Genomic DNA, 141,424 nt, shown 5'->3' with positions numbered 1-141,424 from the left:
ACTCTGACTGAAGGCGCCTGGGTCAGCGCTCAGTCAGCACCCAGGGGAAAATCCACAGGGCCCCACCACACTGAAGTGTGGAAGTAAATCCAGAACAGCCAGTTCCCCTGGGCATGTCTCTTCTGAGAATGTCACAGCCAAGGCATGACTCAGAAAAGTAAAAGTTCTCCCAGGCCAGCACTGACACTCACCTGTACCACATCCTGTCAGTGAGAGCTGAGCAGTCATACAAGCTGCATTTTACCTCCCACGAGAGCTGTGTGCTGAGTGACATCCTCTGTCTGATATCTCACAAATAATACTGCCAAAGGGGACCTTGGCATGTCAGCCTTCCCCTCTCTGATTCTCAGGTCAAAGGGTGATATCACAATGTGGAAGAAATGGTGAGGAAGAGAGAAGTCCACATGTGCTGGCATGTCAAGGGCAGGAGAGCCACTAATAGCCAGGAGGCCTGTCTGAGGTAACATCCATCCATGCCCATCTACCATCCATAGAGAAGCCTGTTCAAGGTAATGCCTATCCACAGAGAGGCCTGTCCAAGGTAGCACCTGTTCATGGAAAGCCAGTCTGAGGTAATATCCACCCATGGAGAAGCCTGCCTAAGGTAGCGCCATCCACAGAAAGGCCTGTCTGAAGGTAATGCCTGTCCACGGAGAAATCAGGCCATATGGTCATTGTGAGCACAAAGGACTTCCAAAATCCTTCTGGGAAGATTCTTGGTTCTTTCCTATCTTGTGTGTTTCCAATGTTGTTTTGTTTGTGTTGTGAGAGCCGGACGACTGAGCCGTACTTGGAAGGGTGTGCTGGCCCCGCTCTCCTGGGCAGTCTGGGGAGCGTGAGTTGCTGAAAGGAGTCCAAGAGAACCACGGGCTCAGTTCTCTTCTGGCTCTTATTATTGTTTGGCACCAGAGCCTGGGCCTGAAAAGTTCAAAACACATCTCATGTGCACTATGTAATTATCCTATTATACATTATATTTTTTAACCTCCTTGAGGGAAATAGCTCTTCTTGTTTGGTTCCCAGATGGCACAATTCTGAGGCTATTTTTTATATATATTTTATTTAAACACCTTGATTAAATACATGATTGTGTTTGGGTTTCAGTCATGTAAAGAACACCACCCATCACCAGTGCAACATTCCCATCGTCAATATCCCAAATCTCCCTGAGGTTTTGTGTATGTGTGTGAGCATGTTTAGAGTGAATATATGTGAGTGCATATGTGTGTTTGTGTGTCTATACACGTGTGATACTGTACCTATGGGAGCTTACATGTGTGTATCTGTGTGTACATGGAACTACATCTATTTTAGAGCATGTGTATATATTTATTATCTATGTGTGGATATGGATTATGAGTGTTGGGATGTGTATATGTGTATGTTGTGTAACGTTATATGGTATGTGTGTGAAACGCATATGTAGTGTGATGTTGTATTATGACTGTGGGTCTGTGGTTATGTATGTTATGAGTGTTTATATGTGTGAATGTGCCTGCATGGGATTTGTATATCTTTGAGTATATGCCTATTGTGCATACGTAAGTGTATGTGGATTTATATGGGTGTGTGGTTGTATGTATTGTGCATGCTTGAGTCTGTGTATATCAGTATGTGATTATGTGTATTATATATAATGAGTGTATATGTGTGATTGTGTGTATTATACATACATGAGTATATATCTAGGTGTGTGTTTTGTGTGCATGTGTGTATTGTCCATATGCGTGGTCACACGTGCGTGTGCTAACTCCATCTGTGGAGACACGTGACTGCCCAGACAGTTCCCAGATGCTGGTGGCAAAGGGCCAGTCTCGAGCCTCAGTGGCTTCGCTGTCCATGTCTCTCGAATCCACTCCCCCTCTCCCACCGGCCTCTGCAGGGGCCTTGCTGGCCGTGCAGCAACACTGCCACCTAGTGGCACCTCCCTCCACTGTGCAGGCGGGGCCTGAGCTCTGAGGGCTGGTGCTCTTCCTCTTCCTTCAAAGCAGCCCAGGAAGGCTCTCCCATCCTCAGAGCACTCACTCACCCCAATCTCAGAGTCCAGAGTTTCCCTGTGACTGCCATCTCAGATGCTGTGTCAGAATAGAATCTAGAACCTTCTCCAAACACTGGCAGCTTCTCACTCAGAGTACCAAGAAAGAAGCCTGGGTCTTGGCCCAACTTTTCAGATTTCCAGCTTTGAGCAAATACCTTTGAAATCAAGGAAAGAAAAATTACTCTAGAGGCCAGAGCAATAGCACAGAGTGGAGGGCATTTGCCTTGCATGCAGCCAACCCAGGTTCAATCCCTGGCATCCCATATGGTCCTCGAGCCTGCCAGAAGTAATTTCTGAGAGGAGAGCACCCTCAGTAATTTTCCAAGCACCACCAGGTGTGGTCCAAAAACAAAACCGAAACTGATCCTGCTTTAGATATGCATAAAAATGAAGCTAGAACCATAATTCATGTCATTCACAAAAGTAAACTCCAAGGGGACTGAAGACTGGAAGATTCCACCAGAACTCATGAAAGACATTGAAGGAAACATCAGCAGGATCTCTGGGAAAAGTGTCTTCCATGAGGACAAGAACAAAAACAGATGGGGCCACACTGAACAAAAACGTCTGCATCAAGGAAGAAACTCAACGTCTTATAAAGATATTTAAGTGAACAGGAGAAAAATGCTTGTGCATAAGACGTGGGATAAAGGATCCCTATAACTCAATACACAAAACTCAACACTCACAAAACTCAACAATAAAAATTTCACACCTATGGGGCCATAATGATGACACAAACAGTAGGGCATTAGCCTTGCATGTGCTGACCTAGGACAGACTGAGGTTCGATCCCTGGCATCCCATGTGGTCCCCCAAGCCAAGAGCAATTTCTGAGCACCTAGAAAGGAGTAACCCCTGAGAGTCACTGGGTATGGCCCAAAATATCATGCACATGTAAACTAGAAGATACCTTAAAGTGTATAGGTATAGTCACAGATGCTTAAATACATCCTAGGCAGACATGTCTTGCTTTTTTTCAAGTGTCCCATGTTGTTAGTGTTTATATGTAGGGATAGTAGATACAACCTAGTCTGTCAGCACGTAACAAGGGTTTTAAGGAACCAAGCACGTAGCCTGAGTGTCCCCCTCTCTGGTCATGGCCTGTCTCCCCAGGGATCCAAGTTTCACCCCTGTGGTGGTCTGCCCAGTTCCAACTCGGCCAATAGCATTGTTCTCATGACCTCTGAGACCATGTAACCTAAGCCAGTCAAAACTGGAAAGGAAAGGGGTCATACAAGTATTAATTTTCTCTCTGTCTCTCTGTCTCTCTCTGTGTCTCTGTGTCTCTGTCTCTCTGTGTCTCTGTCTCTGTCTCTCTCTGTCTCTCTGTGTCTCTGTCTCTGTCTCTCTGTCTCTGTCTCTCTGTCTCTCTCTCTCTTCCCAAGCACTGCTGTGTGTGGTCCACCCTGCCCACCCTGAAAATCAGTCACGCGAATTTCTTGCTTTCAGGAGGACTGTTTGGAGGCTTCGATCATGAGGCCTGTTTCTGGGTGGGTGTCACCGAGAGGAAAGGCAAAGCAGGGATTTGGTGACTGTGTCACTCCTCTGAGTGTGGGGCCATAGGATTTGCCTCAGGGATGTCTGTATGAGAGGGGCCTTGTCTTCTGAGGAGGCACTGACCCTAAGAGCCCCCCCCCCCAGGTGCTTAGTTGTGTCTCTTGCCTAAAAGGTTAGACTCTTGCTCCTGTGTTTTGGGGGGCAGAGTCTGACTCTGCAGTGCTCAGGGCTTACTTGGCTCTGCACTCATGGGTTACTCCTTAAGTGCTCAGGGGACCACATGGGATGACAAGACAAGAGTTCGTGTATGTGTGTGTGTGTCTCCCTCTCTTTCTCTGTCTCTCTCTGTCTCTCTCTCTCTCTCTCACACACACACACACACACACACACACACATACACACACACACCACCACCACCACACCACAAGTACACACAGATTTTTCCTGAGATAAACAATGTGCGACCACTCCACCCCAGGAATTTGGAGTGGGGAAGATTCCAGTGCAGAGCTGTATTTATTTACTTCCTCCCACAAAGAAGTTTCCAGAAAGAGCAGAGTCAGAAAGGCTCTCAGGGATGGGTTGTGGTAAGGAGGGAAGCTGCCAGCCCAGGGCTACCCCCAAACACCTCGTGCAGACCCTTCCTCACGTTCATTCAAGACCCTGCAGGCGAGTGTGAGTTTGAGGTTTGCTGGCCATTTCCTTGTTGAAAGCAAATTTCAAGAAGGAGGAGGATAAGGAAATACCCCTGCTGGCCTTCAGAGCAGCTCCTGACATGATTAAGTCATTGCATCCTCAGGAAACTAACTGCTTCTGTCAATTCTGACAATGTTGTATCTGGAACCCTAAGAACCAGATCCTCCTACTGATTAGGACAGACTAGACCAATTCTGGGAGGCAACATCTATGAGGAGTTGAATGCGGGGTCACCCCTCCCATTCCTGAAGCTGGCTCAGCACACACCATACTGCAATTGAAAGGTCATTTGAAAATCCATTATAAAGTTTACTACTGGACTGGAGAGAAAACACAGTGGCAGGACATTTGCTTTGCATGCAGCCTATTCAGGACAGATGGTGGTTTAAATCCCACATCCCATATGGTCCCCCATGCCTGCCAGAAGCGATTTCTGAGCACAGAGCCAGGAGAAACCACTGAGCGCCACCGGGTATGACCCAAATACCAAAAAAAAAAAAAAAAACTTTACTACTGATTCTGTCACCATTTTCCCAGATAAGCTAAAATTCTGACCACAATGTCTAATGACTCAGGAGTTATGGAGTCTTGAGAGATCCACCAACTCCATAGCTCCCTGTGGAGAAACCAACACTGATACTGATGGCTGGGACATACTTGACTTACAGATCTCACCCTTCCGCATCCACAAATCATCAGTGATGTCTGGATTCAGGCTCTATGTGAGAACTGAACTCCCAGTCGCACACTCAGAGGACTCCTGGATATCAGACTTGGAGAAGGATGCTGAATCCTGGACCCAAAGCTGACTCTGATAGGAAGTGCTCAAGGGGAAACAGGGCTCAGACAAAACAATTTAAGGAATTTGGTGATATGAGGCATAAAAAAATAAGCAAGACAGAAAACCTTAAATATGATGTCATTCCTTCAAATGTTTACACTTAAGTGGGAACATGGAAATAACCTGAATGCCCATTAATACCATTACTGCCTAAAGTTACAGGAAATTCCCTCAATCAGGCCAATAGATATTCATTCCAACACTAAAATGATAGCAAAGTTACTATACTATTTCCCAATGAATCATTAATATAAGTGAATATATTTCTCGACACCAGGAACACATTTCCCCTCTCCCTGTCCCTTCCTTTCTCATTCCACACATGTGCATGCCTGCATTATAACCACACATAAAAACACATGCATGCATATGATATTACATGCACAAACACACACAAATACACAAATTACATGCCTACAATGTGCCCCCACAAATGCCAAGCACACATATAAACACCATCTGCCTTGCTATTAGAGGTTCTGTCAATCCTTGAAGCTCAGTACCAAGCTGATGAACACACGACTCTATCACATCAGAATCACCTTCCAGAGTGCTATCTGTGAGCATCCTTGAGGGATCCACTGCAGAACCCAGGTGCTCCAGTCAGAGCTCTCCACTCTACAACTGGGGTATAGTCTTCATCTTCTGCCCTAGGCAGCATAATTCCATCTTCCTCCTCCTCCTCTGGCCTGAAACCCCAAAAATCTAGCTCCTTGGACATTTTCTGGTCCCTGATGAAGGTGACAGAGAAATGAAAGTCCTGTACCATCTGTGTATCATTCAACGCAGCAGCACTTAACACACAGGCAAGGCCAGAAGGGCAAAGAGCAGAGAGCAGGACTTGGCGACCACTCTCAGGATAGTGTTTCCTGAAGAGTCAATAATCAGAGCAGAGGCCAGACTGTCCGAGAGCTGCTGGGTAGCAAGATGAGAACAAGAAGATCAAGCAGACAATGCAGGTTTGCTGGGCACAAGCCGCTGTCAACTCTGGCCAATCAGACCTCAGAGCTTTATCACTTCCCAAGATGATGCATGTACAGTGGAGACAGACCCTCTGGGTCAGGCCCTAGTGCTGTGGAAACAGGACTCAGGGGCCTGGGAAGTTGGGTGGGGCAATGTTGACTTCATGGTCCTGAGACTCGGCTGAGTGGATCTGCTTGGGACAGACCAAAGACACTTAATGGCCACAAACCTTGCTCCTGAGGAGACAAGGCACTGTGAGGTGCTGGCAGGGCACAGGAGATCACAAGGGAAGTTCCCATAAATGCAACTAAAGTAGCCAAAACAAAAGCAAGTCAACATTATGAAGATTGAGTCCACAACTCACCAAAATATATTTTAAAATGTCAGGGAATTTTTTGTTTTAAAGATTGGTAGTGCTGGGGCCAGAACAGTGGCACAAGCAGTAGGGTGTCTGTCTTGCACGCACTAACCTAGGACAGACCACAGTTCAATCCCCCGGCATCCTATATGGTTCCCCAAGCCAGGAGCGATTTCTGAGTGCATAGTCAGGAGTAACCCCTGAGCATCACCAGGTATGGCCAAAAAAAAAAAAAATTGGTAGTGCTTCCAAAGACTTGCATGAGAAAGCCGAGACACAAAAGATCAAATATGTGTGTCAAATTTGACTAAAATAATGATGCCAAGAACATTTATTAAAAAACAAATATTGGGGCCGGAGAGATAGCATGGAGGTAAGGCGTTTGCCTTGAATGCAGAAGGACAGCGGTTTGAATCCCGGCATCCCATATGGTTCCCTGAGCCTGCCAGGAGCGATTTCTGAGCATAGAGCCAGGAGTAACCCCTGAGCGCTGCTGGATGTGACCCAAAAAAACAAAAAACTAACATTAAAAAAATAACAAGTATCATCAAGACGTTAATACACAGCATCCACTGGTGAACTTTCCACCTTCTCTCTCACATATTCCATAACACGGCACATTGGAGACCATGATGTGATCGCAGCCAAGTGCCCTGTTGAGGGTAATATTCGATAATATACTTCATCCACCAAAAATGCAGAGATGGATGAGAAGAGCCACTTGCAAGTCTGAAGAGTTCCGAATCCTCTCAGTGCCAGACGAAGTTTGGCCGGGGTTTCCGGGAAGGCAGCACGGTGCTGGGCAATGGGCGCTATTTGCAAATGTGGGGTCCTAAATTGCTGTGAGCCTTTCTCTTCAGACACAAGACCCCAGCTAGTTGGGAGCCAGGAAATAACTGAGCCTTTGTTTGTGGGAGGAAGTGCTAGTTTGCTGTTTTATTTCTAAACTCAGCTTCTCTCCTTTCCGAGGCCTACAATGGATTTAATCTGGTGATGCTTTTTCCTATTTTCCTACGGACAAAATGCTACTAAGACCCTCTCACATGCACCTGCTGCTTTCTGAGAAATGTCATCAGGCCTGATATGTCACAGTTTATCTAATCTAATTTGACCAAATTTTTATGATGAGGAGCTGAAGCAATAATATTTCAGCAGGTAGAACATTTGCCTTGCCTTGTATGTGGACAACCTAGGTTTGATCCCCAGCATCCTATATGGTCCCCTGAGCCCCATTAGGAGCAATGAAAAATAAAAAGGTTTCCTGGATAAAATGTGGGGAAGATAAGAAAAAGAAAATCACCAAAATCTTCCTCTCCAAATTCCTCTGTGAACTTCTTTAATTATAAGGCAAACATGCTGTGAGGGAAATGAGTCCTGTTTTCACTCGATTGAGACCTCAGTCTGGTATCAAAGCTGGACTTCTCCATCCTGAACAGACCCTGGTGATTGAGTAATGATCCAGGAGAATTCCATATGGGTGGAACATCCTTTTTTGTGACCTTCACCTTCAGAACAGGATACTGGGCAAGCAATACATGTTCACGTTCCTATTTAAGTGGTCTGGATCTCAGAAAGAACTTTTTATGCTGTAAGATTCACAGGCCCTGGCAAACATCTGTATTATCCCTCATCAAAAGGGCCTTGAGCTTATGATCTCCAAGGCCAGGGATGATTTTCTAGACTCTGCTCCCGCCTTGCATATATGAATCCCACGGTCGAACAAAGGGAGGCCACCCAGAGCTGAGCTGTCCAAACAGGCAATTCTCCAATAGGCTGAGCCAAGGTGGCCCTCTGGGGGCTGCTGTGTAGACTGGACCACAGCTGTGTGCATGTTGTAGACAGTAACCTGCTCTCAGAGGGCTTGGGGCTCTAAGAAAAATGAGCTCAAAGAGCACTGCTTGGCTAGGATGGCTGGGAAGGGCTGGGCCATCTGCCTGCATAGGGTGGTTCTACTCCAAGCAACGTTTTTTGTTTGTCTTTTGTTTCTAGGCCACACCTGGTGATGCTCAGGGGTTGCTCCTGGCTCTGTGCTCAGAAATCATTCCTGGCAGACTTGGGGGACCTTATGGGATGCCGGAGATCAACCCCAGGTTGGCAGTGTGCAAGGCAAATTCCCTCCCCGCTGTGCTATCACTCAGGCACCCAAGCAACTGTTTTAGAACACAAGCTCATGAGCTTTCTAGCAGGGCTGGAGGATTGTGCCAGCAAACACAGAAAACAAAGCACTGGACAACAGGGCTTTGGGCTGCAGCAGGCCCCCCAGGCACCCACCTCCTACAAAGTGCGAGGACTCCCCTTGCTCCCACTGCATCTGTGTGATCTCCCTTGCTCCTCAGAGGTCATTGCACTGACTCAGGCACAGCTGTGAGGGCTGAACCCACAGCACTTCCATCCCCAAGGAGCCTTGCTGTGTGCTAAGAACAACTATAGCCAGAGATGTGGCTGTAAAAGAGAGAAAATACTCATGTAAATAGAAGCTGGGGATAGTACAGGGGTTGCAATGCTTATCTTGCACCTGGTCAATCCTGGTTCAATCTCCAGCACCACATAGGACCCCCAAGTCCCATCAGGAGAGATCCCAAGCACAGAGCCAGGATTAAACCCTGAGTACAGCCAAGTATGCCCCCCACCAAAAAATAGTAAAATACATGTAACATAGATGTAAAAATACAAAGGAAACAGGGCCAGCATGATAGCACAGCAGGGAGGACATTTGCCTTGTACATGGCCAACCCAGGTTGAATCTCTGGCATCCCATATTGTTCCCTGAGCACTGCCAAGAATAATTCCTGAGTGCAGAGCCAGGAGTAACTCCTGGACACCACTAGGTGTGGCCCAATACAAACCAAAAAATTACAAAAACAGCAAAAAGAGAGACTGTCTCTCTTGGGCCTGATGGTTTCTGCTTGCTCTGCCAGGAACAAAGCAAACACAGGAAGAGATGCAGCAGCTGAAGTGACATTGCCAAGCCAATTCATTCAGGTGACAAGAGAGAGCCCTTTCCTGGTGACCGTGGCCCTGCTAAGGAGTGTGAGAAGAGGATGGGATTTGACCGAGAAACTCTGAGAAAGAGACTGCCCAGAGACAGGAACCATCATGTTCAGTTATATTTGTATATGATATATCTTGATTTTCCTTTTATTATTTACAGCAAATAAAGACCATGTTCTAAAATGTGTAATTCACATGTTTGGGAACAATAATCAGAAAATTCAGTTTCCCTGTTGTAAACTACAGCTGCATATTTTCTTTCTCTGCAAATGTGTATTTTTTTAAATGTTGACCAAAACTGTAAATTAGTTTATACACAGCAGTTTACAACCCATGAGAAATCTAGTGGATATTTCATTCATAGAACTGAAAAAAATTGCTATACCTGGGTTGGTTTTTTTTGGGGGGTGAGGGTATTGAATTTTTGATTTGTTTGTTTTTGGACCACACCTGGCAGAGCTCAGGGGTTGCTCCTGGCTCTTGGATGACTATTTGGGATTGCGGGAATCAAACCCGTGTCCATCCTGGGTTGGCCACATGCAAGGTGAATGCCCTACCACTGTGCTATCATTCTGGCCCAGCTATACCTACTTAAACTTTTTCAAATGGCTCCAAGTTTGAAATTTTTCTGCTCCAACACAGAAAAGAATGCTTTTATATTAATAAGAGTTCACCAAGGAAAATGTAATATTCAAAATGAATGTGCCTTCCTAAATAATAGCAACACTAGAAATGGGTCCCTGAAATGATCATCATTAGAACTGATAGAACGTTACAGAATGATCACTGGCATATGTGGAATTTAGACACACCATGAGTTAGCAACAAAGGGCCAAAGGCAACACCACCCACAGGAGAATTGATTCACAACAACTGAGTTTTTGCAGAGGGGGGAGGTGAAAGGGACAGTTTTGGGGGTCCTTGTGGAGAGGGAGCTGGGTACCCTGAGGATAGGCATTAGTGTTGTGTGCATTGGGAAACATTCATTAACAGTCCTAGATCACAGGACTTCACTTAATCAACAGAAGAACTGATAGAATGTTCATAGATATACCAAATCCTCCTTTATCCTTTGCTGTTTTGCTCTGGTCTGGGCTTTGGCTTTGGGCTGCTTCATAGTTATAAAAGTTCTATTCATTTTTGTGCTTTTCAGATCCACTATGCCTTTACATTGTGATTTTGTTCATTCACATATCCATTTGCTCTGGGCAAACAGGCAGGAAAAGTATTCAAATTGGGGAATCCTGGCACAGACAGTGTGTGGCCAGCGGCAAAACAGAGAAGGGGAGTAGTCAAGGTGTGTGGGGCTACATGCCAACTTTGAACTATTTTCAGATGTGATTGGGTGGGATACAGGGCACAAGCTACTCTAAGGCCTTCACTAGGTCACCTGAGGCCCTTTCCTGCCTTCCTGAGCTTCTTGCATGGCTTAACCTGCACGACCTGAGAGTCACACTCAGGCAGGTTTGCAAACCCTATGGCTGACCCATGCTAAACATGGAGACTGAGAGATGGACAAAGACTGAGGGGCAGAGACTGAGAGATGGGCAGAGACTGAGAGATGGACAGAGACTGAGATACAGAGACTGAAGATAGGCAGATACTGAGAGACATACAGAGAATGAGAGACAGAGGATTGAGAGGTTCTCTTCAGAGTCCAAGGCGTAGTTGAGTCTGGGTGGAGGCAGCACCTCTCTTTAGAGTCCCTGAGCTCAGTCTCCGCTCACATCCCTCCGGCTCCCCAACTCACATCCCTGGAATTCTCAGGCTATTTTTCTCCCCACATGAGTGTGAGTTGGGTTTAGGGCCTCTGAAAATCGCTTCCTTCCAAGCCTGTGATTTGCTTTATTTATAGAGCTGTTCTAGTCACGTTTCTCCTGGGTCCAGCTAGTGCCACACTGGAAAGAGCCCATGTTTCAGTGGCCTGGGCCCCACCAAGCTCAGTTTTGTGCCCTTGAAGAGCTGAAGAGGACCAAGATCTACTCCTGAGAGACTATGTTTAGGCACCAAATTTCAGAAAAGTGCACGTGTTCTCCCTGAAGAACAAATAGCCCTGGTTACACCTGAGTCTTCTCTGCAAGATGGATTTTTTGTTTTTGTTTTTGTTTTATTGCGGGGGGAGGTTTGGGTCACACCCGGCAGTGCTCAGGGGTTACTCCTGGCTCTATGCTCAGAAATTGCCCCCAGCAGGTTCGGGGACCATATGGGATGCCAGGATTCGAACCACCGACCTTCTGATTGCAAGGCAAATGCCTTACCTCCATGCTATCTCTCCGGCCCCATGCAAGATGAATTTGGCTCTCCTCCCCAGTGCCTTCGACCTGCTGCTCTGGGCATGGGCCAGAGTCTCTGATCACTGAGAAATCATCTTCTGCCCTGGGCTAAGCCTGGTAAAGAGAATCTATTGCCCCCAGAATGTCACTTGGTATGGGAAGGTTCAGGCTGAGAGTAAATGGACCATTTTAATTAAAATGACTAGAGATCACAGTGGCATCTCTACCTTTGTCAGGGGATGGAAAAGGCAAGCTAATCTCTCTGATTAAAAATGATATTTCAATACTGAGCTGGTTTTCATCTTTCAACGTGTTCCTTCTGTCTTCCTCTCTCCTGAAGCAAACATTCTGTGGTCGAGATTTCAACCCCCAAATTTCTACCCTTTTATTTGAGAGAAATCCACAGATGTGCCCTCTGCCTGGTGAGTTCTGGCATGACATCTTGAGATGGGGAGACCCGAATATTTTTCCTTCTCAGCCTCTACCTTATTCATCCTTTAATAACTTCAAAATCTTCTGAGAAATTTGGCAGTTGTGGAAATAATCCAACCAAACCTAAAGCATGCTTCAAGCTTTCAGATGCAAGCCTCAGTGATTTGTTCTCCTCTTGAACAATTATTCCTTGTACTGGTCATTACATTCTCCTATACCCATTTCCTCATATTGATTAACAACAGTCAAAATAAAAACTAATGTTGATAAAAATCACCCCAAGATATCAAACAACATAAGTTAACCACTCTGCATGTACTTGACCCTCTACAGTGGTAAATGCCAGTTATATCTGTATAGAACTCAGGGGAACATCCCCAAGATAAAATATATATATATATATATATATATATATATATATATACATATATCAACTAAATTGGCTGGAGACATAGTACAGCAACCAGAGTGCCATGCAGCTGACCCAAGTTCTATCCCCAGTACCCTTTATGGTTTCCTGTACAGAGCCAGGAGAAACCCTTGAATATCACTGGATGTGGCCCAAACCCAAAAACAACAACAACAACTCAACTATAGATACTGTCATTACAAAATACTGATGCAGCAACACATGATACTTCAGCAGCCTTGGAGAAGATGGAAATAACCAGACACGTGGAGTCACTGTGTTTTCCTTGGAAATGGAGGAATCTGTAGAAAGAAGCAGAAGGTCATGGAGGACAAGGCTGACCTAAGCACCCCTTGCCCAGGTAGTACCAGATTCCATTGCTGGGAAACTTTCACTAGAGAAAGGACAGATCCACACTTACACACCTGGAGAGACAGAGTCCTGAGCCTGCTGGTGTCCATGCTGGGGAAGGGCAGGGTCCAGGGTCTCCTCAACAGCAACTCTGAATTGGGTGGTTTGTGGGACAGGGGGACCCTGCCAGGGACTTGGGCAGGAGCTGAGGCAGGTGGCAGCATCCCACAGGTTGCCACTGGCCATTGGCCATAGAACATGGTCCCCGGGGTCAATGATTCTCTCCCCAGACCTGATGCCATGTGTGTACATGTGTATGTATATGTGCATATGTGTATGTATGTGGAACAGACCATCTCTCCCTTTCTGATCTGCATCACTGTTTCATGCATTAAATGAGATGCATGTGTGAGGGCCCAGGTCCTGCACCTGCTCTATTAAGCACAGGTGGAACAGATATTCAGGAGAGTATCATGAGCCTGGGGGCTCTAGTATTCTCAAACAGTATTTGGGAGTATCTCTTTCCCTCACAGGTCCTCTCATGGGTCCTGAGAGTCCCCATGGGGTGGATGTTTGTGGTTCTACAGGGAAGTGAGGGTCGTGCAGAAGAGGCAAGAGCCTGGGATGTGTGCAGCCCACAGCTGGGTCCCTGGTGGACACTGATAACAGTACCGCATGGTGTGATGTCTACACAATGTGCCACTCTGAGTTTAAAAATCCCTCCATGCTAAAATGGTTTATATTGACTTTTGGCAAGTATTCATTGCTGGTGAAAGTCTAGCTAGCCCCAAATCCCAAGTATTGGGGTTTGCAACAACAGAATGTAGAGCCCTCTGGGGCCATATGGAAAGCTGGGATTAAATCTGGGTCAGCTTCAAGGCAAGTGCCCTTCCCCTGTACTATCTCTCCAGCATCCAGGTTGGATTTCTTTATCCTAATTTCAGTTTTCAAGGGCCTAATATTTATAGAGAGTGTGGGATTCATTCACTCATTCATTCATTCTTTCTTGGATCCTTAGCAAGTTGCATCTCCAAAGATGGGAAAGGATATGGTATTGGAAAATTAATACAAAGATGTATTAAGTATGAAAACAAATCAAAAGAAATATAGAGTCAACAGTACCTTGATCATCATGGTGAATTTGGCTTATTCAAAGCAAGGATTCTTAAGATGAAAATATCATAATATGTTTGATTTTCTAAACATCCACAGTATTTAATATCTTTTTTAATTAATTTTTTATTTTTAATTATGAGAACAATGATGCAAAGAGGACAAGGTAAAGTTACAGTGAAAGGACAATCGCCCATAAACAGAGTTCTCAGAGGAAATCCCCCTGCTGACGCCTAAATATTGAACTTACAGTCAAAGAACATTAAGAAAAATAAGGCAGAACCCATGTACAATTACTTTGTCCACAAGTCCCCAGATTGTAGTACATTATAACATTTCTTAGCAGTACACAAAGCAATCTAAAGCCATGAGATTTATGTGACTCCTTAAACATTGAAGGCATAGTATTTTTTTTATTTTCATGCACATGCATATTAGTTTAAGTTAACATCAAAAGTTTAAGAGGTTAGTTTAAGGGTTAGTCAAAAGGGCACAGTAAAAACGGTATTAGAGTGGCAAATATTGTTTGCATAGGCCCACCAAAATATGGGGACATGGAAAGGAAAAGCCTTGTTCTAAATACAAGGAGACCCTACCCCTGAAGTTTCCTGGCATAAGACCAACTCTAGGCTCCAGGCAAACTAGTTTATTCAATCCAAGTCATTGTCTGTAGTGCCAATACAGTTTTATTTTTCACGCAGGCTCTATTGTTGGCATCAGGTTTTTGTATTAAAGATCCTCGAATCTGCACAAGTATTTAATCTCTTACATTTCTATTTTGTTATCAAGCATTCTTTTTTTTATCTCCTGAAGCCTTTACTCACACCACACAGGTATTTTTTATAATATCTTTATTTAAGCACCATGACTACAAATATGTTTGTAGCTTGGTTTCAGTTATAAAACACACAGGTATTTTTTTAATGAATGAAAAATTCCACGATTGGTATGACAGTCCCATCAACAGCACTAGATTATTTCTACAGCTTTGACCTAGACTTCAAAGTCATCTCAGAGGTTCCCTGAAAATTGGATAGTAAAAAGCTGTCTTTGTATTTGGCTAGAAATAGGCAGTCAGTTTGCTTTTTTTTTTTTCCATAACTAACATGTTCTTTTGACAAGGATTCTCATTTCGTTTAGAGAGAGGAGAAATGACTCGCTGGAGTCATGTGAAGTTCTGAGCCTGGGTGACCATGGTGGGGCCTGTCCGTTTGCAGAGTTAGATGATGGCTCATAAAAGACCTCTAAGGTGGATGAGGCCAGCAGGCAGGTGATGAGCCCATGGAATCCGGGCCTGAGAGCATCGCTTTTCTCTATGCTCAGGCAGGGATGTGGTACTCTTCCACCGAGTTCTCTAAACTGCACATTGTGGGGTGGCTGTGGGCATCCAGGCATGCATGCCCCAGTTCTGCCAGGCTCCTGCTGCAGAGCTGCTGGGTGTAGCCAGCCTGCTGCTAGGGTTCGCACATCTGCAGAAATCTCTCTGGCTCCTTGCCGGTAGGCTGGTTATCTGGCCATGGCGGCAGCATCTCCTGCTCTGAGCAGGATGTACTGCAGCCCGACCAGCAGGGCTGTCCCCAAAGGTGTCATGACTTTGACATATTGCCATCAGAATGTGTCACATGAGCCTGAGCTGCTAGCTGCAAAGGCTAGGGCTGAAGCCAGACCCTCCTCCTATGCCAACAACCCTCTCCCGGCCTCGCTTTAGCCTCCATTTCTCCAGAAAAGAAAACCAATTGCTTTGGAAGGAAGCGAGTTATTTTAAGAAAGAAAATAACTTCTTTCTGGCCCAGTCACACTTGGTTTCCTCCTTTTTTCTCAGCGTTTTCAGAACCTTCTAGCAGCCCACATAAATACAAAGAAATCTTTGCTGCCTAGAAGCTTGTGAAGGTTCCTGTAGCTGCTGCCAGGTCCCAAATGATCCTTGGAGAGTGGATTTTAGTGTAATATCCCATATACTTGATTTTTTTTTCTCTTGCAGTGCTCAAAGCTTACTCTGAGTTCCAGTGCCATATCTGCTCTTAACACCTGCCCTGAGTTGCAGTTACTCTGCTAAGCAGCCGCCTGTTCAGGGACATGATGTAAGATTGGATGTCACACACATCAGTGGTCGCTCAGGGTGCCAGGTGAGCAGGCTCAGAGAGGGTTTGCCAGGCACCATGGGGGCCCTCACTCTGACACTCTGGTTTTGCCTTCACATGGCAACACATCTCTCCTGTGCTGCAGAAGCTGCTTTCCAGCCTGCCACGATGTGTCTTCCCAATAAACTCAGATGTGAAAAGATGCCAACAGAGGCTCCCTCTGGCTTTTCCAGGAGGTGCGAGGTTAAGCTGGGCTGGGCAGTTCCTGACACTGCGATTTTGTGGGTACCACTCTGCCTTCTATGCCCTTTTCAGGGGCACTTCTGGGAAGCTAGACCATGAAGTTTGCCCCAGGAAAGTTTCTCTGTGGCCACAGCCAGTGTTGACTCCTTCTCAGCGAGGGAATCTTTAATGAGCTGTTTCTGTGCACAGAAATTGCCCCCCGACAGTATTTTTACCCTTTGTTCAGCTCTGGCTCTGGAGAATGTGAGGGCCTGGCTCTTCAGGGAGAAGCACCCCGGATTCCAGCGGAACCTGGATGCTGCCTACAGCATCTCTGTGCTGTTGTCCTGTCTCCCCCACCACCACCACCAGGTCAAGACCTTCTTTCTGACATTGAGGGGAGGAGGTGGCAAAGGTTTGGAAGCATCTTGGGGTGTCTAGATTTCAGCCCATTGGGAGGTGGAAGAGGAGGATTTGCTCCAACTCTGAGAATGAGAGAGTCACTGCCCTTTGTACTCTGGGATGGCTTTGGGCAACAGCAGATTCCACACCGATGAGCCCATCCTGGGAAAGTCTGGGGTGCTAGGAAGGAGGGAAAGGACCTGAAGCAGTGTTGTATTAAATAATTAACGATGGGGCTGGATGGAGGTGGATGCCATCCCAGGCCACGTGGCTCTGCAACCCCCATCCAGCTGGCGGGTCCCAGGCCCAGGTGAAAGGCGGAATCAAGACTCACTCATAGGCAGGCATCAGGAAGCATCAGCTTTATTCATGCCCTATCCACCACATGTGTGTGGCCTACATCATAACCTTTCAAGCATTCAGCCATTCTTAGCCCTGCATCTTAACTCCTTTCAGCCATCTCCCTTTGGCCTCCATTCTGGTCAAAGACCAAAAGAGGCAGAGACCCAGAAGCCAGAGCGCTCAGCAGGGCAGACCCCTAATCCCCTGGCTCCAGGGTTTATCACCTATCCCAAGACCCCTCCCAGGAATGGGCGGGGTCTTGCAGGTAAGGTCACACCTAATATTCAGTTCCCAAGACCCCTCCCAGAAATGGGCGGGTCTCAGAAAGGTACACCTAAATCCAGGGTGGAGTTACAAAGCAGGAGATGGCCCTGTCCTCTGCCCCAGAGCCCACTGACCCCTCCAGAAATGCTCTGACTTTTTCCCTGCTTCATATCCCCCTATACTTGCCCCAAACGAGTTCCCCAAAGTGAGAACACCAGGAGCTGACACCTTCTATCTCTCTGGTGGGGAGAACTTTATGGCTGGCCAAGAAACTTGCTTCAGCCATGAGTGCCTATGGCTGTCAGCCTGGGAGCCCCAAAAAGCTGGGTACAGGGCCTCGTCCTCTTTGACCCTATGCATTGTTGTAGGAGCTAAGCAGGCGCTGTGCCCCCAGTCAGGCTTTTCTCTGCATCCCAACAGTACCTTGAACTCCACCAGGAGTGAGCTCTAAGCACAAAGTCAAGAGCACAGCCTTGAGCACAGAGCCAGGAGTCAACCCTGAGCATCACCAGGTGTGGCCCCAGAACAAACAAAGGGAGGAAAATGAAAGGAAAAAAGACCCAAACTGAAGTACTGGGGTTTCTTGGAAAAGGCCTAACAAAGCTGTGTTCTGGATGATGTGAGGAGGCGGAAGCCAGAGCAGAGATCGGGAGAGACGGTGGGCTGATCCTCGATTGAACATGAGCTTAATGTGGGCCATCCAAGCCACAGGGGAATCAACTCCAGTTAGGCCATACAGAGAGAAAGTCAGGGTTAATGCACTCACCTTACATGCGGCCATCTGGGTTCCATCCCCAGCTCTGTGGAAGGCCACTGATACTAGGAGAGATCCTGAGCACTACCAAGTCTAGCTCTCCCTCTCTCCACCCAATAAAGAAACTCTCAAGTAGGCCTGGACAATGAATGCCGCCTGCCCTGCCATCTATAAGCAATGAGGCTTCTTGCCACTATTTTAGGGCACAGCAAACTGGCGGAGTGGTCCTGAGCCTTCCCTTTGTGCCCTACAAAAGTCTTGCCCCTGAGCTTAGCTCCACCCCGGAATGGGGGTGTCTCAGCTCCTGGCTTGCAGTGTGTTTGCTGAAGGCTCTACATGGAGGTGAGAGCAGGGCTGTGTCTACCCTCGGAGTCAGCCTCTGCTCTGGCCATGCAGCCTGAGAGCTGGATCCAGGCTCTGTGCCAGGCTCTCCCTCTTGTTCACTCATGTCTCTTACTCTCACTCTCATTTTCTATCTCTCTTCTGTGTCTCATTTTTGCTCCCTTGCTCTCCCTGCCTCTCTCACTCTGTCTCTCTCACTGTCTCTGTCTCACTGTTTCTCTCACAATCTCTGTCTCCGTCTCTCTATCTCTCTGTCTCTCTAAGAGAAAACAAAGAGATGTTCAGCTGTTGCTGGCTTCACTTCTTTGACTTCTTTAGAATTTCCAGGCGCTGCTGAAAGGTTTATCTGACCCTGATGAAGCAGCAGGAATCTGAAATCCAGCCGCTTCTGGTAGCAATTTACAGGTTTTCAGACACCAACCTATGCCAGGCCCCTGCCTCAATGTACTGATGAAAAGGCCAAAACAGCTGATGTCGATAAGTAAACGTCCCCTTCCCATTGCCAGGCTGCCAGCTAACCCTGGCAACCTCACTCAAGGAAGACTCAGAGACGGAGGGAGATGTGAGTATGGTCAGATCCTATCCTGGATCCTTCCAAAATGCCAGGCAAGAGTCAACCCATCTTAGATGCCTGCAGCTTTTGGGATGAGGGCTCCAGGCTTATCCATCGAAAAGGCCAGCAGGTGTCATGAGCCCTCAGTACCCAGCCAGAACACAGTGAGGGCTCGAGACTTTGGAGCTTAGGACTGGAGGAAAGATTCGGTTCGAGGCCACTGAGAGCAGGATGGCTGGCACTTTCTCGGCATTTTTTGCAGCAAAAGGAAATCCAATGATTCCAGGAGGAAATTACTCCAGGCTTCTCCTTTCCGAGGGAAACACAGTTGCTCTCTAAGTCAACTTGACTGAGATCAGATGTGATGGCTCTGCCCATCAGCTGAGTTATTAAATGCCTTGAATAAGCCTTTCCAGAGCAGTGAGTACGATGCTGAGCAGATGCAGAAACCCCATGGGTATTCTCTCTGGAATGAGCAGGAATCATTCATTTGCTTTGGTATCTTGAGACAGTGATGAATAAAAGCTCTTAGACAACCTGGGGAGACGTCTCAGAGGTTATTGAAAACCTTGTCAGGACACGCCCGGCTCCTGGTCTGAGTGTGTGTTCAATAATCTACTGATAAGTCTCATACTTCCAGGACTCAACCCAGAGTCTTTAGCTTCCTCTCCAGCACATCCTGATTAAAACAAATAAATATTGAGGAAAACCTGGTGAACTGGGAAAGTTCATGCTAAACCAAGCTGAGAAGGCCTGGAGATTCTAGCACTGTGATTTGCAGCCCTTGAGGTTAACCAGCTGGAAGGAGCCTGGAGATAGGACAGTGATCAGACACTCATCTCCCCCAGCTCAGGTTCCTGCCACCTCTCAGCCCCAGAGCACACCAGGTACAGCCGTGAGGCCCCAAGCACCTTTAGGGACCCACAGGACCAGTCCACGAGTCCTTGGCCATCATTGGAGAACTTTCATAGGCGGACCCAGAACCCTTACCAGCCACACTGTGTCTTTTCCCAGCTAGCTCCAAGCTCCACCCAGTGCCAGGCTGTGACCAAGACAGATGAAAACGTGGGTCGCCGAGGTCAGCGTGGTCTGGCATCCTCTGCTACCAAGGCTCCCCCCTCAGCCATGGGTCCACAGCCAGTTCTAGTTCTAGTTCTAGTTCTTTGGTTAAAAACTCGGCAGCACCTCCTCCTTGTCCTCACCAGCACCCGAGCCCCAGAGCTGTTCTCAGCCCCAGCCAAAGGATTGAAGGTCTGGACTGGCCAGTAACCACTGAATAGAATGGAAATATTCGCAGCTAGAGAACTTTTCACAAAGAAAGTGCCAGGCAATGAGATCTAGAAATATTTGAGAAGACAAGGAAGACAAAAGTTGCATCTGAGAAAACCCATCAAAGGCCAGTTTATTTCTGAAGGATGGTCCAGCCTTCACTAGAAGCCAGAAACCCAGAAAGTGCTTGGCTGACCCAACTGGATCCAGACACCCCAGATGGCCCCCAGAGCACTTCTAGGAGCAAAGAGCCAGTAGTAAGCCCTGCTGGATCCAAAAACAAACAAAAATTAGGCTAATTAAAATTAAATAAACCTTCCTAAGTTAATGAGGGTCAATTGTATTTTATCCAGTTTGCTTTTAAATCTACTTGACCTGATGTTGTGCTATTTTCTCTTAACATTTTTATCTGCTGTATCAGTACAGAGAATGTGTTTTTATTCCTTATTTGTTTACTTCTGCTTTTGATATAATCTAGCTGTCTAGTTAATCATTTTATTAATATTTCAGAGTCACACTTTATCTTTTTTATTCTTTTTATTGTATCTTGTTTTTAATATCTCACTTATCTTTATTATTTTCTTCCTTCTCACTTATGTAAGTTTATTGTTCTGAGCTTTTTCTAATTTCTAAATTGACCTAGCTAGTTCACTACTCTTCAGATTTCTTCTTTTACAACAAAGTATTTAAGATTGTAAGTTTCTTAGAGATTCTTTTACTCTAAACCAAATTTTTCTCATTTCTATTATGATTTCTTCTTTGACCAATTCATAATAGAAGATACTATTTAATTTCTAATTATAGGAAGCTCATTTTGTTATTTTATTATTTTATTTTCTTATTGAATTTTATAATTATCTTCCAATCACCAAACATGATGCTATACCTTGAATTCTTACTCTGTGGCTCCCAATATACTCAAATTTTAGAAATGATCCATGACTGGGGCCCAAGAGATAGCAAGGAGGTAAGGCATTTGCCTTTCATGCAGAAAGTCATTGGTTCAAATCCCGGCATCCCATAATGTCCCCTGAGCCTGTCAGGAGCGATTTCTGAGCATAGAGCCAGGAGTAACCCCTGAGTGTTGCCGGGTATGACTCAAAAACCAAAAAAAAAAAAGAAAAAGAAAAAAGAAATGATCCATGACTGTTCTTTTTGTTTTGTTTTGTTTTGTTTTGTTTTTGGGTCACATCCAGCAGCTCTCAGGGTTTACTCCTAGCTCTGCGCTCAGAAATCGCTCCTGGCAGGCTCAGTGAACCATATGGGATGCCGAGATTCAAGCCACTGTCCATCCTGGATTGGCTTTGTGCAAGGCAAATGCCCTGCTGCTGTGCTATCTCTCCGCCCCCTTCCCCATGACTGTTTTTTTTTGTTTTGTTTTGTTTTTTTTCAGGCCACACCCATTCGATGCTCAGGGGTTACTCCTGGCTAAGCGCTCAGAAATCGCCCCTGGCTTGGGGGGACCATATGGGACGCCGGGGGATCGAACCGAGGTCCTGATCCTTGGCTAGCGCTTGCAAGGCAGACACCTTACCTCTAGCGCCACCTCGCCGGCCCCCCCCCATGACTGTTTTTAAGGAGAGCATATCCACACTAATTTTAGGGTTTTGTCTTTTATTTATGCCATTAGATTTTGTTAAGTCTTCACTAAATGTATTCCAGGCTTAGCCATGTTAATGAGAGGATTATTAAAATTCCCAAGGTGATAGGTGACCTCACTGTTAAGTGGTGAACACAGGAAATGTTTTTATTTCTATCCACAGTCCTATTCATTTTTGCCTTCTAAACTTAAAACTATATTACCTGGTTCATTTAAGCCTGGAAATAATGTATTTAAGTTGTTCCTTCCCAGTACTGAGACTGTTTAGTGCAAATATCAACAGAGCCAGGCCAGCTCTGATTGCTTTTCCTGCCTGTTAGTGTCACCCTTTTGGTGTATTAATGCATGTGTATATGAATATGTGTGGGTGGGTGTGAATATGTGTTTGAATGCATGTGCAAGTGTGTGTGTGTGTGTGTGTGTGTGTGTGTATGTGTGTAACGTTGGCCTTAGCCTGTTCCTCTCTCCCCAGAGTAACAACCCAACTGTCTGCCCATGGCTCCTCCTCTGTACCCAGAGATTTCCCTGTGAGCCTCTCTCCTTGGCACCTACTGTTTCTGCTGCCACACACAGCTTTGGTTTTGCTGTGTCCCTTTTGCTGGTTCAATCTCTTTTTCAGCCTCTCCACAGGCTTGCTCTCTCAGTGGCTAGCTCTGGAGTGTGCAGCTGAAGTGCTGCAGACTGGACCCTCTTCAGCTGCCCCGAACACTGATGTCTCTACCACTGTGGTCAAAAATGACCCTTGGTCTCATTTCCCTCCCACCTCCTAACCTTTCCCTAGTGACATTTACTCTGTCCTCAGGAATGTCCCCTGAGCCCGTGACAATGTGGAGCGGTGTGTCTGCATTTCTGAAGTCCCTTTGCTCTAAAGTCTCAGTCCTGTCCTGCCCCTTGTTGAAAGTGGAATTTCCAAGTCCCCTGCCATGATCACATTGTTGTCTTGTTCTCCCAGAAGATCTGGTATTGCTTGTCTGGAGATTTGCTCTAATGCTGAGTGTAGGTAGGCATAGTCCATCTGTATGTCTTCCTCATAAATTGAGTTCTTTCCTTTTTTTATTTCTACCTTTCTTCCTTCCTTCCCTTTTTCTTTCCCTTCCTTCCTTCTTTCCTTCTTCCTTCCTTCCTTCCTTTCTTTCTTCCTTCCTTTCTTTCTTTTTTTTTTTAGTTTTTGGGGTCACACCTGGCAGCCCTCAGGGGTTACTCCTGGCTCCATGCTCAGAAATCACTCCTGGCAGACTTGGGGGATCATATGAAATGCCAAGATTCAAACCAATAACCTTCTACATGAAAGGCAAATGCCTTGCCTCCATGCTATCTCTCTGGCCCCTTCCTTTCTTTCTCTTTCTTTCTTTCTTTCTTTCTTTCTTTCTTTCTTTCTTTCTTTCTCTCTCTCTCTTTCTTTCTTTCTTTCTTTCTTTCTTATTTTTCAGTTACTCCTGGCTCTGCACTCAGAAATTACTCCTGGTGGTGCTCATGGAACCATATGGGATACTGGAAATCGAACCTGAGTTGGCCATGTGCAAGGCAGGTGTCCTCCCTGATATCCTAATGCTCCAGTCCCAGATCCTTTATTTTTTACAATAATGCCCTTCTTAATGTCTAGTTGCTGTTTGGCAGTGTTGGTCTGTTATCTGACTTGAGTCTAGTGCCTTTGCTCTCTCTGACCTTCACACACTGACCATCTCTTCATCCCAAACTTGAAACCAGGTATGGTAAAGCTAAGGGAGCATCTACAGACCACCTGAGTTGGGTTTTGCTTTCTCAGTCATACCATGTCATTGGCATTGAGGATGACTTGAGACCTGGCCTGCAATCATGTGGACATTTAGCGTAGGTCCTATCTAAAATAACCTATTTCATGGAGCTAAAATGACAGTGTAGCCAGGAAGGTACTTGTCTTGCACATGGTCAACCCTGGTTCAAAGGACCATGGTACCCCATATGGTCCCCCTAAGCCCCACCAAGAGTGATTCCTGAATTCAGAGCCAGGAGTAACTCCTGAGCATCACCGGTGTGGCCAAAAAAAAATAACATAAAATAAGTCTATTTCAAAGAAAGTGAGGCTACAGGAAATTATGTTTGTGAAGGTCCATGAGGGTCTGAGGGCCCATGGGGGTCTGTGAGGGTCTGAGGGTCTGTGAGGATTTTTGAGGATGGGCATTCAGTGCCTTCTTGTAATGGCTCTCATCCAAGATCTACAATTCCTCACACCTGGGGGATGCAACTTCTCAGTGAACAGGCTCAGTGAATAGGAGTGAGAGTGGGGTCCCATGTACTGAGCACAGGAGTAAGATTGGCGACACCCACCATTTCCATGTGGCCAGACATGAGGATTCCCTTTGCTCAGGAGACACCTTCATTGTGAGTTTGTTCACTTTAGATCCCAGGTGAGCAGATCTGGCCAGTCGATGTATCATGCCTCCTCTGCTGTGTCAAAAATTCTAACACCTTGATCCTTTCCATTAGTTTGGACCTTTCACTCCTCTCGCATTGCAGGGGATCAAACCCAAAACTGGCCCACCCAAGAACAGAATTGACTCATCCCAGAACAATCCCAGAACAGACCTGGTGGCTCAGCCACTGAGCCCACTCTCATCAGACCTTTAAGAAGAAGTAAGTCACCTTGAAAATGACAGAACCGGGGCCGGGCGGTGGCGCTAAAGGTAAGGTGCCTGCCTTGCCTGCGCTAGCCTTGGACGGACCGCAGTTCGATCCCCCAGTGTCCCATATGGTCCCCCAAGCCAGGAGCAACTTCTGAGCGCATAGCCAGGAGTAACCCCTGAGCGTTACTGGGTGTGGCCCAAAAACCAAAAAAAAGAAAATGACAGAACCATTCTTTTTTTCATTTTCCTTTTCCTCTTCCTTTTCCTTTTTCTTCTTTTCTTTTCTTTTCTTTTCTTTTTATTTTTACCATTCAGAGCATGTGGACTGCTATGTACTTTCCTTCCATTTTGTTTGCTTGGGTTTGGTTTCCTCTCCCGTAATCAGTGGTAGGCTTAGTTAGAAAATGAAAACTCATATTTGATTTATCCAGCACAGGAATGAGAAGCCTTGGAAAGTATTAAAAAGCAAATAGGCACACAAGTATCTGCTCTGAGCCGCTGCCGCCCTCTGGTGTTTGCTTGCTAGAATGTCCAGTTTCATTCCAGAAAGATGAATTCTCTACTCCAGTGCTTCTCAATTATTTTCTGTAATGCTTCCCTAGGGAGAAGAAAATATTTTTCGCGCCCCCCGCGCGACTATAAATAGTATCTTTATTTAAAAAAAAACTTTAACCTTAAAAACAAAAAATATAAAATAATTTGAGCTGATTTTTTAATCAGAGGTGATGTCTGGATTAATGGCTACAGTGAGCACGTTTTGCAAATGCATAGCTTTTCGAAGGGAGGTTTGAAGCAGGACACAGCCACTCTCAGCTCCAAGGACATACAGAGACATAAACAGGGGCTTAGCTTGTTATGACAGTGTTTGCCGAGGTCAAATGCACCCCCCTTTAGGGAGCCTCGTGACCCCATTGAGGGGCGCACCCCACTATTTAAGAAGCACGGCTCTACTCCAAAATTTCCAGAACTGTTGTAAAGGCAACAGCTATAGAATCGGAGTGTTTGAAGGGGCTGGTGGGTTTGTGCTGGCCTTCAAGACTACTTCCAGGGGACATGGCCAATACAGTGCTCCCAGGCAGCGATAGCGACGGATACCTGGACCACACCCAGTGCTGCTTCTGGGATCAGGGGCCACACAAGCTTAGGTGTTAGCCTAAAATGGAGCAGCAGTATATATGGGTCCATGGTTGGGTTTGCAGAGAGGAGGCCGTTTGGTTTGGTTTTCAGGTCAAACCCGGCAGTGCTCACTCCTGACTTTGTGCTCAGAGCTCACTTCTGACTGTGCTCATAACTTCTGGCTCTGTGCTCAGGGTTCACTCCTGTCTCTGTGCTCGGTGCTTTGTGCTCAGGGAGCACTCCATACCCTCACACGGATGCCAGCACCTCAAGAAGTTAATCATCTGCTAGGGAACCAATCACTGTTCAGGGGGCATGCATGCAGCATCTCACCTACAGGACCGCGTGCTTCCTAGACCCAACGCTGTGTGTAAAGATCTGTGCAGAGCCAAAAGCATGGCGAGAGGTCGAGTCCTTCCCACATCCCACTGGGTTTATCCCACTCCACCGGGTCCACGTCGCATCCCATGTGCTCCCTGAGCCCACCAGGAGTGATACTAAAGCAGAGGGCCAGGAGGAGGCCCCAAGCAAGTCCCATGTGACCAGAAACCAAAATAAAGAAACAAATGTGTTCTGATTTATTCTTCTTGGTAAAAATTATTACTTATTAGTAAAAATTATTGGTTAGAAAGTCCACCAAAACAAAAAAAATTAGTGAAAATGTCTTTAATAAAGCTGCAGGAATGCTGCTTGGAATGACATGCTCTCCAAAACAAGGCTCAGCTCTTCTTTGCCTTCCAGTGTCCTCACCTGTCCTCCCCAGGTGACACTGCCCACTTCCCAGCTCCTGTCTACTCCACCGGCTCATCTTCCTACTCTGATTCCCCTTTCTCCACCTCAGACTCTCCCTCCTCCCTCTGACTTTTCCTCTAGAAAAGCAGGTTGACTCACCACTTCCCAAAGTTCGACACAAAGAGCCAAAATTTTAAACTGTGAGTGTCAGCGGGCCAAAACAGACAAACACTCACACATATGATTTTAACTATAATATATAAAACACATATTGCATTTTGCCATTTTGAATGAGGGTAAAAATCCTGCAGTGATGGTGAGGGTGTGCTGCATCCTCCACACTCAGAACTAACGGCAAGATGTGACCCAACATGGGACACACAGGTCCCCCACTCGCTGCCCGTGCAGTTGTTTCTAAGGGATGGAAGACAGGACTATGTGCTCGGAGATCTCTCCTCAGAGGTCCCTCCTCAGAAGCAGCAGAACAAAATCCAACTTGGCATAGAGCCACAGTATACAAAATAATGATAAGAGGCAAAGAGCCGCATTCATTTTGGCCAGGAGCCACATGCAGCTTGAGAGCTGCGTGTTCGCCACCCCTGCAAACAGGCCTATGAGAAACAGGGGTCTTTGCCATAAAAGTCCATTTTACAAGGCAAGCCGGCAGCATCCCAGCTCCTAGTGTATCCTTTCCACAGATACCTCCTCTAGACAAGTACCCTCTGGGTGCCAACCTGAGCACTCTGGTCCTCACACTCTGAAGAGGCAAACCGATGACCGAGATGTGCCAGTGGGTCTCCAACAGCCTTCATGAAGAGATATTATGACAATGGAAAAAGTGGATGCATCACTAAAAAAAAAAAGTGAACTGAAAGATTTCCCTGGAGGAAACTGGTTTGTATTGTTTTGTTTAAGAAGCTGATGTTTCTTTTTTAAGGTGTAATTAAATTTACTTTTAATTAATATCTTTATTTAAGCACCATGAATACAAACATGTTTGTAGTTGGGTTTCACTTATAAAAATAAAAAAAGAACACCCCCCTTCACTAGTGCAGAAGCTGATGTTCTTTTTTTTTTTTTTTAAACACCTTGATTACATACATGATTGTGTTTGGGTTTCAGTCATAAAAGGAACACCACCCATCACCAGTGCAACATTCCCATCACCCATGTCCCAAATCTCCCTCCTCCCCACCCGATCCCGGCCTGTACTCTAAACAGGCTCTGCATTTCCCTTATACATTCTCAATATTAGGACAGTTCAAAATGTAGTTATTTCTCTAACTAAACTCATCACTCTTTGTGGTGAGCTTCCTGAGGTGAGCTGGAACTTCCAGCTCTTTTCTCTTTTGTGTCTGAAATTTATTATTGCAAGAATGTCTTTCATTTTTCTTAAAACCCATAGATGAGTGAGACCATTCTGCGTTTTTCTCTCTCTCTCTGACTTATTTCACTCAGCATAATAGATTCTGTGTACATCCATGTATAGGAAAATTTCATGACTTCATCTCTCCTGACAGCTGCATAATATTCCATTGTGTATATGTACCACAGTTTCTTTAGCCATTCGTCTGTTGAAGGGCATCTGGGTTGTTTCCAGAGTCTTGCTATGGTAAATAGTGCTGCAATGAATATAGGTGTAAGGAAGGAATTTTTGTATTGCATTTTTGTGTTCTTAGGGTATATTCCTAGGAGTGGTATAGCTGGATCGTATGGGAGCTCGATTTCCAGTTTTTGGAGGAATCTCCATATTGCTTTCCATAAAGGTTGAACTAGACGGCATTCCCACCAGCAGTGGATAAGGGTTCCTTTCTCTCCACATCCCCGCCAGCACTGTTTGTTCTCATCCTTTGTGATGTGTGCCATTCTCTGTGGTGTGAGGTGGTATCTCATTGTTGTTTTGATTTGCATCTCCCTGATGATTAGTGATGTGGAGCATTTCTTCATGTGTCTTTTGGCCATTTGTATTTCTTCTTTGTCAAAGTGTCTGTTCATTTCTTCTCCCCACTTTTTGATGGGATTAGATGTTTTTTTCTTGTAAATTTCTGTCAGTGCCTTGTATATTTTAGAGATTAGCCCCTTATCTGATGGGTATTGGGTGAATAGTTTCTCCCACTCAGTGGGTGGCTCTTGTATCCTGGGCACTATTTCCTTTGAGGTGCAGAAGCTTCTCAACTTAATATATTCCCATCTGTTAATCTCTGCTTTCACTTGCTTGGAGAGTGCAGTTTCCTCCTTGAAGATGCCTGTAGTCTCAATGTCCTGAAGAGTTTTGCCTATGTGTTGTTCTATATATCTTATGGTTTGGGGTCTGATATCGAGGTCTTTAATCCATTTGGATTTTACCTTCATACATGATGTTAGCTGGGGGTCTAAGTTTAATTTTTTGCAAGTGGCTAGCCAGTTGTGCCAACACCACTTGTTGAAGAGGCTTTCTTTGCTCTATTTAGGATTTCCTGCTCCTTTATCAAAAATTAGGTGATTGTATGTCTGGGGAACATTTTCTGAGTATTCAAGCCTATTCCACTGATCTGAGGGTCTGTCCTTATTCTAATACCATGCTGTTTTGATAACTATTGCTTTGTAGTACAGTTTAAAGTTGGGGAAAGTAATTCCTCCCATATTCTTTTTCCCAATGACTGCTTTAGCTATTCGAGGGTGTTTATTGTTCCAAACAAATTTCAAAAGTGCCTGATCCACTTCTTTGAAAAATGTCATGGGTATCTTTAGAGGGATAGCGTTGAATCTGTATAATGCCTTGGGGAGTATTGCCATTTTGATGATGTTAATCCTGCCAATCCATGAGCAGGGTATGTGTTTCCATTTCCGCGTGTCCTCTCTTATTTCTTGGAGCAGAGTTTTATAGTTTTCTTTGTATAGGTCCTTCACATTTTTAGTCAAGTTGATTCCAAGATATTTGAGTTTGTGTGGCACTATTGTGAATGGGGTTGTTTTCTTAATGTCCATTTCTTCCTTATTACTATTGGTGTATAGAAAGGCCATTGATTTTTGTGTGTTGATTTTGTAGCCTGCCACCTTGCTATATGAGTCTATTGTTTCTAGAAGCTTTTTGGTAGAGTCTTTAGGGTTTTCTAAGTACAGCATCATGTCATCTGCAAACAGTGAGAACTTGACTTCTTCCTTTCCTATCTGGATTCCCTTGATATCTTTTTCTTGCCTAATCGCTATAGCAAGTACTTCCAGTGCTATGTTGAATAGGAGTGGTGAGAGAGGACAGCCTTGTCTTGTGCCAGAATTTAGAGGGAAGGCTTTTTGTTTTTCTCCATTGAGGATAATATTTGCCACTGGCTTGTGGTAGATGGCCTTAACTATATTGAGAAAGGTTCCTTCCATTTCCATCTTGCTGAGAGTTTTGATCAAGAATGAGTGTTGGACCTTATCAAATGCTTTCTCTGCATCTATTGATATGATCATGTAGTTTTTATTTTTCTTTTTGTTGATGTTGTGTATTATGTTGATAGACTTACGGATGTTAAACCATCCTTGCATTCCTGGGATGAAACCTACTTGATCGTAGTGGATGATCTTCTTAACGAGGCATTGAATCCTATTTGCCAGGATTTTGTTGAGGATCTTTGCATCTGCATTCATCAGCGATATTGGTCTGTAATTTTCTTTTTTCGTAGCATCTCTGTCTGGTTTAGGTATCAAGGTGATGTTGGCTTCGTAAAAGCTATTTGGGAGTGTTTTCACTTGTTCAATTTCATGAAAGAGTCTTGCCAGGATTGGTAGTAGTTCCTCTTGGAAAGTTTGATAGAATTCATTAGTGAATCCATCTGGGCCTGGGCTTTTGTTTTTGGGCAGACTTTTGATTACCATTTTTATTTCATCAATGGTGATGGGGGTGTTTAGATATGCTACATCCTCTTCTTTCAACCGTGGAAGATTATAAGAGTCCAAGAATTTATCCATTTCTTCCAGGTTCTCATTTTTAGTGGCATAGAGTTTTTCAAAGTAGTTTCTGATTACCCTTTGAATCTCTGTCATATCAGTAGTGATCTCTCCTTTTTCATTCCTAATATGAGTTATCAAGTTTCTCTCTCTCTCTTTCTTTGTTAGGTTTGCCAGTGGTCTATCAATCTTGTTTATTTTTTCAAAGAACCAACTTCTGCTTTCGTTGATCTTTTGGACTGTTTTTTGGGTTTCCACTTCGTTGATTTCTGCTCTCAGCTTTGTTATTTCCTTCTGTCTTCCTATTTTTGGGTCCTTTTGTTGAGTACTTTCTAGTTCTATTAGCTGTGTCATTAAGCTACTCAGGTAAGCTCCTTCTTCCTTCCTGATGTGTTCTTGCAAAGCTATAAATTTTCCTCTCAGTACTGCTTTTGCTGTGTCCCATAAGTTCTGATAGTTTGTGTCTTTATTGTCATTTGTTTCCAGGAACCTTTTGATTTCCTCCTTGATTTCATCTCAGACCCACTGGTTATTGAGTATGAGGTTGTTTAACTTCCAGGTGTTAAAGTTTTTCTTCTGAGTCCCTTTGAAATTCACAAATAATTTCAGAGCCTTGTGGTCAGCGAAGGTAGTCTGCAAAATTTCTATCCTCTTGATCTTATGGAGGTATGTTTTATGTGCCAGCATGTAGTCTATCCTGGAGAATGTCCCATGTACATTGGAGAAGAATGTGTATCCAGGTTTCTGGGAATGGAGTGTCCTATATATATCCACTAGGCCTCTTTCTTCCATTTCTCTCAGGTCTAGTATATTCTTGTTGGGTTTCAGTCTGGTTGACCTATCCAATGTTGACAAAGCAGTGTTGAGGTCCCCCACAATTATTGTGTTGTTATTGATATTGTTTTTCAGATTTGTCAACAGTTGTTTTAAATATTTTGCTGGCCCCTCATTTGGTGCATATATGTTTAGGAGGGTGATTTCTTCCTGCTCTACATACCCCTTGATTAATATAAAATGTCCATCTTTGTCCCTTACAACCTTCCTGAGTATAAAGTTTGCATTATCTGATATTAGTATGGCCACTCCAGCTTTTTTATGGGTGTTGTTTGCTTGGATAATTTTTCTCCAGCCTTTTATTTTGAGTCTATGTTTGTTCTGACTATTCAGGTACGTTTCTTGTAGGCAGCAGAAGGTTGGATTGAGTTTTTTGATCCATTTAGCCACTCTGTGTCTCTTAACTGGTGCATTTAGTCCATTGACGTTGAGAGAAAGAATTGTCCTGGGATTTAATGCCATCTTTATATCGAAATTTGGTGTGTCTTTTGGTTAGTCTTGTTTTAAATTAGGTCTTTCAGTTTTTCTCTTAAGACTGGTTTTGAGTCTATAAAGTTTCTGAGCTGTTTTTTGTCTGTGAAACCATGTCTTCTTCCATCAAACCGGAAAGTGAGTTTTGCTGGGTACAGTATTCTAGGTGAAGCATTCATTTCATTCAGTCTTGTCACAATATCCCACCACTGCTTTCTGGCATTGAGTGTTTCTGGTGACAGGTCTGCTGTAAATCTCAAGGATGCTTGCTTGAATGTAATTTCCCCTTTTGATCTTGCTGTTTTCAGAATTCTGTCTCTATTTGTGGGATTTGTCATTGTGACTAGGATGTGTCTTGGGGTGGTTTTTCTGGGGTCTCTTTTGGTTGGTACTCTTCGAGCATGTAGGATTGGTTCACATATATTCTTTAGCTCTGGAAGTTTCTCTTTAATGATATTCTTGACCATTGATTCTTCCTGGAAATTTTCTTCCTGGGTCTCTGGGACTCCAATGATTCTTAAGTTGTTTCTGTTGATCTTATCATAGACTTCTATTTTCATCTGTTCCCATTCTTTGACTAATTTTTCCATTGTCTGTTCATTTGCTTTAAGTTTTTTTTTCCAATCTCTCCTGCTGTATGGAATTGTTATGTATCTCATCTTCCACAGCACCAAGTCTATTCTCAGCTTCTGATACCCTGTCCCAGAGCTTATCCATTTTGTCATTCACTTCGCTTACTGATTTATTCAGGCCTGTTAGTTGACATTTATTTCAGTTTGGAGTTTTGTGATTTCTGTCTTCATATTTTCTTGATTATTATTAGTGTTCTGTTCCACTCTATCCATAGTTTTTTTTGAGGTCTTTGAGCATCTTCCATATTGCTACTCTAAAGTCCTTATCTGAGAGGTTGATTAGTTGGTTGGTCATTAACTGGTCATCAGAATTGTCATCTTCATTCTCTATGTCTGATGCTGGCCTGCGTTGTTTCCCCATTGTCACACTTGTATTGTGGGTTTTTCTATGTGTTGTGGTGGTATTCATTGGTTATATGATGCAAGCATCACACTTCTCTGGCTCCACCCTTTCTGGATGGGCCTGCTTGCCTCCAAGGTAGGGGAGTCCTCCGTGGATGAAGCCTCACACAGGATCAAATCTTAGGCCCGAGCACGCAGCAGAGAAGACAGTCTGGAGAGAAGTTCTTGCTTCTGTGATCCAACACAGTTCTTAGTATGTTTTTTTTTTCTTCTTGTGATGGTGTTATTTTTTTTTGAAAGAGCGCACGGCTGCGTAGCGAAGTGGAGCTAAGTGCCTTCTGGAGCCTCTTTTCAGCCCACTCTCAAGAGGTTCACGCAGCAGGATAGTAGAGAGACACACACAGGCAGCACTCACAGTTTTTCACAGTCGGGCCCCACTGGACAGGCGTAGTTTTCACTCGCTTGCTTGGCAGCTTCAGAATGCTGTATTTTTGGGGTCGCTTCCCAAGACTCTGAGGAGAGTTGCTGGGTAGCTTCAGTTTTGGGGGGGTTTGCTTCCCAGGGCTCTGAGGTGAGCTTCCAGAGTTCAGGAAAGACAGAGCAGAGTAGGACAGGGCTCCCTTCAGGTCCTCAGTTTCCTCAGAAGGAGCACAGCCGGGTGGAGACTCTGCAGGTAGAGCAATCAGCACTCTGCCCAGAAACCCCCACATCCAGCCATTTCTTACTCACTCACTGGCTCGCTGGGTAGCTTCCGAATGTAGTTTCTTTGGGGTTCGCTTCCCAGGGCTCTGAGGAGAGCTTCCAGTGTTCAGGAAAGACAGAGAAGAGTAGGACAGGGCTCCCTTCAGGTCCTCAGTTTCCTCAGAAGAAGCACAGCCGGGTAGAGACTCTGCAGGTAGAGCAATCAGCACTCTGCCTGGAAACCCCCACATCCAGCCATTTCTTACTCACTCACTTGCTGGGTAGCTTCAGTTTTTTGGGGGGTTCGCTTCCCAGGGCTCTGAGGTGAGCTTCCAGAGTTCAGGAAAGACAGAGAAGAGTAGCACAGGGCTCCCTTCAGGTCCTCAGTTTCCTCAGAAGCACAGCCGGGTGGAGACTCTGCCGGTAGAGCAATCAGCACTCTGCCTGGAAACCCCCACATGCAGCCATTTCTTACTCACTCACTGGCTCGCTGGGTATCTTCCGAATGTAGTTTTTTTGGGGTTCGCTTCCCAGGGCTCTGAGGAGAGCTTCCAGAGTTCAGGAAAGACAGAGAAGAGTAGGACAGGGCTCCCTTCAGGTCCTCAGTTTCCTCAGAAGAAGCACAGCCGGGTGGAGACTCTGCAGGTAGAGCAATCAGCACTCTGCCTGGAAACCCCCACATGCAGCCATTTCTTACTCACTGGCTCGCTGGCTAGCTTCCGAAAGTAGTTTTTTTGGAGTTCGCTTCCCAGGGCTCTGAGGAGAACTTCCAGAGTTCAGGAAAGACAGAGAAGAGTAGGACAGGGCTCCCTTCAGGTCCTCGGTTTCCTCAGAAGAAGCACAACCAGGTGGAGACTCTGCAGGTAGAGCAATCAGCACTCTGCCTGGAAACCCCCACATCAGAAGCTGATGTTCTAAAGACAAAGACTTCAGTGTTGTGGAGCAAATACAGTACAAGGGCTGTAAGATGCTTCAAAGTGCTTGTAGAACAAAAACCTGGCCCAAGTTCCCCACAGTCCATAGTCCCTCGATCCCTTCCAGCAGCAGTCTCCATCACTAAAAAATAAAAAAGCAAGCAAAAACAAATAAAACTGGGCAGGCAGGGCAAGCAGCGCCATCACTGCAGGGTCTTTAAGAGCAGAAACCAGGGAACAAGCGACACCATAACTGTGCCTCAGCAGCTGCGGAGCAGTATGTATACATAATCTCAATGCCCTACAAACCCTACTGACACTTCAGTCCATACCAGACAGTCTTAGGCAGAAAAGGCCCAATTTTCCCCCTCTCTTTGAAGATATAAAGCCCCAAAACCAAACTAATTAGATTCTAACACCTCTACCACACTTGGGTAAACTTGTGCACCTCGAATAAATAAACACTAAAATAGAGCTACCTCCAACCACCACGTACATAATCAAACAGACCACTTTAAAAAACCCTGAAATTCCAGCACCCAAGCTCACCCTATGCAAAGAAGAATGGGGAAATTTAGGAAGGCACCATTTGGGGATATGAAGAGAAATCCTAATAGATTGCTAAGTCCTTCAAAAAGTACAAATTTTATAAATGAGAACCTAAAATCAGCATTTAATGTCCTAGCAATGGAATTCAAAGAATCACTAACTAGAAAAATTAAGAAATCCATAGACAAACAATTCATCCAACTCAAAGAAATGAGAGAGTCCATGCAAACAAAACTGAGAAAACTAAAAACATGTTAGCAAGTCACAATAGCAGAATTACACACATGAAGAATCACATGGATGAACTCGAGGGCAAAATACAAACCAGCAACAACAAAGAAGTCAACAAAGAAATGAGAGGCAAAACATTGGAAGGGACCAGAGAATAGCTTGGAGGTAAGATGGAGGTATGGCATTTACCTTGCATGCAGAAGGACAGGGGTTCGAATCCCAACATCCCATATGGTCCCCAAGCCTGCCAGGAGTGATCCCTGAGTGCAGGGACAGGAGTAACCCCTGAGTGCTGCCAGTGTAACCCCAAAACCAAAAAAAAAAATGGAAGGAAATGGAAGGTATTTAATGAACAAAGACAAAGAAATAATATACAAATTATAGGGATGCCAGAAGGGGAGGGAAATGGGAAAGGGGAAGAATAAGTAGTAAGGGAAACAATAGCAGAGAATTTTCCTTCCTTCTGGAAAGAGGCACCAGTACAAATCCAAGAGACAAAAAGAGTTCCAAATAAAATAGACCCTAATAGATCAACACCAAGACACATAGTACTCCAAATGGCAAAATTACAGAGAGAGAAATTAACTCTTCAAAGCACAAAGGGAGAAAAATCCCTCAAGTACAAAGCAAGGAACATAAGAATCAAATCAGATCTCCCATTTGAAACAATTCAGGCAAGAAGACAGTGGAATGACATATTTAAACTACTGAATGAAAGAAACTTCCAAATTAGAGTCCACTACCTGGCAAAACTCTCATTTACTTGGGAGGGAGGACTAAAAACATTCTCAGACAAAAAAGAACTTGCAATAGTTGTGCTAACCAAACCAATGCTAAATGATCTCAGAGATACAACCCAAGCAGCCAGTTGTACCAACAACAACCCTACACAATATAACAGCACAACAACCCTCTCTGTCAATAATCTCCCTAAATTTCAGTGGGCTAAACTCCCCCATTAAAAGACACAGAGTAGAGTGTTGAATCAGAAAACAAAAACCAGATATCTGCTGCTTTCAGGAAACACACTTAAAAAGATCAGGATAGGCATGGGCTCAAAATAAAAGAATGGAAGTATTCAAGCCACTGGGGGAAAAAAAAAGGCAGACAGCCATACTTATGTCAGACCAAATTGCATTCAGCCTCAAGAAAGTATTCAGAGACAAAGAAGGTCACTACTTACTGATCAAGGGAAGATAGTCCAAGAAATACTGACTCTGGTCAACATTTATGCACCAAAAATAGAGCCAGCAAAATACATAAGGCATTTGTTTGTAAACCTAGAGAAACACAAGGACAGAAATGTGATAGTGGGCCCAGAGAGATAGCACAGCGGCGTTTGCCTTGCAAGTAGCCAGTCCAGGACCAAAGGTGGTTGGTTCGAATCCCGGTGTCCTATATGGTCCCCCGTGCCTGCCAGGAGCTATTTCTGAGCAGACAGCCAGGAGTACCCTGAGCACCACTGGGTGTGACCCAAAAACCAAGAAAAAAAAAAAGAAATGTGATAGTAGTTGGAGACTTCAACCACTATCACCACTAGACACATCCACTAGGCAGAAAACTAGCAAAGACATTAGAGCCCTAAATGAGAAACTAGAAGAACAAGGACTAATAGACTTGTACTGAGGCCATCTATCTTCAGAAAGCAGAATACACATTCTTCTCAAGTCCACATGAAACTTTCTCTAGAATAGACCATGCCTTAGGATATAAATCTAGCCTGCATAAAGTCACAAATATAATAATTATAACAAGCACCCTATCAGATCACCATGCTACGAAGATTAAGATTGACTTAAAAAAGATCTGGAAAAAATCCAACACCTGGAGATTAAACAACATACTGCTCAATAACAGCTAGATCAAAGAGAAAATCAAAGAAGAAATGAAAAGATTCCTTGAGAAGAATGACAATGAAGAAACAAATTTCCAAAACTATGGAACACAGCAAAAGCAGTAATTAGAGGGAAACTCATAGCAATACAGGCCTATGTCAAGAAAAAGGAAAATGACAGAAATCAACAGCTTAAGGGACACCTAAAGGATTTGAAAAAACAACAGCAAAGAAATCCAAACATACATAGAGGAAAAGAAATAATAAAACCCAGAGCATAAATAAACAACATGGAAACAAAGAAAACAATACCAAAAAAATCAATGAAACCATTCTTTTGGTTTTTCAAAAGAATAAACAAGATAGACAAACCACTGGCAAGACTCACAAAGAAGGACCAGATCATTGGTGCTAGGATTTACTCCTGGATCCCCTTAGGCAGAGTGAGAAGCACAGGCAGGCAAGGGTTCAGTGTTTTGACACAGGAAAGATTTTGAGAGAGGAGAGAGGGAGAGACAGAGACAGAGACAGAGAGACAGAGACAGAGGCAGACAGAGACAGAAGAGACAGAGAGACAGAGAGAGACAGAGAGCTAGAGAGACAGAGATAGACAGAGAGAAGGAAAAACACCCAAATAAATAGAATCACAAATGAAAAGGGAGAAATTATAACAGAACCCCAAGAAATTCAAAACACCATGAGGGCTTATTATGAATAACTGTACTCAATCAAGTTAGAGAACCCAGAAGAAATCAACAAATTTCTGGGAAAATATCATCTCCCAAGTCTTATTAATGAGAAAATAAAAAGCCTAAACAGGCCAATCATAGCTAAAGAAATTGAAATAGTAATTAGGAAACTTCCCAAAAATAAAAGCCAGGATGGTTTTACAGCTGAATTCTATCAAACATTCAGAGAAGAATTACTACCACTCGGGCTCGTCCAAAACATTGAAAAGATAGAAATCCTCCCTAACTCTTTTTATGAGGCTAATATCACACTCATTCCCAAAGCTGGCAAAGATGCCGCCAAGACAGAAAACTACAGACCAATGTCCCTTATGAACATGGATGCAAAAATCCTCAACAAAATCTTAGCAAACTGAATCCAACATTACATCAAAAAGATTATACTACATGACCAAGTGGGTTTCATTCCAGGGATGGTTCAACATACTAAATCTATCAACATCATACACCACATCAACAAAAGGAAGGACAAAGACTACTTGATCATATCAATCAACACAGAAAAGGCATTTGACAAAATCCAACACCCATTCATGATTAAAACACTCAGCAAAATAGGGTTGAAAGGAATCTTCCTTAAGATAGTTACAGCTGGGGCCAGAGAGATAGCATGGAGGTAAGGCATTTGCCTTCCATGCAGGTCAGTGGTTCAAATCCTGGCATACTATATGGTCCCCTGAGCCTGCCAGGAGCAATTTCTGGGCATAGAGCCAGGAGTAACCCCTGAGTGTGTCCAGGTGTAACCCAAAAACCAAAAAAAAAAAAAAGCTAGTTACAGCTATCTATAAAAATCCCACAACTAGCATTATCCTTAATGGTGAAAAACTGAAAAAATTTCCACTAAGGTCAGGTATTAGGCAAGGCTGACCACTGTCTTCACTCTTATTCAACATAGCAATAAGCAACCAGACAAGAGAAGGCATTCAAAGGAATCCAAATGGCAAAGAGGAAGTCAAACTACCTCTATTTGCAGATGAAATTATGATATACATAGAAAATCCTAAAGAGTCCACAGAAAAGATTCCAGAAACAATAAACCAATACAGCAAAGTGGCTGGCTACAAAGTCAATACACAAAAGACAATAGCATTCCTTTATTCAAGTAACAAAGCAGAGGAGAAAGAGATAAAGGAGTCCATCCCATTCAAAATAGTATCTAAAAAATATCAAGTACTTACAACTCAACCTAACTAGAGAAGTAAAAGACCTATACCATGAAAACTTCAAAATGCTTCAGAAAGAAATTGAAGGGGACCTAAAGAATTGGAAGAACATCCCTTGCTCATGAGTAGGAAGAATCAATACCATCAAAATGACCATCTTACCTAAACTACTATATTGATTCAATGCAATCCCTATCCAAATTCAGATATCATTACAACCAATTATAAAGTTTGTGTGGAACCACAAAAGATTAAGATTGGCCAAACCCATATTGAAAAACAAGCAACTTGTTAGCTTCTCTTTACCTAATCTAAAGCTTTACTATAAAGCCATGGTGATCAAGACAGCCTGGCACTGGAACAAAGACAGAATCTCAGACCAATGGATCAGAACAGAACATCCAGTGACATATCCCCAAATATATGGCCAACTAATATTTTATAAAGGATCCAAGAATTTGAGATGGAACAAAGATAGGTCTCTTCAACAAATGGTGTTGGAACAAATGGATAACCCTGTGTAAGAAATTAAAGATTGATTCATATGCCACACCTTACACAAAAATCAACTCAAAATGCATTAAATCAGACCCAAAACTATAAAGTTCATTGAGGAAAAAATAGGCAGAACACTTCAAGACTTATACCTCAAAAAAGTCTTTGATGATAGAAAGCCATTAGCAAGAACTTTAGCATCAAATCTAAATAAATGGGACTACATCGAACTAAAAATTTTCTGTATGGTGAAAGAAACACTGGTTAAAACTAGAAGACAGCTAATGTATGGAGAAAAATATTTGCACTCAACACAACAGATAAAGAGTTGATATCTCCTGTATAGCTTAACGACACAGCTTATAAAATTAGAAAATAAAAAACTTCAATAAGCCTCTTCAATAAGTGGTGTTAGCACAACTGGTTAGCCACTTGTAAAAAAGCAAATTTAGACCTCCAGCTAACACCAGGTACAGAGGTAAAATCCAAATGAAATAAAGACCTAGATATCAGACCTGAAACCATAAACTATATAGAACAACATGTAGGTGAAACGCTCCATGACATTGAAACTAAAGGCATCTATAAGGAGAAAACAGCACTCTCCAAACAAGTGAAAGCAGAAATAAACAGATGGGGCTATATAAGGCTGAGAAGCTTCTGCACCTCAAAGGAAATAGTGCTCAGAATGTAAAAGCCACCCACTGAGTGGGAGAAACTATTCACCCAATACCCATTAGATAAGGGGCTAATATCCAAAATATACAAGGCACTGACAGAACTTTACAAGAAAAAAAAATCATCTAACTTCATCAAAAAATGGGAGAAAAATGAACAGACAGTTTGACAAAAAAGAAATACAAATGGCAAAAAGGCACATGAAAAAAAAATGCTCCATCATTGGGGAGATGCAAATCAAAATAACCCTGAGGTACCATCTCACACCACAGAGATTGGCACACATCACAAAGAATGAGAATGAGTGCTGGCGGGGATGTGGAGAGAAAGGAACTCTTATCCACTGCTGGTGGGAATGCCGTCTAGTCCAACCTTTATGGAAAACAATATGGAAATTTCTCCAAAAGCTGGAAGTTGAGCTCCCATAAGATCCAACTATATCACTCCTAGGGATATACCCTAGGAACACAAAAATACAATACAAAAATCCCTTCCTCACACCTATATTCATTGCAGCATTGTTTACAATAGTCAGACTCTGGAAACAGCCTAGATGCCCCTCAATAGATGAATGGCTAAAGAAACTATGGTACATATATACAAAGGAATATTATGCAGCCATCAGAAGAGATGAAGTCATGAAATTTTCTTATACATGGATGTATATGGAATCTATTATGCTGAGTGAAATAAGTCAAAGGGAGAGAGATAAACACAAAATGGTCTCACCCATCTATGGGTGAAGCCTCATCCCTCCTTTCTCCCTAGGTAACTTGACCTTACCTGCAAGACCCCGCCCATTCCTGGGAGGGGTCTTGAAAAAGGTAGATAAGGCCTTTGACCCAGGGGATTAGGCGCTCTCTGCCTTTTGGTCTTTGGCCAGCATGGAGGTCAAATGAAAGATGGCTGAAAGGAGTTAAGATGCAGGGCAAGCTAAGAATAGCAAATGCTTAAAAGATTATGATATAGGCCACACATGTGGTGGACAGGGAATGAATAAAGCTGATACTTCCTGATGCCTGTTTCTGGATGAGTCTGATTCCGCCGTTCACCTAAATCTGGGACCCACCAGCTGAATGGGGATTGCGGAGCCACGTGGCCTGGGATGGCAGAGAAAGATCCCTCCACCTCCATCCACCTCTATCCAGCACCATCGTTAATTATTTAACACTACATATGGGTTTTGAGAAAAATAAAAGACATTTGTGTAATGATTCTCAGAGCCAAATTGGAGGAGGACTGGTAGGTCCAGCTCACGACATGAAGCTCACCACAGAGAGTGATGGGTGCAGTCACAGAAATAATTACAGAGAACCATCATAACAAAATGTGACTGAATGAGGGAAGTAGAAAGCCTGTCTAGAGCACGGGCCAGTTTGGGGTGGGGAAGAGGGACATTTGGGACATTGGTGATGGGAATGTTACACTGGTGAAGGTTTATTTATATATATAAAATGCTAAACAATAATAAAAAAGGAAAAAAATACATATGCACACCATTATTAATTGTAACATTTAGTACAATAGATAATATGTGAAATCAACCTAGGAGTCCAATGACAGACAATTGGATTATGAAGATGCAGTAGATATAAAAAAAGAGAGAGAGGGAAAGAGTTGATATCTAGGATATACAAAGTGAAAGGTTAGCTCCACAAAACCTATAAAGCTATAGATAAATAGGGAGAAGAAATGAAAAGACACTTTTCAGAAGACAAACAGCTGGTCAATAGATACATGAAAACATGTTCACCATCACTTATCATTAGGGAAATACAAATCAAGACAACAATGAGGTACCACCTTACACCAGTGAGAATGGCACACATCAAAAATAATGGGACCAATCTCTATTGGCAGGGATTCGGTAAGAAAGAAACTCAAAGAAACTCTCATCTACTGCTTGTGAGAATGCTGTCTGGTCCAACCCCTATTGAAGACAGTATGGAGGGTTCTCAGTAAACTCAGAATTGAATTGCCATATGATCCAGCAATCGCACTCCTGGGTATCTATCCCCAAGATGGAAAGACATTCATCCAAAAATATGTATACACACCACTATTTATTGCAGCACTCAGCACAACAGCCAAAATTTGGAATCAATCTAGATGTCCAACAACAGGTGAGTAGATCATGAAGATGTGTACTTATACACAATGGAATACTACATAGCAGTTAGAAACAATACAATCATGCAATTTACAACAATATGGATGAAATTAGAAAGAAACTATGTTAAATGAAGTAAACCAGAAGAAGGAGAATAAATACAGAATTATAGCACTTATTTGAGGTATTTAGACTATATACCATATATACATATAATACTCCATGAAAAAACACAACAGTCTAAAAAAAATGGTAGAAGCTCCGAACACCATATGTACTAGAATATAGCAAGGAGGAGCGATCAAATCCAGTGGAAGAGGAGAAACACAAAGGCTCTACTATCTTATAAACCATAAAGAAATCAGCAACAATGGAAACAGCTGTTTGGAGTGAACAGGTATTTAATCAACTTCTCATAATAATGTATATAATAATAATATAATAATATTCTAATGTATCTATCCACAGAGCCAGGTACAAAATATGATTGAAAGCCAGGGACTCCTGCTGCAGTGCTTACTATCAATATGTTCTAATGCTCTGATTGTATAAAGTATAAAATAACTTTTCAACTTCTTTGTCCACAGTGGTTCATGGAGATATAGGGTGGACACACTATTTTTGCAATGTTGGCCCTCTATTAAATTAGATACCATATACAGTGCTCGTAATGACAATGTCTTGATAAAATACTCGAATTCAACCATTTCCCTCTGATTATGTCTTTATTAGGACCTAAAACCTATAACATTGAGACTTCTGAAACAAATACCTGCACACCACAGACTTATTTTAAAGGTCCCACTCATAGAGTACGTTTTTGAAAATTAGTATTATCCCTTTTTATTTTCTTCTTTTTTCTTTTTTCTTTCTGCTTCTTTCCTCCTCTTCTTTCTTCTTTTTCTGTTTTGTTTTTCAGCCACACCCAGTGATGCTCAGGGGTTACTGCTGGCTATGTGTTCAGAAATCGCTCCTGGCTTGGGGGACCATATGGGACACCAGGAGATCGAACCTCAGTTCATCCTAGGCTAGTGCACATGAGGCAGACGCCTTACAGCTTGTGCCACTGCTCCAGCACCTTCTTTCTTTTTCAATTCAACCTATGTTACTATTATATCATAAAGCCCATGCTGTCAGTTTCTTTTTAGGAAAGGAACCCCAATGCATAAGACATGACAGATGATACTACATAGGGTAGACAACTCTTAAAGTGCTCACTACCATGTTGCTTTGTACTCAGGATGTGAAAATTATGCTTATCCTAAAATTATTCACTCACAATCTAATTCTGAAAGATTCATTTAGCAGAGTTCACTCCTGCCATTGATGAAGTGCCTAGAAATTGGAAACCTTCCAACTCTGAGGTGCCAGCCAAATTTTTTTAACTTATATTTTCCTCTTCTTTTTCCCCCTCTTCTCTCTTTTTTTTTCTTTTTTCTATTTTCTTTTCTTTTCTTTTTTTTTTTTTTGCCTTTCTCCCCTAACCTATATTTTAGCTAATTATTTATCTTTTCTTAAATCAATTATTTCTTAAGTGCTCATACCCATTCTATAAGGGTCAGACCTTCAACAACAACTTAAGAATAGATCTCTGGAGCTGGAAGGGTGGCGCTAGAGGTAAGGTGTCTGCCTTGCAAGCGCTAGCCAAGGAAGGACCGCGGTTCAATCCCCCGGCATCCCATATGGTCCCCCCAAGCCAGGAGCAATTTCTGAGCGCTTAGCCAGAAGTAACCCCTGAGCATTCAAATGTGTGTGGCAAAAAAAAAAAAGAATAGATCTCTAAGGTATGTCTGTAAGTGGGCATGAGTTTGTATACAGTGGACTCCTCTATGTCTGCACAATCTAAACAGCCCATGCCTATATTGTATATAGCCCTCTTATTTATTATTCCTCCCCCCTCATCAAAACTCATTCTATCCTATAGCCTCCTCAACCCCTTCCTATTTAACCCTCTTCACCTTCATCTCTTAACCCATTAGGAACTGAGTCTGATTTCCTGCCCCATCCTCCAAAGTGAAAGAAAACCCTTCTCACCCCCACATCTTGTGCCGTAGCAAGAAGTTGCAACCATCACTACTGCTGACTCATTCTATGTGACCCTTCTTCTCACACTCCCCACTAAATGTGAAATGTTGCATGTATTCAGCTTCTGAAAGACCCCCAGCTCATGGACACTACCTTGATCCCTTACTGCAGCAAACCATTTTTCAAGCTCATTAAGACCATGATGTGGGATAAAAAGGTGCCCTGGATCTCATCCCCCCCCCAAAGAATATCTCAAAAGACTTAATGGAAATAGCTATATTTTCCCTGTATGTTTAATGCCTCAATAGTTATACCTCTTAGTGTGTTTTTTTCCAAATGTAAAGGTAGCCTCTTTTTTGTTTGTTTGTTTTTTGTTCAAACCCGGCAGCGCTCAGGGATTACTCTTGACTCTACACTCAAAATCGCTCCTGGCAGGCTCGGGGGACATATATGGGATGCCAGAATTCGAACCACCGTCCTTCTGGATGCATGCTATCTCCATGCTACCTCCATGCTATCTCTCCGATCCCTAAAGGTAGCCTCTTTCATCCTTTATTTTGTTGTTGTTGTTGTTGTTATTTTTATCTGTTTTTTTTAATTCTTTTTTATTATTCTTTTTTAATTTCACTTGTTTTGGTTCTGCTTGGTACAAAATTCTAGGAGAAAAAGTCTAGCTTGGGATAAAAGCTCAGCTCAAAACCAGGACACAGAGAATGGATAGTCTATTATTCTTACCCCCAAAAGCACCAGCAATATAATATGACACCATTCCCTTTTGCAGAGGCATACTAGAGAAGGGGAAACCTTTTTTTTTTTAATTATGAGAACAATGATGCAAAGAAAGAGGACAAGGTAAAGTTGCAGTGGGAGGACAATCACCCATAAACAGAGTTCTCAGAAGAAATTCCCTTGCTGATGTCTAAATTTTGAACTTACAACCAAAGAACTTTAAGAAAAATAAAACAGAACCCATGTACAATTACTTTGTCCACAAGTCCCCAGATTGTAGTTTATTATAACTTTTCTTAGCAGTACACAAAGCAATGTAAGGCCATAAAATTTATGTGACTCCTTAAACATTGAAGGCATAGTATTTTTTTTACATTTTCATGCACATGCATATTAGTTTAAGTTAACATCCAAAGTTTAAGTTTTTTTTAAGGTTTAGAGTCAAAGGAGCACAGTAAAAATGGTGTTAGAGTGGCAAATATAGTTTTCATAGGCCCACCAAAATATGGGGGACATGGAAAAAGAAAAGCCTTGGCCTAAATACAAGGAGACCCTACCCTTTGTTTCCTGGCATAAGACCAACTCTAGGCTCCAGGCAAACTAGTTTGTTCAATCCAAGTCATTGTCTGTAGTGCCAATACAGTTTTATTTTTCATGTACTCTCTATTGTTGGCATCAGGTTTTTGTATTAATATGATCCTGGAATCTGCATATCCTACATTAAAGTCTGGCTGGTGTGGAGCATCCTCTCGTTTCACCTCACAATTAAAGGGCAATGCAGAAAGCCCCGTCCAGTAAGCAGGTCGTTGTTGTTGTTAAGTGAGAAGGGGAAATCTTATGTATAGTAACAAGCTCTTATCTATTACAGATAGAACTCATAAATTTTATAATACAGGGTCATCTCCCACCCTGAACACTTGTCATGGGGACTCAACTTAGACTCCATGTGAGTGGACAGTGACCATCCAATCCCAAACCCCAGATCCCAACCATAGAACTGACAGTTTCCTGCAACAGCACCAGGAATCAAACTCCCCCCCACCCCCCACCCCGTGGAGTTTCTAATACCATACTGGGGCCAACTTACACCAAGTTGATACAACATCCTGACAACAAGGAAACAGCAAATACCAGATCTAAGAGCAGGTTGCCCTACCTCATCACCTAGTGGTAACATGAAATCAAGACACTTCATCCTTTGATCTGTACAAAAACCAAGATTATTAATTACAGAAAACTGACTTTGACAATTGTAGCTGAATAGAACTCTTCCTGGGTCCAATAAGTCAAAACCTAGTCTAGGTTGCAGCCTAGGATTTATACAAAAACCAAGATCTCTAATTCCAGAGGTCTAACTTTGACAACTGTGACTGAACAGAACTTCTGGAACCATAAATAAAGACTCTATCCTAGACTTTATCCTAGGATCTGTGCAAATACCAAGATCTTAATGACAGAGAACTGATTTAGTCAGCCACAAATGAGCAGAATGTTTCCTGGCACCATAAAAAGACCTTGGTGTTTGATAATGAACACGTCCGGAGTCTGTTGTTACCATGACAGTATGCTTCAGGAGTGGAGAAACCCTGAATCTCTTAGGCCAAGTAAATTTCCTTTCTAATATTCCCAAAAAGAAAAAAAAAAAAAAAAGCCTTGCCACATTAGTCCTCCCCCTGTGTTTTTTCTTTTCCTTTTTTTTCTTTTTTCTTTCTTATTGTTGTTTTCTTGTTGTTGTGTTTTTTGCTGTTGCTGGGTTTTTTGTTTTGTTTTGTTTTCCAACAGAACCAGAGAACTTGAATCATCTTTTCTACATCATAAATTGAGAGGTGGCGGGGAAGTGGATGACGCCAGGAGCAAACAGTCGCTTGAAATTTGAGTGGAAATGAAAAATGATCAGACCTAAAAGGAAAATAAGTCAGACCTAAACACCAACCCAAAGTCAAAGACAATAGAAGCAAGACCCCCCAATCTACAACAAGCTATACACAAAGGAGATCTGTTACACTAACAGTCCAGGGGAGCTAGAGGGGAGGTATCAGATGTATGCTGGTAACAGAGGTTGAGGAAGATGGGAATGGCCCTGATTCACTGTCACTATGTACCTTAAATATTGCAACTTTCGTGGGAGACCCCCAACCCGCGGGGGTGTGGAAATGAAGGTTGCTAGTAATTAGTGGGTTCACCCGAGCAGAACCGACCTGTAAAGAAGAACTAGAGAAATTAGTAAGAGAAGCCCTCAAGACTGCTCATGCTGTTCAAAAGGGATTTATTATCGGGGGGAATCAGCTTATAAGGGCTGAAATACGTCAGAAGGTGTTACAAGTTTTCCACCAATCACAGTTACAAGCATTCATTAGCATAAGCTGGGGCAGGTAATAGGGAGGGGCAAAGAGGTAGACCTGAGCACGTTTTACTAGAAGGCATAAGATTCAAACAGAGTTCTATAAATTATACTCAACAAGTATAAATAGAACATCAGCTATAATCTTAATAATGTTTTGCTAACACAAAGGCAAGTTGCTCTATATTTTTCTTTCTGGCTGGATATATTGGGCTGCTCTGAATTACTTAGTATTTGTCTATTTCCTTTGTTCTCAAGGCATGGGCGCCTTTGGTCACGTGGGTGACCAGATTAGGAATTACTGAGGTGTCCTGTGTCCTAGGTTTCATCAACTAGGCTCCCCACAAAATATAATGTGAAAGACCTGTAATTCACGTTGGTCACAATAAAAATTATAAAAAGAAAAAAGAAAGAAGCATCAACAACAACAACAACAACAAAACACCTAAAAATACCAAAAATGACAATAACGCTGCTAAGGAATTATTCCACATGAAAGCACCAAGCAGAGAGGATTTCAGAGGCAGATTCGAATAAAAATATCAATGATCAGGCAAACTTGGCAGCAAATATATTGTCCTAGTGCACTGGGAAAAAGCAAAGTCCCCAATTCATTTTTAGCATCACAAGATAAATATACCAAAGAATTAAAGGCCAACCTTATTTAGGAATGTTCTAGTAAAAAACATAAGTAAAATAGTAGCAAACAAAACAAATGACATTGGTAATAATGCACTGTGATGAAGTCAAAGGTTGGATCGAGGGGGCAAAAATACCTGAGAATTGGGAAATTCATTATGATAATAATATATGATAACATATAATGACATGGGATAATATATAATAACATATTATAATAACAATAGGTATGTCATCAAAGGACAAACATCAGACCATCTCTCTCTCTCTCTCTCACCCTTTATGCTGAAAAAGATTTGACAAAATATTACACCCCTTTACCCGGGATGTGTGTTTGCATGTGCATGCACACGGCACACTCACATGTACTGCACCAACACATGAACACACCCACATATATGTGCACACCCATGTGAGTAGAGTACTCCTGGCTAGTCTAGATCGTGATCCTGAACCGTGTTCAAAGCTGGTACTGGGTACAGAGTACTCCTGACACAATGTAATGAGTGCTTTGGAGGCATGCTATCATTCTGATAGGCCCCTCCATACCAAAATAAGCCAGATGTAAACTTTTTGTTTGTTTGGAGACTTCACCCGGAGGTGCCTGAAGCTGACTCCTGCCTCTCTACTCAGTAATCAGTCTTGGAGAGACTCACATGGAATGCAGGATTGAACCTGGGTCAGCAGAGTTCAAAGCACCAGTCCTAACCTTGGCCCAGGCCACAGCGATGTGAGCGCTTTAAATAGCCTGTCCCTCAGAACACACAGTCTTCTTCTTTTTTTCTTTTTGGTTTTTGGGTCACGCTCAGGGATTACTTCTGGCTTTACACTCAGAAATCGCTCCTGGCAGGCTCGAGGGACCATATGGGATGCCGGGATTCGAACCACCGTCCTTCTGCATGAAAGGCAAACGCCTTGCCTCCATGCTATCTCTTCGGCCCCACAGTCTTCTTGTTCCAAAAAGCCATGAAGCCCTCTGACGGTCGGTGCTGAGGGCCAGAGATGAAGGTCAATACCGACATTCAAAGGAGTTCAGACTCTGGAGTTGGTTCCTGTGAAGGTCGGACTCAAGGTCAGACAACCCGAAGCCCGAAGCTGCCCTCCCTCTCCTTCCACTCAAACTTTACCAGTCGGGCCAGGTACCGACAGCCACACCTTCGAGATCCAATCACGCTGAGCTGGGAACGCTCAGGCCAAAGCAGGGCGGGAGGGTGCGGCGCCCCAGAGCCAAGTCTGATGGGCAGCGTCCAGCCCGGCCCCTACATAGGACCTGGGCTCCAGCCACGGTTCTAGGGGCCGAACCTCCCCACGCGCGAGGCCGTCTCGTCTACATTCACGGCCAAGTGTGTGTTTTAAGGCATTGGGGCCTCCGCAGAGTAAAAGGGGTACACTCTCACGACTAGACGGACCCGCAAATAGCCCCTGGGTCCCACTTCGCATCCCCAGCGGCCCGGCTGCAGCGGCTCGTCGGGGCGGGTCGGGGCGGCGCCTGGTCCCGGCGTCCCTCCCCTGCAACAGGCGATCGGAGGCGTGAGCTGAGCCCCTGACCTGTCCGAGCGCCCCTGCTAGATCCGTGCGCCCCTGCTAGGTCCGTGCGCTCCTGCGCCCAACCGGTCCCTGCGCTCCCGACCGACCCGGCCATCACCCCGCTTGCGCGCAGCTGACCCGCTGCGAGCCTCGGCGGCATGTTCCGGGGCGGCAGAGCCGGTGTCTCCAAGCCAGCGCCGCGCAGCCTGGAAGAGCTGGACTCGGTGCAGCGCGTACTCATGCAAAGGTCAGTAGTGGGCCGGCCGGGGCTTCCCGGGGCGCGGCAGAGACACCCACCCCCCAGCCCGAAGGTTCAGCGCCACTGTCCCGGCAAGGACTCGGACGGCAGTTCGCCCACTCCGGAGCCGGCGGACAGCGGACAAGCTGGGCGTTTGAGGGCTCCCCGGGGCCAATTGGCAAGCGGCGGGAACCCCAGCTTCGCCACCCTGGAGGCGCCGAGAAGACCCTGTCCCTGAGCGAGCGGAGGCGCAGATTTGGGGGACCCTGGCCAGGAACGCGCGGGAAGCCCAGCACCCTTGACACAGGTGCAGGACGAGAAGGAAGAGTCAGGGTTCCTAGAGTCCGGGGGAGACCCTAAGAGGCCTATTGAGCTGGTGGAGGGGAAACTGGAAGGGACATAGACCCTGGGTTCCCTGCAGGGTTCCAGACCAGAACAAACAGGAGCTGCTCCCACAAAGCAGCGGCACCAAGGACTGACTGTCAAAAAGCGACTTTATCTGCCTCTCTGGTCACCGCATCTTCTGCTCCTTCTGCTGTGACCCAGACTGTCTCCTTGTCTCTTTCCGCGTTCTGACTGTCTCGCCTCACAGAAGCCCTTTTCACAGGGGCGAGGGGAGTCTGCAGAGGGGAGATTAGCCTCAGTTCATGACTCTCATGGCTAGGACTTTTCACACAAGTCAAGATCTAAATTAAATGCCTTTTGCTTGTGTTTACCCCAGCAAAGAGGGTTTTAGCCCAGTCAAGTGGCCTGGAAAGGCCCCCATTGACTCATCACACTGAAAATTTCTTTCTCTTTAACATCACTTTTGTAAAATCTCCTGTTTTCTTTATCACAGCTCTTATAACATGGCCACAAGGCTCTGGCAATTGAATGAAAGAGATCAGTAGCCCTGAGTCACAGAACATTTATAGAAGAGAAAAAGAGGGGCCAGAGAGATAGCATGGAGGTAGGGTGTTTGCCTTGCATGCAGACGGATGGTGGTTCGAATCTTGACATCCCGTATGGTCCCCCAGGCCTGCCAGGAGCGATTTCTGAGGGTAGAGCCAGGAGTAGCCCCTGAGCACTGCCTTGGTGTGACCCCCGCCCCCAAAAAAAGAAGAGAAAAAGAGCGAGCAGACGGTTTTATTTTTACATCTTATTTTAAAAGCGTACGTCTTCTGGGTTTTTTATATTACTTGTGTATTTCCTATTGTCAATACCATTTCCAAAATGGAAAATACAAAATCGATGTGCTTTAAAAAAAAAAAAAAAAGGTGTGTCTGGGGGCCGGCGAGGTAGCGTTAGAGGTAAGGTGTCTGCCTTGCAAGCGCTAGCCAAGGAAGGACCCCCCCCCCCGCGTCCCATATGGTCCCCCCCCAAGCCAGGGGCAATTTCTGAGCACTTAGCCAGGAATAACCCCTAAGCATTGAACGGGTGTGGCCCGAAAAACCAAAAAGGAAAAAAGGTATGTCTGCCGAAGGAAAAGTGAAGGCCATGTGACTGCCGGAGGGAGCTTCCAGAGGGTCTGAGGGTCTGACTAAAACAGTAGTAGCACGGCAAACACCAGTCCTGCTCTCCTGCTTTGGACACAGAAATAATTGCCTGTAGCTTGTCTGGGCCAGACAAAAACTCGAAGAACATTCATTCCTCTCTTTTCCTGAGTCAATTAAGAAATATTTGTACCATCTAAATTTAAAAAGATGCACCTAAATAATGATTACTATTTGTCTCTCTTTTTATTAGTTTGTTTTTGGGTCACAACCAGTGACACTCAAGGGTTACTCCTGGCTGTGTGCTCAGAAATCGCTCCTGGCTTGGGGGGACCATATGGGATGTCAGGGATCCAGCGCATGTCCATCCTGGGTAGGCCGCATGCTAGGCAAACACCCACTGCGCTATCACTCTGGCCCCCATCTCAATTTTTTTTTTTTTTGGATTTTGGGCCACACCCGTTTGACGCTCAGGGGTTACTCCTGGCTATGCGCTCAGAAATCGCCCCTGGCTTGGGGGGACCATATGGGACACCGGGGGATCGAACCGCGGTCGGTCCGTCCTACACTAGCGCTTGCAAGGTAGACACCTTACCTCTAGCGCCACCTTCCCGGCCCTTTTTTTTGGTTTTTGGGTCACACCCGGCGGTGCTCAGGGGTTACTCCTGGCTGTCTGCTCAGAAATAGCTCCTGGCAGGCACGGGGATATGGGACACCGGGATTCGACCACCTTTGGTCCTGGATCGGCTGCTTGCAAGGCAAACGCCGCTGTGCTATCTCTCTGGTCCCCTCAATTTATTTTTAATTTTTGCATTACATTTGTGCATATAGCAGTGTGTCTGCCCCCCAGGTCCCATTTCTGTTGCTCACAAAGGCTTTGACTGTTTCTTTGACTGCACAGAGACCAGGGTGGCATCTGAAAGGTTGTCCATTGGGATTTGGGGGATAAAGAAAGTCCTGAAAAAGGAAGCTCAGGGCCAGAGCACTGAAGAAGGGGGAAGAGGAGAGGAGGAGGAGGAGGAAGACAGTTTCTATCTGTCCAGTAGGAGGAACTGAGTGAGCACTCATGGTAGGAAATGAGTGAGAAATGCTCTGGGAAACCACTTTATACACCCAGGCCAGAGCTCCTTTACCCTCAGCCAGGGTCCTGAAAAATTTCTGAATTTCACTCTTTGGGCCAAAGCAAAAATATGTCTTAAAAGTACCTGGAACATCCAGAATTCAGAGTTAAAAGCAGGATAGGTAGGAAAACAGCCCCAAATAATAAACCAAGCTTTTAAGTGTAAATGATGGAAGGGCCAGAACAGCAGGAAGGATGTTTGCCTTGTATTCAGCTGACCAGGGTTTGATTCCTGTCATCCTAGACCTCCTTCCCAGGAATGATTCCTCAGTGCAGAGTCAGGAGTAACTCCGGAGCACCATGGGGTGTGGCTCCAATAACAAATAGAAAATTATGTAAATGATGGGTTTTGGAGCAATCATACAGCAAGAAGGGTTCTTTCCTTGCAAATGGTTAACCTGGGTTTGATCCCTGTCCTCTAAGCACCAACAGATGTAATTCTTGAAAACAAGGAAAGAGAGAAAGAGAAAGAAAGAAAGAAAGAAAGAAAGAAAGAAAGAAAGAAAGAAAGAAAGAAAGAAAGAAAGAAAGAAAGAAAGAAAGAAAGAAAGAAAGAAAGAAAGAAAGAAAGAAAGAAAGAAAGAAAGAAGAAAGAAAGAAAGAAAGAAAGAAAAGAAAGAAAGAAAGAAAGAAAAAAGAAAGAAAGAAAGAAAGAAAGAAAGAAAGAAAGAAAGAAAGAAAAGAAAGAAAGAAAGAAAGAAAGAAAGAAGAAAGAAAGAAAGAAAGAAAGAAAGAAAGAAAGAAAGAAAGAAAGAGAAAGAAAGAAAGAAAGAAAGAAAGAAAGAAAGAAAGAAAGAAAGAAAGAAAGAAAGAAAGAAAGAAAGAAAGAAAGAAAGAAAAGAAAGAAAGAAAGAGAGAGAGAGAAAGAAAGAAGAAAAAAAGAAGAAAGAAAGAAGGAAAGAAAGAATGAAAGAAAGAAAAAGAAAGAAAGAAAGAGAAAGATAGAAGAAAGGAAGGAAAGAAAGAAAGAAAGAAAGAAAAAGAAGAAAGAAGAAAGAAAGAAAGAAAGAAAGAAAGAAAGAAAGAGAAAGAAAGAAAGAAAGAAAAAAGAAAGAAAGAAAGAAAGAAGAAAGAAAGAAGAAAGAAAGAAAGAAAGAGAAAGAGAGAGAGAGGAAGAGAGAAGAGAGAGAAAAGAAAGAAAGAAAGAAAGAAAGAAAGAAGAAAGAAAGAAAGAAAGAAAGAAAAGAAAGAAGAAAGAAAGAAAGAAAGAAAGAAAGAAAGAAAGAAAGAAAGAAAGAAAGAAAGAAAGAAAGAAAGAAAGAAAGAAAGAAAGAAAATGACAAAAAGACAAAAAGACAAAGCATGGCTGTTCCTTGGCCCCCTCTATCCCTCTCCATCTGTTATTCTGTCCTAGTGGCAGTGAAGTGTTATGTCCTATGTAACATCCTGATAAGAACAGGTCTAGCTGAGTAAGGGGACTAGGGCCACTCTGGTGACACTCAGTCAGCAGGCCCATGGTTCAGTGCTAAGGTCAGAGGGAATGGTGCTGCTTGGACCTGCGGTATCACTCTGATATTGAAAAGGACACCACGGGGCTCAGGATGTTGAGCCACTGGGCACTTTCCAAGGCATGGCCCTGGCACAGCTTTATCTCCTGTTTTCACACAGTGCAACTTCTGCTGTATCTGCTCCACTCTGCTCTGTGGTACCAGAGAGGCACAGGATTGTTAATGGGACTTTTATCCAGGCGTCCCTCCCAGGCACCTCAGAATGTTCTGTGCTCAGGGACCTCTGGGTCCCCCATAGTGCTGGTGTCGTCCATGGCTGCACTGTGATGCTGGGTGTGGGGGCAGCATGGGAAGTCATGCTAGGGCTCTTGTTTGTGTGGGGCTTTCTCAAAACCTGCTTTCCAATTCCTGTGCTGCCCCCAACCCCTCCTGGAAGTCTATTTCTATGTCTCTCCCCTCCTCCCCCAATTGGATTCTCCTTTATAGAGTTTCCTTCTCAAATGCTCTGCTAATCTACTGGGTTTGGTCACAATGTGAAAACTACGGTGGCTGTCAGTGTTGCCACAGAGCCCATGAACTATTTGCCTGTGCCCTAATTAAGGCAGATTAACTCATTCTGAAGAAAATGCTATCCCTCTAAAAGCATGCCTTATAGTTAAAGTGTTGAGATACCCCTGGTGCCACCCCGTTTCCAGCCCTGATGAGACCCTATTTCCAGCCCTGCTGTGACCCTGTTTCCATTGCTTCTCGTATCTCTGTGGGAGGGAAAGAGCTCTTGAGCCTGAGATGATGCTAAATATTTCATGTCCTTATCGGCTGGGTTTTCTGTCACAATTGTCTCATTTGCCTTCCTGAGATGGCATCTGTGGAAAGAAGGGCCATAGTGAATACACAGAGTGAACAAAACCTATTTGGACCTCAGAAGTTGGCTGGTCTGGGGAACAAGAAATCCAAAAATGAGAAAATGCTCCAGTCTCTTTACTGTCTTCTTCAATTGCTGGTAATGAGGCTGACAAGATAGAATCTCTACAAAAACCCACAAATAGTCCCTTTACCATCATGCTCCTCAGTGCAGCTGAGGCTGCTTAGCTTTGACTCTGTTTGCACAGATATGATGTGCAAAGCTATAAAATGAACATACTAGGCTAGAGAGAGAGCAGAGGGGGTAGGGTGCTTGCCTTGTATGTGGCCAAGCCCTGGCACACATGACATATAGCCCCTTGAACACTGCCAAGAGTGATTCTTGATGAATCCACACCCTGAACACGTATCATAGTTTTAAATACTTGTTCTTCATTTTGGGGAATCTCACCTAGCAGTGCTCAGAGGCTGTTCCTGGCTCATGTTCAGGGTCTCTCTGCAGTGGGGCTCAGGGACTGTATTGATGAGGAAGGAATCCGAGGCTCCGGCATAAAAAACATGAAAAACATCATGTTTTTTCTGAGATATCTCCCCACCCCTATAACTTCTGTGAAAGACCAAGAACAGTAGTAACGTATTTGGTTTTACAGGAGAGTAGGAAGATAGAGGGACTGAACTAATGGAAATGGTTCAGACTCATGGAACTAATGGAAATAAATAAAAAATAAATTAGCCAAGTGAGTTGACATGATTCAGAAATAAACCAAGTGTTCTCTTTTACGGGAAATAAAAAGTGGCTCCTCAAGAATGAGAAACTTTTAATTATAATTTTAGGTAAACAGGTATAAATACTTTGCCTTTGCAGCAAGTCTGTGATCTCAAACAGGCTCTCCCTTTAGTGGCCTTCAGGATTTTCAGGTTGGTTAGAAAAAATGAACAAAACAAGCACTTAAGAGTGATGGTAGCTTCTCAGTCAGTGTTCTTATTTGGTTCTCAAGAGGAAAAAGACAGTTTGACAAGGACAGTTCACACGCCCCTGCTGGCTTCCGTGGTGAGAGAACTTTTGGCCATTTATTAAAGAGATTGAGCTCTGGCACCGCTTGCGCACACTTGAAGCATTCTGCATCTTCTGCCTGGGAAAACTGCACAAATATTCATTACTGTGAGCCCTCATGAAAACCAGAGGCGCAGCAAAGACACTTGCGGGGTGTGGCCCGAGGCCCGAACGGGGTCAGTTTTCTTTTCTCGCAGGGGGAGCCCACGGGGTCCGCTGTGAGCGCCCCAAGCGACCTGCAAAGCGAGTCCAGGAAGGAAAAAAAAAACACTCAGCGCGGCGTCCCCGTCTCCGTGGCAACCGCGCCCGGCCAATCGCTGCGCGGGGACGCGGTCACGTGGTCTCCGCCCCGCCCAGTCGAGCGCCATGGCTGCCTCCAGGGTCCCGCGCTGTGAGCTTTGACTCCACCGTCATCCGGCGATGGCGTCGTCCGCGCAGTGGCCCTCGCCGCCTCGGGGCCCAGAACAGCTGCCGGGCTACCCCGCTTCCCGCGAAGAAAAGGAGGACGATTCGGATTCGGATTCCGAGGCCCGCGACTCAGCTTCTTGCACGTCCGACGGCAGCGAAGACAAGTAAGGGTCGCGCGGAGGGACAAGTTTCTGCAGCCCCTACGCGGCCGGGTCGGTGCTTCGAGGCGCTGCCCAGCGGGCCTGGAATCCGCAGGGGGAACCCCAACCCGGGTCCGAGGCGTCTGCCGGTGCTCGTTCGCTCTCGATTACTGAGGACTGACGCCCCAGGCCCCTGTGAGCCGACCGCGAGGACCACGTGGGCTTGCACGTTCTCAAGCATCACCTAGGATCCACCCCTTACATCTGGGGTGCTTCTGCCTCTGTTTCCTCTCGGTGGCCAATGCCTCTGAGCTGGCTTGCCCTCTGGCCCGAAAGTCATTTTACAAACACGGAGTGAGCACCCTGTCCTGCCCTTTCATCCTCAAGGAAGGTGTTCCTGCTTTCACGGTCTCTGGAAGAGAAAGGGAGAGCCAGGGAGGGGACCGACACTGCTGCTGGAAGTGGCTCAGCCAGGCTAGCTGCAGCTCGGGGGGCCACAGCTTTTCTTTCTCCTGCCCTCTGCTTTGTCTATCCTGCCTCAAGACGCCAGGGTGGAATCAAAGAGCACTAGGAAATAATTTACTCTCACAGGGCTGTGGAAATGGGAAGGAAGAGTCTGAAGGAATACTTAAGACCCCACCTCCACTTGCACCCCCATCCCTCCCTTCGTCCTTCACCCCTGCTCCCACCCCTCCTCTCTCCCTCCTCCCAACCATCCCACCCCTCCTCCTTGCCACCAACCCTCATCCCTCACCCTGTCTCAACCCCATCCTCCACCTCAGCCCCCATCGCCTTCCCTCACCACCTCTGCCCCCACTTGAGTCTCCCCTGTCCCCCCACAGTGACCTGGAACCCGAGTGGCTGAGCAGCGTGCAGAAGCGGGGAGAGCTTTTCTATCTGGAACTGGACTCAGACTCAGATGCAGATGTGGACAGCGCCCCCTCGTCCCCCACACCGGGCCGGAGCGTGCGCTTCAGCGAGGACGAGGTGATCATCATGGCCGGCGAGTGCGAGCGTGCACCCAAGGGCCCTGCCGGTCTCCGATGCTTCACCAGGGCCCTTCGAAGCCGCGGGCTGCTACCCCGCCGTGCGCCCCCTCCACCTGTGTCCATCCTCAAACCCTCGCCAGAGCAGCGGGGCGCTCTGGAGCCCCCTCGATGGAAGGAGGTGACCCTGCACGTGCACCCACGGGCCCCGGTGCGCCGGCACCGGCACCTCGAGGTGCTCCTGGGCATTGTGCACCGCAGCAGCCGGCGCAGGCCAGGGAGGCTGCAGGTCCATGGACTGCAGCCTGGGGGTCCGGCCCTCAAGAGCGGCCAGGTTCTCATCGGTGAGTGCTCTGTCAGAGTGACTGCTCATAGATGAGTGCTCATAGGTGAATGCCTGTGGTGCACCCAGAGCTGAGGGTCAGCTGGCCTGTCTCCCCAGGGGACATCCTAGTGGCTGTGAATGATGTGCAGGTGAGCACTGAGAACATCGAGCAGGTGCTGGCTTGCATCCCCGGGCCCATGCAGGTAGGTGCGTGCACAGTTTGGCCACTGCCATCACTCACCAGGGGCAGCACCCGGTTCCCCGCAGATGAGGTAGTGACCCGCTTCCCTATGCCCAGGTGAAGCTGACCTTTGAGAATGCACAGGTGGCCAAGATCACTGGCAGCCAAGAGCACCCCAAGCCAGTGCCGACGAGTCCTGGCGAGCTGGTGGCGAGCCCTGGCGAGCTGGTGCAACTACTTCAAGGAGACCAGGAGCCCTACTTGGGGCAGCTGGCGCAGGAGGGGCCACACGTGGTCATGTTCCTGTCACTTCAGCTCGACTCTGACACAACTAAGGATGAGGTATGTATCCTCGGGGGGACACACTGTAGCCCCTGAGTCGCTGGAGCTGCCAGTAGGTGGGAAAAGGCACCAGAACTTGACCTGATTTCTTTAAAATTGTGAGTTTTTTAAATCACTAGGCCTGGGGCTGGAGCGATAGCACAGCAGGGAGAGCGTTTGCCTTGCACGCTGACATTGGTTCTTTCCCTGGCACCCCATAGGATCCCCTGAGCCAGGTGTGGCCCAAAACCAAGCAAACAAAAAATAAATCACTAGGCTCAATTACAGATACACATATTTCATGTTACTAATATTTTTTAGATGAGAATAGAAACCAGAGAGATAGTACAAGGGCTAAGGCACTAGCTTTGCACATAGCTGCCCCAGGTGAATCCCCATCATCATGTATGATCCCCTGAGTACTGCCAGGCATGATTCCTGAGCAGAGAGCCAGGTATCAGTCTTGAGCACACCCAGAGGTGGCCCCAACTTCTTTTTCCCTTCAAAAGTTATCGCGCTCCTAGAACCATGCTCTTCCAAAAAGTTGGTGATGTTTATGTTACAGGTGAATTCTGTATTTTAAGTCCACCACTTAGATTCGTGTGGATCCAGATTAATTTGTGTTCTGCAAACACCTTCTGATTCCCTGTCACCCCACCTCCATCCACATGAAATCACCTTGATACTCTCCCTCAGTTACAGTTTAGCTTAGGCTCCACCAAAGTTAGTGATTCTCTTCAAAACTGAAAGGAGGGCCGGAGAGATAGCATGGAGGTAGGGCATTTGCCTTGCAATCAGAAGGACGGTGGTTCAAATTCCGGTATCCCATATGGTTCCCCAAGCCTGGCCGGAGCAATTTCTGAGCGTAGAGCCCCTGAGCGCTGCTGGGTGTGACCCAAAAACAAACAAAAATCAAGACTGAATTTCAGAGGCTCCTCGGCACCCCGGGGGAGTCTGAAGAGGGATTGAGTGGGGATGAGGTGATCAGTACTGAAACAACAGAACCCAGTGGCCGTAAGGGACAGCCATCAGGTGTTTTGTGGATCCTGCCCAGTGTTCCATGCCAGTCCTGTGTGCCCAGGACTCTGTACCAGCTTGTGGGCTTGCTCTCTGACCCTCCACCTCTTGGCTGTGTGAGGGAATCCAGCTGGCACTGGGTGGCTTGTGGTATGTGTGGAGACCCAGCATCCCTGTTGGACCCTGTCTCCACAGCAGGAAGTCCTGTACCTCTACCCCCCATCGGATACGGCTCGGAAGCTGAAGAGCGTGCGGGGGATCTTCCTCACACTCAGTGACATGCTAGAGACCGTGACAGGCACGCGGGTCACCAGGTACTGCCCAACAGGGACAGGAAAAAAAAACGGGTAGATTTGCTGGAATGTAGCCAGGTGGACGTACCTGTTTGAAAGTGAGCTGGTCTCTCAGGGTTTCCACAACCTGGCCTGGGACGGGTCTCCTGGGGGATCTGGACTGGGGTGATTCTGGATGTGGTAGAAGAGATTTTGTTGGGGGTCATCTCAGTCTGGTCCCTCCATCCCCAGCTCATCCCTCATCCTGGATGGGAAGCAGGTGCACGCAGCCTACTGGAAGGAGGCAGCCACACTGCTGGTGGTGTGCATGCCTGCCTCACAGTAAGTCACATCCCCTGATGACACATAGTCCCTGCTGGCAGGGTCCTCTCCAACAGGGTGGCACAGGGGGCCAGGCAGGGTATTGTGGGGCCACACATTCCCCTCTGTCCCACAAAGGTGGCCAGTGCAGAGTCCACAGGAGTATCATACTCTGAGTTCCCTTTGGGGCCTGTGGGGCTGGTGCAAAGTCACTGCCAGTGTCATGCCCAGGACAGGTTCGGCCTGTGGGTGTCACTCAAGTTCCTGGGAGCTCAGTGGGGGTGGGCCCTGCTGTGGTGAGCAGGACCAATCTCAGTCACCAAGACACCTCCTGGTCCTCTCCTCAGAGCCAGGGATAGGGTGGACTGGAGACAGACTTAGTAGTGGGCCCATCTGGGCCAAGTCCTCCCTCCTCCTCTGTCACCCTGGCTGGGTCTGTAGGGGCTCAGGGCTGGGCCAGATCAGTAGCCTGGACAATGGCACCAGACTCCACCCAGTCGCCTTAGTCTGTGTCCTGTGGCTGCCCCTCAGACCTGCCTTCCTCAGATCCTCGGCAGCACAGGGGCTCTGTGAGGTGGAGGTGTCCCGGGTTAGGGGGTATAGTGAGGGGTGGGTCCCCTGCTTGTCCCTACAGAGTCCCCCTGGCTCAGCTGCGGAGCCTGACAGAGGCGGCCGTGCGGACCCTGTGCTTCATGTTCGGCTCCCTGGAGAGGTGAGTGACCCCCAGCATGGTGTTCCCCCATGCCCTGCGATGATCACGCTCAACTGCCTCTTCTCCCTGCAGTGCTTTCAGCCAGGCTGAGCCCGCCGCCACCCTGGACCACTTCTTTGCCTTGTTCTTCCAAAGGGCGCTGCAGCCCACCACCCAGCACTGCGGGGCGCAGGTTCTGGACACGCTCCCTGGGGCCCGCTGGTTGCCTGTCCATCAGGACCTCAAAGTGAGCCTCATGGCCTGGTACCTCCTTTCCTTCCTCTCTCTCCTTGGCATCTCAATTGGGGCATTTGGTTGGTGTATGGACCAGGAGACCCAAAGCAACAAGCTAACCTCATCCTTCTTTTTCTTTTTTTTTAAACTTTATTTGATTTGGGGGTGGGGTGGAGCCACACCTGGTGGGGCTCAGGGCTGACTCCTGGCTCTGACTCCAGGATCACTCCTGGCAGGCTTCTCCCTTCACATGAGCCCAGCTCTGGCCTATTTACCTGATCTCAGACTGGGCTGTACCCCGGACCCTGCTCCCTTACCCTGAGCTGGTCTGACTCCCTCTGGCCTTCCCTGCTGAGGCTGCAGTCCCTGCGGGCCTCTTTGCCCACTTGTCCTGCTGGGTTAGTCACCACACCTGGGTTGCGTTAGAGAGGCTGCACCCCCTTCAGCTCCACACAAGATGATCCTGAGGCTGCCCTGAGCAAAAGCCCCATCTGGTGCACTTTCTCACCTGTCACCACACATACTGGGTTCCCAGGGCTCCTGAGCAGAGCCAGGCCTGTTCTATGGAGGGCTTGTGTGGTCCTGCAGAGACAGTGAAGGCACAGTATGGCCCTGTGAGCATGCCAGGAGTGAGCTCTAAGCACAGAGCTCAAAATCAAACCTGAGCATGGGGTGGGGGGAGGGGCGTGCTTAAAAAGACAAAATAAAGCAAAAAGCAGGAGTTAGTGACTAGATCTCCCATGGGAAATACCTGGCTGAGCTGTACCCAGTGAGCTCTGGTTGGGCAGGGCCCCACTCAAAGGATCTGGAGCTGAGTCTGTGGTGAATGGAAATGGTTATTTTTAACTCAGAGGGAAACTTCCCCAGTGCCTGGTGCCCTCTGAGCCCTCTCTGCCATACCCCTCCCAAGGGTCTCAATATTGCCTGATGTGCTTTCTTGCCACTCTTCTCAGTCACACAGGGTTACAGAGAGAACAGAAGCATTCTTTTTCTCAAGGAATATAAAGATGCTGTTGCCATTCCCAGGAGTCTGTAGGGGGCTCATTAAACAGTCCAAGATCAGGAGCTGTAAGGGAGCAGTTGGATTTTGTTTGTTTGTTTTCGTTTTTTGTCCTTTCACTAAGAAATGAAGCCACACAGAGGAGGACTTTGGGCGTGGGCTGGGTGCTAGGAAGTGTGGGTCTCAGTGCCGTCTGCCTGTGAAAAGCCTCATCGTGCAACAGGTCCCCCATCTCTGAGGGTGCCTGCAGAAACAGGAAGAGCAGGCACGTGCCAGGCGTCCCTTGGCATTGGCCTTCAGTGTCCACATCTGCACCCCACATCACTCTGCAGATGGTTTCTGTTTCCAACTTCTGAAGGCTTTGAGGACAAACATACATGAAAACATTTGGCGATTTCCATAGAAACAAGAGGAACCGGACAGACTGTGGGTGTTTTCCAAGAGTCCAGTGCAGAAACATGTACAATGTGCAGAAACAAAATAGATCAGTTTCCTTAAGATGGAAAGTTCAGTTTCTCACTTAAAACTAGGCAGCTATTTTTTGTTTTGTTTTGTTGGTTGGTTTGGGGGCCTCACCTAGCGACATTCACTCTTGGCTCTACACACAGGGATCATTCCTGGCAAGCATCCATGTGGGATGCTGGGATTGCACCTGCTTCAGCTATGTGCAAGACAAATGCCCTCCTGCTTTGCTATCATTCCAGGGCAATGATTTTATCTTCATTGGAGGTTTTACTTTGAGAATGGAGTGAAGTCAGCTTTGCAGTGACTGACATTTAATTTCTTAAAACTTGTATGTTAAAAAATTTAGTTTCTGAAATGCCTGCAAAGTTCTGAACAAGCAGTTCTGTTCTGAGACTTTAAGTAACACAAATACAGAGGTTCCTTCGCTAGGCTTGCCCTTCAAGCCCACATCCTCCTCGAAGGCGTCTCTTCCTGGCTTGTCTCCAGGTCTCTGCTCGTTCTACTCTGGAAAAGCCCATGTTCTCACTCAAACTGGCACTTCTCCCCTTTCCTCACACCTTTTGAAATAAGTTTCAATAAATCCTATCTTGTAGGACCAGAGAGTGATAGCACAGTAGGTAGGGCATTTGCCTTGCAATCTGTTGACCTGAGTTTGATCTCCAGCAATCCGTTGGTTCCCCGAGCCTGCCAGGAGTGATTTCTGAGTGCAGAGTCAGGAGTAACCCCTAGCACCTCTGAATATAGCCCAAAAACAAAACTAAAAAATAAAATTATCTTACTTCACACATACACTTGGTCCAGCCTTAATGTGATTACTTAGTAATGTGCCATTGCTAGCAAGTTGTGACTATTGTGACTGTTGTTCTTTCACAGGTAGAATTAGATTTGGCATTAAGTGACCTGGAGGCTGCAGATTTTGAAGAACTGGTAAGAATAGGAATGATCTGTATTGGATTCTTTTTTTTTGTTTGTTTATTTGTTTTTTAGGCCATACCTGGTGGTCACCTGAGTAGGTGACTCCTGGCTCTGCATTCAGAAATAACTCCTAGCAGGCTCAGGAGACTATATGGGATCCTGGGATCAAACCCAGATCTGCCTGTGCAAGATAAACTCCCTACCTGCTATGCTATCGCTTCATCCCCCGAATTCTTATTTTGCAAATGATTCATTTTTCTAAATATTTTCCAAGTGGATATATAATGATCTTGAAACATGCAGCTTTAGGGCTCTATTTCACCAACAATCTTGAGATTTTAAGTTGAAAATATTTGTTGCATAATTGGCATTTGATACTATAGATATATAGTATATATAGTAAAGACTACATATACTTGACATAATGGCAGTTAGCATAATATGCTTAATACATGGCCTCATGTAGAACTGAACTCAGAGGCAGGATACATGTGTACCATTAAGTAAATAAACTGTCAGGATTGGGAGTAGCAATAGGGAGGGTGCCCCAGATGGTACCCCAAGCACTGCCAACAGTAATCCCTGAGTGCAGAGCCAGGAATAATCCCTAATTACTGCCGAGTATGACCCAAAAACTAAAACGAAAATAGGTTTGTCTAACACTTTGGAAAAGAAATCATGCCATCTATCCTTAAGTGTCTCCAGTCAACATTTTAAGATTCAAAAGTAGGGACCTGAGTGATAGATAGTATTTGCCTTGTATGCCGCCAGCCAGTTTGATCCCCTGCATCCATATTCCTGAGCCCACCAGGAGTGATCCCTTAGCACACAGCCAGTAGTCATCTGATCATCACCATTTTGGGGGAAAAAGTTGTAAGTAGGCTTATTCTCAGTCATAAAGATGCATAAAGCATTACCTTTTACTCTAATTCTGTACACACATAGCTGGTCCCAAGAATATTCATTTTCTTGAGGAAAGTATTATATAAAGTTAGGTACCAAAGGCGGTGTCCATGTGACAGTGTCCGTGACCATGCCCATGTCTACGTCTACATCTGTGTCTGTGTCCTGTTGTCCTGTTCGTGTTCTGTTCATGTTGAGTCTGTGTCCTGTCCGTGTCCTGTTCATGTCTGTGTCTGTGGACACAGTAGCCACACACACTCTCTGGCTCTCCCCACAGTCCGAGGATCACTACGACATGAGGCGTCTTTACACCATCGTGGGGACATCTCTGTTTTACAAGGTGAGCTGGAGTGCAGATGTTTCAATGTTGTTACTTCTATCTTAGACACATATGAACACATATGGGTACTCACATCTGACAGTGCTCAGGGGTCACTCCTTGCTCTGAGCTCAGGAATCCCTCCTGGCAGTGCTCAGGGGCCCCTATGTGGGGGAAGGGATTGAACCTGGGTCAGTTGCATGCAAGGCCTGCGCCCTCCCTGCCATGCTATGGCTCGGGTATAGACGCATTGCTCTCCTCCTACCCTTTACACACCCTGACTGGAGTGAGGTTGTTTAGCTGCTAACAGGGCCCAGCACTCAGCCGGCCTCGCAGAACTCCTACCTTAGCCCCGGTGGACTGGGTTCTGCTTGCACCCAGGGCCACCTTTTCTGCAGCCACCTGCCCCGGGACGACCTGCTGGCGATCACAGGCTACTGCCAGCATGTAGGCCTGTTGGCCCTGGGCACCAAGCGGCGTGTGGGGCAGCTGGTGGTCTGGAGAGAGGTGTTTCCCCTGCGCCCCACTGACACTGGCTCTGACCCCGACACCCTTCAACCACCTGACAATGCTCGGTGCTTCCTGCTCATCGTTGGCCTGGTGAGTCCCTCAGCATCTGGGTATTATTCTTATTTCCTTTTTTTTTTTTCCTCATTTGTGGACTAAATACATAGATAGTCAAGAAGAGCTGAGCAGATCCTGTGTGTTGAGTAGAGTATGCAGAGAGTGGGTGTCTGCCCTGCAGTCAAAGCACCCTCACTGTGCTCCTTGGTATTGTGTTGCTCCCAGCTCTGCCTGCTGTGGCCAGGGTGGTCCCCAAGCACAAAACGAGATGCCCACTCTGGAAGAAGACCCACCCCACCCCATCCCCATTCCTCCTCTTTTAGGGAATGTTCATGAAACCAGGGCCAAGCTTTTAGTAGATGTTGAAGATCTTCTGTTTCCGCTGTTGGAAACTGGCACAGTGAGGAGTCAGACCTGTAAAGATTATGGGGCATCACCATGTCCAGGACACCCCTGCTGTGGGTTCAACATGCCCTTGGCAGCTCATTCTTCTGGGTGCCCAGGCCTGTGGGGTAATCACCCTAGTGGCTGGTTAGAGCCTCAGGAGCTATGTGGGCCACAGCTGCCCTAGAGTGTGGATGCGTAGTTTTCCTGCAGTGTCCCCAGCCAGCCCCCACTCTCTTCTCTCCTTGCAGGGCCACTGCCTGCTGTTGCGTGCTCCTGGAGGGCTGGCGGCTGTGCGTCCCAGGCCATAGGGCAAACCCTGGCCCCGATTGTGTCTACGTGGACCAGGGCCCGCACCACACTGGCAGCAGCTGCAGCCATTGGAGGCCGCTATGGACCAGCAACTGGCAGCTGCGCCCCACCCTGCCCTGTCCTGCGCAGATGGGCTCCTGGCTGGGCCCCACGACACCTTCACCCTCATCCCCTCGCCAATCCTCAGGAAGCTTCCTGGGACCTCCAGGACCTTGTCACCCACACCCCGAAGGGTGCATTTTGCGGACTTTCCAACAAAGGCACGGAGGCCCCAGCCCATCCAGGGGCATCGGGGGGCCCTGACAGTGGTGGAGGTGTTGAAGGGTCAGGTCTGAGCCCCCAGCCCCCACGCCCAGAGGCCACAAGGAGGCTCGAGAGAGCACAGAGGAAAGTGGGGCCCTGCTCCAGGTGCGCCCTGAACTTCCCTTTTCGGAGGATCATGCCCAGCAGAGGGATCCGCGCAGCAGCCTAATGGGGTTCTGGGCTGACCCTGCTGGTGACTGACAGGACGGGGCTACTTTTCTTCTCAGGACCTGAGGAAGAGCCCCTTTCTCTTGGGGAACTTGAGAAGGACCTTTCAGAAAAGGAGCCAAGAAGTGGATGACCCAGTGGAAGTAAGACTTCTTTTCTCTCAGGCTGTATCATCCTAAGAGCTTGTCCCAGAGCTGTGGGAGATTTGCCCTCATTGTGTCTGTCACCTTTGCTCCCTGGGCCTGCTGCTCGTCCCTTCCCTATCTGTTTTGCATTTTAACTAGAGTTTGGGGGCTGGCCACACCAGGCAATGCTCAGGGCTGATTCCTGGCTCTGCGTCCAGACATCACGGGATGATGTGGGATGCCGGGAATCAAAACCCTGATTGGTTGCATGCAGGACAAATGCCCTCCCCAGTGCACAATGGCTGCGAGCCTCCCTCCCTCAGTTTTCCTCCTTGTTAGGCTGACTTCGGGCCCCAGAATACTCTTCTTCCACTACCTTGCCTTGGAGACGATGCAGGGGGTCCTCGTCACCCCCACCCACGAGCAGGTGTCCCAGCTCGGCGGCACAGTTGCACCCCCAGCTCCTGCAGAACTTCCACCGCTGCTGCCTGTCCATCCGGGCCGTCTTCCAGCAGGCGCTGGCCAACGAGGGTGAGTGACCAGGTTCCTCTCCCACGTTTGCCCCGGAGTTCCTTGAGGGCCAGCAGAGGTCATGCTGCCTCCAGGTCTTCTCCTTTGATTTCTGTGCCACATCCAGAAATGCAGGGGCTTCTGGCCCTGTGCTCAGGAACCATTCCTGGCCCTGTGTTTAGGGGTCACTCCTGACCCTGTACTTGGGGACCACTCCTAGCCCTGTGCTCAGGGTCACTCCTGGCCAGGGATTGAGAGACCATATGGATCAAATTCAGGTTGGCAACAAGCAAGACAAGTGTCCCCCTACACATGCCCCCCTCAGACCAATTCTTCGTCCCAGTCTCACCTGCCAGGTCCCCTCCTAGTGTGTCCCTTCTAAGGCCAGTTTTTCAGGACATGCCAGGTCTGACCCAACCCATCCCTGGGCACAGAGCTAGGAATGAGACATGAACACAGAGAAGTGAACCCCAGCCACAGAGCCAGGACAGCCCCAAGCACAGCCAGGACAGCCCCTGAGCACAGTTAGAAATGAGTCCCAAGCACATTCAGGAGTGAGCCCTGAGCCAGAGCCAGGAGTGAGTACTGAGTCTGGACAGCCCTAGCACAGTCAGTACTGAGCACTGAGCACCGCAAAGCCAGGAGTGCCACAAGCAGGCGACCTCTGCACACAGATGCTTCTCAGGGAGATTGGGGTGCAGGAAGCTGGGAGGTGCACCAGCTCATGCCAACACACCCGGGACTCCACAGGAGAGGAGAGTATCAGCCGCAGCCCCCCAGGATCCCTGGCTGCACCCCAGTGAAGGAGCATGGCCTGCTGTTTCGAGTGCTCCCCAGATGATGGCCACACACCAATGAAAGATCCCCCAGTGCTCACGTACTGGGTGGTGGGTGTGAGTGGGAAGGGCTGGGGCATGGCTGGATGTGGGCACCTTCCCAAGAGCCTTCCCGCCTCACTTCTTGCCCTTGTTTTCTCCTGACTCATTCCCCCGCACTGGCCCTGGGCTCAAACCCACTGCTCCCCTTTGCTCCTCACACCCAGTCCTGTGTCCTGCTACAGAGCTATTATGGCTTCTGTCTTCAGACCCTGCCCGGCTTGTCACTGCTGAGTGTCACCTGGGCTTAGAGTCTACCTTAAGGTTCACTGTGGCCTGGTCACCTTCGAAGGGCATGGTTACCTGCCAAATGCCCCACAGTGTAGCCAGGGAAGTGTCCCTGAGCACCTGAGGGGAGAGGGTGTCCTGGGCATCCCAGCTGCGGCTTCGGGTTTTGCAGAGCTGACCCACAAAGACATCCTTCCTTTCAGTTTTGGGTGGATGCTTCTCCTTTGCCTGATAAACTGGCCTAGCCCAGCATGTGCCCACACAGCAGTGTCACAGTCAACTGGGCGTCTCAGGGACCAGCACCCAGTGCTCCTGGCTGTTTGATCCTGACTGTACTGCAGAGGGAAGGTGGCAGCTGCTCATCGCAAAGCTGCATAAGGCAAATAGGCAGTGGCCACAGGGTGGATAAAATCTGCTTTTTTCAGTATCCGAAGCAGCACTTCCCAGATTCTAGGCTCAGGAGTGGGATTTTGGAAATTCCTTGAGTGTGAGAAATAAAACAAGATCCCAGGGAAGTCTGGAGCCCACCTGTGCCTATCCCCGTCCCCAACCTCTTGCTCTGCAGCCCAAAACTCTTGTTCCTTTCAACAGAAGACTCTTCCTGCAGCCAAAGCCCCGAGAGCTGTACGTCTGCTTCCACGACTCGGTCACGGAGCTCGCCATGGAGATGGCTTTCAAGCTCTTCTTCGCACTCACCCTGTAGGCATACCACATCGGACTTAGCACCCTCTGCGCCATGGGCAGCTTGTTTCCAGCCACTCACTAGCTTACCCGGCCTGGCTTTTCTCGAGACTCAGTCACTTTGAGAGAAGAAGGGACTGGAGTGCTGGCGGCTGGCAGCCAGCCTCTGAGTCATGCAGCCCCCAGCATGGTGTCACCTCTGTGTCATGGGCTGCTGTGTAAGGGACATGTGGATTCGTTCCTTTCATGGCTGTCCAATGTCCCAATCCGGGACCCTCCCTCCTTGATGGGCACAGGAATATGTGTCTCTCCTGACTAGGCTGTGTGTCTTTCCAATTGCCCGTGACTTTTCATTTCTCTCCGTGATGAAATATAGGCGGGCACACACATTCACATGATTTGTGCCCTGCAGCCAAGTTCTGTGTAAATATTTTTGCTTCTTTTGAGGGATGTTGGGCCACACTCAGCAGTGCTGAGGACTTACACCTGGCTCTGTGCTCAGCGATCACTCCTGGCAGGGCTTGAGGACCATCTGGGTGCTGGGGATCAAACCCAGGTCTTCTACAGGCAAAGCAAACACACTACTTTTTCTGGCCCCTCTGTAACTATTTTGAAAGCCTTGTCCTGGTGGGGCCTTTCCAGCTTCCCCACACGCTTGCTGATTACATACTGTGCCTCCACAGTCCCTGAGCACCCTGGGAGTGAGCTCAAACACTAGGCTGTGAGCGGCCACCAGCCAGGTCCTATTAAAAACATTGAGTCTTCTTACCAAAGGAAGCCAACCTCCAAGTTCTCTTTCACAGGGATTTAATGAGACTAACCTTGTCTCAGAAGGGGAGCTGACCCCTGCAGAGTCACTCCTACTCTGGGCAGCTCTGGTGTGGTACAGATGGCTGAGTCAGGGCTCACTGCATACAGATTTTCACAGCTCTGAGGGGAGACTACCCTGCTGCAGCAGAGCATATTCCTGACCTCTGATGGCCACTGAGGACAGATTCAGGGGCCTGTTCAGGCACCATGTTGCCTCGATGCAAAGGGCTCCTTAGCTTTTTTGGTTTTGGACCACACCCATTGATGCTTAGGGGTTACTCCTGGTTATGCACTCAGAAATCGCTCCTGGCTTGGGGGGACCATATCGGATGCCAGGGGATCAAACCGCGGCCGTCCTAGGCTAGCGCTTGTAAGGCAGACGCCTAACCTCTAGCACCACCGATCCAGCCCCTCCTTGGCTTTTTATAGGTACCATACACATCCCTGATTCCAGACATGGTCACAGTTCTTTGAATTGGTCTGTATGAGCTAAGGATAGAATATCAACACCGTGGTGGGCACCGAGACTCTGTAGATATGCTGTCAGCCCACCTTAATAAGGGCCTCCCTGCCTTCTTTTTCCTTTTGGTCTGACTTTTGGTTTTGGGTCCACAAGTGGCAGTGCTCAGGAGTTACTCTTGGGTTTGTGCTCAGGAATCACCCCTGGCAGAATTAGGGCACCATATGGGATGACAGGGATCAAACCCAGGTCAGCCGCATTCAAGGCCAATGCCCTCCCCTCTGTGTGCTGTCACTCTGGCCCTGCTGCCTTCTTTTTTGCTAGGACTCACAAGGAGCTGTCAAACCCTCATAAATCTAGTTGGGCCTCAGCTCCCACAGCAGGCCGCTTCCAGCTTACACCTGAGCTCAACATGGATCTTGCAGAGCCTAAACTTTCCCAGCTGGATAGTTCGTTGCAACTCCTGTGACCTGGTCCTTAGTTCACTTGACCCAAATCGCTGCCCAGATCTCAGGGCCTGCATTTGCCTACATTTTCTCACTCATGCTTTGCAAAGCAGGTGGCTATGGTTGCCCAGCCCAGCCTGAGCCAAAGCCCCAGCAAGATAGAACCCCAAAAATTAATAATAAGGCTCATCTACTCTGTGTAACTCGCTTTTTAAGTGTTGTCTTACAGATTGATTTTCACCATGTTTTACACTTCATTTCAGTGTACCAAGTGATAAAAATGAATACCGAGTACGTGGGGGCACACACACACACACACACACACACACACACACACACACACACGAGCTGCTCTGTGGTTTTCAACCACTATAATGGGTCCATTTGGGATATAGACCTTGGCCCCCTCCCTCCCTTGACAAAGACCAAACTGGATCCCCAAAGAGAAGAAGCATCTGAGCCACATTTCTAGAACCTGAGGCTACTGCACCAGGATCTGGGCACTGAAATGGGATCCCAATATGGAGTCACAGCCAGACCTCCCATCTAGCTCCTCTAACCCACAGGTATAATCAGACGGACTGCTAAGTCTACTGTCACAGGTAGTCAGGGTTGTCAGGTCGACTGCCTCAAGGTGGGGGCAGGATGGTGCAGGCAACACGCTCCACAGGCCATGTGCTCACTCACTGCCCAACTCCAGCTGGACATAATGTTCCCAGAATCCTTCGGGGGCCCCTTCCAGGATTAGAACCGGGGCCCCAGAGCCCATCCCTGTGGCCCTGTCCCTGACCCCACTCCACCCCATGCATTAAGAGCCTGCCAAGATGGCACCGCTCAGAGCCATCACGAGATGAGCCCATGGTGCACGTGGCATCCCACGTGAAGCACGTGGTGTCACGCGGAGACCGTTGGCGGTGCAGCCGCTGGCAGCCACCCCACACACGGTGCCTTCCCAGCAGCCCCTGCGGCATTTCCCAGCAGCCCCCGCAGCAGGTGTCTCCCGGCATCCCCCTCGCGCGCCGCGTCGTCTCTGAGGCAGTTTCTAGGCACAGCAAGAGGGGCCATGCAGCGCGAGCCCCCGAGGCGGATGGGCGGGCGGGCCGAGACGCGCCTGTTGGACGTGTCGTCCTTCGCCAAGGACCTGCTAGCCGGCGGCGTGGCGGCCGCTGTGTCTAAGACGGCCGTGGCGCCCATCGAGCGTGTGAAGCTGCTGCTCCAGGTGCAGGCGTCGTCCAAGCAGATCCTGCCCGAGCAGCAGTACAAGGGCATGGTGGACTGCCTGGTGCGCATCCCGCGCGAGCAGGGTGCGTGTGCGCGTGCGTGTGCAAGAGCTGGGCCTTCTGCAGGGGCTGGGGCTGAATGAACCCAGGCCTCTGCTGGCTTGCGTTGGGTGGTTTATTCTGTTTTCACACGGTGGGGTTCCTTTGGACAGGGATTTTGCCATGGACCAATCCAGTGTCTCCTACATGCTTAGATTGGCCCTTGGGCTGCTCCCCAAATAGCTATTTGACCTATTCATTTGAGCTGGACAGTGGGGTTTGTTTTTTGGTTTTGGTTTTCTGGTTGGGTAGGTTGGTTGGTTGGTTGATTTTAAATTTGGTGGGATGCACCAGCATGCTCAGGATCCACTCCTGGAGGGCTGGGGGTTACCTTATGAGGCATCGGGGATTGAACCTAAATTAGCCTCATGCAAGGCGGGACCAGAACAGTAGTACAGCAGATAGGGATTCCTTACTTTCAGAGGATTTCCCACTCTGCTATAGCTTCAGCCCCCTTTGTGAATAGTTTGATAATAAAATGTAGCTGCCAGAGTAAACACATGCCTTGTTTGAAGCTGATATCCCCCACCCCAGGGCTGTCCAGGACCCAGGATCCCATCACCATCTCCAACCTCTGGCCTGATGGGCCAGAAATCACTGGGAGAGGGGCCGAAGAGATAGCATGAAGGTAGCGCATTTGCCTTGCATGCGGAAGGACGGTGGTTCGAATCTTGGCATCCCATATGGTCCCTCGAACCTGGCAGGAGCGATTTCTGAGTGTAGAGCCAGGAGTAACCCCTTAGTGCTGCCGGGCGTGACAAACAAAAACAAAAACAAAAAAAATTAATCACTAGAAGACCAGCCACTACCACCCTTGAAAATTAATAATGATAAAACAGAAATTTAAATGTATAATGTTTCTTTTGTAGGTTTCTTCAGTTACTGGCGTGGCAATTTGGCAAATGTTATTCGATATTTTCCTACACAAGCTTTAAACTTTGCCTTTAAGGACAAATACAAACAAATTTTTATGTCTGGAGTTAATAAAGAAAAACAGGTATGTGTATTTCTGTATCTGTAAAGTATTGTGTGGAATGGTTGCGTCGTACTGTCTTGTGATGCTTTGTTAGAAACATACTCTGCTATGTCCCAGTCCATTCCTGGACACTTTCACATCAGCACCGAATACATGAGCAATCTTTGCACTTTTAAAATTGATTTCTATTAAAGTAATGGAGAAACTTAAAAAGTATTACTGCCCCTATCAAAACAGGCACAAACCTCCATAAATCCTTGACATTTTAGTCAAAACTAACATTATGTTGGGGGCAGAGCAATGGGATAATAGGGAAGGCACTTGCCTTCTACAGAGCAGCCCCAGATCTGATCCTTGGCACCCCCAAATAATCCTAGAGCCCTGCCAGAAGAAATCCCTGAACACAGAACCAGGTAAAAGCCCTGAGCACTACTTATGTGTGGCCCCAAAACACAAAACACTGTTTACACTGTTCATCAAAAAATGAACAACTCTAAACTGATGGTGGTTTTATACTTTTATAGGACATTATTAGAAAATCTTAATATTTCAGTAACTCACCTAAATCGGAACTTTTTTGTGTTACTTTTTGGGTTTTAGGGTCTAAACAGGGGCTTTTTCATTTTTTTTCCACTTGCAATCTCTTTTTCCCCAAGAAATGTGTATGCAGTAGGTATAAGCTAGGTACGCAAATCAACTATATTGTAGAACAGATTCTCTACAGCCCTCACACATCCTGTAGGGCCCACAGTCTTAGAAACTAAAATTAAAAATACCTTCCAGGAAGGTTCAGATAGTACAAGTGCCAGACCAAGCTAAGGAGAGTTTGGGTCACCAGAGACATGCTTCCCCAGCCCTCTCTCTCCCTGCGGAAATAGTTGGTGTGGACTGACTCACTGGTCTCCAACCAAAAAGCATTTCAGCAGGCGTCGTCTTAGTAACCTCAACCTCCAATTCATGATATTTCAGTTCTGGCGGTGGTTTCTGGCCAACCTGGCTTCCGGTGGCGCTGCTGGAGCAACCTCCTTGTGTGTGGTTTATCCTCTGGATTTTGCCCGGACCCGACTAGGTGCCGACATCGGAAAAGGTACTACAGGGTTCTTAGAAATGATGTCACTTCTCTCTCTGTGAATAAAGGGTGTATGGTATGTTAAACAGTTGATCTGTAATATGTTTGGGCTATAGATCAAGGAGTCCTTTGTCTCTCCCTTTAGAATAGCAAAGGGGTGGGATGTGGTCAGTGGTAGGACACATACCTGAGAGCTTCAGGCTTCCCCCCAAAGCGCCAACTAAGATCTGCTGCCCAGCCAGCATGTCAGCTGTGGGGAGCCATCCCCAGGGACAGCAATGAGAGCAGGAAATGGGACTTATCAGAATGACTGGGGTGCTGCCTCCTGACAGGAAGATCCTCCTCCAGGAAAACCGGATCTTACTCCCACTTGATACTTTCGACTGTGAGATTGCTCCTGGCTACTCCCCTGGAATCCGGCTCCCTACCCTGAACACTGAGCATCTAGAGTGGGCCAGCTAAGGCTTGTTTCTAAGATCATTTCCTGACACTGCTCCTCTGTGCATGTCCCCCTCCCCCCACCTACATTCTCTGGTATCTAATGCTTTACCTTGGTGACTGCAAACTTGTTGCAGGATTGTGTAAGCCCTTCAATATCACATCTAAGACAACAGAGGTTTATTAAACAAGTCTGATCACCTGAGAATGTGGGCCATGAATTCTGAGTGGTTAGCATTTATGCCGTGTAAAAAGAAGGGATTTCTGTTGTTCTTGGCTGCAGAACCAGGGGCAAGTGTAAATGGTGCAGTGGTGGAAGCAAAGAAGAGCATAAACGTCATGTCACTTCTGTAACTAGGAATCTAGATTTCCTCATAACTGCTAAGAGAGTGATACTGAACCAGGTTTACCTTAAAGATTATTCTATAAAGTATTTTTGTAAGGGGCTGGAAAGAATCTGGAGGTGAGGTCTTTGCCTTATACATGGCCCACTCCAGGTTAATTCCTGGTACCGTGTGTGGCCTCCTTGAACACATCCAGAAGTGATCCCTGAACACAGAACCAGACATCTGCCCCTGTGCACATCTGGATGTGACTTGAAAGAATATTTTTTGCAAGATCATCAAGGAATTTTAGGTCAGGAGAAAATAAGAATAACACCAACAGGATAGGGAAGAAATTCTACCTCATATAAAATTTTAATGATCCTTCAAGGCATTCTTCACTTTATCATGTCACCCCCCCACCCCCAGAGTTATGTCTCTTACAAGATGCTCCTCATTGAAACTCACTGAAGATTCAGTTTCTGGTTGGTGTGTTTTAGAAATCAAGTATTTATCATTCTGTGCATTGTTTTATAGACACGCTGCTGTCTCCAGCTACAGTAGAGAGTAGACTACAATCCCTGTGCCTGTGCAGTGTAAACCTAATCCTTTTAAATACAGGAAGCCCAGGCCTTGCCCAACCATTCTGTAGCAGTGACAGTATTCACACACTCTAAAGGGACCTAAGCACTTTTTTTATCTTCATCTCTTACTTTCTCTTTTTGCTGTTCAGTGAAGCAAGCTGTGGAGATTCTCATTCCAAAGCATTTCTCAGTCCCAGAAAATAACTTCTAGTGATTTCACTAAGTGTGTGAGCCAGTCAAATTACTTGTATTCTGTTGACAATCTTTTCAAATGCTATTTGAGAACTTAATTCTTGTAAATTAATTAGAAGATTTTTAGCTTGTACCCTCTTAGTTAGAAATATTCCTAATATTTCTACATGGCAGTTTTCAGATTTAACTCTGTAAACTGTTCATCATTGAGCTAATGTGCTAACTTGCTCATCAGTTTTCAATGCTTTATTTTAGGACCTGAGGAACGACAATTCAGGGGTCTTGGTGACTGCATCATGAAAATCGCAAAATCTGATGGCATCGGAGGCCTGTACCGAGGGTTCGGGGTCTCAGTTCAGGGCATTGTCGTGTATCGAGCCTCTTACTTTGGAGCTTATGACACAATCAAGGTAATTTGGGACTTGAGTGGATAGTAAGTCAAAGGGTTCTGTTTCTTTGATTCTGAACAGCAGTGTACCCAGTTGCTGTGTTTTCTCTTCATCTTAGAAAGCAGAATAAATGATGGAAGGAGAGAGCGAGTAGTTCCATTAGGAACTTCTAAACGAGCCTGGGCTGTTTGCATTTAGACATGCTATTGCAAACAGAAGACATTCTTATCATATTCACATTATAATCTCCACATAAAAAAATCATGCTTTTCTCATTTTGTATATGACAAGGCATGATGACTTCACGAGATGAAAGCAAAGCTGCAGTAGCTCCCCAGGTCTTGCTTTTTGTATTTTCACCTCAGATTTGTCAGCATTTCTCACACCAGAAAGGTTGGAGGGTCCACTCCCTGACCAGATTCTAGCCTGTCACCACATGGTCACCCTAGCTATGTAGTGGGAGTGATCCCTGTGCACTGCCATGTAACCAGAAAGCCAAAAGGAAAGAATGAGAAGAGGATGTAGGGGGCACTGGCCACTCCTGGATCAGTATCAGAGGGTCAAACCAGGGCCAGCCAGGGCCAGCCATGTGCAAGGAGGTGTCTTAAGCCCCAACCACAAAAAATAACAAACAAACAAAAAACTTTAGTTTATAAAACAACTTCTCGGGACCAGAGAGATAGCATGGAGGTAAAGTGTTTGCCTTGCATGCAGAAGGACAGTGGTTCAAATCTCGGCATCCCATATGGTCCCTCGAGCCTGCCAGGAACAATTTCTGAGTGTAGAGCCAGGAGTAACCCCTGAGTGCCACCAGGTGTGACCCAAAAAAAAAAAAAAAAACCACTGGAGCAGGATTTTCAGCCGGCACGGGCTGGCTCCTGGCAGACCACCGTATGTGCCAGAGGCCTCTTGGCCCGGCCTAGGGTAGGGGGGCCCAGACCTGGGTCACCCGACCCCCATCTCCCCCTTTCCTCCGGATCTCCAGGTGGGTTTCTGGGAGGACCTGATGGGGCACCCTGGGTTTTCCCCACTCCCAGGCCAGCTGCGGAGATTGGCCTAGGGTGGGTCTTGAGCTCTGGTCCTTTGGGCCTGGGAGGGCCTTCCTCCCTTCCTGGAGCAGGATTTTCAGCCGGCACGGGCTGGCTCCTGGCAGACCTCCGTATGTGCCAGAGACCTCTTGGCCCGGCTTAGGGTAGGGGGGCCCGGACCTGGGTCACCCGACCCCCCTCTCCCCCTTTCCTCCGGATCTCCAGGTGGGTTTCTGGGAGGACCTGATGGGGCACCCTGGGTTTTCCCCACTCCCAGGCCAGCTCCAGAGATTGGCTTAGGGGGTGAAGTTTGATCTGGGGGGTGGCAGATAGCTACTCAGTTATACTCAGGCTGTCACTGGCAATTTCATACTAGTCTACATGATGCAAATCGCGCCCCCGCGCGAACATATACTCCTCCCAACCATCAGTACCCCAGATTTACCCTTCTTAACTTCAATAATACACAGTTCTAATCTCAGACCAAAGACATACAGTGGATCTAACAATCCCAGAACTATTTAGAAGGACATAAATTGAACACATATATCTTTTGAATATTTTATGTATATTTTCTTTAACAGCTGTAACTCTCTATATATTCTTCTACCATGATGTTTCTATCCACTTTTCATCTTGTCTTTTCTTTGTAAGCTGTTCAGTAAGGATTGGTGGTGGAACTGTCCCTCAGTTTAATGCCTATGATTGAACTATGTCATGGAAATTGCTGGTCTTGTTCCTATTGCCTCCAAATGGGCCGATAATGCTTCATGGCATTGATCTTTGTTTGCATAGACACATTAAAATTGGAAAACACTATACCTACAGATAAGTTCTTATCTGGTAAATCTCAGTACAATGTACCTTACACCCTGAACATTGATATAATGACCTGGCACAGGCCTCAGAAGAATGGGCATCCTCCATTCACGCCAGAACCAGGCAAGCTATCTACGAAACATCCAAGGTCTTTTATAGCAACAGCTGGAAGCAGTCCTCTACCAGGAAAGACACTACAAAGGGTCTTTCATCGACCTCCTAAAAAGAGACTTCCATTTACACTGAGAAGACTTGACAACAACAATGACCGGCTCTACAGGACATGGTTCTCTCTAGTGCCCCTTAAGTGTGAGGTGAAATGAGAGGATGCTCTGCACCATCCTGACTGCAATATGGGATATGCAGACTCCAGGATCTTTAATACAGAAGCATGATACCAACAACAGAGACTATGTGAGGAATATAGGTGTATTGCCACTACAGACTATGACTTGGATTGGACAAACTAATTTGCCTGGAGACTAGAGTCAGTCCTGTGCCAGGAAACTTCAGGGGTAGGGTTTCCTTGTATTTAGACCATAATTTTTCTTTCCATGTCCCTTATATTTTGGTGGGCCTATGCAAACAAATGCCACTCTAACACCATTTTTTACTATTTTCCCTTGACTCCAATCCTTAAGAAAAACAACCCACTAAAACTTTTGAGGTTAACTTAAACTAGTAAGCATGTGCATGGAACTAGATAAATGTACTTTGCCCACAATGTTTAAGGAGTTACATAAATCTAATCTCTTTGGATTATATTGTGTGCTGCTAAGAAATAGTATGTAATACAACTGGGGATTTGAGGGACAAATTAATTGTATTGTACATGGGTTCAGTTTTGTTTTTCTTAATGTTCTTTGGCTGAAAGTTCAAGGCTGAGATATCATCGATGGAACTACCGAGAATTCTGTTTATGGGTGATTGTGCTTCCACTGTAACTTTACCCTGTCCTCTTTCTTTGCATCTTTGTTGTCATAATTAAAATAAAGAACAAAAAAAATAAATAAATTTAAAATACTCAAAAAAAAAACCAACCAAACAAACAAACAAAAAAAACACTTCTCCTAGTGACAGCAATATTGTACTGGTAGCCACCATTTTAACATTTAGTTCTAGTAACCCCACTAAAAACTTTATACCCTACTCCTCGTCTTGGTAGTTTTTCATAGCCTGTGGGAAAGAGGACCTTGGAATGGTTGTGGGATTCATTGGCAACTCTGGAGCATGCTCCTGTGGTGGCTCCATGGGGTCCTCGGAGGAAGCTGTGAAACTGACCTCCTTGTTATTCACTAATAAGACTAAACTTATTGGAGAGAGGGGCTGGGGTTCATACTCTGTCTCCTGGTGCCCTGGGTTCCCTCCCTGATGTGGACCTGTGCAGTCCCATGAATACTCATTATTGCCAAGTACTGCCCCCTAAAACCCCACAGAAAGGTGAGGGGAGTGTCATAGCCTGCATCTCCACCTGTGACTACCCTCACTGACACTTTTCATGTTGGTCTGGGCCCACTGCTCCAGGTCTGTCTGGCCTGTTTGATACTAAGCTCATGAAGCCACTGCATTACTCCTCCCATGCCTCCACTGCATCTGCTCCACAGTGACAGCCCAGACATCTCTACTGATTATACCAGCAGGCACACTCCCCTTTTTATCCCAGCTCTGATGAGGGGCATATACTCCATGCTATTGTCACAGCACAAGGTGCCTGTGGTGAGTCTGTGACATTCTCTTGCTGACAGTGTGCTGACCTACACCCCCCACCCCACGCCACAGTGAAACACTTTAAGTGGGTTGAACCTCTCCCAGGTATTTACTGAACTAGTCTGATATTCAGGATATTCTGTAAACTTTGATGGTTACTTGAGACATCCTTTTTTTTTCTAGGGCTTACTACCCAAACCAAAGAAAACCCCGTTTCTGGTCTCCTTTTTTATTGCTCAAGTCGTGACCACGTGCTCCGGGATACTCTCTTACCCCTTTGACACTGTGAGAAGACGCATGATGATGCAGGTATTTTATCTGAGGGGCTGGCTTGGTCTTGTTTGTTTTCTGTTTCCAGGTCACACTTGGCGATGCTGAGGACTTCCTCCTGGTTCTACACTCAGGGATCATATGTAGTGTCGGGCATCATACCAGTGTTGGGCACATATACAGCAAATCTCTACCCACTGTACTATTGCTCTGGCCCCTTTATCTGATTACTTGCATGCTTAAATGAGATATTCCATAGCCCTCACACTCAGCTGAGATTTGGTCAAATTTTAGAGAATGGGAGGCACACACTCTTCTTGGTGGTATTCCTTCTTGGGGTTATTCCTGTCATTCATGTCTGCATAGACTCACTGATTGCACAGGGCAGGATCTGCTTCCACACAGCAGCTCTCATTGAATTCTGTGTAGGGATAGGTACTTTCTAAGTAATCTGTTCTCTTTGTCTAATCGCTTTTGAGCTAGTCTTGTTTCAGCATAGTGAGAGAGTAGATCACAGGTGTGATGCCACCTTTCAGAATAGTTCCCCAACCCCTACAAGGTGTAATCCCTGCGTGCAGAGCCCGCCCTGAGTTTCAGTAAGCTCTGAACATTGCTGGGTGTGGCACAAAGGCACAACAGAGCCATAGCATTCAGTATGTCTGTCCTTGAGGCTTATACTCCATCCCTCTGAGCAATAAGATGCTGAGCCCAGGAATGTTTGTATCTGGCAGAGTGGGGAGGCAGAGCGGCAGTACAGAGGCACCCTGGACTGCTTCGTGAAGATCCATCAACAGGAGGGCCTCGGCGCCTTTTTCCGGGGGGCCTTCTCCAATGTCCTTCGTGGGACAGGAGGGGCTTTGGTACTAGTGCTATATGATAAAATAAAAGAATTCCTGAATATTGATATTGGGGGTGGTCCATCAGGAGAATAAGTTGAAAAATGATTACATTTAACTTGTACAAAACAGGAAAAATTACAGCTCCATTCGCATCCATTTTGATGTGGTATATTAGTACTGTCAGTATTTTCATTTTGATGTAGTCTGTTCTGTTATCGGTTTCATAATGTGCTAATTCTGACATAGAGCAGTTTATCTTTCAAGGATTTAAATGCTAAAAAACAAAAAATCTGAACTTTCTAGAGGTAGTTTAATAAGACATTTTGCTTATAAGTGATGTATTCTGTTCATTTAATATGTTTGCAATAAAAATTAAAATGTATAATATTAAACTTCAAAAATAAACGTTCTACAATAATTTCTTCCTATATTTTAACAGAAAGTTAAATGACACATTCAATCAAGGTGTACTATATATACATATATACATTCACTGAAAAACTAACCTAAAGCAGACTATGTTCTTTTCTGTACATTTGGAACTATCTCAGGAATGGGTCATGGCAGCACTTAGTACAATAGCCAGTATATGGAAACTAACCACAACAACAGATACTACCAAGAACAGATGGCAGGATAAAGAAGTTGTGAATACATTTAGCAGCTGTAAGAAAAGGAGAAAGTGTGCAGTTCACTGCAACCTGGATGGAACTGGGTGAAGTCCTGTAAGCAAGTGAGTTGGCACACAGGGTTTGAGAACATAAAGCCCCAAGTTCTCTCCCATTGCTGCACAGCATCGAGCACTATTAAGGATATAGTCATGAAGACCCCATGCCCACACCTCTGGACTCTAGCTCTGAGCTGGGAAGTGCCTGGTGGACTGGAATATAAACCAGAACACTGGGCAGTCTGGAAGAAGTGGATGCCTTCTTAAAGTCGTCAGTCTCCCAGGACTCAGACTGAAAGGAATAGGGACTCGTTGCTAATGAAGTACTGGTGTGGAAAGCCACCCCAGACAAAAAGCTTAGGGCCAAATAATTTCACTGGTGACTTTTATAAAACTTTCAAGGGCAATAGGACACTTGTCCTTCACAAACTCTTCTGAAGGGCCAAAAAGCAGCACCCTGACTTGGTTTTGGAGGTCAGCCAGTGGTGTTCACACAGGATGAAGCCAGAACTGCCAGCTGTGATAAACCACATTTAGGTGTGTGAGCCACAGTGGTACATTGCCAGCCAGCATCATTGTTAATTAAAAATAATCCTGGCACTACACAGAAAAGAAATAGAAGAGGAAAGAATAACAAAGCGAATCACAGAATTAAGGAAGGGAACTTTAAAAAATTTAAATGAGGTTCTTTTTCTTCAAAGTATATTATTTCTCTCCTGTTTCCTCCTCTGGCTCAGTGCTCAGGGGTCACTAAGCGTATCCTCTGAGGTGCCATGGATGGAACTGGGTCATCCCTTGACAAGGCCACCATGTTCCTCTGTCTCGAGTCTCTGGGCACAAGGTCTCCACTCTTGGTTTTACTTGTTTTGATTTTGATATTTTGGGCTGTGCCCAGTTACTCCTGGCAGGCTCAGGGACCATATGGGATGCAGGAAATCAAACTCGGGTCAGCTGCATGCAAGGCAAACACCCGGCTCCTTCCTTCCTTCCTTCCTTCCTTCCTTCCTTCCTTCCTTCCTTCCTTCCTTCCTTCCTTCCTTCCTTCCTTCCTTCCTTCCTTCCTTCCTCCCTCCCTCCCTTCCTCCCTCCCTCCCTTCCTCTCTCCCCTCTCTCTCTGTCTCTCCTCTGTCTCTCCTCTCTCTCCCCTCTCTCTCCCTACCCCCCCCCCGCCCTCCCTCCCCCTCCCCCCAACCTCTCCCGGTCCTGCACACTTTAATACACACACACACACACACACACACACACGCATACACACATGCACGCTCACCACAGGTGTCAGGGTTCTGGGGTGCAGAGGGGCCCAGGGTTCTGGGGAGGGTGGGGCCGGATTCTGGGCAAGGGGCCAGGGCCCCCATGCAGGGTGTGCTTGCCAGCTGACCCTGACCGTGCCCCACCATGGCCATGAACTTCATCCTGCTCCTGGCCGCAGCCACGGTGGGCACGCTGGCCACAGTGTTGGCGGCAGCTCTGGCCGCACTCTCTGCCCTCGTTCTGCGCTCCCGGAGTCCCCGCACGAGCGAGAAGTTGGGTCGCAGGGCCCAGTTCAGGGCGTCAGCGAAGGGGTACCGCCAGGGAGGAGGCAAGAAACAGGAGCCCACCATGGTGAGGCGACCCAAAGAGCCAGGGAGCCCCACTAAGCCGGGGACCCCAGTGAACAGGCGCCTCAAGGGGTCTGGGACCCCCACTGAGCCGGGGACCACCGTGGAGAGACGCCTCAAGGGGCCTGGGACCTCTACTGAGCCGGGGACCACCGTGGAGAGGCGGTCCAAGGAGTCGGGGATCCCCGCGGGACAGAACCGGCCACCCCAGGAGCACCCCAAGGAGTGAGTGGCGAGGGATGGGCGCAGCGCTGAGTCACAATGGGCCACGTTCGAGACCCAGCAGGTCCCCAGAAAGGGGCTGGGGCTGGATCAGGTGCTGGGGGTGGGGGGCCATCGCCAATACTGGGGCAGCTTAGGTCCCGGTAAGGAACCCCCTACTGCCCACAGTCCAGACCTTGGGCCCGTCCGATTGGGGATCCCGGCTCTAATAGGGGGGCTCCCCAGGATCTAATCGGGGCAGGGGTCTCCGGCGTCTGTTATGAGCAAGGGCTCCCCGAGGTCTATTGTGGAGGGGGGTCGCTTGGGGACTCCGGGTGGCGGGCCAAGCAGGAGGTGGCGGAGCGGAGGGAGCCCTCAGGCCTGTGTTACCTGGGGTGCAGCCCAGTCCTCCCCCGCAGCAGGCTTTCGGGAGGGAACTCTTGGCTAGCAGGGCCGGGGCGGAGGGCTGGGGCGGGGCCTGAGTTTGGGGCGGGCCCGTCGGCGGGAGGGGCGGGGCCTGTCAACGGGGCCAGGCCTGCAGATGGGGCGGGGCCTGAGGATGGGGCGGGGCTTGGCGGCGGGCACGCGCTCGGGGCGAGCGCAGGCGCAGAGTGCAGTAACCGGCGCAGCGACGGTCAGCGCGTCCGTCAGCCCGGCCTCTCTCGCAGGAGTCGCCGGCCCTGGGGCCGTAGCGCGGGAGCGGACGCGGACGCGGGCCCGGCGCCACGGCCGGTGGGCGGCGGCATGTCGGTGGTCGGCATCGACCTGGGCTTCCTCAACTGCTACATCGCGGTGGCGCGCAGCGGCGGCATCGAGACCATCGCCAACGAGTACAGCGACAGGTGCACCCCGTAAGTGCGGGCGCGCAGAACCTTCCAGAAAGACACCGGCCCGGCCCGCCCGGAGGCCCAAGGCGGCGTCTCCCGCGGGCACCGGCCCTTCGCCCCGGGAAGGCCGGAGCGGGACCTGGCGGGGCGCGGGGCGGTGTCTGCGCGGGGCAGGCCGCGCTTGGGGGAGGGGGAGCCGGGAGGCCCTGGGGACCGCCCTCGGGTGCAGGGGGCTGGGGAGACCCTGGGGTCCCCTCCGGGTGCAGGACGCCGTGGGGACCGCCCTCGGGCGCGGGGAGGTCCTGCGGGACCCCGCGCCGCAGTGTCTGTCTGTCTGTCCCGCGCTGCGTCTCTTCCCTCCCGGGACGGACCGGGCCCCCCGCCTGTCGTGACCCCGGAGCTGCGGCCCCTCTGCACCGAGGTCGAGGAGGAACTTTGTTAGTCCGCGGGCATCTCCTGCACCTTGCGGGGTTTTCCTCCCGAGCGAGGTCAGCTCAATCAGCCTGGGGTTCCCTTCCCTTCCCGGCGGGCGGGCGGGCCGGGCTGGCATTGGGCTCTGTTTGGCATCTTTCAGGGCACAGTGAGTGTGGGTGAAGCCACAGACTGGAGCCACTGTAACTGAGCTTACGTAACTGTCCCTCACTGTCCGTGCTGTGCTGGGACCCTAGAGTGAGATCCCAGAGGCCCGACCGTTGTGAGTTTTCAGCACTTCGGCGCTGTCCACCACAGCCGGGTCTGGATGCAGGACTGGAGACCATGGTGCCACTGGGCCTTCTGTTACTTGGGGAAAGCTGGCAGGGCTCCCTGGAGAGTGTGAGTGCTCTGGGAAGCAGCAGCCAGCTGGGGGTCCCCTTTCCTGCATCTGGGCAAAACTAAGGCAATTCGTTGTTTGGCGGTGAGCAGGCAGAGAAACATCATGGTGTGTGTGTGTGTGTGTGTGTGTGTGTGTGTGTGTGTGTGTGTGTGTGTGTGTGCGTGTGTGTGTGTGTGTGTTGTGTGTCACACTCAGTACAGCACTCGGGTTACTCCTGGATCTTTGCTCAGAAATCATTCCTGGCAGGCTAGGGGAACTATATAGGATGCCAGGGATCAAACCTGGGTCCGTCCTGGGTCAGCTGCATGCAAGGGAAACTCCCTACCACTGTACAATCGCTCCAGCCCCTGAAACATCATGTTCTAACATTCATCTGGGTCCCTAGCTAAAGCTGGCACACACACACACACACACACACACACACACACACACACACACACACACACACGGCATTTATACCTTGCATGTGGCCAGCCCAGGTTCTCTCTCAGCATCTCATAGGTTTTCAGAGTGCTGCCAGGAGAAAGCCCTGAGCATCTATGCATTGCTGGGTATGGCCCCCAAACCAAAGAAATAGAAATAAAGTATGTTCAATATACATACATATATATGTGCACGGTTCTGGCTAGTGGGGGTATTTGCCAACAGTGGGTGCTTTGGGGTGAGGAACAGAGTTCCATCAAAGGAGCAGAGTTGTTCTTCAAGGAGATAGTCTGTTGTGCTGTTAAACTTTAATGGCCCTTGTATTTTGGATTTAAAATACTATTATTTCAAGAGATTTTTGTTTAGGCATCTTTTTTTATCATTAAAAATCTGTGATTAGACTTATTCTCCAGCCCTTAGGAGTGAGGCTTTAATTCTTCAATATTGGGGCCCAGAGAGATAGCACAGTGGCGTTTGCCTTGCAAGCAGCTGATCCAGGACCACAGGTGGTTGGTTCGAATCCCGGTGTCCCGTATGGTCCCCCGTGCCTGCCAGGAGCTATTTCTGAGCAGACAGCCAGGAGTAACCCCTGAGCAACGCTGGGTGTGGCCCAAAAACCAATAAGTAAATAAATCTTCAATATTTCTTTCATATTTGCAAAGTATGAAAGAAAGCTTGGGGAACTGCTTGGCACTCTGTTGTCTCCTGTGAACTGTGCCTCTGGTGGAAAAGGTCCAGGATCAGCTGGGGAGTGGAGGGGAGGCCTCTGTGGACACAAAGTCTGGAGGAGGAGGAAGCTCACGTCTTAAAAAAAGCATGTCTCTGTTGTTGGAGCTGGAGTATGTTTTACTCTGAAGTCACCTTCCCTGGATTCCACTCCGGGGAAGAAGCAGTGGGACACACCTGGGAGTGCCCGAGCATTTACCTCAGCGCTGCAGAATGCAACCCACATGTCGTTGCACAACATGTGCTCACCTTTAGAGCTAGATCTCAGGTTCAGATTTTAAATAATTTAAGTGCTGGAGAATCACAGATCATGTTAACCTCCCCCTCGTGTGTAGTAAGCACAAAATGAGTCTCTTCTCTCAAAGAATATGTCAGTGCAAGCTCCTTGCTGCTGGCTGTTAGTTGAAGGGGCTTGGCATGCTGTTTGTAATCTCATAATTGATGATGAGTGCAGAACATTTGAAATACCACAGCTATGCTCTGGTAAAACTTGATTCATGCAAGTGAGAATTTGATCTAAGCAAATCTTAACCTACACAGTCCTAATCACAATGATAAGATACAAGTGATTGTGTTATGACTCTTGTCTTTGAAGTTTGGTGAATCTTAAGAGTTAATCAGATTTTTAAATAGTGTATTTAATAACTAACTTCACCCATAAATAATATCTCAAAACATGCCTATTAGGGAAGGAGAGATAGTCCAGCAGGGAGGGTGCTTGCCTAACACATAGCCAACCCTAGGTTCAATTCTTGGTGGCTTGTATAGTCTCCCAATATCTGTCAGGAGTGATCCCTGATCACAGAGACAGGAGTAAGCCCCAAGTATTTCTGGGTATGGCCCTCAAACAATAAAGAAATAAAATACAAATATGCCTAATAAAGTAGGGAATTGGTTTTTAAGATACTGTATTTATTTGAGGAAAGGAGTGGTTGGGCCACATCTGGCATGCTCAGGACTCACTCTTGCTATGCTCAGGGCTCACTCCTGGCTCTGTGCACAGATCACTCCTGGCAGTGCTCACATACTTGTGTGGTGCCTGGTATGGGACCAGTGCCCGCAACATGCAAGGCCAGTGCCTTAGCCCCTTTGCCTTCTCTCTGGGCCTGTCTAACTCGGTAAACATGTGTTTTCTGTTAACACACCAAGGTATGAATTGATTTTAATGCTTTGATTTGTTATTCCTGGTTCTACTCTGGGATCACTCCTGTCAAGCTTAGGGGACCATATGGGATGCTGGGGATTGAACCTGGGTCAACTGCTTGCAAGGCAAGTGCCTTTCCCAATATACGATTGTTCTGGCCCCTGAACTAATTGGTTTTATAACACTTACTGTAAGCATTTCTGATGGTACTTCAGAGCCTATATGCAGTACTAAGGATTGAACTGGTGTCAGGCAAGTACATTAAGAACCCTAGAATTATTTCTTTAGTCTGCATTTGAAATTCTTAAATTTTTATTCCATTTTACTGATGTGAAACTTATATTTGTTGCCCATATTGAAAATCAGAGTTTTTATTAATCCTATATAAGGAAGTTTTGGTTTTTTTTTTTTTAATTTTGGTGTTTGGGTCACACCCAGTGGTGCTCAGTGTAACCCCTGGCTCTGTGTTCAGAAATCATTCCCGGCAGGCTGGGGGGACATTTTGGGATGCCAGGGATTGAACATGGTTTGGCCATGTGCATGGCAAATGCCCTGCCCACTTTACTATTGCTCTGGCCCCAAAGTTTTGTTTTTTTCTAAGTAACAAATGAAAACAAAAGGCAGCAAAAGCACTTTTATGGGCACTGCAGTAACCAGTCAAGTTTGGGGAGTAATAATCAGATATTTTCTTATTACAGAGCTCTCAGCTTCCTGCCTTTGTTTATAAACACTGAAGCTCTTCCAGAAATGAATGTTTTCCCTAATACATTTGAGCCTGAGCCACTGTGGAATCACATTCCAGAGAACCCTCTGGAAACCTGGGCCACAGTTCAGTTCTCAGTGGGCAAGGGCAAACCCCTTGCCCAGCTCAGATTGGCCCTCTGGAGGTAGGGTTAGGGGCAGGGGTGCTGTATGCTAAACCTGCCACCACCTGTGTCTAGAGCGGTGGTGCCAGAACCCTGCTGTTTGCATGGACAGAATGTGGATGGACCTTCAGGACAGGGCTCAACAAGGTCTGGTCCAGTCCCGAGTGTAGTTGGTATCTCCTCTCAGTCAGGGCCAAGACAGAACAGAGGTACTTCAGGAGATAGGGATAGTTTGAGTCTCAGATGCTGGTGTGGCAGCCCAGGTCTTGGGTGATTTCTGCAGGTCTCGTAGGCAGACTTTGTATCAGGCAGAAAGTCCACCCAGAAGCCAAGGGAGGACCCTGCATGAGCTGCCTTTGCTCAAAAGCTCTTATTTCCCAGGAGTCAGAGACCCAATGCTGAGCCTGCCTGTCTACACTCCACTCTGTCCCCCAATGCTGTGCCTGCTTGTCTACACTGCTCTCTGTCTCCTGCCAGATGGACTCAGGGAGCAGACATATTCTCCCGTGGCTCTGGTCCTCCCCTTTCATTGACACCTGGACACCAATCTCTGCCACTTCCACCTACTCCTAACTGTTCCCATCTTCTCTAGAAGAAAGTCCTTCCTGCTGGTCCTAATGCTGCTCTGTGTTGATCATTTCCGTGGGCGATAAATTCTCCAAGGACAGAGGTGGTTGCTAGTATATGAAGAGCGTTGGGTGAATGTTTGGTGTTTGACTAATTATTGGCATGACAGCTGAGGTTCTGGGAATGCCGAGTCTTCATGGAAGTAAAGCGGTACTGTGAGACTCCACTCTTGCCTGCAAGGGCACTAGCGTGCAGTGTGGCAGGCGTGGGGGAGCATTCTGTCCCACACATGTTCATTGAGTCAAATAGCCTGTGAGTGGGCAGATTATGTCATTTGTCTTTGCCAGAGGAAAACTGAGGCAAGTCCTTATCAGCTGACATCTGCAGCTCAGCTGTAAACTGAGAGCTAGGATTTTGGGTCTGACAGCCTGGCCTTACTACAGGTCTCTCAATAGGCTATGGAATAGTAGAATCAATAGGCAATTGTAATGATCAGAACTGCATGATACTTAGGTATTTGCCCATTCTTTTAAAAATTTTTAGTCTGGGGCCGGAGAGATAGCATGGATAATATGACATTTGCCTTGCATGCAGAAGGACGGTGGTTCGAATCCTGGCATCCCATATGGTCCCCCAAGCCTGCCAGGAGCGATTTCTGAGCATAGAGCCAGGAATAAACCCTGAGCATTGCCGAATATGACCCAAAAACCAAAATAAATAAATAAATAAAATACTTTTAGTCTGTGTGTGTATGTGTGTGTGTGTGTGTGTGTGTGTGTGTGTGTGTGTGTCACACCTGGCAGCACTCAGGGGTTACTCCTGGCTCTATGCTCAGAAATCACCCCTGACAGGCTCGGGGGACCATTTGGGATGCCGGGATTTGAACCACCGTTCTTCTGCATGCAAGGCAAATGCCCTACCTCCATGCTATCTCTCCAACCCCTTTTAGTCTGTTTTTATGTTTGAAACTAAACATGATTATGGGGGCCTGGAAGGTGGCGCTAGAGGTAAGGTGTCTAACTTGCAAGCGCTAGCGTAGGACGGACTGTGGTTCGATCCCCCAGTGTCCCATATGGTCCCACCAAGCCAGGGGCAATTTCTGAGCGCATAGCCATGAGTAACCCCTGAGCATCAAGTGGGTGTGGCCCAAAAACAAAAAAAAAACCAACATGATTATGAAACTATTCATAATACACTTGTTTCTTGATATTCAGTGGCCCAACACAAGCCCCACCACCAGTGTGGCCTCCCCTCCTTCAGAGCTCTCTCCTTCCCTCATCTCCCAACCAGCCTGCTCCATTAACAGATACCAAATAGTCTAGACACTGTAGAATGTAGATTGTGAATCACAACGTGTATCTCATAGCAGTGTTACTAGGCTCATTTTCTGCAGCTTCATTGAGCTCTTTTTTGCTGCCCAGGCCTTCTGTGTCTTTGTGTTTAGTGAGTTTAGTTGGCTTCTATGCTGTTTCCCCCATCCAATTGGCGGTGCTCCTCCTGGACTGTCAGTATGTGGAGTTTAGAGGTGTCCCACAGCCACATATGTGGCCGCACACTTAGGTATTCCAGCTGCGGTAATTCTGCAGTTCTGCAGCTCAGTGTCTGAAATCCCTCACAAAGCTGAGTCCTTTATAGCTGGAGGATGACTGAGCCTCTCCACAGAGTCCCTATTAGCCCCATCTGAGAAGCTTCCAGAGACCTTAGCCTGGAGACCAGTGGATAGTCTCACATCTGGAATGATTCAGTGGTAGTGAGATCAGTCCAAAATTTTAACTTTTTTTTTAAACCAGCATTTTGTTATTTGTGAAGGGTTTTAAATACACAAAACTTCAGTATTCTATAATAACCATGAGATCTGGCAATCTGGTGCCTTGTATGCAGATGACCCTGTTCCACACCTGGCTTCCTTCACCAGAGGTTGCTCCCGAACACAGAGCGAAACCAGCTCTTAAGCAGTGCCAGGTGTGCCCCTGGAGCGCTGTCCGCCCCTGACCTGATGCTTGCACATAGCCTGTATTCTCCCCTCTGCAGGGCCTGCATTTCTCTGGGTTCCAGGACTCGAGCCATTGGGAATGCAGCAAAAAGCCAGGTGAGGTGTGGGTGGAAGAGCAGGGGGTGGGGAGGCAGCCTACAATGTATGAACTGGATCCTGATGACCAGCTCTCACTTAGACAGGCCCACACTTGGGGTCATTTCATTTGGGCAGTGCTGGGCCCTGCTGAGCCATGGCTGAACTCCACCTGTAAGGTCAAGGTGCACTGCCCTCTGTGGCCCTTCCTAGAGGTACCTGTGTGCCAAACCGTAGCCTGCCACCAGGGCTCCTGCCTCCCCTCGTAAGCAGGAAAGGGATGTGTTTTGTACTTCTGGCCGTGAGCAAAGTTGGGGCATCAGGATTGTCTTAAAGGTCTATATCCTCAGAGGAAGAGGCTGTCAGGGGCGGCTATAGTTCAGAGGAGGAGGGATGGGGAGGAAGCAAAGACTTACTCACTGAGGAGAGATGCAGTATATATGGATTTTGATAGTACTTGGAAACTGCAGTTTTATTCTTTTTTTGTTTTTGTTTTTTTTGTTTTTGTTTTTGGGCCACACCCAGTGACGCTCAGGGGTTACTCCTGGCTATGTGCTCAGAAGTCATTCCTGCCTTGGGGGACCATACGGGACGCCGGGGGATCAAACCGAGGTTCGTCCTAGGCTAGCACTCTCAAGGCAGACACCTTACCTCTAGCGTCACCACGCTGGCCCTATTTTTTTTAACACATTTTGAATCTAATATTTATAGGAAAGGAGGAGTTTCAGGGGCAAAAGATAAGTTGCATTCATGTTGCTTGTTTAATTTTACTCTGGTCTGAAATCCAGAGACCTGAATGATCTAATTCTGAGGCTGAGCATGTGGGATAGTGGACCTGGTGGTCCCTAAACATTTGAATGGGGTTGATTTCACATTCATTAGAGCTGTAAACCAAACTCTTCCTGCTGACAGATAGTCACGAATGTACGAAACACCCTCCATGGCTTCAAAAAGCTCCATGGCCGCTCCTTTGATGACCCCATTGTGCAGACCGAGAGGGTCAGGCTCCCCTATGAGCTACAGAAGATGCCGAATGGGAGTGCAGGTGTGAAGGTGAGTGTAGGTGTATGGGAAGGGCAGGTGTGAGGGGAAGGCAGCTGTGGGGTCTCAATCTGTTGAGGGATACACATTGCATCTCCATTTGGGGATAAGGAGATTCCTTTTTCCCACAATTGAGAGAGAAGGAAGATAAAGAAGCATGTTCAAGCCAGGGGGAGTTTGGACTTGAGATGAAGGACCAGCAGGAGCCCTGAGGCTGCAGGGGGGAATCTTCCCTCATAGAGGCATCCCTAAGTCACTGCTCCTTTCGGCTCAGGTGCGGTACCTGGAAGAAGAGCGACCTTTTGCCATAGAGCAGGTCACAGGGATGCTGCTGGCCAAGCTGAAGGAGACAGCGGAGAATGCCTTGAAGAAGCCTGTGGCTGACTGCGTGATCTCGGTGAGCCTCACACATCGAGATGGTCGGGTCACCCTCACACAAGTCTCTGGGCGTGGTCTGAGTTACCCTCATCATACAAGAGGGTGGTGTGGGTCATCCTCACATATGTCCCTGGTTGGTAAGTTCCTGCACTTCTCCAGAAAATGGCTTCAGTCCATTCTTAAGTCATGGAAGCAGACACGTTTTCTTCCAGATCAAACCAACACATCATTTCTAGAATGCTTTGGAAATGCTGCAGTATTAGCCCATCTTACTGACATATATAGTGTTCAGACTCAAAACGTCACCTGACAGTTGGAATATCATGATACAGGAATTGTCCACTGAGGCCTGGCGCTTTGCCTCACTCCCTTACCTTTGACACCATTCTTCTTCACCATTCTGAAACTTTGTACAGTTTTCAGTTGCCTTTATGTCCACAGCTGGCTCTTCCCTGTTTTTCCCCAGATTCCTAGCTTCTTCACTGATGCTGAGAGGAGGTCTGTGATGGCCGCTGCCCAGGTGGCTGGGCTCAACTGCCTTCGGCTGATGAATGAGACCACAGCAGGTAAGCGAGGGAAGCCAGTCAGCACAGTGGCACCTGCCTCTTCTCACGGGCCCTTCCCGTCCTCAGTGCACTGTATCCAGGCACTTCCCTCCCCATAGCCCCATATTTGTTCCTTCCTCTCCACCATTGCATCTTCAGAAATGGCTCTGTTGTCATCTGACAGCTGCTTAGTTTTTGTGTCAAAAACATACTGGCAGCAAGTAGTGGTATCATGACAAACTAAGCATCGTCACTGTTGTATAGAGAAATGGAAACATTGGCCAGATTATTGGAAATCCTCCTGCTCTGGCTGCAAGGGTCGCATTGAGCCCTGTAGATTTAAAATATAAAGTATAGGGGGCTGTAGAGATAGCACAGCGGTAGGGCATTTGCCTTGCACACGCAGCCAACCCAGGACAGACCCTGGTTTGATTCCCAGCATTTCATGGTTCATATGCTACCTGCCAGGAACAATTTCTGAGTGCAGAACCAGGAGTAACCCCTGAGCACTGCAGCATGTGACCCAAAAACAAAATATATGTGTGTATATGTACACACACACACACACACACACACACACACACACACACACACACACACACACACACAAAGTAAAAAGTCCACATATTGGGTGAGGCTGCCCTAGGCACTGTATTTCTAACCCCTCAAGCGAACAGGTCTGATAAAGAAGGGTAACAGTGGAGAAATACTCACGAGCGGTCAGTTAAAGTTTAATGGGGGAGGGTACAGAGATAGCACAGTGTTAGGGCATGTGTTTGCCTTTCAGTCAACCTGGGACTGACCTGGTTTGATTCCCAGCATCCCATATGGTCCCCAGAGCCTGCCAGGAGTGATTTCTGAGCATAGAACCAGGAGTGACCCCTGAGTGCTACCAGGTGTGGTCCAAAAATAAAATAAAAAAAGTTTAATCACAGTCAGCTTGCTTTTATTCCATTTCTCTGTCATGTGCATTTCCTCACATGTGGTTCTCTGCTAAGCTTTCTGCTGCTTCTCTTCTGGCTCTCTGCCTTTTGCTGCTCCTTTCTCAAACCTCCTTTGATGTAGACCTTTTATTCTTTATTTAAAATAGCCCATCCCATCTCAGGTGAGTTGGGTCTGACCATCTATGTGGACTTTTACATACTAAAAGAAGAGGTTAGGGAAACAGGAAGTTGGGGGCAGGGTTACAGAGCCCCTCAAAGCCTATCCCACTTGCCTGCCTGACCCCTGATCGTGCTCTTGCTCTCCACAGTTGCACTTGCCTACGGGATTTACAAGCAGGACTTGCCTGCTCTGGAAGAGAAGCCCCGGAATGTAGTCTTTGTTGATATGGGGCATTCTGCCTACCAGGTCTCTGTGTGTGCTTTTAACAAAGGGAAACTGAAGGTGAGTCAAGACCAATGCGCTGAAGAGGCTCATAGTAGCCCAAGAGCCTGAGTTCTGGGGCTGAGTCCTGGCTTGGCCATGTGGTGGGATCATACCCTGGGGACAGTGCAGTAAATGTCCTCATGAAACTGTTGACTGAGAGATGGCGAGTTCATATGTGATGCTCAGAAACCTGAGGAAGCGCTTCCTGCTCTCAGCTGAAGCACTCAGCTCCCACTCAGCCCCACAGCCAGGAAGCCTTTGTTCTGTGAGCCCTTGGTTTGCAAAGTGATCTAGTCACTCTTGGTCCCTGTCTCGTGTGCATTGGAGCAATGCTCCAGGGGCTCGCATTCCATGGTACTGAGGTACCACTCATGCAACATACTCTCTCCAGCTCTGTATTGCTCTTATTCAGACTAAAGTGCGTCTCCATAATGGCAAAGTCTCAAACATGGATGATCATATGATCAGATACTATCAAACACCAAAAAGCTCTAAGTCACTAAAATGGAGAAACTCGAAGAAATGGGTCAATGCTTAGAATCTTACAAACCTGCCAAGAACAAAGGGTTCTAAAGACTTCCTGGAAAGCATTGAGTGAGCAGGGACTTTATTAAGACCTCATAAGAGTCTCCAAGTAGAGGAAGAGATTTAAAAATAAAAAATCCATTAACCAGCAGAGCAAAGTCATGGCTACAAAGTCAGTGCACAAAAGTGTTGAGTTTGAATGTGCAGATAACCAAATAGAGATGCTTTGAGAACAGCACCATTGAGGGGCTGGAGCAATAACAGCAGGTAAGGCACTTGCCTTGCACACACTCAACCCGAGTGGATCCCTGACATTTCGTCTGGTCCCCTGACCCTGCCAGGAGTGATTCCTGAGTGCAGAGCCAGGAGTAACCCCTGAGCTTGCTGAGTATGACCAAAACACAAAACAAGAAACTCAGGCTAAAATAAAGATATCCTTCTGAATAGGGGAAGATAAGCCCCTCCAAAAATGGAAAAATGTATAGACCATTCCCTCAGAGGAACACAGGGATGATCCTGAGACTTACGAAAAGGTGGTGGATTGGGGGGGTGTGTGTTGTTGGCACATATAAGGGGAATTCGACTCAGAAAGGCAGATGTCATCTCATGAATGAGGTGGGGGTGGGGGGGAGGCATAGAGAACAAAGAGAACAAAATCAGCCAGTGCACTGAAAAGGGACCATTTCTTAATCTTGGGAGGAATGTTCTTTGGTTCAGCCTCTGGGAAAAAATACAGAGATTTCACAGAAAAGAAAGAATTGAGCTTCCCTGTGTCCAAGTGATGCCATTTCTTGACATTTCTTCTCCAGACACAGAAACAGGTGCGAGAGATAATGGAGGGGTTAAATGAAGGTGTTTTTGGCCTTGCCAAGGCTGACTCCAGCCCAGCTTTATCTGGCCTCTGAACTGCCTGGAGATAGCCCTGAACACCACTTGGGTGTGGCCCTAAAGCAAAATGAGAACAATCCTGAAATAAATGCAGTGCTCCGTGTAGCAGTTAGTACATGAAAACCACCCTAGTGTCCAGACAAGTGAATGAATAAAGAAGTTGTGACATAACTACACTCAGTGTGATACTTTCTCTAAGAAAGGGTGAAATTTTGCAATGTTTTGCAGCCTGGATGAAACTGGAGAATATCATGTTAAAATCAGTCAGAGAGAGAACGACAAATGTCTGCTGGTCTCTGAGCTGTGGGCAATAGAACAACAAAGCCTGCACTATGGCAGACCCGTGGCCTTGGAGGGACACTGGAACCGCCCAGCAGTGAGGGCATGGGGCAGGTGGCTGGAGTCCACCGGATGGGACTGAGGGGTGACTGCATTAGAACCATGAATGCAGACACTACTGTAGGCATGTTTGCCACCTGTGATGTAGGAAAGGCAGTTACACCAGAAAGCCTGGTTGCTGATTTGTGATTGACCCAGTAACAGTATTTAGGCCTAACTGCAGGACTTTGGCTTCTCTCCTTACCTGATTGGTTATTTGTTTACTCTCTTAAATATGGTTCTTGGGGCCAGAGAAAGTATAATGGTTAGGGCACTTGCAGAACTAGGTTTGATCCCCAGAACCCCATGTGTTCCTGAACCCTGCCAGGAGTGATGCCAGAGCACAGAGCCAGCAGTCAGCTCTGAGCATTACTGGGGGAAGTCACAAACTGGTTCTTAGTTGACCTTTCCTTCATCACTGTGGGACCAGAGGGAGTGAGGTAAGGGAAGTTTTATTGGCACAGATCCATTGTTTTGGGATCATAATTTTCTCTGGGTTCCAATAAAGCACCTGTACTGTAAAGATCATTCCCAGCAAGTAAATATGTTGCTACTGATAGTAAATCCAGATCATGTGCCCCAGTCTTGTGGACACATCCTGGGCTGTGATTCTTTATCTGAAGATTGTTCATTTTCCTTTTTTTTTTTTTTTTTTGATTTTTGGGCCACACCTGGTGATGGTCAGGGGTATTTCTTGGCTATGCGCTCAGAAATCGTTCCTGACTTGGGGGACCATATGGGATGCACCGGGGTAGCGAACCGCAATCTGTCCTAGGCTAGCACTCTCAAGGCAGACAGACGCCTTACCGCTTGTGCCACTATTCCGGCCCCATGATTGTTTGTTTTCTATCATGCATACTTCTACACAGTACCCACTGCAGGTTTCCATCCAACAGGTCCTGGCCACGACCTTTGACCCCTACCTGGGTGGCAGGGACTTTGATGAGGCCTTAGTCAACCATTTCTGCGACGAGTTTAAGACTAAGTACAAGATCAGTGTCCGTGACAACTCTCGGGCCCTGCTGCGCCTGTACCAGGAGTGCGAGAAACTCAAGAAGTTAATGAGCGCCAATGCTTCGGACCTGCCACTCAGCATCGAGTGCTTCATGGACGATCTAGATGTGTCCAGCAAGATGAACAGGTGGGCTAGGCCATGCTTCTGTTGGGGGGCTGCGAGGAGCTGGGCCAGGACCTGCCCTGGTCATGTGTATAGCCCCACTCCCCCGCAGCCCAGACCCAGTCTATCCCTTATCACACCAGAGCTTTTACCTCCTTTCCCAGGGCTCAGTTTGAACAGTTATGTGCTTCCCTCCTGGCCAGAGTCAAGCCACCTCTGAAGGCTGTGCTGGAACAAGCCAGTAAGTAGGCACCCTGGGGAGAGCATCCCTGGGGGTTTGCAGATGTTGACAGCGCACTGTGTGTGTGGCATGGGCATATTTCACCTGCCTTCCTCCGGGAAGGCTGCCCCTCAAGACTAGGCATCTACACTGCCCCCTTTCCTGCCCCCACAAAGAGAGAGCGGCTACCTGGTGAGGTTGGAGTCTAGAAGAGAGGGGAGCACAGATTGGCATGCCAGGCCCAGCCCTGAAGGCAGAGAGGGGACCCCCCCTCCCGCATCTGTCTGCCTTTCCTCACTTCTGTCACTGTCATTGCCTGCTGAGCAGACAGGTACTATGGGCCTGTGTCCCTTCCCTTCAAGAGTGTCGTGTTCCATAGACTTGCAGCCTGAAGACATAAGCAGTGTAGAGATCGTGGGGGGTGCAACTCGGATCCCCGCAGTGAAGGAACACATCTCCGGGTTCCTTGGGAAGGACGTGAGCACCACCCTGAACGCTGACGAGGCTGTGGCACGAGGCTGTGCCTTGCAGGTACGTGGCAGCTCCTCCTCCATCCCACCGGCAGATCCCACCTCCCTGACCCTATGTATCCTCCTCACTGTTACCTTACAAAATTCCAACACTGCTGGTGGGGAATCCCAGCCTTGCATGTGTGAAGCTTGGGCTCATCCCCAGCACTGCAGAAACAGGAAACTAACTCTTCCGTGGGAATTGACAGTGTGTCTATAATTTCTGGAAGGTCAAAGACTGGGCAGTCTCTGCTTTCAGCTTTTTGTTTGATTTGGGGACTCTGCTGGGGGTGGGGGTGGGGGTGGCCACATGGACTGGAACCAGGTTGCTATACTGTGGCTCCAGTATAGGACACAGAGCAGGCCCTGGGTTCAAGCATCCTTCCGGGCCTTCGTTCCTGCTGGCTCCTGTGCTGCCTGAGACTGTCTCTTTCCTTTCAGTGTGCGATTCTCTCCCCCGCGTTCAAGGTGCGTGAGTTCTGTATCACCGACCTTGTGCCCTACTCTATCACGCTGCGCTGGAAAGCCCTGGATGATGGGGCCGGGTATGTCCTTCCACTCTGGTTCTGTGGCACCCACAGTTGAACCAGTTGCCCTTTGCTCCTAATGGGCTTCTCCCTCTGCCTGTGTAGGGAGTGTGAGGTGTTCAGCAAGAACCACCCCGCCCCATTCTCCAAGGTCATCACGTTCCACAAGAAGGAGCCGTTTGGGCTGGAAGCTTTCTACACTTACCCACATGAGGTGCCTTACCCAGACCCCAGAATAGGTGAGCTACCCCCACCTGCTATCTCATGTAGGGCTGTGTGAGAGAGCAGGTGCCTGAGCCCCCACAGCTGTCACACTGGAATGGTGCTGCCAGAACAGTCTGTGAGTGCAAGGAGAGTGACTGTGCTCCCTGAATCAGGTGGCAGCAGACACTCAGTGGGCAGAGTCAAGTACCCATGGTAGAATCAGAACCAAAGCAGGGTTCCACACAGCACATCTGGGCCTGTGTAGTTCTGAGCCCCTGGTGGAGCTTGGGGGTCCTCGGTGGTGCCCAGGGCCCTATCCTGGCTTCCAGGGCATGGCATATGTTTACCCCCACCTGTTCTTCTGGTACCTGAATTGTGTTGCTGGCCTGAAGCAAGACAGAGACCTTTTGGGCAGATGCCTCTGCATCATCCAGCCACACCATCCTTTCCCCTGTGACCCAGCAGGTGCTGCCCATTTGGGCTGTGGACAAAGCTGTCCTGGACAGGGAAACATAATAGGCTGGGGTTCTGGCTCCTGTCTCAGTACCCTGCAGGTTAGGGGCAGATGGAAACGGAGTAGGATTTCCAGCCCCAGCTCCATGTTAGTGTCCTGCTCTTCCTCTGTTCTTGTTATCACTGTAACTGAGGAGTCTTTGAAATAAGACTAGTTTTATTTTTTTGTTTGTTTTGTTTGGTTTTTTTTTGGTTTTTGGGCAATACCCAGCGGCACTCGGGTTGCTCCTGGCTCTGTGCTCAGAAATCGCTCCTGGCAGGCTCGGGGAACCATATGGGATGCCAGGAATTGAACCCAGCTTCGTCCTGGGTCGGCTGTGTGCAAGGCAAATGCCCTACTGCTGGGCTATCTCTCTGGCCTCCTAGATTTCTACTATAAAATTCTACTATAGGGCTGGAATGATAGCACAGCAGTAGGGCGTTAGCCTTGTATGTGCCTGACCCAGGATGGACCCGGGATGGACCCAAGGTTGATCCCCTGTATCCCATATGGTCCTCTGAGCCTATACCAAGGATGATTTCTGAGTGCTGCTGGGTGTGGCCTAAAAACCAAAAAAAAAAAAAAAAAACCAAAAACAACCTCTACTATAAAAATAAAATAGAAGTAGATTTCTCTAAGTGAAAGGTATATGACCTCAGAATGATCTGTAACAGAATTAACTGATTTTGCTGCAAATGAGCCCAGAAATATTTTAAGTACTTTATATCTGAACTACCAAGAAAAAAAATTATTTTGGTTTTGGATTACACCCAGTGGCTCTCATGGTTACTCCTGGCTCTGCGCTTAGAAATTAATCCTGGCAGGCTCAGGGGACCATATAGGACGCTGGAGATCTAACTCAGATTGATAGTTTTCAAGGCAAATGCTCCATCCCCAAGAAAATTATTTTTACAAAGCTTAAAACAACATGCGGTCTGGCAAGTTAGGCAGTACAGCAGGCACTTGCTAGCACAGCCAGCTTTGTTCAATATATGGTGTGTTATGCCCTAACCCCCATTAGGAGTGATCCCTAAGCACAGATCCAAGAGTAAGCCCTCCCCCCAAAAAAGAAAAAACACCAAACCAAAAAGGGACTATTTGGTTTTCAAATTCAAATTAAATGTTATTTTAGTTTTTGAGAAGAAATATTATAAAGGACTTTACAGTTCTGGTCAGGGGGCCAGAGCAGCAGTACATAGTGGGTTGGGCATTTGCCTTGCACCTGGCTGACTTGAGTTCAGTCCCTGACATCCAATATGGTCCCTGAGCCTGCCAAGATTGATCCCTGAGTGCAAAGCCAGAAGCAACACCAGAACAGTGCCCGGTGTGCCATCCCACTTTAAAAAGAGGCTGGTCCAGTGGGCTGGAGCACAAGCCCTGCCTGTAACTGGCTGGGTCTGAGCCCAGAAAGCAGTGCTTTCTCAGCACATCCCAAGGCACATGAGTCAGAGGAAAGTGGCCCTGGGTGTGAGGCCTGGCTTGAGGCCCAGCTCTATGGGTACCCAGCAGGATGACATTGAGAAATGAGAAAGGCTGCCAGCTGCAAGCCAGGCTGATGTGAATAAAATCCAGTTCTTTCTGGCCTGGATCTGGGCATCTGAGCTGGACCCTGGCCTCACCAGACCAGCTTTGGGTGAGGTGGGCGTTGCGCGGTGGGAGACTGGGTGTCCTGGAGGCCCCACACTGACGGAAGCTCTTTCTCCCCTAAGGGAACTTCACTATTCAGAATGTCTTTCCACAGTCTGACGGGGACAGTTCCAAAGTGAAGGTCAAAGTCCGAGTCAACATTCACGGCATCTTCAGTGTGGCCAGCGCATCTGTGATTGAGAAGCAGGTAGTAGAAGGGGACCACAGCGACATTGCCATGGAGACAGAAGGAGCCGCCAAGAATGACAAGGATGATGTGGTAGGTGCTCGCTGAGCCATCTGGGCCTGGGCCAAGAGGGACAGACCAAACTCAGGCACACTTGTGGGTCTGAGTACTGGTGAGTGGCAGGAGGCTACTTCTTGTAATCCCCTGCACCCTCGCCTGTTTGCTCAGGTTCCATTTCTAGTCTGTCCTGTGGGGAATTCCATCTGTCACTTAATCTCTAATTTGACGTTGAATAGTCACCCCTTCCCCAGGGCCAAGTGCAGCCATCTGTCTTCACTGATTTCTCTGTTTCCTTGAGCTGCACAGATGCATGTACACACATACACACAGAGAGACCCAGACACACAGAGAAACATGCATGCATGCACACATGCATGTACACACATACACACACACACACACACACACACACACACACACACACAGAAACACACCCCGAGGAAGCGGCCCTAATCCCATCCAGAAGTTTGTCCTCTGTGCATGTCTCATCCCATCAGACTCCATCCCCTGGAGTTACAATGCTCCAAGACATTGTGTCCCCTGCATCTATCGAGAAGAAATGCCCCTGCTCTTGCTCACCTGCCCAGTGACTCCCAGGCCCAAGCTGGGTCCCCTGCATGGAGCCATGGGAGTTACTTTCAGCCCTGTCTATCCCTTTACACTGACCATGACTGCTCACTTGTCCTGGGAGCATCAGCCAGAAACGTACCAGCAGGTGAGGAGACCTGGCCGAGTGTCTCGGGCCTCCCTGCCAGGCTCTCTTTTGAGCAGGTCCTGGCTGGGCCTTTGTCTCAGGCTCTATCCCAGGACTCTGGCCATTCACTGCAGAGGAAAGTGAAAGATGGTACTAGTTAGTTAAGCACTTGTGGAGGAGCTTCTTGCCAGGAGTGGGAATGTTTGGGCCATACCTCAGAGTGCTCAGGGATACTCTCATCACTGTGCTCTCTGCCAGAAGTGCTTGTGGGACATGTGGTGTCAGGGATCAGGAGTGACATTCTGCCTTATGCAGTGAAGGCACCTTACTCTGGTGCTCTTTTTCCCGCTGGGCTCTATTTTTTCTAGGACAAAATGCAAGTGGACCAGGAAGAAGGCACCCCCCAGAGGTGCCATGCAGAGCACACGCCAGAGGAGGAGATCGATCACTCCGGCAGCAGGACCAAGGTGAGTTTTGGACTGCGGACACTGATGATCACGAGAGCTCCCTGCTGCTCACTCCTGCCTCCATGAAGGATGAGGCTAAAACCAATTCCTATGCTAAAGCATAGACCTGGGCCAGAGAGCTAGGATGGGTTAATGCATTTGCCTTGCATTCACCTGGCATGACGTGTGGACCAGAGTGAGCCCTAAGCACAGAGCCTGGAGTCAGCCCAGTGGATGCCAGGTTGTCCACACAAAGGTTTTTAAGAAATTTTCAAGATTTCATTTTAATAAATGAACCTGAACAGAGTCTATAGTTAATCCCATGACAATATACTCCAAGAGTGGAGAAACCCTGTATCTCGTAGGCCAAGGGAATTCCTTTTCGAATGACCCCAATATTAACTGTGCCTGTGCAGGAGGGGGGAAAAAAGGCAAAAAGCACAAAACATTTTTTTTATTTATCTAGTTTTTATCGATGTCTTTGTTTTGGTGTGGTTATTGAAGTTGTTGTCTCCATTTATATTTATTTATTTTTCTTTTCTTTCTTTATATGCTCTGCCATGTTTTTTATCTCAAGACCATGGCTTTTATGTGGTGCTTATCTTTATTGTTGGAGAACTCACTGGATATTTTATTTGGCACTTCTTTTTGTACTGTTGGGGTGTTTCACCTTTTTCCCCTTCATTTCTCAAACCTAGGATAAGAGCCTCTAGAAGGACTCCTCCCATTTTCAGCGTATTTGATTTTTCCCCCAGTTTATTACTTTTCTCTTCTTCTTTTTTTTTTTTTTTTTTGTGGTTTTTGGGTCACACCCGGCAGTGCTTAGGGGTTATTCCTGGCTCCAGACTCAGAAATTGCTCCTGGCAGGCACGGGGGGACCATATGGGGCACCGGAATTCGAACCAATGACCTCCTGCATAAAAGGCAAACTCCTTACCTCCATGCTCTCTCTCTGGCCCCTACTTTTCTCTTCTTCAAACAAAACCGCATAACTTGAACTATCTAGTCCCGCCTTCCAATTAGAGGAGGAAATAAGGGAGGTACCAAGACCAAACAGGTGTAAGACCACTAAGTAGTAAGCTAGGCACAGAGAGGACCACTTATTCTAGCAGCCCTGGGGGTAAGGGAGGAGGATATGGGAAGTAGGACGGGAATGGAGGTGGAGGGAGAACTATTCAGTGATGGGAATCCCCCTGATTTTATATAATATGTACATAAAATATTATTGTCAACAATATGTAAGCCACTATGATCAAAATAAAAATTATATTAAAAAAGTATTTCATTTTAAACTTGAGGGACAGGGGTGTCCATGATAAGACAATATAAGATAAACCCTCAAATCTCAGTAAAAAAATCTTGAACTTGGGTCCAGAGTGATAGCATCGCGGTAGGGCATTTGCCTTGCAAGCAACCAACCTGGGACAGACCCAGGTTCGATCACTGAAATCCCATATGGTCTCCCGAGCATGCCAGGAGCGATTCCTGAGCAGTGCCAGGTGTGGCCCAAAAACCAAAAAAAATAAAAAATAAACAAAACAAACAAAAAAAACCATTGAACCTGTATTGAACTATAACACCAGCTTTTTATTTTACTTTTTTATTTTTATGGGGGGACCTGGCTCTATGCTTGGGAGACCATGTGAGATGCAGGAATGGAAGCCTCAGCTGTGTCAAGGCTAATGTGTTACCTGCTGTACTGTTACTCTGGTCCCTAATGTGTTTCTTGGCTTATATATTTTTTTTAATTTTTGGCTATACCAAATAATACCCCAAAGCTGAATCCTGGCTCTGAACTAGGGTTCCTTTTTTTGGGCTCTGGGGACCATATGGGATGCCAGGGATCAAACCTAGGTTAGCCACAGACAACATAAGTGCACTGTCATGTCAGACCTCATTTGTTGTGGTGATTTTGTTTTTTGTTTTGTTTCGGTGTTTGGTTTTTGGGCCATACCCTGTGATGCTCGGGTTACTCCTGGCTATGCACTCAGAAATCACCTCTGGCTTGGGGGACCATATGAGACACTGGGGATCGAACTGCAGTCTGTCCTAGGTTGTGCGTGCAAGGCAAACACCCTACCACCTGCACCACCACTCCGGTCCCTGTTACGGTGATTTTAACTTGCATCTCCAGCCCAGTATTTTCAGTGTTGGGAGATCTGCTGCATAAATTATAAAATAATGTCAGCATTCAGGACATGGTTTTAGATCAGTCAGTACAGTAGGTAGTCATGTTTTTGCATAATCTTACTTATCTGCAGCCACTTTTAAAGTTCATTTGTAGCTTAGTTGGAAATTCATGCCACTCTTTGTTCCTTTTGCAGTCAGACAAACAAGATCGCCCCAATCAGATGATTAAAAAGGGGAAGGTGAAGAGCATCGACCTGCCCATCCACAGCAGCCTGTGTGGACAGCTAGGCCAGGACGTGCTCAACAGCTACATCGAGAACGAGGTGGTGACCAAGACCTCAACCCCACATGGCCTCGCTTGTCCTCCTCAAATGTGGGCTGAGGGTGGCCAGACCTGTGTGGCGGGGTCCCCTGCTACAGAATGTGGAGATGGGGGTGATTCCTCTGGGTCACAGCCTGCAGGTCCTGCATAGTCGTGGAATCCTGACTAATCCCCCAAAGCCCTGATTATGAACAAGCTCAGCTGTGGCCAGTCTTTGTATTGAAAATATTGGGGGTAGGACCGGAGAGATAGCATGGAGGTAAGGCACTTGCCTTGTATCCAGAAGGTCGGTGGTTCAAATCCCGGCATCCCATATGGTTCCCCGAGCCTGCCAGGGGTGATTTCTGAGTGTAGAGCCAGGAGTAATCCCTGAGCACTGCCGGGTGTGACTCCCCCCCAAAAAAAAATACCATCAAAATTTAAGCAATTATTTTGGGGCCGGAGAGATAGCACAGTGGTGTTTGCCTTGCAAGCAGCTGTACCAGGACCAAAGGTGGTTGGTTCAAATCCCGGCGTCCCATATGGTCCCCCGTGCCTGCCAGGAGCTATACTGAGCAGATAACCAGGAGTAACCCCTGAGCGCTGTCGGGTATGGCCCAAAAAAAAAAAAAAAAAATATTGTTGGGGGGCACACCCAGTGGTGCTCAGGGGTTAGTCCTGGATCTGCACTTAGAAATCACTCCTTCCTGAGCACTGCCAGGTGTGGCCCCAAAACCAAAAAAAGAAAAAGAAAATCATTCCCTTGCGGGGTTGGGGACCATAGAGGATGCCAGAGATCGAACCTGGGTCAGTCAGCCACATGGAAGGCAAATGCCCTACCCACTGTGCTATTGCTCCGGCTCTAAGATTTTTTTGTTATTTCTTGGGACCACATCTGGTGATACTCAGTGGCTATTCCTGACTCTGTACTGAGAAATCATTCCTGGGTTTGGGGAGCCATATGGGATGCCGGGAATCAAATCCAGGTTGACTATATGCAAAGCAAGTGCTGTGCTATTGCTCCAGCCCTTCAAAAGACTTTTGATATATCTCCCATGTGTGAGCAGAGCAGCCTGGGGTCCTCCTGGACCATGTGTGAATGTAGCATTCTGGGGTCCCAGGCATGTGCAAGGCTGCAGGTACTATGGAAAGCTATGTGTCCAGGCCTTGGTATGCCCTGTGTGTGTGTGGTTGTGCAGAAGCCTGATGGGCACAATGTACTCCTGTCCCATGTTGGCAGAGCACGTCCCTCACCAGGTAGTTGCTTCCATTAGCCCCAATGCCTTCCCTTTTCCCTTTTCCCAAGCCCTCTCAGTCCCTTTTCTGCCCCTTTTCACAGATATCTGGGCTCAGTAGCTTTGTTCCTACACTTCAGGGTGCAGTGTCAGCACCTTTTATACCCCCTTGTTTGCCTTCTGAGGAACCAGTGGACTTCTCTGTAATGACAGTGGCCCCACAGAGGCCTCCCTCCCCGACCTTCATGCCACAGGGTGGGGCATGGCATGTGTGTAGGGTTGGGTTTCCCGTTTTCTAACCAAGTGTGCTTAAAGCAGCTCATGTAGCACTTTCCGACTAGGGCAAGATGATCATGCAAGATAAGTTGGAGAAGGAGAGAAACGACGCCAAGAATGCTGTTGAGGAGTATGTGTATGACTTCAGAGACAAGCTGGGCTCCACCTATGAGCCCTTTGTCACTCCCGAGGTGAGTCAATGTGTGGAAGAGGTGCAGGTGTTCTATCCTGTATGGACAGACTGGCCCAGGACCGAGGGCAGTGTGGGAGGGAGAGACAGTTTGTGTGTGTATGAATGTGTGTGTATGAATGTGTGAGAGAAATTGTGTGTGTGTGCGTGTGTGTGAGGATGAGACCATTTGTGTGTGAATGAGAGACAGTTTGTGTGTATACATGAGTGTTTGTGAGAGATGATTTGTGTTTATGTGGAAGATAGTTTGTATGAGACTGTGAGACTGTGTACATGAGTGTGAGAGAGTTTGTGTGTGTACATGTCATGTGTGTAAGAGATGGTTTCTGTGTATCAGTGTGTGAGAGTTACAGCTTGTGTAGACTGTATGTGAGCATTTGTGTTGGGGTCTGGGTGTAGGTATGCAGGACTATACAGCCTGAAGACCGCCCATCTCCTAAGGCGCATGAGTGTGTGTGTGTGTGTGTGTGGCCTTGCAGGCACTAGCATGTCCTCTGAAGGGGGTGAGTGTGAGGGGCAGAGCGATATCTCAGCGGCCAGGCATTTGCCATGCATGTGGCTGACCAGGATGGACCTGGGTTCAATCCCCGGCATCCCAGATGGTCACCCGAACCAGGAGCAATTTCTGAGTGCATAGCTAGGAGTAATCCCTGAACATCATCAGATATGGCCCAAAATCCAAAAAAAAAAAAAGGGGGGGCGTGAGTGTGGTAGATTCTCTGGTGATTATGATCAGCTTCAGAAGGGTGCTGCTTACCATGGACATAAAAGTACCAAGTACAGTATCTCTGTCCGTCTTTGTGAGCATGTTTGGTTTGAAAGGCTATTAATTCTTTCAAACCACAGAAGAATAGTTAAAGCATGTTTGTAAGTAAAACTCAGAAAAATCTTCAATCTAATATTCTACACTTGTAGTAAAGTGTTGTCCTCTCTGACTTGATACTAAGCAGAATACTTTTCACTGGTTTCTCTTAAATATATGATTATTAGGATGCAGATAAACTGTCTGCTATATTAGAAGACACTGAAAATTGGCTTTATGAAGAGGGAGAGGATCAGCCTAAACAAGTTTATGTGGACAAACTTCAGGAACTCAAGGTAAAATGGATGGTTGGTGTCAAAGTGGAAGATAACCACTGTCCCTGAACCCGGTTGCTCGCATGGGCCTGGCTGGACCCCTGTGTGGCCATGTACATGCCACACACACCACCCATATGCACACTAGACACCTGCTTACCTACATGTCACAGTACATACCACTATACATACAGTAACAAACATATCTACCACATTAACACCACTCATACACACACACTGTACACACAACATATCTACCACTATACATCACACCACATATCATCCATCCATACTCACACATCGCACACACACACACACACACACACACACACACACACACAGAATCACACACACCCTCACCCACCCCGCACTCTGCTGAAACTCTCCTGAGGGTGTTGGGGGAAGGCTGCCTCCCAGGAGCCCTGAGTTCACAGCTCTTCTTCTGTGGACTGAGGTGCTGATGAATGGGCCTACGATTCTGGGGTTAGAGCAGACGGTATCCCTGCCCTGTGATTGACTGACCAAAGGGCTGTCCTGCTCCAAGCCTCGTGGGAGCAGCAGAAAGGAAGGAAGCGTGTGTTGGCCTCAGATGGGCAGTCTTGGGCACAAACCCGTCCTTTGTTCTCCTTCTTGCATTCCTGGAGGCCAGCTGGGAGGGGTATAGGGCCCTGTTAGAAATGCTACCAGCTGGGCCAGAGTGATATCATAGTGGTAGGGCATTTGACTTGTACAAGGCCAACGTTGGACGGTCCCCAGTTCAATTCCCAGTATCCCATATGATCCCCTGAACCTGCCAGGAGCAATTTCTGAGTGCAGAGCCAGGAGTAACCCCTGAGCACCACTGGGTGTGAACCAAAACACAAAAACAAAACAGAAATGCTCCCAGTTGTGGAACAGGGATGAATCTGGGCTATGGCTGGGAGGGAAGGGGCTGGCGGCCTTGGGGAACTGAGGAATGCACCAGAATCCACTGCCTCTGCCCAGCCTCTGAAAGGACTGTGAAGCTTGTTTTCTGTTTAGACTCAGTAATGCTCATCCCCTTTAAATGTCGCTTCTGTTGGCAGAAATATGGGCAGCCGATTGAGACTCGCCATGCAGAGCATGAGGAGAGGCCAAGGGCTCTGAATGACCTGGGCAAGAAGATCCAATTGGTCATGAAGGTGCTAGATGCGCACAGAAACAAGGTGCGGGGCTCGGCGGCACACTCCTAGGGAGGCTCCAAGTCGGGCACCTGCCAATGTTTAGCCCGATCTCTCCAATAGGATGAACGATACGATCATTTGGATCCTGTGGAAATGGAAAAAGTCGAAAAATACATCAGCGAAGCCATGAGCTGGTTGAACAGTAAGATGAATGCACAGAACAAGCTGAGTCTCACTCAAGACCCTGTGGTGAGAGTCTCGGAGATTGTCACCAAGTCAAAGGTAAGGAAAGGTAGAAGTAGAGGGTGCGTTAGGCCCACATAAAGCTGATCCAGCATCAGTCTTGGGGTAATCTCTGAGTGCAGAGCCAGGAATGATCCCTGAACACACACACACACACACACACACACACACACACACACACACACACACACACACACACACACACACACACACTGTAGTAGAGCTTTCTCTCCTGTCTCTCTGTCTCTCTCTGTCTCTGTCTCTCTCTGTCTCTGTCTCTGTCTCTCTCTCTCTCTCTCTCTGTCTCTCTCTCTCTCTCTCTCTCTCCGTTCATCCCTCCAGTAGAGCTTCCTCATTGCAACTGTGCCTTGAGAAATCATCTACCTATAGAAAAACTCAAGGAAAAACAATATATTAAGATTCTAGGGCCCGGAGAGATAGCACAGCGGCGTTTGCCTTGCAAGCAGCCGATCCAGGACCAAAGGTGGTTGGTTCGAATCCCGGTGTCCCATATGGTCCCCGTGCCTGCCAGGAGCTATTTCTGAGCAGACAGCCAGGAGTAACCCCTGAGCACTGCCAGGTGTGGCCCAAAAACAAAAAAAAAAAAAAAAAAAAAAGATTCTAGGGGCCAGAGAGATAGCATAGTGGTAGGGCATTTGCCTTGCAAGCGGCCAACCCAGGACCAACGGTGGTTCTAATCCCAGCATCCCATATGGTTCTCTGAGCCTGCCAGGGGCAGTTTCTGAGTGCAGAGCCCAGAGTAACCCCTGAGCGTTGCTGGGTGCGAAACCCCCCCCCCAAAAAAAATGATTCTAAGAAAGAGGTCTTGCCTAAAACTGGTTTTCTGAAAGACAGGAGGGATTTGAGCAGGCTAACTATCAAGTCTAGGCTTCATGAGGCTAGAGAGACAGTTCAGGTGAGGGCATTTGCCTTGCATGCATATGGAATGTCAGGTTGACCCCTGACATCCCATATGGTCCCCTGAACACTGCTAGGAGTGATTCCTGAGTTCAAGCCTGGAAGAAGCCCTGAATATCATCAGGTGTGTATCTTGCAAAGAAAAGAAAAAAGAAAAATATTTGCATAGAGGGCAATGCACTGGCTTTGCACACAGCTGACCCTGGTTTGAGCCTGGGAACCCAATGGATCTGGCCCTAAAACACAGTGACCAAACAACTCAGGGAGTTTAAGACTGGAGGGTGCCCCTCCGCAGACAGCCTTTGAGCTCCGGGAAAGTTATGTGCTTGCCTGGCCACTTTCATACACTCCCTGTGCTCTTGTGTTTTAGGAACTGGATGATTTCTGTAACCCCATCATTTACAAACCCAAACCCAAAGCAGGAGCCGACGATAAATCCCAAGCTCATGGTGAGCACAACGGGCCGGCGGATGGGCAGAGTGGGACGGATGGCAGAGCAGAGCCCACAAGGGATGGTGCCCCACGCAGCAAGGGCTCGGGGGAGATGGAGGTGGACTAGCCCCCAGCCGCAGCCTTGTCCCAGGGTTTCTGGAGTAGTTTTGAAAATGTTTTCATGAAAATGGAGTCATCTCTGTTCCTTTCCCTCGCTGTGAGTCTCGCCTTCCACGTCAGTGTAAGCGCTTCTAGCACGCTTTCTGTCAAACACACAGGATCACGCAGAGTCCACACCGCCCCAACTTAGCCTCTCTTGAGAGCTTCAGGTCCTTTGCTCAGGAAAGGGCACTGCAGCTGAAGTAAACTGCAGCCTCTGATGCACTGTTTTAGTTACTGTGTTAGGATTTCACTATTAAAGCATGTAAGAAGGTCCTGGACACCCATCTATTGCATTGGTGTGGCATGAGCTCCGAGGCTGGGCAGGCCTGGGGAAGCCTGTGGTGATGGGAAAGTTTGGTGTCCAGAGGAATGCATACCTCATCCCCGTCAGTCACTGTGCAGGTGTGTTTGTCACTTGTCCGAAGACCAGCTCAGCTGAAAGAAGGAATGTTTGTGCTGCAGGAAGGTGCTCCTGACCACCTCGTTTTCATTCCCTAGTTGTTTGGTTCTCTTCATTGATCTTACTGACACCACAGCACAGGGTAGAGTAGGAGAAAAGGCAGTGTACAGCATTAATCCATTGCTGATTTCTGTTAAGATATACATACACACTATTAAATATGTGGCACTTACTTGAAAAGAAGCGCTTATCCCTGAAGTCTTAGAAAATAATGCTTGTAATAAACTGTTCCCTATCTCCCGGCAAATAGAATGTTCCATAAGTGTGTGAGGGTGTGCTGTGAATGAATGAGGCTCCCGTCTATGCACATCACATGACAGACCAGTGCTGACAGACCCTCGCTGCTTCATAGGAGCTGGCACTAGAGAGTAGAGGCCAAGACCAAGGGAAGTGGGGGCTGATTCAGGATCAGGTTGAGAAAGACTCATTTCTCCCGCAAGAAAGGCTTTTCTGGGGCCAGAGAGATAGCATGGAGGTAAGGCGTTTTCCTCACATACAGAAGGATGGTGGTTTGAATCCTGGTATCCCATATGGTCCCCTCAGCCAGGAGTGATTTCTGAGCTTAGAGCCAGGAGTAATGCCTGAGCCCTGCTAGGTGTGACCCAAAATCCAAAAACCAAAAAAAAGAAAAAGAAAGAAAGAAAGAAAGAAAGAAAGAAAGAAAGAGAGAGAGAGAGAGAGAGAGAGGAGAGAGAGAGGGAGGGAGGGAGGGAGGGAGGGCAGGGAGGGAGGAGGGAGGAGGAAGGAAGGAAGGGAAGGAAGAGGAAGGAAGGAAGGAAGGAAGGAAGGAAGGAAGGAAGGAAGAGAGAGAAAGAGAAGAAAGAAAGAAAGAAAAAGAAAGAAAGAAAAGAAAGAGAAAGAAAGAAAGAAAGAAAGAAAGAAAGAAAGAAAGAAAGAAAGAAAGAAGAAAGAAAGAAAGAAGAAAGAAAGAAAGAAAGAAAGAAGAAAGAAAGAAACAAAGAAAGAAAGGAAAGAAAGAAAGAAAGAAAGAAAGAAACAAACAAAGAAAGAAAGAAAGAAAGAAAGAAAGAAAGAAAGAAAGAAAGAAAGAAAGAGGAAGGAAGGGAGGGAGGAAGGAAGGAAAGGAGAGAGGGAGGGAGGAAGGGAAAGGGAGGGAGGGAAGAAGGAAGGAAGGAAGGGAGGGAGGGAGGGAGGAAGGGAGGGAGGGAGGGAGGGAGGGAGGGAGGGAAAAGGAAAGGCTTTTCTGAGAGTGGGGAAAGTGTGTCTGCCCAGAGTCTGTAGGGGCCCCTGTGTTTGTCCTGGGACCTGTAGGGGCCCATGTGTCTGTCCCAGAGTCTGGGGGTGGGGGGACTCAGGTGTCTGTTGGGAGGCCCATGTGTGTGTCCCAGGGTCTGTGGAGGCCTGCATTCCACACTGGGGTCTGTGGGGTGTAAAGGAAGATGTGTTATCATAAGGGGTCAAACGGAGATGGGGCAATGGCCAGGATAAATGGCCACAGAGGATGGCCGGCCAGACATGCTTCCTACTACAACAAACTGGAAACCAGAGAGGAGAGAGGAGCTCCAGCCAACATTGACCACGGGGGAGAGGAAAGGTCCAGGGTACCAGCCACTATCGGAGAAAAGGCATGGTTGGTTAGCAGCCCCTTTCTAGAAAATAAATACACAGCATATAAGAGGGAGACCAGATACAAAATGAATTTCTTCAGTCAATGGGATCTGGAGCACAGGCTTTACATGTGTGTATCCTGAGTTTGATCTCCACCAGCTCATGGTTCCAGGAACACCAGGAGCAACCACAAGCATTGACATATGTGGCCCCAAAATAAAAAGCCAGTGACTAAAAGAATACACCTTTCTAGACACTAAATGACCTATCTTGGGGAAAAGGGAAACCCCTTTACAATAATAGCATAATAAATTTAACCATGGAGGTGAAATATGCCACTAAAAATTTGAGCTTTCAGAGAAAAGTTATACTTGGAGGATGAAAAAGTAACAAATGGCAGAGAAAGGTGGTCCCAGAATGCGGGATGAACAGTATTACATTGTTACAGTGTCTGATTCAAGATATATGATAGCCAAGTGTCAAATAGATATAAGGAATCTTGAGAAAGACGCCAAAAGCTGTAGGGACAGCATTTCCTGCTTTGAGTCAGTGGGGTGTAGCACAGAACAAGAGAAACCAGTAGCACCATTCTAGACCAGAAGCTACCAACCTTGTCAGATCTCATCCCCAGGAACAAATCTATACTTACAGCAACCTACTATAATGGTCCCAGAGACTCAGCCCCCTACCCCAATTTTGAGGACTGTTACCCAGCGGCTGCATGGGGCCCTGACCCCTTTGGACAGTCAGCTTCAGTCATATTAGGGCTTTTTTTTTGGGGGGGGGGATCTGCATAAGCAGCTTAGCTTCCACCCAACAGAAGCAGAAAGGCAGAGCCAGAGAGATAGCACAGCAGTAGGGTTTGCCTTGCACGTGGCCAACCCAGGACAGTGGTTTGATTCCCTGCATCCCATATGGTCCCCCAAGCTTGCGAAAAACAATCTGAGCGCAGAGCCAGGAGTAATACCTGAGCAACGCTGGGTGTGACCCTAAACCCCCCCCCCCAAAAAAGCAGAAGGGCTGTCACTTTCTCATAGAGGTTACAGTTAATATATTCCTGTGTCTGCTGAGAAGTATGATATTTCATTGTAACTGTTGACCAAACCTTTCCTGTGGTTAGGGATAGCTATTGGGATTTTCTAATTTTAAATCTTCTGGGTATGGGGATGGGGCAGCAGGTACAGCAGGTAGGGCACTTGCATGCAACATACATGAGTTTGGTCCCTGGCACCCTATGTGGTTTCCATGCACTGCCAGGAGTAATTTTTGAGTGCAAAGCCAGGAGTGACCACCCCAAACAAAATCCAGGTGATAGGCATTGACCCTATCACATTACGTCCACTGAACATTATACTATTTTACAACATATAAGCAAATTCTGTGCTCTAAGCTGATTCAGTGTCGTACATGCTTGTTACACTCAATTATTTTTTTAATTAAAACATTACAGGGCCAGGAGCAATAGCACAGTAATAGGGCATTTGCTTTGCACATGGCCGACCCGAGTTCGATCCCCACATCCCATATGGTCCCCTGAACCCGCCAGGAGAGATTTTTGAGCATAGAGCCAGGAGTGATCTGAGCACCGCTGGCTGTGGCCCCAAAACCCAAAATGTTTGTGCCTTTTTTTTTTTAATTACAGAGGCCAAAGCGGTGGCGCAAGGGGTAAGGCGTCTACCTTGCCTGCACTAGCCTGGACAGACAAGGGTTTGATCCTCAGATGTCCCAATGGTCCCCCAAGCCAGGAGCGATTTCTAAGCATGTAGCCAGGAGTAATCCCTGAGCATCACGGGGTGTGCCCCCCCCCCAAATTACAGAGCTGCCACCAAAATGGGCGCTGGACTTCTTCGGGTTCCTGGGCCCAGAGTAATAGCACTGCAGGTAGGGCATTTGCCTTGCACGCGGATTACTAGGGTTCACCTGGACATCCCAAGGGTCCCCCAATCCTGCCAGGGGTAACCCTTGAGCGCCGCGGGGTGTGCCTTCCTCCCCAGTAAAAAAATAAATAAAACACGAAGCTTTCCTGTAGAGATTTCTTCTTCCTTCTGACTGAGCCAAGCCGAGTTTGGGTCCCCTCACGCCCTGTCAGGGGTAGCACAGTTCCACGCCCAGAGCCAAGAGTGAGCCCCGATCCCGTACGTGTGACCCCCCAACACCAATTCATAACGAAAAGCAAAAATACTCAAACACACCATAGGCGCCCCACTCCCACCCGCGACCCTGGTAAGCCAAACAGACATTTATCTTGATTTGGGGCGCACACCCAGGGCTGCAGTAGGCTGGGATGGTGCGTGGGACGCAGGGACAACCCCCATCAGGGCGGGGGCCAAAGTGCGCGCTCCGAAAGTAGGAGCAGCAGCGATTGCATGGCAGACCCGGGCTCCATCCCCGAGCATCCTGTAGGGTCCCCCGAGAGCATCACTAGGACTCTAGGAGAGACCCCTGAGCACCCCCAAAAGGCAGGGCCAGGAGTGATCCCCCCCCCAAATAAAAACCTGGAGCTTTAAGAAATTGCGTAAAGAAAAGCCAGAAAGCGGGGCCGGAGAGATAGCATGGAGGTAAGGCGTTTGCCTCTCATGCAGGAGGTCATCGGTTCGAATCCCGGCGTCCCATATATGGTCCTCCCGTGCCTGCCAGGAGCAATTTCTGAGCCTGGAGCCAGGAATAACCCCTGAGCACTGCCGGGTGTGACCCAAAAACCACAAAAAAAAAAAAAAAAAAAAAAAAAGAAAAGCCAGAAAGCTAGGGGACAGCCTTCCCGGAGGGGCAGACAGGTGTCGCGCCCTCCCCGCCTCCCCGCCACCCCGTCACCCGGCCCCGGGGCTCCAGCGGCGGGCACTTCCGGCGCGCGCGGAGTGACGTCACGCGCGCGCCGGCCTGGGCGGGAGTTTTTCAAAAATGGCAGCGCGGAGCCGCCGCCCCGGCCTCGGGAGGCGCCCGGGACGCCCTCGGCCGGCCGCGGGGCCGTCGCCGGGGACGGCGGCCTAGACAGCGGCACTCATGGGCGCCCAGCGCGAAGGGCTGCGGGGAGCGCTGCCTCGGAGGGACCGCGGACGCCATGGCGGCCGGCATCGGGGACCGCATCGAGGTGACTGGCTGGCTCGGCTGGCGGGCCGGCGGGCGGGCGGGCGGGGGCGGAGCGGAGCGGCCACTCGGCCCGCCCGGCGTCCCGCCGCCTCAGCCCGCGCTGGGCCCGGATCCCCGGCCCCCGGGATGGCGGTTACTCGGGCGGGAACCGCGGCGGGACGGCGGGCGGCGGGGCCCGGGCGCAGGGGCCCAGCGCCGGAGCCCCAGCGCGGAGCCCGCAGCCCCGGAGACATGCTCGCCGCGCCCGTCGCCGGCCGTGTCCAGGTCCAGGTGCAGCCCCGGGCCCGGGTCCCCGCGCCGCGCGTCCCCCTAACCCTTGCCCGCACCCGCGCCCCCGCTCACCGCTGCCTCTTCCCCCCGTTCCTCCCCGAAGGACTTCAGAGTCGGGAACTTGCTCGGCAAAGGCTCCTTTGCCGGCGTCTACAGAGCCGTGTCGGTTCACACCGGCCTGGAAGTCGCCATCAAAATGGTAAGAAGTTCTCTGGATGCCCATCTTCCCGCCGCTGTCCCCCCGCCCCCGGCACCGGCCCCCCTCTTGTTTCGCTCTGCCCCCCCTGGACTCCCCCATGCCCGGTGTGTGCCCACCAATCCGCAGCTCCTCAGGCACCGTTCCTCTCCGACTCGCCTCCCACAGGGCGTCTGTTGTGGCCTTCCCTGCCCGTGAGTAAGCGCAGACCCTAAAAGGTACATCTTGTGGGTCCCCGGAGCACACTTGTGCAGGGTCTGTTCTCCAGACAATCCCGAGTGCCTCTCAGTGTTAGGAACCAGCCGAATTTCGGTCACTAAGCAAATAGAAAAACTCACTGTGTGAACCACTACTAAGAAAGATGAGGCCAGGCTTGCCTGGTCAGACTCTAGCTGGGTTTTTTTCAAAGGTGGACATGATGCCAGCCCCACCCCACCACCACCCTGCCCCTGCCCCTGCGCTGACCGAATCGCTGCACTCTCCAAAGTTGGTGTTGGACTACTGGCAGCAGCAGCATGTCAGTGCTATGAGCCTTTGAATCTCTCCTGTTATTTTTAGATAGATAAGAAAGCCATGTACAAGGCTGGAATGGTACAGAGAGTCCAAAATGAAGTGAAAATACATTGTCAATTGAAACATCCTTCTATCTTGGAGGTAAGGTAGAAATTACTACAAGTCACCCGGGCATTGACCTTTTGCAAATTGTAATTTGAATTTTATGATTTATTATACTCTTTGGCATTTCAGCTCTATAACTATTTTGAAGACAGCAATTATGTGTACCTAGTACTAGAAATGTGCCACAATGGAGAAATGAACAGATATTTGAAGAATAGGATGAAGCCGTTTTCAGAAAATGAAGGTAAGCAGCTTTTGTTTGACCCTTTATTGGTAGATACAATTCTTACTTTGTGTCTGGTTTCCACCATATTTGGCAGTACTTATTTTGGCTCAGTGCTTGGGGTGGTGATGCTGTAGAGATTTGTGGTGCCCTGGCCCAGTACCCAGTGTGTTCTGCATGAAGAAACCTGCCCATTGTGCCAGCAGCACCCAGCCTCGTCAGCTCTCTAATTTTAGTGAAGGTTTGGAGAATTTGCCTTTCATTTATTTATTTATTTATTTATTTATTTATTTATTTATTTATTTATTTAGGTTTAGGGCCACACCCGGTGATGCTCAGGGGTTACTTCTGGCTATGCACTTAGAAATCGCTCCTGGCTTGGGGAATCATATGGGATGCCGGGGAATCGAACTGAGGTCTGTCCTGAGTCAGCCACGCGCTAGACAAACACCCTACCACTGCGCTACCGCTGTCCCCAAATTTGCTATTTTTTAATATTAATAAGATTCCTATTTCTTGGGGCAACATAAACTCCTCAGAATTTTAAAAGTCATTTATTTCTATAAATAATCTAAGCATCATAGAAATAAATCCAAAGGACAATCTTATTGGAGCCACACTTGATGGGGCTAAGGGCACCACTGGTGCACCATCTCGCCAGGCCCCCAAATGCATTTTAATTTATATCACCGGTTGTTACTCCACCCTGGATTTACATGTAGCGACCTGAAACCCACCCATTTCTGGTAGGGGTCTTGGGAACCGGATAGTAGGTGTAACCTTACCTGCGAGACCCTTCCATTCCTGGGAGGGGTCTTGGAAATGTTAGATAAGGCTTGAACCAAGGGAATTAGCCCCTTTTTGGCTCTTTGCCCTTTCTGCGCTGCTGTGCGCTTTGGCTTCTGGGTTTCTGTGTTCTGGTCTTTGACCAGCATGGAGCCCAAAGGGAAGATGGCTAACAGGAAATAAGATGCAGGGCTAGCAAAATATTGCTGTGCTTGAAAGGTTATGAATAGGCCACACACACGTGGTGGCTAGGGCTTGAATAAAGTTGTTGCTTCCTGACGCCTGACTGTGAGTGAGTGATTTCACCTGGGTCTGGGACTCGCCGACTGCATGGAGGTTGCAGAGCCACGTGGACTGGGATGGCACGGAGAGAAATCCACCGCCATCCAGCCCCATCGTTAATTATTTAATGCAACAACCGGTGCCAACTAATGTGCACCTTTTCACATCTAGAAACCCCATGGTCTGGAAAGCTGCTATTTTTTTTTTTTATAAAGTCTGTATGTCAAGCACAGATAGCTGCAGAAACCACTTCATTTAGGAATGGCCACATGTCTAAAGAGTAGTTGAGTAGCTTGAAGAGTTCACGGTGAACCCTCTGAACCCTAGCTTTCCACACTGGGCTTATGATCAGATTGTCTCTTCCTTCATTACTCCCCAGTTTCCAGAGTACTTTGAAGCAAATCCTAGACCTCTCTTAAGTGTTTTGATACTGTGTCATTGGGAACTTCAGGCAGTTAGTTACTCAAGTCATTTCCACTGTGTGGTGACAGTGGCTTCCTTCAACTGGGTGGAAGGGACAAAGATTGCAAGGAGCCCAGGTCTTCAAGGGGATTTCCCTGCAGGGGATGGACACGTGGGATGGGACTGGCAGGCGAATGTGCTTTGGTACTCCTGGCACCCAGTTTGAACTGTGCGTCTCTATGTCTGTGTCCCTGCAGCTCGGCTCTTCATGCACCAGATCATTGCCGGGATGCTGTATCTTCATTCTCACGGCATACTGCACCGGGACCTCACACTTTCCAATCTCCTCCTGACTCGGAACATGAACATCAAGATCGCCGACTTTGGGCTGGCCACACAGCTGAAAATGCCCCACGAGAAGCACTATACGCTCTGTGGCACCCCAAATTATATCTCACCGGAAATCGCCACCCGAAGCGCCCACGGCCTGGAGTCTGATGTCTGGTCCTTGGGCTGCATGTTCTATACACTGCTCATCGGGCGCCCGCCCTTTGACACAGACACCGTCAAGAACACGCTAAACAAAGTCGTGCTGGCAGACTACGACGTACCAGCCTTTCTGTCGCAAGATGCCAAGGACCTGATCCGTCAATTACTGAGGCGAAACCCCGCAGATCGCTTAAGCCTGTCTTCAGTCCTTGACCATCCTTTCATGTCCTGCCATTGCTCCCCGAAGAGCAAGGATGTTGGGACTGTGGAGGACTCCATTGATAGTGGCCACGCCACAATTTCCACCACAGTCACCGCATCTTCCAGTGCTAGCATAGGTGGCAGCTTTTCTGACAGAAAGAGACTGTTGACGAATCAAGCACTCCCGAGCAAAATGACTGTCTTCCCCAGGAAAACCTCAAGTGGTGTTTCTTCCTCAGGTGATGGGAATGGGTTTTTCCCTCAGTGGGGACATGAAGAGCCAGACAGCAGCAGTGGTCGGAGGGGCAGGCTCATGCAGGACTCTGAGGAGAGGCCACACTCTCGGTACCTGCGGAGGGCCCATTCCTCTGAACGCTCAGCCGCCTCTGACGGCCACCCCCAAGCCCGGACCCACCCGATGGAGCGGTGCCACTCTGCCGAGATGCTCAATATGACCAGGAGGTCTTCAGTAGAGGCCAGTGCAGAGCGGCACCCACCCCCCAAGGGCAGTGCCAGTGTGTCTCCCCTCTTCAGAGAACAGATGCCCAGCAACTCCAGATCCTTTGAGGATCCCGGAAGCAGCCATGCACTGTAAGCTGGTTTTGTTAAGCGCATTTTCTGGTTTACAAAAGTAGAGTAGCACAGGTGAAGAGGATCTAAGGTGGGAGGTCTTTCCCTGACTTTGTTGGGTATTTCTGAGGTTCCAGAATGTTCTGGTTATGAGTGCTGGTCAGCCAGCCCTAACATTGTCAGGGAGCAAATGCATATCACTAGGAACCAAATTATTCACCCCAACTAATGAGCTGCTGTGGCCTCTTGATGCTGCTGCATGTTTTCCTGCCTGTCGGTGGCTGCGAGCAAAGTGAATATGCCACTCAGTCTCATCATTCAACCCAGCCTTTCCAGATCTTTGATTCTATGCTTAGGGCATGAAAGGACTGGCCATGTTCACACATCACTGAGCCTTGGACACTTGGGTGTATGCAATTGCTACTTTGAAACAGTTAGTGATAGAAATCTCAGTTTCCATTCATGTTGTAACATTTCACTATTCAGATCAGGAAATGTCCTTGTTAATGCCTAAAGGGTCATTTTTATTAGCTTAAGGGAAGTTTCTCTTTCTTGATTTAGCCCTGATCATCTTTGTCCAGGAAAAACTCCTTTTCCATTTCCTGATCAGACATCTCAGGCTGAACTGGTACCCCAGTGGTTTGGGAATCTGCAGATAAATGGTAAGTAATTAGTGAAAAACTAAGGCTTATCCACTTAAGCCTTGTCTACATAAGCATTGAGCAGTATGGTTTTTCACTAGGGATTTTTTTTAAGAGAAGTGCATTTTCTGAGACACACAGTACCACAGATTGATTTGCATGCTGGAGGCCCAGATTTTATTCCCTGAGCACTGGCTGTGTATGACCCAGAACCCAGGAAAAAAAAGAATATATGTCTTGTTTTCAGTAGATTTAGAGTCTAGTAGTGGCTGAGTTTATATGTCAGCCATTACCTTTAGCACTTACTATTGGCTGTGAGTTCTTGGTTCTTTTGAGTGTGTGAAGGCTTCATTAGGAGTCCCCTGCCTGGTATGGGGGTGGGCAGTGGGGTGCTAAGACCCCTCTGCAGGACCCCTCTGCTCACCCCAGCTCTGTAGTATCCCCACTGTCAGTGTCTCTGAGCTGATCCCAGAGGCCTTGGAGAATGGAGGACATATTGTCCTCCAAGTCATTGAGATGCCAGGAAAGAGCAGACACCTCCCCTTGATGAACAGAGAGCATAGAAGGGCATTGGAGGCATATGGAGAGGAGGAGACCAGGGTCCTCAAGTGTCGCCTTACATTCACTTAATCGCCTGCCACTAAGGCAGGTGTGTGTCATCTGAGAAGCTGTTGTTTCTTCTAAGCCCAGGGGAGAATCTCTGCATGTGTACTTGGTGAAGGTGTAACTCAAAGTCAATTTTTTTTTAACCAGTGCCCTGCCCTGTAGGAACCTCACCCCTCTCTTTACCTGACTCTCATGTGGCTATGTGGTGGAAGGAAGGAAAGTCCTTTCTTTTCATGAGAGCCGGTAGTGCTGCAGCTCAATCATGCAACATCTTTTCTTTCTTTGTCAATTTTCTTTTTTTCCTTTGGTTTTTGGGCCATATCTGGCGATGCTCAGGGGTTACTCCTGGTTCTACACTCAGAAATTACTCCTGGCAGGTTCAGGGGACCATATTAGATGCCAGTGATCAAGCCAGGTCCGTCCCAGGTCTCCCGAATGCAAGGCAAATGCCTTACCACTGTACTGTCTTTCTGTCCCCTGTTTTTGTTTTGGGCCCCACTTGGCAATGCTCAGGACTTACTCCTGACTGCACTTAGGGATCATTCACTCCTAATAGTGCTGGGAGGATGGGGGGGATCAAACCCAGGTTGACCACATATAAGGCAAGTGTCATATCAGCCAAACTATCTCTTCAGACACTAGATGATTCATTTCTATGTTTTATTTATTTTTTTTTTTGTCTGTCTGTTTGTCTGTTTATGGCCACACCTGGTGGCACTTGGGTTACTCCTGCCTCTGCACTCAGGAATCACTCCTGACAGGCTCGAGGGACCATAAGGGATGCTGGGGATCGAACCCAGATTGGCCATGGGAAAGAAAGGCAAAAGCCTTCCCTATTGTGCTATCACTCCAGCACTACCACCACCACCACCATGTCATGTTTTAAACTTCTGACTTGTGGAATTTAAATTGCTCATTTGTGGAAATAATAGGGACTTTTTTCACAGTTTATTTTGTTCCTCAGAAACTGTAGCAGCAGTGTTTGCAGTTTGATGTAGACTTGCCCTTTTTTTGTTTCGTTTTTTTGTTTCTGTTTTTGGGCCACACTCGGAGGTGCTCAAGGGTTACTCCTGGCTCTTCCTCCAGAAATCGCTTCTGGCAGGCTCAGGGGACCATATAGGATGTCGGGAATTGAACCAGAGTCCTTCCTGGGTTGGCTGCATGCAAGCCAAATGCCCTACCGCTGTGCTATTGCTCTGGCCTTAGACTTACTTTTTGACCACTTAATATTTTTTACATTTTTTAAAATATTTTTTAGTATTTTTTAACCACTTAATTTCTTTATCTGTATATTTTAGCTCACATAAGAGAAAGTCCTAAGCACTTGAGCCCAGACAGCGATTTCCAAGACCTCTCAAGAAATGGCTGGACTGACCCGAGAGCCCACAAGAACCCTGAGGCCACCCCTGATGTATCCCCTGCAAGGCCGCTGGGCTCCAGGACGTATCTGCCAATATTTCCCAGTCAACTGGAGGTGCTGCCGCAGGAATCTGAGACCTACTCCATTTCCCCTCAAGAATCCACCAAGACCAGAAATGCTGAGCCACCGCCAGGCCTTGGGCGTCCTCTGACAGCACGCAGGCTGAAGCCCATCAGGCAGAAAACCAAGAAGGCTGTGGTGGGTCTCCCATGCCTCAAGGCTCCCTCAGAGGCTCCTGCAGTGTCCTCTCCCCACTACAACTCTGTCTTGGCTGCAGGGAACTTGGATCCCGTGCTGATGGCACTAACAATGTTTGAGTAAGACAGGTTTGTTCCTGTGCACTCCAGCCACAGTCCTGACCACTAACAATGAATATCACTCTGCATTGTTTCTTTGCTTTACCCAATCTCAGATCACAAAGGCAGACTAGAAGGGGCTAAAATATTATTAAACATCTAAGTTTATTTAAAAGCACATACACAAAGTTTAGTTGAAAAGATGTGATTTGGGGCCGGGAAGGTGGCGCTAGAGGTAAGGTGTCTGCCTTGCAAGCGCTACCATAGGACGGACAGCGGTTCGATCCCCCGGCGTCCCATATGGTCCCCCCAAGCCAGAGGCAATTTCTGAGCGTATAGCCAGGAGTAACCGCTGAGCGTCAAATGGGTGTGGCCCAAAAACCAAAAAAAAAAAGAAAAGATGTGATTTGCAGGGCTGGAGTGAGACAGTTGGAGGACACTTTGTACATGGCAGACCTGGGTTTGATCCCGAGCACCACATAGTATCCCAAGTCCACAAGGAATGATCCCTGAGTGCAGGTGGAGCCAGAAGGAACCCTGGGCACAGCTGGGTGTGGGCCAGCCCTAAGTCCCCGCCCCTCCATGTGGTTTGTGGGCTTTGTGGTTTTCGCTTTCCCACCCTGTTTCCTTTCCGAAGCATCCCACTAGCCATGCTTTTGTTCGGCTGCCATTATCTTCCCCAGCCCTTTCTCCGCCCCCCCTTCTGCTCACTGTCTGCTCATAGGTCCCTTGTCGCCCTGCACACTCTTTGGGTCCCAGTTGGGCTGGACGCTCTCAGCAAAGCCTTCTGCTCCCACTCTTGGCTTTAGCTGTTGCTATGGTGAGGAGCTGCGGTGTGGCAGAGGGTCCCAGGCAGGCAGAGCTGCTGATGGGCTGTATTTGCAGGTGAGCATCCTGGACTCTGAGGAGGTGTGTGTGGAGCTGCTGCGGGAAATGGCAGGACAGGAGTATGTGAAGGAAGTGCTGCAGGTGTCCCGTGACGGCACCAGGGTATGTATGTGCTTGGCTCTCCTGCCTTCCCTCAGGGCCCCTGGGGGTCTCGGTCCCATCACTGTCCCCAGACAGTGGCTCTACAGCACAGAGACCCAGATGGTAGAACATAGTGTAGTGAAGATTCTAATAGTAATACATCTATAGCAAAATAAAATCATAGCACCAATTTAAGGTCTTTTTAGAGAATCTTTAGCACTTGCAACAAAGTAGTATTGGGTGTTATATGTGAATATGTAATTTTAGTGATGGTACAATGGTAAATATTTGACGTCTAATTAGAACCCTTAAACATTGACAGGTCACAGTTTACTACCCCAATGATGGGCGAGGCGTTCCTCTGACTGATAGGCCACCCTCACTGCCTGCCAACACCTGTAGCTTCTGCTTTGACAGCTTACCAGGTACATGGGCCCCACTTGGGAGAGCTGCACACCATTGGTCTTTGGTACATGGGGCTGGGGTGGCCAGGGTGGTTCTGGAGACCTCTTTTGAATGTGTGAGGTGAGCTGGGAACCCTGTGTGTGTGTGTGTGTGTGTGTGTGTGTGTGTGAGAGAGAGAGAGAGAGAGAGAGAGAGAGAGAGAGGAGAGTCAAAGAGTGCAGGATTGAAGAGGAAGAGGGGAGTGGAGAGGAGAGGGGGAGAGAGAGAGAGAGAGGAGAGTCAGAGTGCAGGATTGAAGAGAGGGGGAGAGAGAGGGGGGGGAAGAGAGAGAGAGAGACGAGAACTTCCTTTGTTTGGGGCCTTACCTGATGATATTGTGGGTAGGGTTCACGCCCAGCAGTGCTCATCGCACCAAAGGCCTCTTACGCGCATCATTGTGACTCAGCCCAGGGTTCTCCTACCTTCCAGAGAAGAGCACAGGGTACAGTCGAGGTTTCTTGTTTGTTTGGGGACCAGACAGTGCCAGGGCACAAGACATATTGGTCCTGTGGGCAAAGTATGTGGTGCACTCTTTTGAGTTCTCCCTGGACATAAAGATTTGTTTTACATTTTATATACTAATTTCAGAAATAAAAGACTGTACTGCTTTTAGATTTTATTTAAATTATTAACTTAATTCTCTAGGGGCCTGAGTTAACACTATCCCACAGTGGTAGGGCTTAAGTCCCAAAAAAAGAATTATAAAGGGGCCAGAGAGATAGCACCGCAGTGGTCATTTGCCTTGCACTCAGCCGATCCAGGATGGATGGTGGTTCGAATCCCGGCATCCTATATGGTCCCCTGTGCCTGTGATTTCTGAGCGCAGTCAGGAGTAACCCTTGAGTGCTGCCAGGTATGACCCAAAAACAAAAAATTAAGTCTCTAAAAGTATTTCTGGGGCCTGAGCCGTGGCACAAGCAGTAGGGCATCTGCCTTGCATGTGCTAGTCTAGGACAGACTGTGGTTCGATCCCACAGCGTACCATATGGTCCCCCAAGCCAGGAGCGATTTCTGAGCACATAGTCAAAAGTAATCCCTGACCATCATCAGGTGTGTCCCAAAACCGAAACAAAAACTCAGTATTTCTCTTTGTGGGTTTTTTTTTTTTTTTTTTTTTTGTTTTCGGGTCACACCCAGCAGTGCTCAGGGGTTACTCCTGGCTCCATGCTCAGAAATTGCTCCTGGCAGGTTCAGGGGGACCATATGGGACGCCGGGATTCGAACCTGACCTTCTGCATGAAAGTCAAATGCCTTACCTCCATACTATCTCTCGACCCCAGTATTTCTCTTTGTTACTGTCATTGGTCACACCTGGTGGTGCTCAGGAGATCAGCCATTTACAGACAAGCATGTGAATCCCTGGACTCTCTTTTCAACCTAGAGTTTGAATTTTTCCTTCTTTTTTTTTTTCCTTCAGCTTTTGGTAAGACCCAGCAGTGCTCAGGACTTACTCCTGGCTCTGCATGTAGAGGGATCACTTCTGGCAGTCTGGGGGATTCTATGTGGTGTCTGGGATTGTACTTGGATCAACCATGTGCATGGCAAATGTGCTCTTTGCTATAGTATTGTTCTGGCCCCTTGAGCTTGAATTTTTCAGGAAGAGGAAGAATAAAGAGTAAACTTTGGGGGCCGGGCGGTGGCGCTAAAGGTAAGGTGCCTGCCTTGCCTGCGCTAGCCTTGGACGGACCGAGGTTCGATCCCCCGGTGTCCCATATGGTCCCCCAAGCCAGGAGCAACTTCTGAGCACGTAGCCAGGAGTAACCCCTGAGCGTTACTGGGTGTGGCCCAAAAACCAAAAAAAAAAAAAAAAAAAAAGAGTAAACTTTGAAATTACATGTCGTGTCAATGCTTATTCTTTAATATTAGGTCATTTCCTTTTTCTAGAAAAATACTGGCGAAAATATCAATATGCTTCCAGATTTGTACAGCTTGTCAGATCAAAGTCTCCCAAAATCACTTATTTTACAAAATATGCTAAATGCATTTTGATGGAAAATTCTCCTGGAGCGGACTTTGAAGTTTGCTTTTATGATGGTGAGTAGCATTTACAAATGGAATTTAAGTTTGCAGTTTAATGGTCACAGGTTTTTTTGTTTCATCAGAGAGCAAGGATATTTTGGTGTTGGGTGTGTCTGTAGCTGGATCAGAGGCCACGCCTGACTCTGCTTGGGGGGGGAGGGTCTGTCTTGATGTTGAAGGGGACCATGAGGTGTTGGGGATCACACTGCTGTTGGCTGTGTGCAAGCACATGGCTTACACCCTGTTTCCCAGAGCAACTGTTTTGAGACCTGATGTGTGCACATGAACACTGTATGTGAATCATGTTAAGCAGAATTTGTCCTAGAGACTTTTGGGGACACTTTCCCTTTAGGGATGTTACCAGATTCCTGTTTGATTCATGTCCACGTGGTAGCAGAAGAGTCGCATGAAATAAACAAGTGAACTGTTGGACTTTGTGGGCACAGGCCAAATTCTAAGAATCACTGGTTGTGGTTCCTTAGCAACATGGCAGTCTGAAGTGCTAGAGGGAATCCCACACTCCAGTGAGGCTCCTAAGAGGAGACCACTGCTTCTGGCCCACTATCTTCTCTTGGGGACACCATGTCCCCCGCACTGTTCGGCTGACCCTGGGGCCTCCTAACTGGTCTCAAGACCAGGACAGGACTCAGAAGTGTGGGGGTTGGGGGCAGAGATGGAACCCATGTCCGGTGTTGGAGGTGTGCACCCCAACATCCAGACAGAGTAGCCGTGGGCTGACACTCATGCCTCGTCCTTTGTGTTTAAGGAGCAAAGATCCACAAAAAGGAGACTGGGATTCAGGTGACCGACACAGCAGGGACTACGCACACCCTGCAGGGTGGCAGCAGAGCTGGCAGCCTGAGGGATGACATGAAGGACTACCTAGTACATGCCAACGAGGTGGGTGATGCAGCTAGGTAGAGGCAGGGCTGGGCCCAGGCTGGGCCTGACTTGATGGTGCCTTCTGTCCAGAGCCATCGAGTGTGTTTGGCGCTGGAAGCTGTCATCTCAGAACAAGAGGAGAGGAACAGCGGGGTTGCTCCCTTCTTCCCCATCATTGTGGGCAGGTGAGTGGGGGGCATTTGCCCGCTGTCCCAGCTGCCATGCTCTGCCCATCTTAACTGGATTTTCTCCGCAGGAGGCCCGGCAATGTTGGCTCACCGCAGTCCTGGTTCCCGCCTCCTCCACCAGTACAGCCAGCAGGCCCAGGGCGAGATGGCGCTGCCCTGAGCAGAACCACCACTGGGCCACCTGTGAGTATGGCATGTCCCCCATGGCCACAAACCCTCCCCCCTCCCCAGCCCATCTGGGCACACTCAAGCCGTGTTTGCAGCAGCGGGGCCCTGAGTCTTAGATAGGCCCTTGTTGAGCAGCTCAGCACTAACACTCAGGGTCCCCATATATCCTGGGTGATGCCCAAGTTTCCTTGCAGGCCATCACAGATGAAGGGCGAGACCTCACAGATGCAGCCTCGGGCACAAACATCTCTCCGAGTCTCAGAGACAGGCCTCCCGCATCAGCCCCAGTTGCACAGCCCCTAAAGTCAGTCTTTGTGGAAAATGTGGGCTGGGCTACTCAGGTGAGAATCGCCTTAGGAACCCGAGAACAGTATGTCATTTAAAGTTGCAGCTTTGCAGTGCTTTGACCCAGTAGCTGCTTACTCTGCTCTTTGCCGTCACCCTCTCTGGGCTTCACGGTACAGCCTGCCATGACAGAGCTGTGCCAGACACAGGCTTCCCCTTGGGAAACAGGCTGCCCTGGTCCTCCTAAGCCCATGGGCCTCCCAGTCCCCTCTGATCACAGACAAGGAGTGCTACTCACCTGTCTGGGCAAAGGCTTATCCCCTCGAGGCCAGCCCAGCTTATTGTCCCGAGTCACTGACTTGGCGGTCTGTGAGTCATGTTTGGAGGCTCAGAGGAGCAGCAAGTGGCTTGTCTTCACCTCAGCTTGTCTGTGTTCCAAGATGGCGGCACTGCTCAGAGGGCTGCTGCTCTGTGTGCAGAGGCCCTGGGGTACATCCCATACCCCAGAGGAGCACTGAGGGTCAACCCCTCAAAGAAGCCCAGTGCAGCCCAGTCCTGGTGACCAGCTGTTGATGTCTCTGGAGGCTGGCAGGGCCTGCTGTACTTGAGGTAATGACCAGCCTGTGCCTATCCAACCCACATGCTTTCTGTCTCCTGGTCCCTTTCCAGCTGGCAAATGGCGCTGTGTGGGTGCAGTTCAACGACGGCTCTCAGCTCCTGGTACAGGCGGGTGTGTCCTCTGTCAGCTACACCGCACCCAGCGGCCACACTACCAGGTACTCGAAGTGAGCGGCCAGGCCCCATCCTCACTGCCTGCTGCTCCTCCCAGCCCCACAGGGCCCTCCAGCCTGGGTGACATGGTGCTTTTTCCCTCAGGCAGTGCACATGGGAGGGGGTTTTCAGGGGCACTGCCCTCTGAAAAGGTGGTGGGTCCTGTGGCCTGCATGGACCAGGGCACTTCTCACAGGGTCATAGAGGCTACAGGCCAGAAAGAACATGCCAGGGAGCTGTGGCCTAAGCAGGAGCTGTTCTCTACACCATGTCTGGAGCTCAGCGCTGGGCCCTTGGGATGTGCATGATTGTCACTGCAGGGATCTCGGCACAGGCTTGTCAAGGCCGGCTCCCCAGAAGTGGAGTGTACAGTGTGGGTGCTGGGGACCAAGCTAGGCCAGGGATCCAGCTGTCTGTCTCAGAGGAAGTGCAACCCCTAGAAACACTCACCCTAAAGGGGCTGGATTAAGCCAGCACCATGTCTCTGAGGCTTCCTGCTCACTTTAAGAGTCACAGCAAGTCCAGGCTCTTTGCTGAGTCTTAAGTTAGCTGTCTTGAGAAACCAGTTGGCTATTGGAATAACCAGACTGGCCAAAGGCTTGCATGGGCCTTACTAGGCAGGTTCCATCCTGGCCCCTCCCACACAGAGCTGCTAGGCCTTGCCCTGGGTGCAACCCTGGCTTCTGTCTCTGGCACTGCAAGCACAGCGGGATGTGTGTGGTGATAGGCTGGGCAGGCAGCTTGCTGGCACACACTTGGCTCGGGTGCTGAACCCCGTGTGACCAGCTCCACTTGGACAGCAGGGACGGGTGAGAATGCTGAGCCATTTCAGTGCCCACTTGAGTCTTTCTGAGGTGTCACAATGTACCGAAGTATCTAACATTTGGTGTTCATATATGCTAAGTGATTCCACTTTTGTCTCTTTCCCTTAGGTTTGGGGAGAATGAGAAATTGCCAGAATGCATCAAACACAAATTACAATGCCTTTCTTCCATCCTTGTGATGTTTTCTAATCCAGACCCTAGTGTTTGCTGATTAAAGGTCTTTTTCAATATCCAATTTTAATAAATAACTTGTTAACTTCCAAGTGACTTTTTTATTGACCATGACAGAGAAAGCCACGAGAGATCTGAGTGAGCAGACCCCATGAAGTGCTGGGCTCAGCCTGTGGCCTGGACTCCCCCGCCTTCCTTTCTGCACTGCCCATTCATGTGCAGCGGAAACATGAGTGAAGTGGGGTGTCTGCTTGACACGGATCCCTGGTGTGGGACGTCCAGGAGTAGGGCAGCTGCTGAACTCTGAGCTTTTGAACTGTAAATATTTGTCATAAAGAGTATAAATGAGTGTATTTTCTTTTTTTCTTATGAGTGTATTTTCTTATATCTATTTTTGTTGCACCAGTTTCTGATGAAACATTTCTACAATTGCATTTTATTAAAAATTACAATGATAAGTGATTCTTGATTTATTTAACGTTTTAAGTTACTGGTAAACATTTTAGAATGTGTTTCCTGGGCTGGAGTGATAGCACAGTGATAGGGCGTTTGCCTACTGCTATGGACCTGGGTTCGATCCCAGGCATCCCATATTGTCCCCCAAGCCTACCAGGAGCAATTTCTGAGTACAGAACCAGGAGTAAACCCTGAGTTTCCAGGTATGGCCCAAAAACAAGAACAAAAACAAAAATGTTTCCTGGGGCCAGAGTATTAGCACAGTGGGTAGAGTATCTGCCTTGCACGCAGCCAACCTGGGTTTGATTCCCAGCATCCCATATGGTCCCCACAGCTGCCAGGAGTTAATTTCTGAGTGCCAATGGGTCAGACCCAAAAACTAAAACAAAAAAAGTATCACCTGCTTATTTAGGAATCATTTTAATTTGGAAGACTTTAATTTGTTAATAAATTGAATCTCTGACCTTGGGAGAATCTAACCGGACACTTCCTGGCTGGAGTTCCTGGCTGTGTGGCCACTGGGCCGTCAAAAGCACGTGGCCATATAAATTCACCTCCAACTTGCCTGGCCAGGCACACTGAACCTCCTGGTGGTCTGTGGGGGACAGGGTCTGAGTCAGCCTGCATGTGTGCCTTCCACAGAAGGGTCCTGGAGGTGGTTCCACTTGGAGCAAATAGGTAGGCACGGTTGTATGAGCTGAAGCCACCTGGACGTTAGGCACACAGATGTCATCAGCAGCCCCAGCTGCCCCCACATCACTGGCTAGTGTCTGTACCACCCTGCCCAGCTGCTTGGTTCAGCCATCCGAGGCCTCCTGTGGGAGTTCTGCTGGCCCTTCTCTGGTGCCCACGGGTCTGCCCCACTGAACTGTGGGAAAAATCAACATGTGCCGAGCACATGTCCCCTAAGGATAGGCTCAAAGCATGAAGGTGAAGAGAAAGGACTTGTTTATCCAAGCACCACAGCTCAAAGTCAGGTAAGGGGGACGTGGTCCCACAAGGTACCTCACATGAATTCAGGGTGATGTGGGCTAGGGGCAGAGAAGCAGCACTCTCACTGCAGTGACCCCAGGAGAGGATTGAGACACCAATGTGCACTGCACCTTGGGCTTGTAGGTGACGCTAGACCCCCTATGGTCTAGCACCTGTGGGTAGCACGGTGATGTGGAATGGTGACATCTGGGAAGGTTGTGCCAAAGCTGATCCATGGAGTACAAGGGAGTAATTAACTCAGGTAGAAGTTCAGAACTGCCTGTCCAGAGTGGGGTGCTGTCAGAGTCATACCAGAGCCAGGCCTTTGGCTGAGTTGCAGGCTCCTCTGCACTGCCCAGAGTCCAAGGTTCTCTGCTGAACCGAGGGTTGGGAAACAAGGCAGCTCTCTGCCCCACTGTGTAAGCGGCCCAGCTGAGCCTCACATGGTCAAGACGTTTGCCAGTCCTTTAGCATCCTGGGCAGCTTGGTATCAGCACACCAAGACTGGGGCAGCATCCATAGCCCAGCTGGGTAGGACTCACACCATCCATGTAGTGCCACTGGGCTGGGCTCCAGGCAGGAATGAGGTACCGTGCCAGTGAGCCCATGAGTGCCATGTCATCAGCAGACACGGCTGGAGTAGGGAACAAGTCTGCGGTATACGGCAGCTAACAGGGCCAGTGTAAGCAGCACTGCACCACATACTAGGCCAAAGGCCCAGCGTGGGCCCCACACACTGTACACCTGACTGATGAAAACAGGTCCCAACACGCGTGCGCCGCTCCCCGATGCTGTCAGCCAGCCCATGTAGACACCCTGCAGAAGAGAGAGTGGGGTTGGGCGGGGACCCTGGGGTTGGCCAAAGCACCACAGGGCTCCAAGCTCCACCAGGTATGGACCTCACACCAGAACAGCTGTACATCCACAGCTGTGGAGCTTCTGACTCAAGTTTTCTCTCAGTGACCTCCCAGTAAGCAGAGCCCGTCATCCTGCTTCCACTTGCTCTCTGAGCATCTCAGAACGATCTCTAGATGACTCCCCTGTGCTGATCTACACGTCAGACCCTTCCCAAACACACACCTCCTACCCCCACCCACCCACCCCAGCTGGGCCTCTGCACTGACCTGCGGCTCAGGTCCGAGCACCTGTGAGTAGAGCGAGTAGGACATGACATTGCAGGCTGGGTAGCCCAGACCAATGAGCGCAGTGGCTGTGAGCAGCTGGGCCAGGTGGATAACAGGAGTGAAGAGGCACCAGGCCTGTTGGATTGGGCAGCCCGTAGGCTCCTGCTCCCCTGCAGCCTCCTGGAGTGTGGCATTGGGGACAGAGCCGTTGTGCAGGCCTGGAAGAGCAGGAGAACAGGCTTGGGGCCTGAAGCACAGCAGCAGCAGGGGATGGGACAGGACAGGGTGGGACCAGATAGGGTGGCTGTACCTTCCCACTGGATCCTGGGAAACTCAGTCCCCCACGGCATCAAGATGAAGAAGCCAACCCAGATGGCCACCAGGCCTCCCAGCAGAACCGCGCGCTCACCAACCCTGTGGAGCACAAAGGCCATCACTGTCCCACCCCCGTACACAACCACCAGCCACAACAGCACTTGGTTCTCATGGTGTTTGGGTCCAGGTGGGGCACCCACAGGCCACCCCCACCCAGCAGGCCTCCCGGTGACTCTGGGCCCAGGCACTGGTCAGACTGTCCACTGACTGTAGTAACAGTGCCCAGCATGACCAACTCGAGACCAGGCAAACACACCAGCCTCATTGCCATGACTGAGGGGCTAGTTTTGGGTTGGGAGGGAGGTTGGACCATATTTGGCAGCACTCGGGACTCCTGGCAGACTCTAGAGACCAAATAGGATGCTGGGGGCTAAACCCGTGTTGACTCTGCAAGACAAGCACCTTCCCCTCTGTGCTGTGACTCTGGTCCCTGAAGTTAGCTCTAGAAAAGTCATTCCCTTGAAACAAGGATTTCTGTTGTGATTTCCCACAATACTAAGTGAAAACGGCCTCCAAAGCAGCTAGAGAAATGGCAGCATGGAGGGCACAAGCCAGTTCCAAGCGCCCAGTGTCCCTATGTTCCCCTGTACCCTCCAAAATATGGGCTCATGGTGATGACATTCTAAAATACATGATGAGGTCTTGGGTAAAGAGGTTTGGCCCTTCAAGCCAGAATATTCCAGACTGAACCCCATTGTCCTGCAGTGACATGTCATGGGATGAACTGTCAGAGGCTAGGGAGAGGTAGAGCAGGCAGGAGCATCAGGTCCACCCCACCCCAACCAGCACCAGTTTCCCGAGCACCTTGGGCATGGCCCCAAAGTTGAGCACAGAAAGGAAAAGCTAATCAATCAGGCTTGGAGTCACTTTCCTAAGGCCCAGCAGCTGTTCATGCATGTTTAGCATCACTTAGGAGGTTTACCTGAGGTAAAGCTGGGGCTACGGGACTCACTTTCGGGAGAGGAACTTGACTGCCAGGAAGACCAGCACAGCCTCGACCCCCAACACTGCCAGGATGATGCAGTCGTACAGCACGGCCTGCTCCCGTGTCCATGCATACATGTCCATTGTCAGCGGCGTGAGGATGCTGCAGGAGAGTGTGGTCAGTCTCCTGCCTGGGTGCCTGACACTGGCACTGTGACCTGTTGTCACAGCTGCTATCCATCATGGTACCCACCATCACAGCATCTACCTGCACCATATTTGTCACTGCACCTGCCACATCTCCAGGACACATCTCAGGTGTGAGAGCCCTGGGCAGATCCAAGAACTGGGGACAATCCTGCCCTTTTCCCACAGACTCCCCCTTCCCTGACAGCCCTGCAGATGTCGATGCTGACTTGACCTTGCCCATGCCCTGCTCCCTATACTCCTGTCACAGGTGGGCAGGTGGAGCATCCCATGCTCAACTTTCTCAGCAGCATGTTATGGGGTGTAGGTGGAATGGTATTGCTGTGACTGTTAAGGCCATTCAGAGCAGGGAGATAGATCACCATATTAGGGCTGCAGACAGCAGGCGACACTGAGACCAAGGCATGTGAGGACAGGGCCCTACTCCCCTGTCACAGGCATCTCAGGGTGGGACTGCAGAGCCATCACCAAGATATATGGTCACTGATGCCACCAGACTCAGACAGGACAGAGCAGGACTCACGTCTCAAAAAGGGCAAAGATGAACAGAACCACGAAGAACAGGAAGTTGGAGGCCACAACAGCGATGTGATCGATATGTCCTGGGGGCCCCGGGCCCTCGCCTACATGAAACAGAGGGGCTGGGTCAGAAAAACAGTGTAGGAGTCAGAACAATATAGGGGTCAGGGAGAACAGGCCTCAGGAGAGGTACCAGGCAGGATGTCACATCTAGTGCAGTTCTTAGCCCTGCTGACCCCAGGGCTGAGAACCAAAGAAGTAGATGCCTGGACAAGTCCTCCCACAGGGTCCACTGAGGATCTCCCCAGTGTCCCCACCCTGTGCATGCCCAGACAGACGAGCTGAGCACCCTGCACCGAGCTCGGGCACCAGTACCTTCCTCAGCATTGATGCTCCCGCACTGTCGCCCCAGGTCATCCACGCGATGCTCCCTGTAAAAAGCCAAGATCACAGCTATAAGGGTGGACAGAGCCAGACACTAGGCAGAGCTGGTTCCCACATGAAAAACTGGGAACCGGGGCCGGAGAGATAGCATGGAGGTAAGGCGTTTGCCTTTCATGCAGGAGGTCATCGGTTCGAATCCCGGCGCCCCATATGGTCCCCTGTGCCTGCCAGGAGCAATTTCTGAGCCTGGAGCCAGGAATAACCCCTGAGCACTGCCAGGTGTGACCCAAAAAAAACAAAAAAAAAAAAAAAAAAAAAAAAAAAAAGAAAAACTGGGAACCTCCCATTGGTATGAAAATGCTACTTTACTGCCCTTTCTCCCTGGGCAGTTCCAGTGAAATCAGAGGCACATGGATGGACAGATGGACAGACCATGAAGATAGTATAGGATGGTCTCAGGGCCCTTCCAAGTGCTGCAGATACTGCCAGAGACAAAAGGAACAAAACCTGAAACCACAGATGGGTGGGTAATATGGGGCAGGGCACTGGGTGTGGCCCAAACAACAACCAGCCCAATAGTGGATGCCAGCTGCCTGCGAAGCTGCAGCGAGGTCCGTCCACACAGCACATGACCCATCCACATAACACGCTCACCGCAGCACAGCCAGGATCAGTGCAGCGTTTAGCAGGCCCATGATGGCCCCAAGCAGCACCGGGGCCGTGTAGATGTTGATCTGCAGCTGGAGAGGACCCCATGTCACTCCCTGCTCACCAATGAGTGTGAAGCACATCTGGAAAACTGAGATAGGAGCATAGGAGCAGAGTGACATGTGGGCTAGGGGTAAAGAGGCACAAGTGGCTAGCTCCGGCTTTGCTCAGGGTTCATTCCTGGCTCTTTGTCCAGTTCTCACTCCTGGCTCTATGCTCGGAGCATGCTCCTGCCTCTGCTCAGGACTCACTGCTAGTGCTATGTCAGGGCTTGGTCTTGGTGGGCTTAAGGCTACATGTAAGCAAGTGTCCTTCCTGATGACCTGTCTTTCCAGCCTAGGGAAAGGATGGGCTAGTCCTTCTGAGGTAATGGGACTTTGGTGCCAAGTAAGCCTGCGCCCACAGCCCTCCTGGTGGCCCTCAGATATGACTGGGCTCAGATTTCCTCTGCGGAGAGCACTGAGCCCCACACAAGGGGAAGCTTGGCCACTCCGAGCCACGAGGGCTATTCCATGACACTTTGTTCCTCCCTACATCCCGGCGACTAAGGGTGATGGGAAAGGGGTGCCTACCTGGGCCCAGGATGAAGCCAAGGGCTTGGAAAGCACTGGTGTTGGCCATGGCACTGGTTCTCTCCTGCAGAGACGTGGCCCCAGCGATATAAGAGCGAACCACAGCCACATTTCCTGTGAAGATGCATGGCTCGTGGAGAGGGCAGGGCAGGGCCAGCCCAGCCTCCACCTCTGTGCCAGGAGCTGACCCTTCTAGCAGGTTCTAGAATGTTAGCAGCATGCTCGGTCCCTGACTCTGGGTGCTGCATACCTGCCCCGAAGCCCAGGAGCCCACGTGCGGCCAGCAGGTAGTACTTGTTGTGTGCTGCAGGCAGGTGCACATAGGCGTACAGGCAGCTAGCGGCCACTGACACAAAAAGGGAGGCCACCAGTGGCTCCTTCCGGGGCCTGTGATTGGACCAGAGCCCGAAGAGGGGTGAGGCCACCATCTGGCCCAGGCTGTAGGATGCAATGACCCAGCCCAGGAAGCTGGCGTTGGCCGTCGGGTCAATCTGCAAAGATGAGAGATAAGGCAGTGAGATCTGGATGGACTGCAATGCTGAGCATGTGACCGTCCTGCAGTCAGGGTGATGGATCACATCTGTGTCATCCACTGTGATCTGAGCACAGACGGAGGCGCCTCTCTCACTCCACAGAAGATGTGAGGAAGACGGGCCCTCATGATGCAGAATCTCTGAGCTGCCACCGTCCTGTCTTGGACCCTCACCCAAGAGAGCTGCCCCCCAGGGCCAGGGCAGGAGCAGGGGCAGAGCTGTACCTTGTGGAGGTAGGGCCACACGGACATGATGACATTGGAGAAGCCTGTGGAGAGACACACACATACATGGGTGGGCACAATGCCAGGGAATGAATGAGCTCCAGGAGCAGACTGGGCACAGTGGAACCCAAGCAGCATCTCTGAACTTGGTTGGCCTTGAGGGCTGAGATGGCCCTGGCTTCCACCCCCAGTCCACAACAATTAGAAAGAAAAATGGTGAAGTTGAGGATTGTTTCGTGCCATTACAAATAGTTAAAAACCTCCAGGGTGTGGGCCGTACTATCTGATGGTGCGACTCACCTACGCTGCTGAAGAACATGGTGAAGTAGAGGACCCGGATGGACCGCCATCGGCTCCGGTGCTGCTCCTCGCTCTCTGCCCCATCCCAATCCCTGGGCAAGAGGAAAGGTCGAAGCTTGGACTCGGAGCTGCACAAGCTCCTGCCACAAGCCCAGTTTCCCCTGGAAGTTCCTAGATGCTGGCAGACACAATCATGACTTCTTGTGATGTGCTTACTGTGAAAATGCTGGCTCAAGCTAGCAGCTAGGGCATTTGCCTTGTACACATCCACCAGACTCTACCCCTGACATCCCATCGAGCCGGCCCCTAAGCACCATCAGGAGGGACCCCTAAAAGCAGAGCCAGGAATAATCTAACCACAGCTGAGTATGGCCCCAAAACAAACACAACAAAATTTAAAAAGAGTCAAATCCCTGCAGGTCCATCATTTCTGCATTGTTCCAACACCGAAGCTTGTATAGGGACACCATTCCACAAAGAGGAAATCTCTCTGTTGGCAAAAAGAACGTGAGAACCAGAGCAATAGCACACAGTGTAAGGTGTTTGCCTTGCACATGGCAAACCTGGGTTGATCCCTGGCATCCCATATGGACCCCCAGCCTGGAGGGAGGGAGGGAGAGAGAGAGGGAGAAAGAGAGAGAGAGAGAGAGAAGAGAGAGAAAGGAGAGAGAGAGAGAGAGAGAGAGAGAGAGAGAGAGAGAGAGAGAGAGAGAGAGAGAGAGAGAGAGAGAGAGAAGAACAATGTGGGCAACAAGGACCCAATGGCCAGGCTGCCAGATGAAAAATCAAGAAAGCAGCTGGAAATGGCATGTGCCAGTCAGGGGAGCTGTGGTTGGTGCCACTGTGGGGTCAGGGCCCCACCCAGCAGGCAGCACCCGACTTTAAGGTCGGCCCTTTTCAGCAAAATCGGCACCCAAAGGCTGGAGACATAGTCCAGTAGGGAGAGCTTTTGCTTTTCATGAGTTTGAGACAGGTTCAATCCCGGGCACCCCACATGGTCCCTTAAGCCTGCCAGGAACAGAGCCAGGAGTAAGTAAGCCCCGAGCAAGGCCAAACCAAACCAACTGGATTAGTGAGGGAGTGGAGGGGACAGGAAGGGAATAACAATGTGGCTGTCCTCAAGCACCGATGGCCTGAGAATGCAGCCTACACGGCTGAATCGGTGCCCAAGGGGATGCGATGCAAACCAAAAGGGGCTGGAAAGAGGCCTGGGGGCCGGGGGTCACGCCCCACGCCTGCCCAGCTCTGCCCGAATTGAATCCCTCTGAAACACACAGCGGCGGGATGAAGAGATCAGACGGCGCAGGAGCTGCCCTGCACAGCAGAGGCACCGCGCAATCCGGTGGTTGAGGACGGGGCCAGTTTCAAGGGCCCTCGCTGAGCGCGCGTGCAAGGGGACAGACGTTTGGACTCCCGGGTTGCACAGCCCGGGTTGGGACGAAGCACTCGGTGCGCAGCCGCACTAGGCGCACGGGGGGACTCAAGCGCGCACACAACGTACAGCTGGTGCGGCCACCGGGGTCGCCCGGGACATTGCGCAGGCGCGCGGCGGGCTCGAGAGCAGCGCGCACCCACTGCGCAGGCGCGTCCGTCACGCGCTGACTCGTTCTCGCGGGCGCCAGCAGCGGCGCCTGTGAGTCTCGCGCGATCGGCGTCGCTCAAGCGCCCTGGCGTGCTCTGTCGGGGCCCCAACATCCGCTCACCTGCTTCCGGCGCTGCGGTGGCCGAGGAGCGGCTCCCGCTCGGCCTCGTCGCCCGAGCTCGCCATAACTGGTGAGAACCACTGGCAGCGGCCTCGGGACAACTCTCGCGATACTTGCCGCGCCCTCGTCACGCGCCGCCTCAGCTGTCAAAACACCGAGGGCAGGGCGCGTGCGCACCTGAGCTCGGAGGCGCGGAGGGGCGTGGTGAGTATGGGCGTGGCCAAGACCAATTAAGTCTTGTGGTGGGCGTGGCCTGATCCGACAGGGCGTGTTCTTTCCACAGGCCACGCCCCTTCCCTCCCGGACCTGGCGCGCGCGGCTTCCTGGAGAGGCTTTGGCATCACGGCGGATCCTGGAGTGTCCTAGTCCCGCAGTCCCCGAATCGCTGAGTCCCCGAGGCCCGGAGCGGTAGCCACGGGACGGAGGCCGACAGGACGGAGGCGCCCGCACAGCGGCCGGTGAGCAATTCATGGCGCTGCGTGGCGAGTGGGCTCGCCGCGGGCGTACGTGCCGAGGAGCAGGGCCGGGCCTGGCGGGCTGCACGGAGGTGGTGCAGGCAGGGCTGGCTGGGGTGCCGTGCGGGCCGGGACGGCGAGGACTGCGGAGATGCCTCCTGGTGTCCGAGCTGGTCCCAAGCCTCCTAGGCGTGCGAGAAAGCTGAGCTGGAAGGATGGAAGGAGCCCCCCCACCCCAGCCGCGCTGGTGCCCTTGTCCTGGTGCTCACGTCCTGCGCCCCGAGGTCGTATGCCTTATCTCTCTGAGGCGCCCACGCAGACACCTCCTGCACCTGTCCTGTCTCCGGGCCCCATTTGTGTGTAGCCTTGTTGGGGACCCTTCCTGCTTGTTCTCCGCAGCCAGAATACTCCTGAGCCAGGCCCTGACCTGGAGTGTGTGAGTGTGTGTGTGGGGTCCATCCTCCAAGTCAGCCCCCTGTAAGATACAGTAAGGGACTGTAGTGGGGGTTTTGGCCCCACTAGGCGGGCACTGCTTCAAGGTCTCTTTGGGTCCCCGATGGGGAAGCTCTAAGCAGCAGGAGACTGGTGTCACACCAGGCAGAGAAGCCTCTGGAAAGGATGTTCTGGAGTCCGGGCTGGCCGCCCTCCACTTCCCTGCCACCTTGATGGAAAACCTGAGGCTGGTTTGCTCATAAATAGGGCGTTTGCTCAAGGTCAAGGGCTGTGGAGGCTCCTGGTCTTTGCACTGTAACCTTCAAGTGAGTCCAGCTTAACAGAACCGGCCTTGAACCGGCAGGTGCCCCTCTCTGCCAGCTAAGTCTAGGGGCACTTGTTTTGTTTGGTTTCAGGGTCTGGAGTGAGCATAGCAGCTAGCTGATGGGTGCAAAGCCCTGAGCTAACCCCACTCAGGCCCTGGCTGGAATGGAAAAGTCTAAAAAGATGCTAGATAAAGATTAACTGCATGTCCCCTACAAGGCCCAAGGCCCCCTACTGCGCCCTGAGACCCCAGCCCTAGGGGAAGAGAGTGATGTCTTTGTTTTATCATCACGAAAAGAAGCGACTTTCTTTTCCACTGGTGGTGCTGGTGATGGGCCCTACACAAGGCAGGTGCCAGGCACACAGGTGAGTACCGTGAAGATGATGTGGGGGTGCCGTCTCGTGTTAGTGTCTGAGCCCCAGCATGAGCTCTTCTGAGAGCAAGGTGGCCCTCACGCCAGATCTGTGAGGGAGGACCAAGCAGAGAAAGCCCTGCCAGGCCGCCTTGCTGGAAACCCGAGCAGTGAAGTAGGAGATAAAAATACCCGATGGACTCACAGGCCAACGACCTGGAAGCTCCTTACCAAAGAAGCACTTCTAGGAAAGCCTCGCCTAGCGCTGCCTTGGCTGTCTTGCCTGCATCTAACTCTCTTTGGCCCTGAGTGGGTCCCAATTGTCCAGGAGTGTGCACAGCTGATGCCTACCTGCTGTGCTCTCCCCATCTCTGCGAGGCCATTTCTGACCACAGTATATAGTGGAAAGTGGCCAAGAAAACTGAGCATTGATGTTCTTTTGATTGGTTGGTTGGTTGGTTGGTTTGGTGTTCTTGTTTTTGTTGGTTTTGGGGCCACACCCAGCAGCACTCAGGGGTTACTCCTGGCTCTGCACTGAGAAATCGCTCCTGGCAGCTCTGGGAGCCATATGGGTTGCTGGGAATTAAACCCAGGTCTGTCCTGGTCAGCCATGTGCAGGGAAAATGCCCTACTGCTGTGCTATTGCTTCGGCGCTGTAATTGATATTGAAAGTGTTGTTTAGAGGCCTGAGCAATAACCGCAGTGGAAAGTCACTTGCTTTGCAGCACTTGGCTTGGATACTGGCACCCAATATGTTCCCCCTGAGGCTACAAGTGATCCCTGAGCACAGAACCAGGAGTCAGCCCTAAGCACTGCCAGGTGTGACACAAAGAAAAAAAAAGATGAAAATAATGGTTAGAAAAATCAGTGTACTACCCTCAAAATTTTCATTTACTTTTTTTTTTTTTTTTTTTTTTTTTGGTTTTTGGGTCACACTCAGCAGCGCTCAGGGGTTACTCCTGGCTCTACACTCAGAAATCGCTCCTGGCAGGCTTGGGGGACCATATGGGATGCCAGGATTCGAACCATCATCCTTCTGCATGCCATGCCATCTCTCCGGCCACATTTTTTTAAGTATTTGAAAAGTCACTTTTTTTTGGTGAGATTTATAGTTTATTAGAAAAGTCACTTTAAATATTGCTTTACAGTGTTGCTTTACCACTAATGGGTGTGAGCAAGTTAGATGTTCTATATCGGAGACTTCTCCTCACTAAGCTTTTCATCAGAGGATGGGGAAGGCCAGAGGATCTCAAAAGGTAAGATTGTATTTTTCTACTTAAAAAATAAAAGGGCTGGAGTGGCGGTGCAACCAGTAGGGCATTTGCCTTGCATGTGCTAACCTAGGACAGACCATGGTTAGATCCCCCAGTGTCCCATCTGGTCCCCTAAACCAGGAGTGATTTCTGAGCGCATAGGCAGGAATAACCCCTGAATGTCACGGGTTGGCCGAAAAATGAAAATAAAAAAAAAACCTCTTTTCCTTTATTTTGGCTCATGTAATCATTCATTTTATTTGAAAGTCATGTGACTCTTTTGGGAAGGCACCGGGTGGTGCCAAGAATGAAAAACCTGATCTGTATTCAGGGCTGGTGTTCCAGACTGGAGCCCCCTGAACCCGCAGGCAGTGCACTGACTTTAAAAACAAAAAAAGATATGGGCTGGAGAGATGGCATGGTGGTAAGGCATTTGCTTTGCATGCAGAAGGACAGTGGTTCAAATCCTGGCATCCCATATGGTCCTTCGAGCTGCCAGGAGCGATTTATGAGTGTAGAGCCAGGAGTAACTACTGAGCGCTGCTGGGTGTGACCCAAAAACCAAAAAAATAAATAAATAAACGGGCACCATGATTTACAATATTGATATGGCCAGGCTTCATGCAAAAGCATCTCCATGTTTTCAACTTGAGTAGTCAGTTTGCTGGCCAGGCAGAGAGCATTGAGCAAGCACTTGTTTTGAACCCTGCCAATCTCCCCTAATCCCAGTACCATAATTGGGGCCCAGTCCCACTGGGGGACCCTAAGCATAGCCAGTTAGAATTATAGATATTCTCTAGGACTTTCATCTTATTGGGCCAAAACACTGAGTTTTCTCAGGAGACTGTGGACTTAGAAATGAGCATTTGGACCTAAGCCTTTAGTTCCACTCTGGCTGCCTCTAGTGTCTGTTCACTTTTGGAGCTGGTGCTACAGAGATGTGGAGAAAGACAGAACAGGAGCCCTTGATGGGGTTTCCTACCTTTAGCCCTGCCATCTGAGGCACCAGGATCAGATGGGGTGGGGGCAATGTTATGTTTGATCATTATTTTCTTAGCATTGTTCATTTTTCTGTTTTTGGGGGGGTCATACCCAGTGGTGCTCAGGGGTTACTCTTGGGTCTGTGCTCAGAAGTCGCTCCTGGTGGAGCCGGAGAGAAAGCACAGCGGTAGGGCATTTGCCTTGCACACAGCCAATCCAGAATGGATGGCGGTTTGGATCCCAGCATCCCATATGGTCCCCTGAGCCTGATAGGGGTGATTTCTTAGTGCAGAGCCAAGAGTAACCCCTGAGTGCCACCCAATGTGACACAAAAAACAAACAAACAAAAAAACAAAAATCGCTCCTGGCAGCCATGGGGGACTATATGGGATGCCGGGATTCGAACTACCATCGTCTTGGATTGGCTGCATGCAAGGCAAATGCCCTACCACCGTGCTATCTCTCTGGCCCCCAACAAATTTTTTTTTGTTTTGTTTTGTTTTTGGGCCACACCCAGCGGTGCTCAGGGGCTACTCCTGGCTGTCTGCTCAGAAATAGCTCCTGGCAGGCACGGGGGACCATATGGGACACCGGGATTCGAACCAACCACCTTTGGTCCTGGATCGGCTGCTTGCAAGGCAAATGCCGCTGTGCTATCTCTCCGGGCCCCAACAAATTTATTTTTAATTTTGGTTTCTGAGTCACATCTGGGAGTGCTCCTGGCTTACTCCTAGTTCTGTACTTAGGGATTACTCCTAGCAGTACTCAGGAGGCCACATGGGGTGGCCAGGGGTTGAACTAGAATGAATCACATGCAAGGCAAATACCCTATCCCTGAGCTTTCTAGGTCTCAACCCTTGTTTTTTTATTTTTATTTTGTGTGTGTGTGTGTGTGTGTGTGTGTGTGTGTTTGTGTTTTGAAAGTGTCCACCTTGAAAAAGGGCTAGAATTAAATTTTAACATG

At 48.4% G+C, this 141,424-nt stretch overlaps 5 protein-coding genes across 5 annotated transcripts; 4 read left to right on the top strand and 1 right to left on the bottom strand.

Annotated features, from left to right (window-relative positions):
• The first annotated feature begins 55,656 nt into the window (after positions 1-55,656).
• INTU (inturned planar cell polarity protein) lies at positions 55,657-68,077 on the top strand. The gene is given in 20 exon segments (XM_049770879.1): positions 55,657-55,866; positions 56,685-57,172; positions 57,271-57,356; positions 57,452-57,676; positions 58,868-58,986; positions 59,197-59,286; positions 59,900-59,977; positions 60,050-60,203; positions 62,529-62,582; positions 63,751-63,813; positions 64,174-64,392; positions 64,601-64,740; positions 64,992-65,088; positions 65,091-65,384; positions 65,908-66,099; positions 66,101-66,183; positions 66,909-66,978; positions 66,980-67,049; positions 67,364-67,367; positions 67,856-68,077. Coding segments are annotated over 20 exon segments (2,787 nt in total). The 5' UTR covers positions 55,657-55,714; the 3' UTR covers positions 67,965-68,077.
• Positions 68,078-70,721: 2,644 nt separating this feature from the next.
• On the top strand, positions 70,722-79,732 carry SLC25A31 (solute carrier family 25 member 31). Its single transcript, XM_049770130.1, has 6 exons — positions 70,722-70,962; positions 71,847-71,974; positions 72,923-73,040; positions 74,815-74,969; positions 78,686-78,811; positions 79,504-79,732. The coding sequence occupies exons 1-6, from the start codon at positions 70,722-70,724 to the stop codon at positions 79,702-79,704; spliced, it is 969 nt and encodes a 322-aa protein (XP_049626087.1). The 3' UTR covers positions 79,705-79,732.
• Positions 79,733-82,689: 2,957 nt separating this feature from the next.
• On the top strand, positions 82,690-109,536 carry HSPA4L (heat shock protein family A (Hsp70) member 4 like). Its single transcript, XM_049770027.1, has 19 exons — positions 82,690-82,928; positions 89,476-89,533; positions 90,425-90,565; positions 90,828-90,950; positions 91,398-91,497; positions 92,729-92,862; positions 95,532-95,776; positions 95,917-95,993; positions 96,352-96,503; positions 96,923-97,026; positions 97,114-97,247; positions 99,415-99,611; positions 100,641-100,739; positions 103,043-103,171; positions 104,726-104,851; positions 105,841-105,948; positions 106,992-107,111; positions 107,190-107,351; positions 108,601-109,536. The coding sequence occupies exons 1-19, from the start codon at positions 82,822-82,824 to the stop codon at positions 108,787-108,789; spliced, it is 2,505 nt and encodes an 834-aa protein (XP_049625984.1). The 5' UTR covers positions 82,690-82,821; the 3' UTR covers positions 108,790-109,536.
• Positions 109,537-113,870: 4,334 nt separating this feature from the next.
• Positions 113,871-127,831, top strand: PLK4 (polo like kinase 4). The gene is made up of 16 exons (XM_049770193.1): positions 113,871-113,941; positions 114,314-114,409; positions 114,965-115,060; positions 115,154-115,268; positions 116,975-117,998; positions 118,539-118,639; positions 120,523-120,842; positions 121,826-121,930; positions 122,232-122,334; positions 124,238-124,387; positions 125,139-125,272; positions 125,345-125,439; positions 125,511-125,625; positions 125,805-125,951; positions 126,565-126,671; positions 127,599-127,831. Exons 1-16 carry the CDS (start codon positions 113,912-113,914, stop codon positions 127,699-127,701), a joined length of 2,841 nt encoding a protein of 946 aa, XP_049626150.1. The 5' UTR covers positions 113,871-113,911; the 3' UTR covers positions 127,702-127,831.
• Positions 127,832-128,832: 1,001 nt separating this feature from the next.
• Positions 128,833-136,775, bottom strand: MFSD8 (major facilitator superfamily domain containing 8). Its single transcript, XM_049770078.1, has 12 exons — positions 136,663-136,775; positions 134,960-135,051; positions 134,660-134,703; positions 134,153-134,393; positions 133,903-134,016; positions 133,277-133,421; positions 132,614-132,669; positions 132,243-132,342; positions 131,541-131,675; positions 130,524-130,627; positions 130,214-130,431; positions 128,833-129,905 (listed from the first exon to the last, which is right to left on the bottom strand). Exons 1-12 carry the CDS (start codon positions 136,725-136,727, stop codon positions 129,711-129,713), a joined length of 1,509 nt encoding a protein of 502 aa, XP_049626035.1. The 5' UTR covers positions 136,728-136,775; the 3' UTR covers positions 128,833-129,710.
• Between the last annotated feature and the right edge of the window lie 4,649 nt (positions 136,776-141,424).

This window comes from Suncus etruscus, chromosome 3, assembly GCF_024139225.1.
Source record: "Suncus etruscus isolate mSunEtr1 chromosome 3, mSunEtr1.pri.cur, whole genome shotgun sequence".
NCBI classification, from domain to species: Eukaryota; Metazoa; Chordata; class Mammalia; order Eulipotyphla; family Soricidae; genus Suncus; species Suncus etruscus.
This window is presented reverse-complemented; position numbering and strand designations above follow the sequence as displayed.

Excerpts from the sequence above, each read along its gene's own strand:
- PLK4 (XM_049770193.1), top strand. The coding sequence starts at position 113,912 with ATGGCGGCCGGCATCGGGGACCGCATCGAG. Across the intron at positions 113,942-114,313 it reads GCATCGGGGACCGCATCGAG|GACTTCAGAGTCGGGAACTT; the intron begins GTGACTGGCTGG and ends TCCTCCCCGAAG. Across the intron at positions 125,440-125,510 it reads TTCCCCATCATTGTGGGCAG|GAGGCCCGGCAATGTTGGCT; the intron begins GTGAGTGGGGGG and ends TTTTCTCCGCAG.
- MFSD8 (XM_049770078.1), bottom strand. The coding sequence starts at position 136,727 with ATGGCGAGCTCGGGCGACGAGGCCGAGCGGGAGCCGCTCCTCGGCCAC. Across the intron at positions 134,017-134,152 it reads GCTCCTGGGCTTCGGGGCAG|GAAATGTGGCTGTGGTTCGC; the intron begins GTATGCAGCACC and ends GCATCTTCACAG. Across the intron at positions 132,670-133,276 it reads CTGATCCTGGCTGTGCTGCG|GGAGCATCGCGTGGATGACC; the intron begins GTGAGCGTGTTA and ends GGCTTTTTACAG.
- HSPA4L (XM_049770027.1), top strand. The coding sequence starts at position 82,822 with ATGTCGGTGGTCGGCATCGACCTGGGCTTCCTCAACTGCTACATCGCG. Across the intron at positions 82,929-89,475 it reads TACAGCGACAGGTGCACCCC|GGCCTGCATTTCTCTGGGTT; the intron begins GTAAGTGCGGGC and ends TCCCCTCTGCAG. Across the intron at positions 90,951-91,397 it reads TGGCTGACTGCGTGATCTCG|ATTCCTAGCTTCTTCACTGA; the intron begins GTGAGCCTCACA and ends GTTTTTCCCCAG.
- SLC25A31 (XM_049770130.1), top strand. The coding sequence starts at position 70,722 with ATGCAGCGCGAGCCCCCGAGGCGGATGGGCGGGCGGGCCGAGACGCGC. Across the intron at positions 74,970-78,685 it reads GAGCTTATGACACAATCAAG|GGCTTACTACCCAAACCAAA; the intron begins GTAATTTGGGAC and ends TTTTTTTTCTAG. Across the intron at positions 78,812-79,503 it reads GAAGACGCATGATGATGCAG|AGTGGGGAGGCAGAGCGGCA; the intron begins GTATTTTATCTG and ends TGTATCTGGCAG.